The 144,179-nt window shown below is 35.7% G+C and overlaps 7 protein-coding genes across 9 annotated transcripts; 5 read left to right on the top strand and 2 right to left on the bottom strand.

Moving 5' to 3' along the window:
- The first annotated feature begins 8,781 nt into the window (after window positions 1-8,781).
- Window positions 8,782-34,135, top strand: LOC146138168 (mannosyl-oligosaccharide 1,2-alpha-mannosidase IA-like). The gene is made up of 13 exons (XM_083394796.1): window positions 8,782-8,949; window positions 24,047-24,186; window positions 27,126-27,320; window positions 29,349-29,449; window positions 29,584-29,695; window positions 29,774-29,949; window positions 30,489-30,589; window positions 31,357-31,473; window positions 32,403-32,518; window positions 32,758-32,971; window positions 33,090-33,262; window positions 33,342-33,457; window positions 33,895-34,135. Exons 1-13 carry the CDS (start codon window positions 8,790-8,792, stop codon window positions 33,998-34,000), a joined length of 1,827 nt encoding a protein of 608 aa, XP_083250922.1. The 5' UTR covers window positions 8,782-8,789; the 3' UTR covers window positions 34,001-34,135.
- Window positions 34,136-42,290: 8,155 nt separating this feature from the next.
- On the bottom strand, window positions 42,291-53,156 carry LOC146138167 (partitioning defective protein 6-like). Its single transcript, XM_083393536.1, has 5 exons — window positions 53,045-53,156; window positions 44,806-45,031; window positions 44,553-44,738; window positions 43,544-43,725; window positions 42,291-43,243 (listed from the first exon to the last, which is right to left on the bottom strand). Exons 1-5 carry the CDS (start codon window positions 53,114-53,116, stop codon window positions 42,782-42,784), a joined length of 1,128 nt encoding a protein of 375 aa, XP_083249662.1. The 5' UTR covers window positions 53,117-53,156; the 3' UTR covers window positions 42,291-42,781.
- An 8,155-nt stretch (window positions 53,157-61,311) lies between these two features.
- On the top strand, window positions 61,312-63,381 carry LOC146138166 (uncharacterized). Its single transcript, XM_083394527.1, has 6 exons — window positions 61,312-61,329; window positions 61,625-61,738; window positions 61,821-61,961; window positions 62,070-62,766; window positions 62,887-63,128; window positions 63,193-63,381. Exons 1-6 carry the CDS (start codon window positions 61,312-61,314, stop codon window positions 63,379-63,381), a joined length of 1,401 nt encoding a protein of 466 aa, XP_083250653.1.
- Window positions 63,382-64,664: 1,283 nt separating this feature from the next.
- Window positions 64,665-77,122, top strand: LOC146138165 (lambda-crystallin homolog). Its single transcript, XM_083393814.1, has 8 exons — window positions 64,665-64,774; window positions 66,349-66,456; window positions 69,822-69,948; window positions 70,209-70,373; window positions 70,856-71,050; window positions 75,573-75,678; window positions 75,751-75,857; window positions 76,493-77,122. Exons 1-8 carry the CDS (start codon window positions 64,743-64,745, stop codon window positions 76,613-76,615), a joined length of 963 nt encoding a protein of 320 aa, XP_083249940.1. The 5' UTR covers window positions 64,665-64,742; the 3' UTR covers window positions 76,616-77,122.
- Window positions 77,123-83,116: 5,994 nt separating this feature from the next.
- Window positions 83,117-95,798, top strand: LOC146138164 (gamma-soluble NSF attachment protein-like). Its single transcript, XM_083393519.1, has 5 exons — window positions 83,117-83,314; window positions 85,789-85,922; window positions 86,929-87,146; window positions 92,444-92,584; window positions 94,848-95,798. The coding sequence occupies exons 1-5, from the start codon at window positions 83,172-83,174 to the stop codon at window positions 95,274-95,276; spliced, it is 1,065 nt and encodes a 354-aa protein (XP_083249645.1). The 5' UTR covers window positions 83,117-83,171; the 3' UTR covers window positions 95,277-95,798.
- Window positions 95,799-109,089: 13,291 nt separating this feature from the next.
- Window positions 109,090-125,547, bottom strand: LOC146138163 (uncharacterized). The gene is made up of 9 exons (XM_083393551.1): window positions 125,339-125,547; window positions 114,028-115,092; window positions 113,780-113,935; window positions 113,585-113,689; window positions 112,869-112,970; window positions 111,613-111,803; window positions 111,441-111,551; window positions 111,287-111,377; window positions 109,090-110,748 (listed from the first exon to the last, which is right to left on the bottom strand). Exons 1-9 carry the CDS (start codon window positions 125,433-125,435, stop codon window positions 110,180-110,182), a joined length of 2,487 nt encoding a protein of 828 aa, XP_083249677.1. The 5' UTR covers window positions 125,436-125,547; the 3' UTR covers window positions 109,090-110,179.
- On the top strand, window positions 123,654-132,746 carry LOC146138162 (transcription initiation protein SPT3 homolog). 3 transcript variants are annotated; one of them, XM_083393554.1, is made up of 8 exons: window positions 123,654-123,990; window positions 129,989-130,073; window positions 130,385-130,592; window positions 131,055-131,182; window positions 131,264-131,339; window positions 131,834-131,943; window positions 132,136-132,238; window positions 132,570-132,746. In XM_083393554.1, exons 2-8 carry the CDS (start codon window positions 130,044-130,046, stop codon window positions 132,677-132,679), a joined length of 765 nt encoding a protein of 254 aa, XP_083249680.1. In that variant the 5' UTR covers window positions 123,654-123,990; window positions 129,989-130,043; the 3' UTR covers window positions 132,680-132,746. The 3 variants fall into 3 exon arrangements, with proteins under 3 accessions (XP_083249680.1, XP_083249678.1, XP_083249679.1); XM_083393552.1 differs by lacking the exon at window positions 123,654-123,990 and adding an exon at window positions 124,045-124,408; XM_083393553.1 differs by lacking the exon at window positions 123,654-123,990 and adding an exon at window positions 124,047-124,408 and having other exon boundaries at window positions 131,058-131,182.
- Window positions 132,747-144,179: the final 11,433 nt, after the last annotated feature.

Genomic DNA, 144,179 nt, shown 5'->3' with positions numbered 1-144,179 from the left:
GACCAAGTGCTAAGTGTGAAATGGACACAACTTATTTCCCCTCAACCGCAGCTTGTAATTTAGCTGACTTTCACACAGCTCGGCGAAGATGTTGCGCTAATCGTGGTATGATAACACCCGGAAAAAACAATCTTTGTTTAGTATTGCAGGTGGTGAAAGACGTGTGCTCCTGCTTGGACTCTAAGAATTACTGACATCGGTCGTTCTTTTAGGTACTTTGTCAAGACCTCTGCTGTTATTCTTCCATCGGGAATCCGACTTGGATGCCCTTTAACTTCCTTGACTTTGTCGTGGCTGACCTGAAACATACGCATGATCAGCACGAGGTTAAGCGGATTGAAACGTGGGACAATTTCAAGCTGTTGTATTCACTTTTATATCGCCTGTCGACTTCGACCTCGTGTCGGTTATTTCAATTGTGGATAAGGTCTTCTGCTTGTGCTGCTGTTGTACAGATGAAATATCCGAAACTTTATTTTCTCTCCACCATGCCCTCCAGATGTTGGGTGTCGAAAGACACTAGCTTTAGAAGACTGTGGAATGTGGATGAAATTCCTCGAATTTTTTGGGACTCTGTTTTTCCGGGAAAAGCCTCCTCTTTCTGCTGGTCAGCGATTACGTTCCATGGTGCATTCGGACTTTTTGCTAATTTGAAACATAAATTAGCTTTAACAGTTCTGCACGTTTACAACATTGTGATAAAATCAGGGAGTCGAACCGTTCGACTTTTCTGGCTTTAGGTTCGGTTCGGGATCAAGGATTGTTTAAAAATACGGTTCGGTTGTGCTTTCAAAGGAATTTAAAAGTTCCGGTTCAGCTACGGTTCGACCATTGTTATTTCAAAACCGGTTTATAAAGTTTCGGTCCAGGTTCAACATAGGCTGCCCTAAACTTAATACTGTGGATAAATTATTTTACGAAATTAATACTGAATGAATTGTAACACGTAATTAATTTACGTTTCCCTAAAGTGTTCAACAAACAATATTAAGCAGATCATTGTTGAAACCTCTGAACAACAAATAGCAACGTTTAATGAAATGCATATGCATTTGCTTTTCCTGCAATATTGGCGCTGTTGCAGCATATATCACGTTACTTGTCAGAGATCTTATACGGTTTATCTCTCCAGTAGCCTACCGACATTTCCCTTTGGCCCAACAGACTTCACAGAAGGTGAAGTATTAGGAGGCTTTGAAACCCCTGGTTTAGCACTATCTGAACCCCCCTTTGGCCCAACAGACTTCACAGAAGGTGAAGTATTGGGCGACTTCGAAGCCCCTGGTTTAGCCCCAACTGAACCCCCCTTTGTCCCAACAGACTTCACAGAAGCTAAAGTATTGGGGGGCTTTGAAACCCCTGATTTAGCACTATCTGAACCCCCCTTTGGCCCAACAGACTTCACAGAAGGTGAAGTATTAGGCGGCTTTAAAGCCCCTGGTTTAGCCCCAACTGAACCCCCCTTTGTCCCAACAGACTTCACAGAAGGTGAAGTATTGGGGGGCTTTGAAGCCCCTGGTTTAGCACTATCTGAACCCCCCTTGAGCCCAACCGCAACCACAACCGATGCCGGAAAGGCCCCACGAGTTACCTTGGCAGCATACGATACAGGAGGAAGTGTTGGGTGATAGTCTACTGCTAGGCAAGTATTACTAGAACCTGGCAGCGGACGAGCTGTGGTGTGGTGCTCCTGGTGTCTTGTCGTCCTTGTAGTCTGCGCACTCCCGAGCGAGTAGAGGGGCCGGAACCCTCGTTTGGACTTCCTCTTCTTGACCGTGGTGCCACCGCGGGGATGCACGCAGCTGATGTTGATGGAATGTCTACCAACAATTAAATATTTGGATTTAGTTACTTTTAAGCTAATAATTGGGATATTTGCACTATTTTTTCTTTATGTACAAAGACGCAATGAAGAAGTTTATTTTTAAGTCATGGATTTTTTGCTTTACCAAAGGCAACAGTCTAAATATCTTCGAAACATACCAACATCGCTACGGCGAATGGCTTTCCTCCCCTGAACCACACAAGGCTGGATGAGCGCGCCCATGTGCTTCTCGATGCTGGCCATGTACCTCCGTAGACCAGCATCAGAGAGGTGAACATCATCACTCCACATCTTCTCCCCGTTGCCGATGTCGAAGTGAAGAAATGAAAGTTTCTCACGACAAGCAACGTTCCAAAGAACGCTGTTGGCCGCTTCGACGACAACAACAGGAGGTCCGATCTGCGGGAGGATCTCGGCGAGCACGATCTAAAAAATAATATGATTGAAAACAGGCTAAAAATATTGGTTTGTCCAAAGAAACAATAAATTGTGTTAAAGTGTAGATGTAGAGCAATAACAAACTTTAATGAAAATATTTTTTTATATACTGGCTTTAAGGTTTTGCATACCTCGGAAGCGGGGTAACACTCCCGACATACATCGATGATGTTCTCACACTTGGCACCGATGTCGTTGTCCCACCACCTCCTGAAGTCGTTGGTGCCAAGTGCAAGAACGATGTAGCTCACGTTCTCGAACCGCGTCCCCTCCGTCAGCTCGATCGCACCATGGTCGATCCCCCCGCCTGGGATCGAAATCGCAGACAGAGAGAACACCTCGCTCGCGCACTTCACCACCTGGATAATAAAACAGCTATATTGTAATCGTGTAAAGGTCAAAAAGATATAAAAAGCCGCCCAACCTAAGCACCTGAAGCAAGTGGTAAATTAATATTTGTCTTAATATAAATCATTTAATTTTATGTTACAAGAATAAGTACCAAAATAAATGACATATGCTTATAAAAAGGGTTTAGAAAAGAACTTTATAAAAGGGTTTAGAGAAGAACAAAAACTGCTGAATTGCAGTCCTGCGGGTCAATGCTTAGAAAATATATTGAAAATTAGTTGTAGGTCATTTGTCAACATTCATTCGCACAGTGCAATTTGTAATTTTAATTATAGTATACCGTAATACAAAGTCAAAAATGTCAATGACACCGTCACATACAAAAACATGCTACGGTCATTTAAATCGACTACTTAAAGTTTCGCAGGACACATAAATAGATTCAGCGGAAGTATAAATAAGGTTCATTCACCTGCGGATAAACGATGTTCCGGCCATTGCTGTCCGTCACCAGAAGCACCGAAGGCAGCCCGGACGGCTTAGGACGAAGGTAGGCCGTCTGCTTCCCGCTCACACCGGGAATGTACTTCTTCGTCCTCGTCCGATGCCCTCGAACACTCTCCTTGCGTCTAAACATCACCGACTGACCTGCAAAGCACACTAAAGAAACTTTTAAACACTAAGGTGTCCCCCAGTCGACAGCGGAATCAAGTTAAAATAATCAAACGCTTTTTCCCTGTAGATATACTTACTGTACTTTGTCAAATAAAGACCTGTCGTGTAAGTAATCATGCTTACAAGCACCGACGTCAACGGTTTTATACAAAATATGAAAACAATCAAAATTGCTTAAATTCTTAGAATCAAGACCAAAACAAAACAAAAAGTACCTTAGTTGCATACAGACTTGGACAACTAGATTTATTTTAGCTTTTTAAAATTAGATTAGAATTAAAATTAGAGCATTTCAGTTTTTCCAAATTTGATTAGAATTAGAATTAGATCATTTTGAGTTTTCTCAAATTAGATTCCAATTAGAATTGCCGAATTCTTGAAAACACGAATTTGAACTAGAATTTAAACTAGAATTACATTTTATTATTCAAAATCAGTAACATTTGTGCATGTGTTTGATAATTTTTAAGCATTTTGAATCCGAATTAGATTAGAACTAGAATTAGAGCACACAAGCAATTCACAAATTAGATTAGAATTAGAATTAGCCGTATTTTGCTCTAATTCATTGAATTAGAAAACTAGAATTATCTAGTTGTCCAAGTCTGGTTGCATATACGGCATTTAAACTTTTCCATAGGGCCTGTTTGATGATTTTTGCTTTATTTCCATTTTACCAAAGGCCTAAAGGTATATCAGCAGTTTTGCCTTAAACAAGCCCTTTAAACATTTTTAAAATTTTGTAGAACCAGTAACCCGAATATCACAAAAACCCAAGAAAAAGGGCAAACAGTACTGTCACTGTTTCGTGCTTTTCAAAATCAATAACTCAAACTTTGTGCACAAATAATACACTAATAGCCTGCACGTCTACATACATGTGTTTGCTTAAATTTATTTTTAATAATGACGCTGACAAACTATTTTTTGTTGTAAAGCATCTTAAAGCTTACGTTTACCACTGTCTACTGCATTCAGCGGCTGCCGTGTACATTAAACATAATTCCAGGTATTAACAAAAATGCACAACATACCAATTCTTTACACTATGTCAAATTTTATAACCAAACGACAAAATCTGTTACGGTATTAACATCAGCATTTTTTTTTAAATTTACTTTGACTTGTTTGTAAGTTGTTGCAAAACAACCAAAATGATCTTAACATACACGTGATTGTGATATACCGTACAATAACATGCCTAAATAACACAACATTTATTTTTCACCATAATACCACAATACACTGTTATGCGCTGATAACTAACTGAAGGTATGGCTTACTCATCCCTTGGCAAACGTTTAAAATTAAGCAAATTGCATTGGGCCTCTATGACGTCACATAAGGCTTTGTAATCTTATGACGTTACAATAAGGTACCACAAATATAAATGCAAATAGTTAAATCTACAAAATTTGAATCTTTTCGATGAATGGGTCAAATTAGTGACCAACCTTAATGACATTAAGGATGTACTGGCTTGCCATACAGCGATTTTCATCAAATTCTTGGGTGAGGAAAAATTTTTATTAGGCGCTAAACTTAGATACACGCACTGCGCTAAAATGCGTTTTTTTACGATAAATTGTACTTCGTAAAAGTCATTTCGTTGGAAAACGGTGAATGGGTCAAATTAATGACCAACCTTAATGTCATTTAGAATGTACTGGCTTGCCATACAGCGATTTTCATCAAATTCTTGGGTGAGGATAAATTTTTATTGGGCGCTAAACTTTGCTAACCGTACTTCGCTAAAATGCGTTTATTGCGATAAATTGTACTTCGTAAAAGTCATTTCGTTGGAAAACGGTGAATGGGTCAAATTAGTGACCAAGCTTAATGTGATTGATTTAGAATGCATTTGCTTGCCATACACTAATTTTCATCAAATTCTTGGGTGAGGATAAATTTTTATTGGGCGCTAAACTTAGATACACGCACTGCGCTAAAATGCGTTTTTTACGATAAATTGTACTTCGTAAAAGTCATTTCGTTGAAAGACGGCCAATGAGGCAAACCACAGTCTGAATCCCCGGGATTTGATCAGTTTCATTCCAAAGGGTGATTGAAAGCACTAAACAATGCTTCCTCTTTGAGGTTTTGCACGAAGAATATAGCATTTTTTTCGTAGAGAGGTCTTCGAAAAAGTTACTTTTTCTGCAAAAATCTGAATGGCATGAGTTATTGACTAACGTTATGCTATTAAGTGTTGTATTGGGTAGTTTAACTGTAATTTTTAAGAAAATCGTGGGAAAGGAAAAAAGTCATAGCCTGTCAAGTTTCGATTATCGCATGATAATTAAACTGTAAAATGTTTAAATTTACATAATACATTTTCAGGAAAATTTATCAGGAATTGATTTAGTTTATTTACAACATTTGTTTAAGAACCTTTCTTTGTGTGAATGTTCAATCAATACCTATACAATATAAGCCTTGGTTCAATACTGTACCTTTAAACTATTGCCTCATTGTTCGTTTCCTTTATTGATTGTTGCTATTGTTACGTCTTTGAAAGCCCCAAGGTATTTCCCCATGTCAACCTTTCTTGTTTAATGAAAAAAATAAAATATATGGTTATTGGTTACATTGATGTTGTATCAATAAATGTTTAGAAAGTGAGATATAACTCTTTGCAAGCAGTGTATAGTTTTTATTTTAGTTTTTTTGTTTATTGGCAATCCAAACTGCAATAAAATATGAGTGAATCTTCCTATGTCGAATACTTATAAAAATATCGCTGTATAGGTTTTCTGATAAGCGTTTATAAAACTCGCTATTAAATTATATTGAATATGTTTTTTTTAGTTCTTAGATTGGCAATAAACAATTTTGTGGTATACGGATTGAAAAATTTCTAAAAAAAATACCAAAAATTATGTCGCCGAAATGACAATGGTCAAGCAACGCCTATCTATAATAGTCAGGCGTTGGTAGAAGTACACATCCGACATTTTTTTAAGAAATTTGTGTGCACACCTAAATTGGTATATAAACTGTTGCTACCAGGCATGGTAATATAAATCAAAAAACAGCTCCTCTGGTAAGTGTAATTGTTAACCAACGTTTCGGCAACCTATACAAGCGGCCCAGGTTGGAAAGTTTGGCCTGCGCGGGGGATTTATCCCCCGCGCAGTAGCACTTTCAACCGCGGTCACAGCCGCGCATTTTATAGAAAATGTGTTCAGCCGCGCAAATCTAGCTCGAGCAAACGCGCAAAACTTCAGCCGCGTAAACTTCTGTATGCAACTTAACAAGCACAAAAAAAATTGGCGGGCCGCATACCGAAGCTGCATAACATTTTTTAACGCTAGTTTATAAGACCACCCGATCCGTTAGAAATCAGTGCATTTCTAAGCAAAAAGGTCTACGACAATCAGGGCATCCAATGGCAGAAAAGTCTAGACTTTAGACCTTGAGGTCCTGGCAATGCACTGATTTGGACCTTTAGGTAAACTCCCGGCGTAGATAAATTGAAAATATTCATTAAAAGTTCAGAAAAGATAACAAAAAGTATGAGATAGGATTAATAACACTTGACCCACCTAAACCCTAACGCTAACCCGAATCCTAACCCAAATAATGTGCGTTATTTTAATAATTCTTTAAATGCTTGGGAAAAAAGCCCATACTCGGATGGGCATAAGATAGTTTCTCGTCCATTGTATTTAAGATTATTACGTCACAAATTGAGGTATTGGGGCCTGAAGCGTTATAATTATTAAATTATCGCACATTATTTGGGTTAGGGCGCTGGTTAGCGTTTGGGTTTGGTTGGGTCAAGTATTGTTAAACTTAATCTTCTTATGCATATTTCTTAATGCAAATTAGTGCATTGTCCAAGACCTCAAAGTCTAAAAGTCGGACTTTTTGATCCTTTGAATGCACTGATTGTCGTAGACCTTTTTGCTTAGAACTGCACTGATTTCTGACGGATGGGGTGATAAGACGTATATAATATAATGCATCATATAGAATCCCCTGCGAAACGCTAAAAACGCACAGTTAGGCGTTTTGGTCACGCATCGGTGGACAACGGTCACGTGCATAGTGACGTCAAATTAGGCAATATCGAGTAATATGGCATATTAAATGCTACACTATCCAGCTTTTTAAATATTTACCTGCGCACTGCGCCCGCACACCAACCAAAAATTGCGCATTGATTCAAGTATTCTATTAACGCTGTAAGTTTAATGTAAATTCGCAATTTACAACTTTCGGTAGCCTGATGGTTTATTTTCAGCCGCGCAAGTTCAAGTCGAAATTTTATTTTCAGCCGCGCATTTTTCAGCTGCAAAACATCTCCCCCGCGCAATATCCAAAGTTTCCAATCTGGTTAACAAGCCGCCTTCGTCAGGGTAGGCGGCTTGTATAGGTTGCCGAAACGTTGGTTAACAATTACACTTACCAGAGGAGCTGTTTTTTGATTTATATTATACTAAATTGGTATATTGCGCATTACGAAAAAAGCTAAATTGTGGTATGTTTTCCAACCTAAGGTGTGCGAAAAAATACAATTGGGCGCCCGCGCTGGTCTAATATCCTACCAAAGTTATTCAATCAGCACATAATATTTGGGTTAGGGTGGGAGTTAGCGTTTGGATGTGGTCCGTGGGTGGGTCAAGTATTATTATATTCAATGTCTGACCAGCGCCCAAAGTTTTATGCACAAAAAGTTTTGAACCTACCACAACTTAAGGCTGGTACACACTAGACGCGTTAACGTCGATAGCGTCTTGCATCCCAAGCGTCGTCCAGTTCACACATAACACATTGCTAGCGTTAACGGCATATTTTCTCGCTTCGAACCGAAAGCGTTTTTTCTAAAACGTTTTACGTTAACGCTATAGACGCGTCTAATGTGAACACTGTGTGAACCAGCCTTTAACCTTTTCTGTAGTTTTAGTAGGCAATTTATTTAAGCTAGAGCAGGGCTCTTCAAGCTTTTCTGGTTTGGTGAACCCTTAAAGTTGTTCTGAAGAAGTCATGCACCCTGTTTACTTAAAAGGTAAACTGAGGTCAAAAAAGAGAATCCTACCACAGTTTTTATTAAACCAATGCAAAATATTTGGGTTAGGGTGGGAGTTAGCGGTTGGGTGAGGGTGGGACAAGTGTTATTATTTATATTTAATAATAATATTTGGCCTACCTAAACCCAAATGCTAACATGCACCCTAACTCAAATAACAAATGCATTGTGGTAGGATTCTAGACCAGTGCCCAAAAAATTAATATGAAAAATCATTATGCATATTAATATCATCATGTCAATTAAGCCCAGCAGAGTTGCTTAAGTTTTACACACTGTCGGCGAGAGTTAATGGCTGCAAGCTGCTTGCGAGTACTATTGCATGTCATAAAACACCATTTAATAAAACTTGATAAAATAGCAAAGAGACTGTTTTGTCATAAAAAGTCTTAAATATTAATTGTTTTTTTTATAAATTTGAAAACAAATTAATATTTATTATTATTTAATTTAAGGTAGTTTAGAGCAATGGGTAAATTGCAGCGCATAGTTTTGTTTGTTGGATTAGGTGTTGTTGCTATATTTTGCTATACTATGGTATTTATGTTGCCTAAAAATGAAAACTTGGACATAAAAAACTTATTTGAGCACCAACATGACAACAATGATGCAAGCCATCAAAAACCGTGTAAGTCTATATTTTAGTTATTCTTTTGTTGTTTCTATTATTTAATGAAGTTGATTTTGTTTTATACTGTGAACTGAGAATGACCCAGAAGCCCAGTGTGCTTGTTATCATGGCACTTTACACCGCAATATTGGATGTGCAGCTCAAATTTTGAAGTGTGCAGTTGTGCAATCAAGGATTTACCTGGTTAACAACCACCATAGGTCTTTTCTCCTTTGTAATTCTGGCAATTCACCTAACTGAAAGTTGCCAGATGGAGTTTCAGACGGAAATACCCCGTGTTTCCCTGGTTTAATAGGTTATTTTCTGGTTCCCTTATTGAATTTTTTTTTCAAAGTTACCTTATTGAATGCTAAAAAAATGCTTGGTTGTTGTCCTGGTGGCGTAAAGTGATTATCATTGCATTAACGTAACATAATATATTTTGCTATGTTTGTGTACTCAGGGCGCGTTTTATAGATCTATTGTAAAATGTGCATGCCTGTTAACCGCTGAAAAAGTCTGGGTGATATTAGCATCAATTTTATAGACTATATCTTAGACTTAGACCAATGTAGGATCAAGACCCAAAGTTAGGCCGTCTCACAATTCTTCTGGGTCGCTTGTCAAGATACAAAGAGCCTTTAAAGTTTATAGACAAATTAAAAAAAAAAAGTTTTTTAGGTGTCCCGTTAAACCAGCGGTTCCCAAACTTTTCTAAAAATTTTGCTTGGCGGACCCGTTGCAATTATTTTGAAATTTCGCGGCCCTATAAAAATTCAAGGGTCAGATAACCCATGTTTCTTGTAGTACACTAGTGCAGTCACGATTCTTTCTAATGTAACAACTTTCTAACTAATGCGAACGATTCGCTGATAACAGGTAGTACAGCATAACAAATGCTTTATGATGTCACAAGAGACATCATAAAACACGCTATATGATTGAATAATTAAGCATAACTATAAGACAGTCATGATGACAGATAATGTTTAAAACATAGACTAATGTTTAAAAACATTCGCTAAAGCCTAATGTTGAAAAGCTTAAAGACTAATTCTCCTCGCGGACCATTTGAAAATACTTTACAGACCCCAGTTGGTCCGCGTACCCCAGTTTGGGAACCGCTGCGCTAAACATATAACATTATTGTTGTATTCGTAGAAGGTTTATTGCTCATAGATGTAGAAGTAAGGGGTATTCCATATCAAATCATCACAAAAATTGAAATTTTTTAACCACTCGTCTCAGATTTTCATGATATTTATGTTGTGCAAAATATAGCTCAAAAAAATAAGTTTGCTAAAAAAATTTCGAAAAAATTCCTAAAACGCTGTAATTTTAGTAAAAATGGAAGTAAAAGTATGTTTTCTACCATTTTTGGGGTCAGGGAGTCCATTTTTGGAGTCAAAATTACATTTGGATAAAGTTTAGAGGCCAAGGGGCACTTAAAAAGAAAAAAAATGTTTATGTTCCGAGCGAAATGGTGAAAGTCTGCAAATATTTAGAAACCCAATATTTTATTCGTTTATCCTTTATAGCAAGATTAGTCAAATAAGCTTAAAATGAATCTTTAGACTTTTTGGAAAAAGGTTTTATAGCCAAAATTTTCCTCTTAACCCAGCTCTCCACAAAATCACTTTCCCTTTTTTATCAATATCCAACATGTTTAACAGTCCCTTAGTCCTAGTATGTCAACTTGTGACAGTCATTCCTGGTAGCTTTTTCGATGCAGCAAATCACCGAAGCAGGTTCCATCTTCAATTGTTTACAAATCAGTATATAGGCTGCATCAGGTAACCAAGTAACAATTTTAAAAAAACATTGAAGCAATAGACAAATAGTATCAATGAAGTAAATAAAAATCTAGGACAAAAAGTGTGGTTTGTCTTAAGGATTGAACAGTTCTAACAATGTGAGCTAATATAATAGTTTTAGAAAAAATATTTTGTTTAGCTGAATCACGTTGCTCAAACAAATTTCCTGCAAGTCATCTTAGTGTCTCCTGAAGAGCCATATTCTGTTAATCCTTTCTAAAATATCATACAAAATATACGAAGAGCTTTCATAAGTACAAAAGCGCAGATAATGAATACATTTATCAGGGGAATTGTAGCCAAAATAGTAAGAGTTCCATTTTGGCTATAAAACCTTTTTCCAAAAAGCCTAAAGATTCATTTTAGGCGTATTTGACTAATCTTGCTATAAAGGATAAACGAATAAAATATTGGGTTTCTAAATATTTCCAGACTTTCACCATTTCGCTTGAAACATAAACATTTTTTTTCTTTTTTTTAAGTGGCCCTTAAGGCCTCTAAACCTTATCCAAATGCAATTTTGACTCCAAAAATGGATTCCTTGACCTAAAAAATGGTAGGAAACATACTTTTACTTCCATATTTGCTTAAATTATAGTGTTTAAATGTACATTTCCAATTTTGGGGAGTCCAAAAACCCCATCTAGATTCGAAATTTTTTTTGCAAACTTATTTTTTTGAGCTATATTTTACACAACATAAATATCATGAAAATAGAGTGCGACAACGAAATATACGTACTAAAATGATACAGTGGTTGATGACAATTATTACCTCTTATTTGCATTTTTTCTACAAAAAGTTACACAATCAAATCAATTAGAATTCGCCTATATACTGACACTGGTTGTAAAGTGTCATTAGCAGGCTGGCATCTTGTAAGCTTTTCTGGTGATTTTGGACACATGCAAAACAAAAGCGAAAAATGTAATCCAATTTAATAGAAATTGCTTGCTGAGGATCTGAGTCACACAGTGCTCGGTTTCATTCCGCTACCTTCCTGCCAAACATCTTTGGCATGAATTGCTCTTTTCATAAGCCTGTGACATCATTTGGCGTGGAATATAGTCAGTAGGGTTGTATAAAGTAGAATCACATGAGATTCCAGAATATTAGGGATTGAATCTAGAATAATCAAACCAGAATATTGAATCCTGGTATATTTTTAATAATCATTTTAACTTTTATTTTGTTTAGGAAGATTAATGATAATATACCCTATCATAGGTGAAAACTAATGGATCCGATCCGATACTGAAGTCTTTATCAGTGTACACGTACAGGAATTTATTAAAACACGTAAAGGCTTAAACAAGTGGATTCCTTATTCAAATAGAATTCAATACAAAACAATGTTAATAAAACAGAAACAGAATCAGTAAGTTAAACATCATTGCCAAACACTTACAAGTAACTCACAATATGAGCTCCTACCGCGACAAGGTAGTAACCAGGGCTGGGGAGCCGGAGCCGGAGCTGGAGCCCGGAGCCCGGAGCTAAGCATTTTCTCTGGAGCCAGAGCCGGAGCCGGAGCCATTGTTATTTTTTTTTGTGGAGCTGGAGCCGGAGCCGGAGCCATTTTTATTATTTTTGTGGAGCTGGAGCCGGAGCCGGAGCCATTTTTATTATTTTTGTGGAGCTAAAGCCATTTTACAATTTGTGGTGCTAAAGCTAAGAAATTATATTTTGTTCCATCTCCAACGTTATTTAGCCAAAAGCAATTTTTAAAACTTGCCATTGAATAAGTGACTGGTGGCACCGGAGCTGGAGCCGGAGTCATTGGGTGTGTGTTTGATGGCTCCGGAGCTGGAGCCGGAGCCAAAGGATTGAGTTTTACGACTCCGGAGCTGGAGCCGGAGCCATTTAATAATTGTCTGATGGCTCCGGAGCTGGAGCCGGAGCTAATGCTATTTTACGGTGGCTCCCCAGCCCTGGTAGTAACACCAACTGCCGTAAGGACAACTACAATGTCAAGGCACCATGTGCTCAGTGACCTTTGACCGCAAGTCATAGAATGATCACACAATTAAATAGGTCATAAAGTACTTACATAAAAATGCGGTTTAGCAAGCTCACTGTTAATCTTAACAAACTCACTGTTATTTTTTTTCTTAAAAAAGTGAATCGCAACGAATAGAAACATTAACGAACACTCGGCAATGTATAGCAAACGCAAGAATAGAAACATAACAGTCCGTCCTAACACCAACTCATTTACTGCGTTGATGTGACACGCACAATAGGGCCGTCAGTACAGCAATGTACCTTGGCTCCCTCGTATACCATCACAGCAACCGATCAACCTCAAGTTGACAGGACGAAAAGTAAGAACCCGATGATATGTTGACGAACTCATCTGTCGCTCGACGACCACCGTACTTATCATCTGGGCGAAGCATCCAGCCATTGGATATATTTCCTTTTACCTTCTTGCATTCTTTACACGCGTTGAAGTAATATCGATTCCGCTCATCATTGGAGAGATGTGGACATTCACCACAGTCTTCGTACTGCGCTGCATCTGTGATTTTACTGATTACACGCACAACTCGTTTAGTGTGCTCTTTACTAGGCTCGCTGACCTTAGGAGCCACTCTTACTGGGCACGACGATCTGGCCAAATTGCCAGGGCTTTTCCATTTCTTCCGACCATGGAAGTGGTTGTCACCAGGTTTGTGCCTCCTCGGAAAAACACCAACACAGTAGTGACCACTAGACGACATAAAGAGTTCAACGTCTTTGTTGAACATTGTTGCTCGACCACGAGCAAGATCAAGTACAGCACCTGCTTTCTGGAGTGACGACCTGCTAAGCAACAAGGGCAAGTCGTTCTTGACGACAGAAACGTCAATGCTGCACAATTTTCCACCAACACAAGCAGGAATTAGGGCTTGGGATCTGGAAATGACTTTCTTTCCGTCACCAAACTTAAAAACCGTACGCGAAGGAGTGATTTTAACGTCACGCTTAAACTTGAAATGTAAATTACGTAAATAATTTCGCAGCCACCGTTCGCCACAGACAGTTTTCGAACAAGCAGTGTCCATAACTGCCGACTTGTAGGTTTCAGCTACGCAACTGTTGGTAACACTTGAATATAGCACAATGTTGACTTCATCGTCTGAAACATCATTAGAAGAAATAGACGTATTAGAACTTTTGTGAGGACATTTTGCCGCCCAATGCATTTTAGAATCACATAGGACGCATCTAGATATTTTCCCAAACTTATCAATAGGATTAAACTTTCTTTTATTAAAACCTTTTCGATGACTTGGATTACTGGCTACGTAAGATTCTTCTTTGACGTCAATATATTGTGACAGTTTATCAGAAATTGGGCTTTCAGTAAATATGCGTTGTAGAGCAGACTTCATGGAATCAAACGTAAGGTCACTTGCAAATGTCAAAGCCAATTGTCGTTCTTTAGAAGTTAAATTTGCGCCATCCAACAGTTTAAAAGAAAGAATTGTATCTGGCAATTCCATCTCGTGAAACGTCATCTTATGCGATAAATGTTCAAACTCTAGAATGTAGTCAATCATCGTCATATCAGTACTTTTATCAAACCTTGTAAACTTCGTGTATGTAGAGTATGCATCATCTACAGATTCCGTCTTGAACGCTGCATCGAGTTTTCCAATCAACGTGGACATTCCACTCTCTGCGTGTAGTTCCTCGCGCGTTAATTGCGAAACAGCCTTTTCCGCTTTCGAGTTGCCCTCTAGGCCCTCCAGTAGAACAATAATTGCTTGTTCTTTCTTGACGACGCCCGTGACAAGCTGCCACATTTGTACCTTGTTCTTCCATGCAGAATAAGGCAAGTCGTCTTTAAACTTTGGTGGAGATCTCTTTGCACTTGTTGCCATCTTGTGTGTTTACAGCTGGTTTCCTGTAACCATCCTCTGCTACCATGAAAACTAATGGATCCGATCCGATACTGAAGTCTTTATCAGTGTACACGTACAGGAATTTATTAAAACACGTAAAGGCTTAAACAAGTGGATTCCTTATTCAAATAGAATTCAATACAAAACAATGTTAATAAAACAGAAACAGAATCAGTAAGTTAAACATCATTGCCAAACACTTACAAGTAACTCACAATATGAGCTCCTACCGCGACAAGGTAGTAACACCAACTGCCGTAAGGACAACTACAATGTCAAGGCACCATGTGCTCAATGACCTTTGACCGCAAGTCATAGAATGATCACACAATTAAATAGGTCATAAAGTACTTACATAAAAATGCGGTTTAGCAAGCTCACTGTTAATCTTAACAATAGGCGTAGCCAGGGGGGCCTGAGGGGCCATGGCTCCCTAAAAAATTTATGAATATTTTACTGTTTTAATTTGTTTATTGGCTTTTATGAGCAGTACCACAACAGTTGATCAAAGGCATGCCACGCCTTCAATAGTCATGCATTGTTACGTCACAAATAGGGATGCTCAAAGTAGAATATCGAATCCTTGGATTCGAATCCAGATGGGATTCGAATCCAATTCTGCCGTTTATTTCGGGTAATTGGAACCGATTTAATTTAATGTTTTACCGCCGATTGTTGCGCCAAATTGCACAAACGCGTGTGGTAAGTTGGCCTGTCGCCGCGGCGACCAATTTATAGTGCTTGCTTTAAATGCAACCTCGTAGTGCAGTGTCAGTGTTTTTTCGGGCGACCAATTACCGCGTCTCGCGTTAACGTTCGTCTAATAATTAAGTGTCAATCAAGCGTTATTGGGCGAGGGGCTAACGTGTAATGTCTGGTGTGGAGTTTGCAATTTCCCTAAATGCGTTAAGTTGCAAAAGTAACATAGCGTTGCAAAACTTGCTGGCCGTCCACAAAATGCGCTATGGGGTTACTTAAGTTCAACTTTAGGCCAATATTCAGGAAAGTTATGCAGTTATGCAAAACGTAATTGTCAAGATTTCGAGCAATAAGACTTAACAATGCTTTCAAAATCAGGACCGAATTGCTTAAGACTTCTGTGTGCAGTGTTACATTTTCTCACTATTGGCAAAAATATAAGTTTTGGACACAACCTGGACAGTTGACATATTACAGTTTACAAAACGGCTTCAGATGACAGTTGTTAAGAATGTTAAACATATGAGAGAGTTTTTTTATTATAATATACACATGTTAGAAATTTGTTTGGGCGATTTATTGCTGTGATTGTGGGCCCTGTAGGGTAGATTAAGAGTAATCCCTTCCCCAAACAAAATCAAGGATGAATCATTTAATAAAAATATACTAGGATTCGCTATTCTGGATTCGTTATTCTAGATTCGAAACCTATTATTCTAGAATACCTTGGGATTCTACTTTGAACATCCCTAGTCACAAACAATGTAGTTAATAATATTACGTTTACTATACATTAATGTAGTTTTACTACTTTTAGACAGTTTTTGCTCCTTCAAAGGTTTTTGAGTATTGCGTTAACATTTAGTCGGTTGCTGCTCGAAACGGTTTGCTAGCATTGTTATTTGTGTCCGTTACAGCAGTTTTTTTTTTAATTTGTGTTTGTTACGGCAATACGATGACAAAAGCTAAACAAAAAAGTTCAAACTTTTGCCCCCCTTCAAAATTTTTGGCTGGCTACATCACTGTACCCTACAGGGCCTACAGTAACAGCAATTAATCGCAAAATACTTTGCCAACATGTGTATATTGTAAAAAAAATCGAAAATGTTTCCATTCTAGACAACTGCCGTTTGAATCAGTTGTGTAAACTGTAATGCATAACTACATAAAATACACACAAAAACATAAAACCCGATACAAATGCCAGGTAGTGGTCAAGTTTTTTTGCCCATATAATGAGTACAATGCAACACAATAAAATATTTAATTCAAATCTGTTTTATAAAGCATTGTTGTGTGTCAGATCTACCTAACTACGAACATGATCTGTTTATACAGTTAAAAAATGTGCTGCAACAAATTCAAAGTTTCTATTGCCAACAATGCCTAACCAATGCTTGTCAATTACACCATGCATAACCTTGCTGAATATTGGGATGAAGTTTACTCTTAAGTAACCCTATAGCCAGGGTTACCATGCTTAGACCAAAAAATAAGCACACTAATCCAAAAAAATAAGCACTCTACTAAAGATCAGGGACAGATCCAGGACTCCGGGGGTGAAATCCAAGGTTTCAGAAATAACGTTATAAAATAAAATAAAACTTGAAAAACAGCTATTTTGTATGCGCAAAACGTAGCTTAATCACGCAAAGTGCAAAAAAATGCGTTTATTAGGTTGAAATTGGCAAGTTAACCACCCTTATTTAATGCAAGCTTTGTCATTTTTTTCGCGTCAGAGCGCACCAGTTCTACACCTTTCAAACCGTGGTGCATGGCAGCATGAAACGCCTAATTCTGACCCTGCCTGGTAGTTAAGTTTGGTTCACTTGGCGGAGTTATGCTTGTAATAAAATTATTCTGGGTTAAATAACTTGGTAAATATAAATAAAAAATTGATAAAGAACGCTTTTAGAAACTAAAATAAGACAAACTAAGCACACAACTCTAAAATAAGCACGTTTCTTAGAAATAAGCACATTTGCGTTTTCTAAGACACTGCGCCCAAAAATAAGCACAAATCTTAGATATAAGCACGGTATGGCAACCCTGGCAATTCCATAGCGGTTCGCGCGCAATTGAAATAACTTTACAATCGGACAGGAATAACACAATCGGACTTGAATACGAGGTGTTGCAAACGTCAAATAGATGACTTTAAACAGCCGTAACTCCTAATAATCGCCGTTTTTAGTGTTTAGAATACACAAAACGTAAGATTTTTCGGTCTCCGCCCGTACCTGCCACACTCCAGCGATTTGGATTACTGATCATGTGACACAGTGGAGTATTCAGTTGGGGGGGGAGTGATATTATCATGTTTTGTTTGTTTTGGTCAGGGTTTAGCAAACTGTACGAAGCGGTAATGTTTTTTGGGGGGGGTCATGTGCCTTAAGCTAATGCGTAACCAAAATCTAACGCAAAACTCCGTTTTTGTATTTTTTTGGTCGACCGTAAAACGCAGTATATTTTTTCACTTTCGTTATTTGTTGAGGTTGGTCGATTATATTATCAAGTGTGAATTTGACAATTAACAACGCTAAGACAAACCGTCTTTCCTTTTTCTCATTAAAACGTCGGAGTTAGGCGCAGCTAATTTCTCTCTGTTCGTTGTCTGCTCTAATATTCGATATTAGTTAACAACGGATTGTTTGTTAACTGAAGCAGATTCTTGAATGGTGGTTTAATGATGACGCATTTCTAAGTCGCCCTTTTTTAATTATGATAGTTAACACAAAATTATTCTCTGTAAGCATATTCATATCTAAGACGTATTTAGTGTGTAATTGACACAACTTATTTCCCCTCAACCGCAGCTTGTATTTTAACTGACTCGGCACACTGCTCGGCGCAGATGTTGCACTAATTGTGGCATAATAACACCCGGGAAAAACGATTTTCGTTTAATATTGCAGGTGGCCAAAGACGTGCCTGTAATTTAACGCTAGTTCCCTACATGGAACTTAGAAAACTGCGCTGCTGATAGTTTATGATTCTTCCAAAATCAATCACACATATTTAACGGTCTTGTTTAGTTTTTCGCCTGGCAGGAGTGTCGACGACGCACGTGTTTGCATTTGCTGGACGTTAATTGTTTCTGATTAGAATGTTTTATGACGTCATTACAATCACTATTTTATGACGCCATTATTCATTAACGTCAGACGGAAAATAGGGGAATTCCCTAAGTTGAAAATTTGGGACACTCCCCTTTCAAATGGTCACGCTACGCACCTGATGCCAATGCATATGCCAATAGGCGCCAAACTTTCAAAATTCCATGGTGTTTGTTTTGAATTATTCCAAAATGCTTTTTCATGCATAATCACCAACAAAACACAACAGTTCTTATGAAACAGATTTAGTACTTCCGTAAGTTATTATTGAAACAACTCGGTGTGTCTCTCGGAATTCTGTCGTGCAAAGTTACAAATACGCGCTAAATGCTGAAGGACAATAATATATAGTGGCAATCTACTCAGCTCATAACAAAAAAAGTGGTCAGTCTGTGAACGACACAATATTTACGCAAACACGTTTATTTATTCACAAATTTACTTAATTAGAACGGCGTTTAAGTAATGCTTGATGTCAAATCGTAGCATATCTGTATACCTGGCGATGCTTGCAAATTTTTATTACTTAGGCCTCGTCGTTGCGCTAGTACTAAACAACAAATTGTTTTAATTTTTCGCTTTGGATAACTGTTTTCTTATCATATTAAGCGGTCTATCATCGCAGCGTGTTTTAAAATTAATAAATTGTTAGCTCACATGCGATAGTGTCCTATATGGCGTATCAAATTAAAAAAACAAGCTCAGTTGGTGGGTTGATGCAGATTTTACCAGATGAGGTGAATCCCCAAACACAGAATTCTTTTGTAGGTGATTTTGTCAGCTTTCGTGCGATTTAGTTGGGCCTTAAGGTTGACTTTCATCTGGGATTGGCAACGATTTTTCACGTGTCATAGCTAAACCCTAAAGGTTGGGCCTGTAATAAATTTTACCTGACAATTTTTTTTAAAACAACCTTTCATAGTTGGTAGTTTATATTTTCAGAATATTTATGGCGCTTTAGGGGGAAATCTTACTTCAAAACATATACTACCCGATGCATCAATAAATTTAAAATTTACGTATCATAAATGGCTACAAAAGACGGATAATAATTTACACTGGCGGGCCGTATTTTGCGAGTATAGGGCGTTTTGACGTTCGGCACCTATGCATATGCCATACCTGTCTATTTAACCGGAATGGAGACTATCATGATTGCAAGTTAAGCACTGCCAATCTAAGTAAGAACACGTCAACACACAACAATTCTATGATTGAAATTGAATACTTATTGAAATAATTTAATAATTAATCTATATGGTTAACACAAGCTCTTCGTCACTAAACACTGTGCTTTGCACTTTCTTAACTTTCTTTCAGAATGGTACACAACTAAATTAATTACTGCCGATCGTGGTCCGTAATGTTCCTACATATTCAGCGTTTCAAAAATGTATGTGATTAGAAACAACCACAAGTTTGTTTGTGAAATGGAACTTTAAAAAAATTTTTTGGGAATTTAAGGCCGATAAGTTGCCAAGTCTCCCGCATCGTGCCATACTTTTCATTATTCTGCCATACTTGTCGCAAATTATATATTTTTGCATTCGCCTAGAGTGACTTTCTCCTGACCCCCAAAACCCACCTATTGGATCTGTCACTAATAACTGTTTACAATAGGCGAATTTTCCAGTTCCTTTTAGAAAAACAGTATGTATTAAATACCTTGTATATAACTGATGGAACAAATTTGGGGGTCTGTTATATGCAAGTTTAACTGTAGTCATCTGTCATCTGTGGCCATTTGACCTTCCTTCGTCTATAGTAGGAGTGTCCAACTCAAACATTCCGGCGTGCCAATTTTTATTTTATAACTTCTTCCCGTGCCAAAGTCTAGTAAATAATTCTTTCTAATATTAAAAGCAATTTTTTAAAAATAATAAAAATGTTTATTTGCACATGAAAAGCATTTGTTTATTTAATCAAGCAAACCATTCATAATAATTGTCCAAAGCTGCTTCTTTGCAAACGTTTGTTTACTCAGAAGATAGGCCTTAAGCTGTGTAGTAGCAGTGCGCAACTGCGCATTACTAACATTTGATTTTTCACACCAAGCTGTACAATTATGTGATTGCTCCACTACAGTATAATTGTTATAATATCATAAGTAATTGTTTCTTTGTTTTATATTGCAAATAAACAAACAATGGCAATTGGCTGTATGACAATTTAGTGTATTTTGACAATTGTCTAAATAACAAAATGCGTATTTTTGGGAGGCTTGCTTGCCATTTTTTATTACGTGCCGCGTGGACCCCTGGTCAATAGTAACACAATAGTGTTTTTAGTGACATTTTTCTGTGGTCCCTACAGGCTGGCAGAATCTTGCCGGCCTTCTGGTGATGCATTTTCCGAAAAAAATCTTCAGTATTTTAGTCGCTCCCCTAAAGTTAAATGCTGTGTTTGCTCAAGAAAAGTATAAAGTAAAAACTGCAAACACACAACAATTCTATGGTGGAGATTGAGTACTTTTTGAAATACAATCTATATGATGATAGGACTAGATTTTCCTTACAAAACAACGAGCTTCGTAAAATTTAATTAAAGACAAACAATCCTGTGCTTAAACAGCAGCGCCCTAATAGCGTCGGTCAACCTAGGGGTACAAATGTTGGCATACCTGTCTTTTGTCTATTTAACTGGAATCAATGTGGGAGTACTTAAGAAAGTCAATATATAGGAGTACTGAAGCGATGCCTGTTAAAGTAAAAACTGCAAACACACAACAATTCTATGGTGGAGATTTGAGTACTTTTTGAAATACAATCTATATGATGATAGGACTAGATTTTCCTTACAAAACAACAAGCTTCGTAACTTTTTTCAGAATTGCTCAACAAAATTAATTCCTGCCAGTTGTACTGTACTGCATAATGTTACTACATATTCGGGCATTTCAAAAAAATATGCGTAGGAACAGCCACGAGTATTTTTTTAAATTAGCATGAAATGCTCATCCCAAAATATGCCAGTGACATGTATAATGAAAAAATAAGTTATTTGTGCACAAGTTATACTGAGCAATTTCTCAATTACTTGTATCATAGTCTTACATTATAACTACATGGTGATTATTGCCCTAGTCACAACAAAGAGAGCCTAATGTCTCTACTAGCCTCGTTATTATTTACCTTCTGTTTATATATATATATAGATGTACAGTAGGGTTGTTCAGATTTAACTTTTTTTTGAAAATTTATGCTTCCTGCTTGATTTCCCATTATGTGTCACATAAAAATGAGTTTCGTAAGTTTTCAAAACAATGGGACAACATTTAGGGGCTCCGCAGACACCCCAAAGTTATCACACTGAAATTGCTAAAATCTGGGACTTCCCCTAACACAAAACTGTATGTTTTTCTTAAAAAACACAGAAACCTTGTAATTTTTATATTAAACAATGGCAAGAAAGCATCACTAATCTATTTTGCAGTTTTACATAGCTTAAAATGTATTCTTAAAGCCCCCAAATTTCCACTTTACCTCGTTTTTGCAGCTGTCATTTAATTTATCACATATGTACAATAAAATATATTTTAACAAATTGTATATTATGAAAAGCAAAGTATTTTAATCAACAGTGAATAAAGAAGGAATATAGCAAAGGAATACCAATGTAATAGTTAAAAAATGTAAAAAGGAACATCAATGAATAGCTTTTATTATTTTTTAGCCAAGGTTTTTTTTTTAGAAAATCTGGGTATGATCGCCTATGATCTTCAACAGCTTGTAGCAAGTTGTTTGTTGCTGTGGATTGTCCGTTAATATAGCAGCACAATCTGTGTTTACTTTTAACCCCTCTTTCTGCGGCATCATTCACAACTTTAACAGTACATGAAGACTTTAACTTGTTGTACCCATTATGAGCACCATGAATCGGGAGAATGAGTCGGCCAATCACATATCTGATTGAGTAGCGTAAAATAAACTAGGAATCTGTGCCAATCAAACCTCTAAAGTGGTATAACTTTTGATTTTATGATGCAAAACTTGAATGCCTTCGTGAAAATCTTCAGGTTTTTGCAGTTGCAAGAAGATTTCGGGCAATTGCTGCCTTTGTGTCCTTGGTCATTTGTGGGTGGTTACTAAACAAGGATAATGTGACAAGTTTGTCTAGAAAAATAGCATCATTACCCATCTGTTCAGACCACATAAACATTTTTTGCCTTAGAAAACTTGTCCCATCCACCTTGTACTGTGTGTTGCATAAGCTGGATCGTCTTCTTCTTTCGTATGGACGATCTTATTATTCCAGTTCAAATGTCCGGGCAAAAGTCGAGATACCAGCGGATAGTCTCATCGTCCTAGAGTGTCAGACCATTTGTCCCACTTGGTTGGCGATATATCGGCACCGTGAGACTATGTGATCTGCAGTCTGTTCCTCCAAACCACAGTCACAGAAGCCCCATTTATTAATGGAAGACCTAGCACGTCCGACCCCTATTCTGAGCCTGTTAAGGCGAGTCTAGGCTCGAATAGACAGGCCAAAACCCTAAGGCTTATTGGAGGTGGTGGGGCAATAGTGGTGGAGAGGGGTAATCTTGCTCCTTGTTCCATTTGGTGGCCATCCATTCACCTACACCAGAGCTTTCACATTTCTGCAGTGATTTGAGTGCAGCTGGTACAAAGGAGCATCTCGAGGATAGTAGCCTTTGGTATTGTGGCTCCTCTGGGGCGAAGCTAAGCGGGCTAGATGCCTGCCAGGGTAGGAATGTGAGTGTCCTGTCCACCAGATGCAATGCGAGGTATGTAGACATGGAAATCCAAAGTTCTTCCATTGGTATTGACTGTCCGACAACACACGTTTAATTTCCTTGTTATTGAGGTGGACTAAGAGTCCTCTCAACACTGCGCCAATTCCCTTCAGCATGCAAGATCGCCAAGTCATCAGCGTATGCTTGGAGACTGTGGCGGGCAGATCACTGTAATAAACATTAAACAGCAAAGGAGCCAGAACTGATCCCGGAGGCATGCCGTTTCTAAGGCGTCATAACCTGCTTTGATGGAGCCGTTGTTTGTCTTAAAACAAAGCTGCGATTATGGACAAATTCCATGATCATGCTGACCATGTGTTTGTTAAAAATATTAATCCCTGATTATGCTGCTATGTTAAATGACAATCCTCAGCAACGCGCAAGCTTGCTACAGGCTGTTGAAGATCACAGGGGATCATAAACAGGTTTTAAATAATTCGATAAAATGTATTTTATTGAATATATGTGATAAATCGAATGACAACTCTAAAAATGGGGTAAAGTAGGGCTTTGGGGGCTTTAAGAATACATTTTAAGTTACATAAAACTGGAAAATAGATTAGTGATGCTTTCTTGCCATTGTTTAATAACAAAATTACAAGGTTTCTTTGTTTTAAAAAGAAAAATGTACAGTAGCGTGCTAGGGGAAGTCCCGGATTTTAGCAATTTTAGTGTGATAACTTTGGGGTGCCTGCGGAGCCCCTAAATGTTGTTCAATTGTTTTGAAAACTTGTGAAACTGATTTTTATGTGACACATAATGGGAAATCAAGCAGGAAGCATAAATTTTCAAAAAAAAGTTAAATCTGAACATCCCTAATGTACAGCATGATGTATTTTTTAGATGTTAAAAAAGATTTTGGTGATGAGGTAAATAAGGCAGCCATTCATCGCAGCAAGTTTAACCCAAAGGATGCCAAGCAAAGAAGGCATTATGAAAAGTACCAAGATGCTCACCTAAATGCTATAAACAAAGCAAATGAAGTATGTATAATGTTTTGGTTTTGATTAGGCTCATACGGGTAAATGCAAAAATATGTACATTTTATAACAAGGGAATTGCTTAACACGTTCACTGCGATACGACCCACCGGTGGGTCATGCGTAAAGTTTAGCTACTGCGATGCGACCCACCGGTGGGTTGTACAACAAAATTACTGTGTTTCTTTACGTTCATGACGATGCGATGTTAGTTGCGCCTCAAATAGTTTTGAGGGTTTATAATCTTGTACTCATATAGTTAAACTTTGAAACTTAACATATTTGGCTTTTTCTTTAAAATTCATGTTTCTTATGTTAATTGGGTTTATTGGTTAAAAATTATAATCGGGTCCTATTTTTTCTTTATAAAATAGTGTGACGTTAAGTTATTTGAAGCTCTCTACGCCTACCTAGCGACAGTAATATCTAGCAATATATCTTCTTTTCGTAATGTTCATCAATATGCTATTGATGTAAACGCTAGTAAACCATAAAAATAATATTACAAATCCCTTGTTTGTTTTTTAGGGGTGAACAACTCAACAATCGGTGGTTTTATGGCGAATTAGTACAAAAAGTAAATTTATTTTAGAAAACTGTTGGTTGTACTTATTAGAATTTAGATAAAAAATGATTAAAAAGGTTGTATATTTTTGCAGTTTGGGCCAAAGGGTTGGGGGTGCATTTTTTGGAGTGGGTTTGAAAAAAAAAAAATTTTAAATGTTTCAAACCATAAAACAAATAAACCAAAGTGTAAAATATCTAATATTAAAAAAATTTACCTGGTAAATAACCCTATATATAATAACCCAATTATTGAACCACCCATGAAAACAAGGTCCTGAAAAATCCCCCCTAACAAAATATATGACAACCGCATCCCCATAAAATGATGCAGGATTCATTTTGCAACAATTAAAACAGAAATTACTCGCAATATATTTCCTACGATCTATCACACAAGCAAAAAGTTAAGCTTTACTCTATAAGTTGCTTAAAGTTATGCGACCCACCGATGGGTCAAATCGCACTGGCTACAATATAGTTTGTGTTTAATGCGATTTGCCCCACCGGTGTCCAAACGATTTAACTGTCTGAAAGAACTCCTTAAAGCGAAGAAAACATGTCGACAAAATTTGGCGTCAAACCTCTGGCGGCAGCTGGCGGTACAGAAAGTTAAAGGTAATCGCAACACAATAAAACAACGAAAATTTGAAATCGCAGTGAACGTGTTAATATTCTTTTTTTTTCTGAAATTGTATGCTACATATAAAAAAGTCTAAAAGTGCAACATATAGCATTTCTACATCAGAATGCTATGTTTTTAAACTAGGGATCATCCGAAGTATGGCGTGGACCAAATTAGGCCTACGCGTTTAAATCATACAGCCTGAAGAATATTTTCTTAGTCAACACAAAATACCATCATCAAAACTTTAATAATGGAAAGTTTATTCGGTGCAAATCTAAGATAAATTTTAATGCAGTTTAAAACCAAAAGGCACCCAAGTTTTCTTGGTTTAATAATATTGAAATCCACCAAATTCTGAACAAAATTTTAAATGGAGTCCCTGTGATGTAATTGTAACATATGTTGGTCATTAGCCACCACCTACCATGGCGACTGTTGACTAATGACAGAGGAAAATAACCAGTGGGATATAGCATGATATAGCCATTACATAGAAAGCTTATCAAAACAGTAGTTACATAAGACCAAATTATTATCATAAGAACAACAAGGTAATTGAGTGTATAAACCAGGGTAAACCAACCGTTTAGCAGAATTGGCTGCATTGCCGCGATTTAAAATTTCGATTTGGCCGCAAATCCTATTAAATTAAAGGGGTGACATCATAAGGTATGTCATCGTGGCGTCATATAAACAACGTAACTGATAAACACCTGCTCTTAGAAAGTGAACTTGTTCGTAAATATGAAAGTAAATCTCGACCTTATTGCGCAAATTAAGTTTACATGCCGTATCATGCCATGGTACGACACCTTTGGTATGATATATTTCCTTAAAACGATCCGCAAAAACATACATTTAGTAAAACACATCTTGCTTAACAATGATGGGTGCACAAGTGTTTGATGGATGTTAAAATGCGATATTAGACTCGATGATAGTCTCTGGAAAAATATAAGATCTAGCCTACATCAAACACTGTGCGTTTAAACGTTTTTGATGATTGTTTTAAATAAAGGCTACTGAAAGTTAGAATAAGTGGTGGGCCGCACGTAAACATCAGAAGGGCCGCAATGCGGGCCGTGGGTTGGACATCCCTGGTATAAACTTCGATGGCGCCTTTAAAACTAAGTTTGAATAGACCTGTGACGTCGCGCTTCAATAAGAGATGAAACGTTGGTGTAATTAGTACTGTAACTCAATGATGCAATGATGATTGGTCTAGAACAGCGGTTCCCAAACTTTAAAAAAAAAATTTCCTGGTGGACTCGTTGCAATTATTTTGATATTTCGCGGCCCTATAAAAATTCAAGCGTCAGTTGACCCATGTTTCTTGTTAGTGCAGTCAAGATTCTTTCAAAAGTAAAAACTCTCTAACTAACGCGAACGATTCGCTGATAACAGGTAAGACAGCATATAATAGATGCTTTATGATGTCACCAGAGACATTATAATAAACGCTATAATTATGATAGAATAATAAAGCATAACTAAAGACAATAATGATGACAGATAATGTTTAAAACATAGACTACTGTTTAAAAACATTCCCTAAAGCCTAATGTTTAAAAACTAAAAGAATTTTCTCCTTGCGGACCCTCTGAAACTGCTGAACGGACCCCATTTGGTCCGCGGACCACAGTAACCACTGGTCTAGAACAAGCAATTACCAAATTTTTTATAGCATCTTTGAAAGTATTGGCTTAACAATTATTTATGTTTCAGTCTTTGTTATTAAATTTTTTTCAAGGTTCTACAAATGAAACAAAAGATTGAAAATGAAAAACGAGTAATAGCTGAAAAGGAACGACTTGCAAAAGAAAACGAACTTCGTGAACAACTTTTAAAAGAAAGTGAGGTTATGGGAAAAATCACTCCTTATGATTCAAGTAGAGGATCACCAACAGAACCAGATGTTGTTGAAAAAAGAAATACAATTAAAGAGGTATTTGTATAGTTTGTTTATATATACATACCAGATTGACCAATATCACTTACTTATGCCGCAGACTCAGGGGCGTATCCAGAAATCCAAAAAGGGGGGGTCCCGAATTTTCAACTTCGGGAATTCCCCGTTTTCCGTCTGACGTAAATGACGTCATAAAATATTGACAGATATGACTTCATAAAACAGCGATTGTAATGACGTCATAATTAATAAAAAAAATCATCAGAAACAGCCAATTAACGCCCAGCAAAAGCAAACTTTTAGACGCAAAATACAACGTCACACGTACATCGTTGACACTCCTGCCAGGCGCCAGCTGCGAAACCGCTTAGTGTACAATCGTTAACTTCAGGAGAAAAACGAAAACAAGTCCGTGAAATATATGTGATCGATTTTGGTAAATCCATTTACGGGACTACGCTAAATTAAAAGCCTGTCTTTCGCCACCTGCAATACTAAACGAAGATCGCTTTTCCCCGGTGTTATTTCATTAGCGCAACATCTGCAAAAACGCCACTTCAATAGTTAATCTAGTTCAGTGTTTTTAACCTTTTTAACTGATTACACACGTGGCAAGCGAAGCGAGCACGATTTTTTTGGGGGGGGAAATGGCATTGTTTAAAATGTCTTGCAAGTTTTTATTACATTGCCGAAATTAAAAATAAAAGAAATGTTGAAAAATATATGTCCAATATTCCGAAAAAAGGTACAACATCATTGGAATAAAACACAGTTTGGACTAATACTGTAGTATTTACTGGCAGGGTACGTAACACACAGCGACGTATTAGAACACAAGTAATGAATAACGCAGTACTGCAACCTGCAAGAGTCCCGCTTATATACTGGCAGAGCAATACGTCATAAAGGTCGCACACAACAATCCTATACAACACAGTATTAGATATAACAACTCTACAAATACCAAAAAAAGATTAATACCTAATAGTCGTACCAATGAAGTCTAAATAAGAATAGGTCCCAAAACCTTTGTAATAAAACCTAAATGGTCAGTCAGTATCAGGCTTATACAACATTTTACCTGGTTAAACAAAACATAGATATTGGACAAAAACTAAACATGGACAAACAATCCTGTGCCAAAACAGCAGCGCCCTAATAGCGCCGGTCAAGGGGTACAAATGTTGGCATACCTGTCTTTTGTCTATTTAACTGGAATCAATGTAGGAGTACTTGCTGAAGTAGTACTGAAACGCTGCCTGTTCAAAGTAAAACTGCAAACACACAACAATTCTATGATTGAATTTGAGTACAATTGATATGCCTAGCATTTCCCCCTTTCCCTCTAGGCAATGTTTTTTGTGGTATTAAATATGTGTAAAAAGAACCACAAATTTTTTCGTGCATTGGTTCTTTTTTGTGTCTCCCATTTTTTGGCTGATTTTTTAGCTGATGTAGTTGCCAAGTCACCAGCATTCTGCCATTATGTTGGATCAATACCGATAATAATATTGATATATATATAGATACAGTAATAACTACTGATTTGCGTACATACGTAAGAGGCAAGTTTGAATAAAGGACATTTGTAGTTCTTGTTTTAAATGTAGCCATGTACCGTGATGTGACTGATGTCTGCCTTATTTTAGTTTTTGGGCTAGTTTGATGCATTTTAAAACTTCTGCAACCACAAGGACACAGCAGGCAATTTTGTTGAAGCATGTCTTCAACATTGAACTTCATAAATCTGGTTTTATAAGCAGCATCAGAATTTGTCTAGGCATTTGTTTCAAATTCCTTCTGTAAGACTGATTGCCAGACCCCATTAGTACAATGGTGCTGTCATTTGTCAGCAATAGTTCTGTCCAAAATGTAAGGTGTAGATCTGTGGGGCAAGCCCACATCCTGTTGCTTAAAGCCAGAAGAAAGCATGTAAGATTTAAAATTTTAATCTTCAGGCAAATTAATAATGATTTTATTTGCATAGCATGACATGTTTTGGCTCCGAACATCTTAATTTAACATAGGATTCTTAAGCACATCTGTATATATTTTTATTTTTAGATGATGAAAGTTGCTTGGAATGGATATCACCAATATGCATGGGGTGCTAATGAGTTAAGGCCAGTTTCTAAAACAAAACATTCTGCCAACATTTTTGGAAAGTAGGTTGACAGTTTTTATGTTGGTAACTAACACTTTGCCAACAATGTTAGACATTTAATGTTTTAAGGTCAGCTTTAAATAGATACTTACTCTTTTATGTTATGCATAAATATTAATGAAATACTTTTAACAGTGCACAGACCGGAGCAACGATTGTAGATGCTTTGGATACCCTATATATTATGGGGATGCACGAGGAGTTTCAACAAGGACGTGAATGGATAGGCAATTTAAACATGAATTCTGTAATGCATATGATATGATTGTGGTATTATAAATTATCAGTGTTAATATAAATTGTTATTTTTAATGTTTATTTTCAGAGGACAGATATATCTGTGTTTGAAGTTAACATTCGTTTTGTTGGAGGTCTTTTGTCAGCATACTTTCTTTCTGGGGACATTATATTTGCAAATCAAGCTAAGGCTATTGCTGATATCCTTATGCCTGCTTTTAACACTCAAACAGGCATTCCATATGCTTTGATTAATCCTCACACGTAAGAACTTTTACTTGCAGAAAACACAACAAAGTGATTTTTGTGTTATAAAAATTTTGTGTGTGCCCATGCCAAGTATTTACCCTGGCAGCAAAAGTGTGTTTTTACTTGCAGCCTACCAAGTTCAAATTGATAAAATATTTATCATTTACAAATAAATTATAGTGAGCAACCATACATTTGATAGACTGTAATGAAATATAAATATTTGTAGGATATCGGCTATTTTTTTTTTTATCAACATAACTTGAAAGTGTATTTTTAAAAGGAAATTAGTTCATGAAATCTATATTTTAGCAGTCCTTTTTAGCTGATAGTCTTGGTGTGGCCACAGGTCACAGGAAGGGCGTATCCAGCAATTTTACAACTTTATTACAATCCCCTAGTTAGAATGTTTTTCATTTACCAGGTTCATGAAAGTTGATATTGATTAACAAAGTTCCACATTAGTTGCAGCATTGTGTTGTTTCTATAAACATTTTTTGAACAATAACCTAGATCTCCGGTATTTTTTTTAAACCAATTACCTTTTATTACAGTAAAAGTGTTCGAAACTGGGGCTGGGCATCAGGAGGCTCATCAATACTTTCAGAATTTGGTACTTTATACTTGGAATTTGCCATGCTATCTAAAGTCACAGGTGTGTTGGAATAAAGAGGCTTCTTTATCTATAGTTTCTTATTATTTAGAAATGCAACAGTAGAATAATTTCGTGAGACTTGCTTGCTTTGCAACCGTTTTGCATTTCCGGCACACTAAGAGAGAAAAAAATCAGGGGCACACCAACCAAATATCCAAGACTGCTTTAGTCAAGAGAATGCTTTTTGGTTTTGTTGTACTACTTGGGTCAGAGAATAGAATGTGACTTTTAAATTGCTTTTAGAAAATTAAACCTGACAATTGTCTTATGTATTATTTTGCATAATTTGTCCTGGTAACATTTTCCTTGGAAAAAGTGAAAAACATTTAATTTGTTTTATTATTGTTTTAAAGTGATGAATTTAGTCATTAAACAATTATGTTTGAAAAAATCTTATGTAGATATTGTGTCTGTACTGGTGTACTGTATGTATATTTTATAAAAATATATAAATATATTTTATAAAAATATATAAATATAAAAAATATACTGATTATGGAATTTATCAGCATTATTTACTGACCTCTTTTATGTTTGTTAAAAATTACAATTTAGCTCTGAACCTATTGTCCATGCATCTTGTACAACATGGTTATTTAACCTAATTAAGCAACACTGCCCATAATTTATCATTTGTGTTTGAAATTGTGATATGATAAAATTTAGATGCGCGCATAAAGTGTAAATAAATCTGTCCTATAAATACTCATAATAGGTATAGTATTATTATACTTTGATTTCTATATATTCTTGTTTTTTTTATTTAGGTGACCCAATTTATCTTGAAAAGGTTGTTAAAATACGTGATTTTCTTAAGAAAGCTGATAAGCCTAACGGACTGTATCCCAATTATCTTAACCCACAAACCGGAGCATGGGGTCAAAGTAAGTAAAAAAATATTATCATTTAAATAAATTGATACAGCCTGTTAATAGGTGACCCTGAAGATTAACAGACATTAATGCAAGCAAAACAGGACATTTCAATTTAGTGCTAATAGGAAAATTAGTTACAACGTATGTCTTTGCAAACCAGGACAATTAAATGTTGTGCTACAGTTATACTAAAAAGTCTTTCTTATAGTCATAAAATGGCAAGTAAGGAATGTTATTTGCCGAAAAGAAAAGTTTTCCTACTATATTGAGAAAATCATAAATTAGGATGGTGCACATTTCTTACATTATGATGTACAGTATATAAGCTGCAATCAAAAATATTGCCTAATAAAAACGAATGCCAAACAAACATCCATTTTGATCCTAGTGGAAGTGTTTTAAATACTTAGTCCTAGAGTGTTAAAAATCAGAAGCAACAATTACCATATATATATGCCTCTTGTTTGCTTTTTTTAATCTTTCTTCAAATAATATAACAACACAAAAATATACTCTACCTATTTATTTCACACATGTTTGTCTAATTAAACTTGTTCTCTCAAAAATTGAAAATAGGTTATTGGCATAATTGCCGTTTATTCACTTCATTAAACAAAGTTCTTACATATTTGTTGACTGACTATATAAAACTAAGGTGCAGTAACAGGCAAATTATCCTGACTTTAGAGAGCTTAGTCTGTTGTCTATCAATCATTTTGTGACCATATATTTTTTCCACTTTAATCTGTTTTGACAAGTTTCCCCCCTCAGTAACAACCAGAGGTGGTAGTGAGTGACAAGCTTTTTTTAAAATGGATTGTTTTATTTATAAATCGATATTTACTTTTTATAAGTAAAATAATTTAGTTTTTCTAAAATATATCTGACCTAAACAAAGTATTTTCATTTTTTTTAAATGTACTCACGCTCTTTTACAGGACATGTTTCAGTTGGTGCATTGGGTGATAGCTTCTATGAATATCTGTTAAAAGCTTGGATCATATCTGGCAAAACAGACACAGTTAGTCGACAGATGTATGATGACGCAGTTGAAGTAAGTGTATGAGGACTACAAAATAAAAGCTATCCAAACATAATACCTTGGCAACCTACAAATGTTGATTTGAAATATTTTTTTTACCCTGGAGAATATTTTTTCATTGATTTTATTATTACTATTTTAAATCAAGTTTACATTTATGATGTAGATTGCATTAAATCTATTCAGCAAGGCTTCTTTTTTAATTTTTGAAAGCAAAACGACTGACGTCAAACTATTTTTCCTGTAAATAGGCAATTGAAAAACATGTTCTGGGTAAATCACCAGGAGGTCTGACGTATCTTGGTGAATGGCGTTCAGGCAGATTAGAACCTAAAATGGGTCACCTAACCTGCTTTGCTGGGGGAATGTTTGCCCTAGGTGCAAATGGCTCTAAGGATGAAAAGCATTACCTTGAACTTGGTGCAGAAATTGCCCGTACTTGTCACACATCCTACGACAAAGCAAGTAGGTAGTAAACATAGTACATCTTGCCAATCAAGCACTGCATATAATTGCTGATTTTTATTCTGGTCGAAAATTTACACCTGTTCCTGTTTAAAATTGTGTTAACTATTTTTTATAGCTTTAAAGCTTGGCCCTGAAGCATTTCATTTAAGTGGCGGAAACGAAGCTGTTGCTTTAAGGTCAAATGAAAAGTATTACATTTTAAGACCAGAAGTAATTGAAACATACTTCATCATGTGGAGAATGACTAAGGACCAAAAGTACCGTGACTGGGGCTGGGAAGCAGTACAGGTGTGTTACTAAAACATTTAGCTTACCTGCATAATAATTTATATTTATTAAATTGTTATGTTTGTTTCGTTAATTACAGGCATTGAAACAGCATTGTCAAGTTGAAAATGGTTTTACTGGTATAAAAGATGTATATGCTGGTAGTCCACAACACGATGATGTTCAACAAAGTTTCTTTCTTGCAGAAACTCTCAAGTACAATTTTTCAATTTTTTTTTGTTTAGTACAATATATACTTTTTAAGAGCAATTCAGTGATCAAACTATAACAATATTAACATGAATTGCCAAATCACTAAGTTCTGTTACTTAAGTAACTAAAATCGTTTTTAAAGGCATAGAAATTACTGAGGCGCCATTTGATGATATGAATCCCTCGTGTTTTAACTTTTATTCAAAATGGTTTATTTTAGTGTTGTTTGTAATCGAGGTTTGAATAGTTAAAGATTTACTGCGTATGTTTTCAAGCAAAATTGCATTAAAACCCGGGTATTGTAAATAAAAACAAAAAACACAAGAATCTTATAACAAGGTCTAGTTCCGCACCACACAAATTATATGAAAATTGTAAGGGTGATTTTTTTGTATTGATGTCACCCTGATTATGTATTGAACAGCCGATTTTTTTTGCAGGTATCTTTACCTTCTTTTCTCTGATGATGATTTAATCAGTCTGGATGAATTTGTTTTTAACACAGAAGCTCACCCATTGCCAATTACTAAAAATGCATCAAAATAAAACGTTTAATATACTATACATTCTACAATGGTTGCATCAAAATAATCAAATGCAGTTTGTTTTTATTTGAATTTAGTAATTTTAATTAAAATTTGTGTACATTTTGTTTCTCCAAAACTTCAATAAACTCCATAATTGTAATACATTTTTGCAGTGAAATTGAGGTGTTTAAAATCGCATTGACCCTTGCTGACAACGTTTGACCTTAACTCTTAATAAGTGTCAGCAGTAGTCCAGCAATACTAGTACCTTAATACTAGCATTGCTGGACTACTGCTATGATATAAAGCTATAAAGTTTGTACAATGCCTAAAAAAAAAAAACTATTAGTTGAAGAGAAACAATTAGACCAGTGTTTCCAACCTTTCTTATAGTGGTCCCTCCCTGCGCTCCATATTATTTCATACCGCCCATTCTCTGAATTATGGACGTAGGTGCATAGCTTAAAAAAATTAAAGCAAATACTTTACATATAACACTAATTGCGTTAAGGTTTTAAACACACTTGTGCAAGCTACTCTGCGCTAATGCAATTAAAATGTTGGATTACTGGCACTGGTCTAGAAAAGTGATCACCAAACCTTTTTCCAGTTGCGGCACACCTACGAAATGTATGTCGATCGACAATAAACAACATCAGCAAATATCATAGGTAGCAAATAGAAAAGGAGCGATTTGTTACGAAACGTGACGAAGGCGGCAAAAATTTTACGTACTACATTCCTTTATCATCTGATTTTGCGGTTTTGCCGAATTACCAAATTTCCGAGTCGACCTCCTGAAAAGTGTGCCCCCTTGCAATGGCTAATTACAGAGGGCGTTTATAGCATTCAAAAAATCCAACCCGACCTCGGTGCTTTGTACTTTTTCGTTTAATATATATTTTGAACTAGCTGCCAAGAGTAATTATTGGGTGGGGTTAGAATTATACGATCAAAACTACCTGCCTTGATGACATATACATTTTTCACATTAATTTGGTTGATCATTAAAGAGTGCATCTCCGGGAACTTCGAGGCATACCGGTTGCGGAGAATCCTACCACATCGTTGAATCATTTATTAAAGCAACGCATAATATTTAGGTTAAGGTGTCAGTTTGGGTGTGGTTGGGTCAAGTATTATTATTTACCAATATTGCTTAACATAGCCAAACCCCAACCCAAATAATGTTTGCTGTGGTAGATTCTAGTAGACCAATGCCAGGTTACTTCCTATAATTTACATACATTATTTCTCAACGTTATGTTATTAGGGGAAAGCTGGGCAAAACGGACCCTAACCTTTCTCGTTAACGAAAATTGACAGCGTCAATATTTGTTTTCTTAACAGTGACTATCGTCGAAAAAACGTTTGTCGACAAAAATCAGACTGATTCGATTTCGAACAAACCAGAGAGGGGAGAAAATGTGTTTGGGGGTATTGATATAAGGATAGCGCAATAAAATGATGCGTTTATTAGTAAAGTTCAAATAAAGACGGAGTTACGTTTTTTGAATATACTGTTGCTGCCTTTATATTTGCATTATATTAATTATAAAGTTAGGCATTATACTAGTTATAAAGAGTAGCGGCCATTAGAAGGCTGCAGCCGGTTTTCACGTTTTCACATTATTCGCGCCTTGTTCCCTTTTTGGCCTCGTTTTGCCACCTTGTTTTTTCGTCGTTTTTCTTCACTGTATATATACGTCTGCAAGGTTACAAAGTTTATATGCCCTGATGAAGATTACCTGGATAGGTTATCGAAACGTCGGTACAGAATAAATAATTGTCGGAAGAACCCTCTTTATAATTACTTTTTTTGCTAAATAATTTGTAGGTAAGGGTGTGTTTGTTAATCCGAAACAGTTGGCGTTTTAAGTTGATCGATTTTAAAGAAACCAAGTTTTCATGCGACTGATAGTGTTGGGGCAAAACGGACCCCCAAGTGGGGCAAAACGGACCCCTCGCAAGTTAATCTGTTATTACAGCCTAAAACTGCACTGTTTGTATTTTTGATTAGCCTTTCAGTAAGACATTTTGGAAATTGAATAAAATTAAATAATAAATCATTATTTTATATGTTTAGATCAGTTTTGTAGGAAGGCCAAATAATCAGAAATTTTACCTATATCTGTTGTAAAAAAGCTCGATTGCTATTTGTTTTAATACTTATGAGTTGGTATACATTAAGATAAATATAAGGCAGTTTACGTACGGTACGGCCTATATTTATAACCATGTAACTTAGAAAGAGTGACAATGCTACCAGTACTTAGTATAGTGCTATTTTGTTTGTTTTTGTATGTTTTGGCTTACTTTAGTAAAATATTTTCAAGCTATAAAGGCGCCATGTATACCATACTTAAATTATGACGTCACGTTGTGACGTAACTTGTGACAATATCTCTGAAAATTTCTTCTCGTCACTTGAACACAAATCCTTGATCCGACATTTCCACACAACAATGGCACATAAATTATATTTTATAAGTGGGGTCCGTTTTGCCCCGTTTAAAAATCGACAACAAAAGTTAATTTATTCAGAAGGTATGCTTCTTTCAGTTGTTTTTTTTAGCATAGGAGTAACTTTCAGTAAGACCTTTCAGTTGATACCCTATTCATCAAAAAATATTATGTGAAACTTGTAATATATCATTTATCCCTTGAGGCAGTGGTCGGCAAACGCCGGTCCGCGGACCGGTACCGGTCCGCGAGGAGTTAGTTACCTGTCCGTAGCAGGGTTGTCAGATTAAAATTTTGTTTAAACACGAACTGTACGTAAAAACCTGGTAAAAAGTCAAAAATAATTAAATATATTGTTATATTTAAAAAATATTTACCTTCGTTTTAATATAGCCTACTACTCCGCATGGTTAATTGGTATGATAAAAATTACAATTCGTTACAATTACGAGGAAAAATTTAACTTTCGGCACCAAAACTTTTAATAAACAAACATTTTGTCGCGCATAAAATAGTGAAACACACCAACAACCAACGGGAACAAACAATGAGACCTAAAAAGCAACAATACCTAAAGCAGAAAATCTATAAAACCATAGTATTGAAACCAACGACATAATATAGTCAAACACGCAGTAATATCCAGTACAGCATAAGATCGAAATCGTGTGAATACGACCTAAATCTGCCGGAATACGTCCTAAAATCATTTGAATAAGGCCTAAATAACGCCTGTAACACAATCCGTCGGTCTAGCATCTGCCGTTTTAGTGACGATGTTTGGGCGCCACTGTTTTTTTACCGGATTTTTGGTCCTGTTAGGGGTTATTGGTGGGTAATGGGCAGGGACGTGTGGTCAGGGGAGGCAGGTGAGGCAGTGCCTCACATGGAGGAAAATTTACACTTTCAATTAATCTAAAGTTAGAGTCATAAATAAAGGCAAATCTGTTTCACATGTAAACGGTTTGCATCAGACGACTGGACAAAAAAATAACACGTTACGTTCAAAGAGATTGGTAAAAAAGGAGTGGATGTGTGACTGTCATAGGCTCAGCCAGGGGGCCACAGATGCCATAAACCCCTAAAAATTTATAAATATTGTACTCTTAATAATATTTGTTTGTCGATCCGTTCGTATTACGTAACATTGCATCAAAAGTGGCGTGATGTTGTAATTATTTTAGTTCGCGTTTAGCAATTTAAATTGTGCGATAAACTAACAATAGGTATTAAGTTATTATGTAGTCCAGGGGTCGACAACCTTTCGTATGCAGTGTGCCAATATATGAATAATTTTAAAACATCAACAACTCGAGTGCCAAACATTTTTCTATGTTTGGTTTTAAACAACCCGAGTCCGACCTCAGCCAAATGTACAATTTCATAGAGTCCCGAGTCCGGGTCAGATTCTACAGCCTGTGTACCGCCAACTTATGCAACAAAAACAAGATGGATTTTCAGCAATCCACTCATAAAGGTCATGGAAAACAAGCCATCATATGCTATTCCACCATTACAATTTGCAGTTTGCGGTAATATCAGTTTCAAAATTCAGACTCGGGACTCGGATAGTTTTAACTAGTCTTAGTCGAGTCCCGAATCCAACTCTGCAGCCCTGCTGTGATCTGACTTCTAATTTACGTACCTTGGAAGACGCTATTAAAAATCTAATTTCATAAGTAAAAGATACCATAACCCTGCGCAGTTTCGCTTTTAGTCTGGTTTCTCAGTCACACAAAAATACACATGCTTAATAATGTAGAATGCCCTGTTTTATCGCAGTCGACATCACGCCAATTTTAGGGCATTGTGACGTACTACTAACGGTTCGGCGTAAACAACAAGTTTAACCCCAACAAAAATAATGTTAAATACAAGAGTTAAGACACTAAGTTGTGACACAAACACTGCAGATCGAACTGGAAATGTGTGCATTTGTGCAACCATTTAGTTAGAGCTAGTGTTGGTGATATAATAATAATGTTATTGATGTGGTAGTAATGTAATGTTGTACTTTCTTAAGGTGATATAACAAATCATTTGGCGTGCCCAGGGGGTTGCCGACCCCTGATGTAGTCCAACCATTGACAAATTTAGACAAACGCGTCGTTTACATGTACCAGCTGTTAAATCTCTGATTTCTAAGCGAAATTATAGATGGGTTTGACGATTTTGATCAGGAAGCAAAAGCAAACTTGCCGAATATTTACTACAGAGCTGTCACTATAGGAGACAAAGAAATGCACCTGACGCTTTAAGTGAACTTTCTGCAAAGGAAATGTTTAAAATAAATTCCTTTGTCCCTATGCTCGACGCACTTGAAGCCAATTTAAGAATAAGAGCTAATGTGTACAGTGACATTGCACAAATGTCCCTCTTTCTTGCTAATCTGAAAGCAACTAAGGTAGAAATTGTACGAGGCGTATAACTTTTAAAGGAAGCGTATCCGTAAGATGTTGAACCGAAACTTACTGATGAGCTTCTACAATTTCATTTGCACGTGAGACAAACACAATTACCTGTACAGAAGAGCAATCTATTTATTTGTCTCATGGAGACAAAATAAAGAAATAAACACTGCCTTTTCTAATGTGGAAGCAATATTAAGACTGTTTCTAAGATTAATGGTCTCTAACTGCTCAGGAGAGAGATTTTTCTCAAGGCTCAAAAGCATCAAAAATAAACTGAGATCGACAATGTCTAAAAAAGGTTGTCCGCACTGAGCATTCTGTGCATTGAGAGTGACAAACTTAAACAGATAAATTTTGATGAACTTTTGTATGATTTTGCTTTGACGAAAGCTAGAAAAAAAATTGTAGCCTATAGTCTTACTCTAGGGCCTAGAGCAGGGGCGGGCAACATACGGCCCGCGGGCCGGACCGGCCCGCGATGGGATTTTGAGCGGCCCGCAGGCAGTTTCTGGTCTTACATGATAATGTGGCCCGCGGAACATTCTGCTGCAAATCTCCCACTACTTGATTACTACGTCAAATAATAGTGGTTGTTAGTTAGTCTTTAGTTCTGTGTTCTGGGTTAAAACTAGAGGCCATAAGATCGAAAATAGCCATAAGATCGAAATAAAAACAACATCAGTCGTAATACTGTCTAAATCGGAAAAAGTCATAAGCCCGTCGTAGTAACGACCTAAATGACCAGAATCACGGCTATAAAACATTTTGCCTAAGCATCACTAACCCTGATAACTACCTAACCATCACTAAACCTGATAACTACAACCATAACCCATTTTCTAACCCCACACAGGGCCAGAAATCAGGTGCCAAAACAAAAGCGCTATCGCCCAAACGTAAACACCAAAACGGCCGATGCCATACCAAGGGCTCCTGATCGTCCAATACCCTCTTCCTACAGTTTCAGGCGTTATTGTGGCCTTTAAGGCCTTATTCCGAAGAATTTATGACTTATTCCGACAGATTTATGTCTTTTATTCAGACGATTAAGTTCTTATTTTGTCGTGGTGTTGCTGCGTATTTGGCTTTGTTATGTCGTTGGTGTTATACTATGGTATTATTGATTTTTCTGCTTTAGGTATTGTTGCTTTGTTCCCAAATTAGATTTACCATCAATATTTTCCCTTGGATTTTCCCAAAATACGTAAAGTTGCGAATTTAACAAGGATTGGATGCCCAAGAACTTTTTCACCCAATTCGGCAAGAAAGCAATATGTTTGCTGTGCAATGAAAGTGTTGCCGTGTTTAAAGAGTACAACATTAACCGTCATTATGCGGCAAAACATGTAGGCCCTATAGCAGTACAATTACTATGTCGATCAGGAATCCGGCCCGCCAAGTACTTCATTTTCCCATATCAGGCCGGCCGACTGGAGAAGTTGCCCGCCCCTGGCCTAGAGTCTAGGCCTATTTGATGGCTGTAAGCCTGTAACTATTTCTTATTGATCCTCATAAAATAAGCTTCACAAATATTGTAACGGTTGTTTGATCAAAGAAATTAAAATTAAAAGCACAACTGCCTTAAATAAATTTTTATTATTTTATTTAAAAATTTGCACCCATGAATGTGGAAAATGAAAAGAACGAAGAGTTTAATCAGGTCATATTTCATACATTAAGCAATGACATGTGATGTTGTTTAGAGAGAGAATTCTAAGCTCAAAAATAGGGAGGGGCCTCACAAATGGAATAGCCTAGGGCGGTCATGTTCAAATGGCGGATCGCGATTCCGGATCTTTTCAACGTTTAGTGCGAATCTTCTAATGTAGTCTTGAAAAAAAAAACTTTTTACAGTGTCTTATGTGAATACCGATTTTCAGTGTTGATGAATTTTGTAAAAAATCAAGCATAGAACGAGAGTCCCAAATGCTAATCCTTGTGAGCGTTTGAGAATATCAGTAAGCGACAGAAAGCCCCAATTCGATGATATTGTAAGACCTGAAGTCTAAATCAGGTCGGCAACCTACGGCCCGAAGGCCGGATGTGCCCCGCCAATGTAATTCATTCGGTCCGCCGCCTCTTTGACAAACTAGATACGAGTCCATTTCAAATATTTTTGGTCTATTTTAACTACCGGTACACGTAAGTGCAAAAAATTGATCTTTCTACGTCCAAACTTGTTTCTTGTCAAATGATATTTCTACGCCCAACTTGTTTTGATGCTGTCTTTTGAACTAGATCAGCGCTTCGTTGCCGTTAACGGAAAACGTATTCAAAAATATTGGACATATATTTTTTAACATTTTGTTATTTTTCTGCGGACCACAAAGACCTTTCTGAGTTTGGTGTTGGCCCGCGACTAGAAAAAGGTTGTCGACCCCTGGTCTAAACCAACTCATCCTTTTTCTCACTGAAATCTTGGTGCTGTAGCACACTTCACTTTTGGGTTTTACAAAGTTATCAATATGTTGTAGGGTACATTTACATAAATAAAGCACCATAAAAAGTAAAGCGTGTCCAATATATTTACTATTCGTATTTGGTGGATCATCATGTTGTCTGGTTTGACTGTGGTGGATCATGGCAGAAATCATTTGAACACCCCTGGCCTAGGGCCTCTCATGATCTTAATCCGGCCCTGGCTACTATGTTAGTCCAGCCCTGGGACTATAGAGTAACGTCATAAAGCAAACAACGTTAAAAATTGTATAGCATTATGGCCTTTGAGTAAATAAAACATGATGTTACCCCAAAACTAGGGTAAGTTCGGACATTCTCGCGGTTATCTCGGACAACCTGCTTAACACATTCTGTTTTAACAAAACAGAAGCGAAATTCACAAAGCCACTAATTTTACGCATGAGCAGATAGATTTAGCGCATGAAAGGGGAATATGAAATCTTACAACCGCTGAAACGCTAACCGAACCGAACAAGGTGGACTGAATTATATGGAATTTGCATTCCATGAGGATTCTTCGAATGTCAAATGATATCGGATCGGTATCGATACTTGATCCAAGTGGTAGGCTATAGTAGGTTATATGTACTCGTTCGATACTAGGCGTGACTCCATAATTGTAATACGTGCCATCGCACCCTCTGGACTCTAACATAAGTGAAACCTCTCTAAGATGAAACTGAAGAATATAAAGAAACTGTGGTGTTCTTAAGGTAACTTCCTATGACGTCACGTTTCAACGTAACTTTGTAATGTTACGTTATGACGTAACTTTGTGACGCCGCCTTCAAAATAAATCATGGTTGCCCCTTTTTTTAGTTGATTTACGATGATCTTTTAGGGTTATAAAGATTCCCTTTGATCTTGCTTTTAACAAATTCAGTTTCAGATTTCAAGTCGAAAGTAAATTGCCATAATTTAAGTTACTTACGGGTCCCAACGGTCTCAAAATATACCTTCATTATATTTTCATGTTAGTTTTATTGCTTGTTAAAAAGGAGGTGACATATATGCGCACAATGCAAACTGCAAAGCAAAAAATACATAACATCACAATATGGTTGGGCTTCTAATAAATAGATCTTGCAGCAACAAATAACAGTTTAGCACAAAGCGAAGAGTTTGTAAAAAATAATATAACCTATGAAGTTATAAAAGCATGAACAAAATAAGTTCCAATTTTTATAGTGGTTTATCAATGTACTTTATGCTACATTGTAGGGAAACCTATATATATATATATATAAAGTTAAGGATATCCCAAAAGTTATCAAGAAAAATTTATTAATAAATCGTATGCAAAAAAACAAGATCAGTTTATTTTTCTACAAATTAATGAAATATCTCAATTGCAAGCAAAAGAAAAAGTAAAAACAATAAAAATATTTCATTTTGTAATTATTGGTTTAAGAACATCAAAGTATACAGCACCATTCAAAATAAAATAAAAAAGCTCATTCTGCTACTCACAAAGTTAATGTGTTGTTGTTATGAGTGTCATTGCTGCGCTTTGCTCGAACAGAGTCTCTGTTTTTCTTCTGCTTTCGTTCACTGTTATCAACATCTTGTCTCCGGGATGGCGAAGCAGAGGATCTGGGAGAAGGGGGATAGTTGCGACCAGACATAACCTCGCCAGATCGATTAAGTTTGGGTGATCCATGTTGTGGAGATGGGCTGGGTGAAAGTTTTTTGTGGCGACCATCGCTGCTTCTGTCAGAAGTTCTAGCTTTTGAGGAGACAGAAGATAAATCTTTTACGACATCTGCATCTTCATCATCATCTGAGTCATAGTTGTGATGTTGGGGTGAAGCAGATGCCCCAATATGATCATGGGATTTTGACCTTGGTGGAGCTACAGTGTTCCGCATACTTGCAGGTTTTACAGTTATTATAAGATTAGTGCTGTTGGCCACCATCATATCTGTAACCTGCAAGCAAAAAATAGTAACAATCATGCACACACACACACACATACATGTATATATAATATATAAATTCTAAGATGACAGGGGACAAAAACTGGGTATGTGCCTCTATGCACTGCACTTAAAATAACATGAATTACATGGGCACACTACACAAACACAAATTGGTTTAAAGAAGTTAATTTATGTGACTTATCCAGTTGAGACCATTATTTGTTTATTCATTTATACCCACAGTTAAATCTAACAGGGAGTATTGTTGACCTAAAACAAAGGAACAGTAGAACATTCTATTATCCTTACTTGGTCAAGCGATTTGCCATTTACTTCAATACTGTTGACTTCAAGCACCTCATCATTTACAGCCAGCAGACCGGTCATTTCAGCTAAACCTCCTTGTACCAGACGTGAGATAAATATACCAGGGACCTTTTCCAGTCCATTGTCAGACATTCTCAGACTCACACCATCACGAATAAAAAAGCCTGACATAAATGTAAATTGTAAAAAATTTGTCCTCATTGAATCGTGGAAAGTGTAACTTAATAGTAATGATTTGCTAATTGCCAGCAAAAACGGTAGACAAGGAGTTATTTTGTTGGTCATAAACCATAAACCTAGTTTTATTGATTAAAATATAACACTTATTCTTCTATTTTGTTTGTCTGATAGCCAGGTAGCTTGGCATAAAATATAAAACATACCTCCTAAAAGACGTATAGAACATACCTAATGGTATAATGCGGGGGTTGGGAACCTTTTCAGATAAGGGAGCCATAAAAGCCAAATTTTCTTGGTTGTATTTCAATGAGAGCCACATAACCCTTTTTTAACATTTAGTTATATGTTTGCAATAAATAGTAAATTGAGCAGGGCCGTTTATTTTGTTCTCATTTAAAGGGCAGAACATGCTTTGCACCAACAATGAATTAGTTAAGTTTGCACAACTTTGAAAGAATAGGGCCTTTTGGATGTTAAGAGATTCCTTTAAACAGGATAACAGTCTCAAAATCAAATAGGATTCGCGCTAAGCGCCGAAAATTTGCTACTGTGTGTAACAAATAGAGAAATATAAAGTTAGGAAAGCGGCCATGACCGCGTGCAGTTTTATTAAAGATCAGACTACAAAATGATAGCTTAGATTTTTCTGCAAGCAAGATTCTTTCATCAAGAGAGCCATACGGCGTTATAGCCATAGGTTCCCGACCCCTGGTATAATGTTTACTAAAAAGCTGGGTAGGCTATAAAATGTTTATGCCTCAAAAACCTAGGAAACTTTTATTGTTTTAATGAATGTTTCAGAAATTATTACCTAAAGGTTTATTTACTCCATGATTGTGTAATCGAACTCTTCTCAGGGTTTCTGGCAAAATATCAACATCAATGATTGCTGAAACTGGACGGAAATCTTCAGGAAAACTAATTTTAGGAATCGCCTTTTTCCCCTTTTTTCTGCGAACCGTTGATTGACCAAATCCATTTATCAGATTGATATTATCTGCAATAAATTTTTGATCCTTATTTAATAAATTTAAAACTCCTGTGGTTATGTTGAATATATATACCTTTTCTGTGTACATATATCTTCATGCAACAGTTCAGACACGATTGTTTGGCTTTGGTAAAGTTTTCCTCATTGTTAATTGGAAGAAGATCACTGTGTACTGGGTCAGTGTACGTTATCACAACATCAAAATTAGTTAAATGATGAAGTGACTGTATGCGGTGAAATAAATCATCAAAATTATCACGATCGATATCAAGTGGAAATCGACGGAACTCTGCCTGGTACTGCAATGTAAGAAAATTATCAAAATAAATATATTGATTTAAATATATATATGCTCATATATATATGTAGGATCCAGTGTTCCAGCTAAGCGCATTTTTTTTGCGCATTTGTGCAAAATTTTGGGTACTTGCGCACTTTTTTTCACGGAAGTGCGCAAGCAAAAAAAAAAATTGAAAGTTGTTTTTTTACTTTAACTCGACCTCCAGTCGTCTCCTGAAGTCCCCATTATTACTATTTTGCAAAGATTGTTACATATAATACCTCATGTACCCCATTTTTGCCTCACGAATGTTTCAAATAAGTGCCCAAATTAGTTTTATCCGAGCTACGTACGAAACAAAAAGTGCCCAAATCAGTTTTATTTAAGCTACGTACGGACAAAAAAGTGCCCAAATTAGTTTTATTTGAGCTACGTACGACCAAAAAAGTGCCCAAATCAGTTTTATTTAAGCTACATCCGTATGAACAGAAAAGTGCCCAAATTAGTTTTATTTAAGCTCTGTACGAACAGAAAAGAGCCCAAATTAGTTTTATTTGAGCTACATACGACCAAAAAAGTGCCCAAATTAGGTTTATCCGAGCTACGTACGGAACAAAAAGTGCCCAAATCAGTTTTATTTAAGCTACGTACAGACAAAAAAGTGCTCAAATTAATTTTATTTGAGCTACGTACGACCAAAAAAGGGCCTAAATTAGTTTTATTCGAGCTACGTAAGACCAAAAAGTGCCTAAATTAGTTTTGTTTTAGCTAGGCAAAAAATTGCCCAAATTAGTTTTATCTGAGCTACGCACGGACAGCAAAGTGCCCAATTAGTTTTATTTGAGCTACATACGATCAAAAAAGGGCCTAAATTAGTTTTGTTCAAGCTATGTATGGAACAAAAAAGTGCCCAAATTAGTTTTATTTTAGCTACGTACGATCAAAAAAGTGCCCAAATTAGTATTTTTTTGAGCTACGTACGGAACAAAAAGTGCCCCAATTAGTTTTATTTAACCTACGTACGACCAAAAAAGTGTTCTAATTCGTTTGCTTTGAGATATAGCCTTACGTGCGAAAAAAGTGGTTCTTAACTAGGGAAGGCGCTCACACCCAAATAGAGCGCCAGCAAATTCTCAGGGCATCGCAAGTTCTGCTATAAATATTAACTCACTAAAAACTATGAGATAGATGTAATAATACTTGACCCACCCGAACCCAAACGATAACCAGTTCCCTAAGTCAAATAATGTGCGTTAATTTAATAATTATTTAAACGCTGGGAAAAAGCCCAACTCGTGTGGGCATAAGATAATTTCTAGTCCAGGTTATATAGGATTGTTACGTCACACATTGATGTATTCTGACCGAAAGTGTTTATATCAGTGTGGTCCAACTGCAGGCCTCCGCTTTTTTGGCCCGCGAACTGATAGTCAGCTTTGCTTCTATCTAGCAATATCACTTCAATTTTTGCTATTGCAATTAACAAAAAAACTTTGTGAAGGATCCGTTGAGATTTCATAACTACCGTAGCTGAACAAAGGTGTACATCTATAAAGTTAGTATATAGCGGTTCGTAACCTGGTCATCTTTTGAAACAAGATAACATACTGTTTAAATCAACGTGTCGAGCACGAGAAATTTGTTGTGTGGCCAATGCGAAAACCCTCCTGAATTTACAGTTTAGCGCCAATTCAACCAATTAAACTAAAAAAATGTTCGCGCTTCAGGCGACCAACACCATGCTTTCCTATTTTCAATATGTCCAAGTGATATATAAATGAAAATTCCGAATTGCTTTTTGTAGGGCGCGAAAGGCATTGGAAAATTACCAAAGGATGTGCGGCTGAAAAAAGGTTAAAAACCACTGCCATAGGCTATGTATAATTTGCCAGCAATACGATTAAGAATCGCTATTTAAAAACTTTGGCCCGCAAGATAAAAAAAAATTGTTTTTGGCCCGCGATGAAAAGAAGTTGGACCACGCTGGTTTATATTATTACTAAGTCAATGCACATTATTTGGGTTAGGGTGCTCGTTAGCGTATGGGCTCGGCTGGCAGGTATTATTAAATTTAATCTTCTTAAGCAGATTTGTTAAGTCAAATTAGTACATTGTCCCCAGAATTCAAAGACTACAAGTCAGACTTTTTCATCCTTGGATGTTCTAATTGTTGTATACCTTTGCTTAGAACTCCACTAATTCCTGACGGATTTATTAGCAAATAAGAACTTTTCATGTTGTTTTTTAATGCTAAAAGGTAAGGACTTTCCAAAGATAGGCTTATTTTTTGGTAAAACAGTGTACAAAGCAAATTACAATATATTCCCCGAAAAAGCAAAGTTGCATGGTGTGTCAACTAAAGGAGTACGTTGAATTTATGTCAATATGAACAGGAAAGATGTGAAGACCAAATTTGTTTCTAACTAAAGTTATCCCTTTAAAAAATTGCTCTCCCGCACATATTGCTCCTCTCCATTGCAACGAAAGCATCCGTCCGACAAAGCAAGCAAAAATAATTACAGATTATATTTAAGAATTAAAAAAACAAAACAACTAATTATTAGTAAGGAAAGCAAATTGGCATATTAACAGACTGAAACTAGACGGGGTGCGGTTGTTGTATATTTTGTCAGGGGGTTTATTTTCAGGGCTTAGTATTTATTTTTATTTTGTTTTAATTTTTTTTTTAAATTGATTTTATTTATTTTTTTTTATTTTTTTATATTCATTTTTTTATTTTTTATTTTTTTATTTTATACTTTTTATTTTTTAATATTTTGTATTTTGTATTGTGTATTTTATATTATATATTTCATATTTTGTTTTTTATTTTCCTAAACTTGTTTCTGCAAGCAAAAACAGATATTGGCCGAAAACTTCCCCACTTTGATGCGAAAGAGGTTCAAATATGGCGTAGTATTTGGGGAATGATCGAAACATATATTTGATAAATAGAATTTACGTAGATAATGTGTATGGCCATTTTACTACATTTTGGCCAGCTTATGTGTTTGAAAAGCAAATATTATCATTCTCCTAAAGACTTGGGTTTAACGCCTATGGTTTGCAATACTTTTGCAAACTTTTACTCGGTAAATTTTTACCATGGGTTGGTCCGAGCAATCACTGTTAAAACAGACTTGAAATCTGTAGTTTCAAACAATATGAAACACACTATTATGTGACTAATACGCAAACTATTAAATCGAAAGTTTTGGTAGTTGTTTAGGCCTGATATTGGTATGTTGGTTGGAGCAACATGCACAACAGGTGCTAACAGAGAGGCGTACACTGCCTTAAGATTTCAACACTTGATTATTAGGCGAAGCTTATCGCAAAGTAATTGGTCGCCCCAAAAAATGCTGACGCCGCATTTAAAGCAAGCATTATAAATGTGTCGCCGATATATTCTGCCTTGAACATCCCTACTCGAAATGCTTCCCAGCGTTAATTGTACGGTGGGTGAAACTTTATTCACGGCCTTACATCTTTTTGTATTACCGCGACAATACGATGAAATACGATTTGGAGAATATTGGAAAAATCGTATTTGGAGAATATTTGCTATTTGCACCTGTTCTGTAAGTTACTCCAATCTAACATATCAACACACAATTATAAGTTGTGTATAATAATTAGGGATGCTCAAAGTAGAATCCCAAGGTATTCTAGAATAATAGGTTTCGAATCTAGAATAACGAATCCAGAATAGCGAATCCTAGTATATTTTTATTAAATTATTTAACCTTAATTTTGTTTGGGGTAGGGATTAATCTTAATCTACCCTACAGGACCCACAATCACAACAATAAATTGCCAAACAATTTTCTAACATGTGTACATTATAATAAAAAAAATCTCCCATATGTTCAACATTCTTAACAAAGTTCTGTCATTTGAAGCAGTTGTGTAAACCGTAATATGTCAACTGTCCAGGTTGTTGCCTAAACTTATATTTTAGCCAATAGTGAGTACAATGCAACACTGCACACAGAAGTCTTAAGCAATTCGGTCCTGTTTTTTCAAGCATTGTTGGGTCTTGGGGCTTATTTTTTACTAACGTGATCTGTTATGCAGTCAAATAATGCACTGCAAAGAATACAAAGTTACTATTGACTTTTAACGAATTTTTGACAATTAAACTGCGCATAACTGCATAACCTCGCTGAATATTGGCCTAAAGTTGACCTTAAGTAACTCTATAGCGCATTTTGTGGACGGCCAACACATTTTACAACGTAATGTTACTTTTGCAACTTAACGCATTTAGGGAAATTGCGAACTCCACACCAGACATTACACGTTAGCCGCTCGCCCAATAACGCTTGATTGACACTTAATTATTACACGAAAGTTATCGCGAGACGCGGTAATTGGTCGCCCGAAAACGCTGACATTGCACTACCCGGTTACATTTAAAGCAAGCACTGTAAATTGGTCGCCGCACCGAGAGGCCAACTTATCACACGGGTTTGTGCAATTAGGCGCGACAATCGGCGGTAAAACATTAAATTATATCGGTTCCAATTACCCGAAATAAACGGCAGAATTGGATTCGAATCCCATCTGGATTCGAATCCCATCTGGATTCGATATTCTACTTCGAACATCCCTAATAATAATATAATAACTTAAGGCTTTGAAGCGAAAGGGGTTCAAATATGGCGTAGATTTTGGGAAATGATCGAAACATATATTTGATCAATAAAAATTTACGTAGATAATGCTTACGGCCATGTTATTACATTTTGGTCTGCTAGCTTGTTTAAAAAGCCAATATTTTCATTCTCTCTAAATGATTTAACAACCTCTATGGTTTGCTGTACTTTTTCCAACTTTTACTTGGTAAATTTTACCCATGCCTTGGTCTGAGCAATCAATGTTGAAACAGAGTTTAAATCTGTAGTTTTGAGCAATATGCAAACACGTTTATGTGCCTAATAAGCCACGTTTTATATTCAAAGTTTTGCCAATTTAAATCCAATAAACGCAAGATTCATTTATTTATGACGCCATGTTATGACGTAGCTTTGTAACGTCGTCGTTAAGAATACGTTAAACTTAAGCTTTTTGTTGTTGCGGCCCTTGTATAATTATATTTGTTTCTAAAGGCCTGGTGTTGATATGTTTGAATGGTGCAACAATTACAACAGTTGCTAACAGAGATGTGTCCACTGCCTCAAGGATTCGCATTTAAATTTGCGGTGGTAAAATATTTTGTGTTGTAAGAGCAATAGGTTTTTTTAATTAGAGAGGCCTCTTTATGAAAGGCAAGTCGCATGCGCCTAGTTTTACTAGGCAAGCCACTTCGAACAAAAACGTTGCACGCGCAGGACAATGAGGCACAGCAGGGATGCCAGCAGCCGCCTCGTCGCGACGCGAGCTGAATAAAGCAAGTGAATGAAAGCATTCTGTATTGAAGTTTTTCTGCCGCTAGATAGTAGTAGATAGCTGTTATGAACTAAAACGATGACGTAACACTTTTGTTTTTTGTCCCCCAATTGGAGGTGCCTAGGGGTGCAGCCTCATAAACCTCTACATAGCACCTTCATACCACTCTACGCCATGTTTGAAAATTTGAAAGTTCTACGATGTTCACTTTTTCTATGGACAAAAATCGGTCTGAAACATGCCATAGCAAACCATATAAAACCAAAAAAACAAAGGCAAAAACAAGATATGTCCCGAAAATAAATTTTCGGCCCATATAAATAGTGAAGACCAAAAAAAAAAAGATCTCCCGCCTATCCAAAAACCTGCGCACATGGTAAAAACTTAGCGGGAACACTGGTAGGATCCCATTGTTTATTCTGGATTGTTCATGCATAAGTTTTTGTCTTTCAGAACTAACTTCAGTTCTAGTTTTAAGCTGTGGCAATTCAACAGCTGAATTAGATAATTAATAATTGTCTCAAAAACAGTTAGTTGAGTTTTAGTTAAATTGTTTTAATAGCCTATGATAGGGGTCAGTAACCTACAGCCCGCCAGTGTAAATCATCTGGCCTGTCACTTCTTTTACAAACTGGATTTATTTTTCTATTTAAACTACATTTATTTTCTATTTTAACTACATAAATGCAAATTTTTGTTTTTTTTAAATGTAATTAGACACTAATAGCAAAATATCCTAGATTCGGCCCTGATTACCAGATATTGTTAGTGAAGGATTTTCTAGTTTTACTAGTCCATTCAATTAAAAAGTGTACCACTGCTACAGAGGATGTGTGATTCTTTCCAGGAACTAAAAGCAATCAATTAGGTAAAAACGTTTAAGAATGACTGCAGTTTAGAATAAGGACAAGTTAGTGCAACCCTATAGATCAGCGTTTCTCAACCGGTGCGCTGCGGCGCACTGGTGCGCCATGGAAGGCTGTCAGGTGCGCCGCGAGTCGGGATGTTTAAAGTAGAATCCCAAGGTATTCTAGAATAATAGGTTTCGAATCTAGAATAACGAATCCAGAATAGCGAATCCTAGTATATTTTTATTAAATTATTTAACCTCGATTTTGTTTGGGAAAGGGATTAATCTTAATCTACCCTACAGGGCCCACAATCACAGCAATAAATTGCCCAAACAATTTGCTAACATGTGTACATTATAATAAAAAAATTCTCAAAGTTACTATTGACATAACGAATACTTGACAATTACACTGTGCATAACTGCTTAACCTTCCTGAATATTGGCCTAAAGTTGACCTTAAGTTGCCATATAGCGCATTTTATGGACGGCCAGCACGTTTTACAATGTAATGTTACTTTTGCAACTTACGCATTTAGGGAAATTGCAAACTCCGCACCTGGCATTACATGTTAGTCGCTCGCCCAATAACACTTGATTGACACTTAATTATTAGATGATCGTTATCGCGAGACGCGAAGTAATTGGACGCCCGAAAAAACGCTGACACTGCACTACCAGGTTACATTTGAAGCAAGCACTACAAATTGGTCGCCGCAGCGACAGGCCAACTTACCACACACGTTTGTACAATTAGGCGCAACAATCGGCGGCAAATCATTAAATTATATCGGTTCCAATTACTCGAAATAAACGGCAAAATTGGATTCGATATTCTACTTTGAACATCCCTAGCCGTGAGCAAAAGAAAAAAAGGATTAAATGTATAAAACATGAATTTTTACTTTTCTATTAGGCTTAGCTCATTGATTCCACAGTACTTTTAAGTAGAAAACACATGAATACCTACAAAGCAACAATATCTAAGTCAGATTCTCCATAATACCATATTACTAAGACCACCGACATAATAACGCCAAATATGCATTAATGACCACGACAGAATAAAATCTAAAATAGTCTAGATAAGACCTAAACATGTCGAATTAAGCTCCAAATTAATGGGAATAAGACAAAATTATGCCCAGGACTGTAGCAAAGGGGCATGGGATGATTGGGGGACACATGTCTGGCATTGGCAGTTTGCTGTCAACATTTGGGTGCCGCTGTTTTGGCCCCGAATTTTTTGCCTCTGTTTGGGCTTATAGGCGGTAGTTGGTGGTGTTAGCAATTGGGCTAGGGTTAAATATATTCGGGGAGTTGGTGTTAGTTATGGGTGGTGTTTGGGGTTAGATAAAAGGTTGTATTGGCTTGATTTTGGCCATTTAGGTCGCCATTTTTACGCCTTATTCCTAACCGGCTTTTAAGTCTGGATCTCTTCAAAGATATGAAACTATAAAGCCTATATATATAATAAAAAATGGCAAGCAATCGACGTTTTCAAATAGTTCTAGGTGCGCCCCAAGTGAAAAAGGTTAAGAACCACTGCTATAGATAAATATTCAGATAGAAGTATTAAAGTCAAATTCACAGCACGAGACACTCAAAGTCGGTTTGCGGTAACAGGAGCTATCAGGGTTTGAAGCGCAATTAAATCTATATTTAAAATATCAAATCCCGGTCACATATTTTCTCATGCTACTTTTTATGCAGCTCTTGGTGTAATATGCACCGAATACATTTATCAACAGTGCGACAACAGACATTACTTAATTTTGAGAAAATATATACCTTGCTTTTTACTTGAAGTAATGTTGCATGAGCTGGTGATGAACCTCTCGATCCCAGGGCAACCTTGTCCATGTTAAGCAACTTTAATAAAAGTTATTTGAATTGTTGTTGTTTTAATGCTTTTAAAGAGCTATTACAAATAATATAAAATAAAGGCTTTAATAAAAAATTAAAATGAATATTAAACGAAATATACCAGTTTACTATTTGTATATATAGTACAAAATGGTATATATATTAAAAGAAGATATTTTAAATGAAAATATCAAGTCAAACATTTTTTTTACATTCACGATGAACCAAAAAGTTTGTTGGGTGCAGGTTTGGTCAACAAATTTAAAAGTGCCTAAATTGTCACATTTCCCATTATGGGTATAGGTATTAATAATATGATATTATAGATCAGGGATGTTCAAATGATTTCTGCCATGATCCACCACAGCCAAACCTGACAACATGATGATCCACCAAATACGAATTGTAAACATATTGGACACGCTTTAATTTTTATGTTGCTTCGTTTATGTAAACGTGGCAAGTTTACTAGTTAATGTTGTGTAGTGTATTGGAAACGCACGTGGCGAGCGAAGCGAGCGCGATTTTTTTAGGTATACCGGCATTTCTTTTAAATTTCTTGCAAGTTTTTAATACATAGCCGAAAAAACAATATGTTAAATATATATGTTCAACATTTTTTAATGCGTTTTCCATTAACGGTAACAAAGCGCGCTGATCTAGTTCAAAAGACCGCATCAAAACGTAAACAAGCCGGACGTAGAAAGATGATTCGCGCGAAGTGGGAAATTTTTCGCACTTACGAGTTAAAATAGTCAAAAAGTATTTGGACTCGTATCTAGTTTGTCAAAGAGGCGGCGGGCCGAATGAATTACATTGGCGGGCGCATCCAGCCGGCGTGCCGTAGGTTGCTGACCCCTGTTTTAGACTTAAGGTCTTACAATAGCATCGAATTGGGGCTTTCTGTCGCTGTCTGATATCCTCAAACAAAGAATTAGAAATTCTCTCTAATCACTCACAAAGATTAGAAATTCATTTAACACTGACAATTGGTATTCACATGAAAACACTGTAGAAAGTTTATTTTTTTAAGACTATTAGAAGATCCGCACAAAACGCTGAAAAGATCCGGATCCGGATCGCGATCCGCCATTTGAACATGACCGTTATAGATAATTTCACTTTAGATATTGCTACTTGGTGGGTCTTATTATGTAAAACTAAATGAATGACCTTTATGGCAGTGCTTGTTAACCAATAGATGAGTGACCTGAAATTGCGCTGTTTAACTTTTATTATTGAAATTGGTTCTAAGCAAGATTCATAAAAAATTGAAAAGTTAATGTAAGCAATACAAAGTTAATGTAAGCAATACAAAACATGACTAATATTATTTAAAATACAACTTATAAACTAATGGTAATGTCTTATGGTACGCCACTATGGAAAGTATGGCAAGTGCACCCGTGATTTTTTTCTCAACAGACTAGATCTGATGCACCCCTGGAAATTAAATATGCACCCGGTTTTCCTATATGTTATAAAAGCGGGGTGCACTTTTGACCTCTGTTGCACCCGGTCACCCCAACTGTTTCGGCCGTGCACCCACGAGATCTCGTCGAGATCTGCCATACTTTCCCGATGGGATGGTATGTTTCCTTACAAAAATGAATAAAATTGGGTTACCAAAGTTTATCTGTTATACTAATGCTTAATATTTAGGTCACCATGAAAAAAAGGTTGTGAAACACTGCTCTATAGCAATTAGCAAACATTAAAATATTTTTAGGTTTGATTGTAAACCTCAGGGTGCTGGTCTACAATCCTACCACAGCGTTATCACAATTATTAAAGCAACGCACATTATCTGGGTTAGTGTTTGGGTGAGTCAAGTATTATTATATTTAGTATATATTAATATTGCTTAACCTGCCAAACCCAAACACTAACCCGCACCCTAGCTCAAATAATGTTCGTTCAGATAAAATTCTTGACTAGCGCCCAGCACCTTTTAATACCAACACAAGGCATAACCAAGCAGAAAATAGTATTTTAATACACTGCCAGATAAATAAGTTTGGGATTAAAACTAAAATAACATATAATACGATCAGAATCAAAACTATAACAAAAATATAATTGTCACTTCAATTAAAGTAAAAGCGTTTTTGATTTCCACCCAACAAATTTACTTTGCTTTACCCCTTTAGCGCCACCAAGTCACATAACTACTAAGCTGCCCAGTATTACCATAGAATACTAACTACATTTTCTTTATTATGATATTACACTTCAGCAAGGGTGTGCAACTTTTGTACCTACGGGCCAAATATACATTTTCCTGCAGGATTTTTTATTTTCTGTGGCATGAAATTTATAAGATGATTTAAAGAAATATCTTACAACACCTCGTAATACATTCTTCGTTTGAAGCACAGAAGAAAAGGACAGTCGAATCGTTTCTGTCCAAAGACGCCACATCGCCCTTCTAACAGCCGTAAGGTAAAAAACCTTGCAAGAAAAGCCCCGAATCTCTCAGTCCCCTTAAGCCAGTGGTACTCAAACTGGGGTCCGCGGTCCTTTTGGGGTTCGCGAGACAATTTTCTGGGACCGCGAAGCACCTAACAAAAATCAAAACGACGCTCCTAAAGAAGAAATTTTTTTGTGCATTCAAATTTTCAGGGAACTTAATTTTCCAAACAGGCTGATTAGTTGTTTATCCACGTTATTGTACGCTTCGAGTTAAATTGCGCATTGTGACGTCATAGTCTTGCATTGTGCTAATGGGAATTACGTTTTTATAGCTGCTGCGTTGCCACTGTGAGCTGTACGGTAACGGTTTTAAAACTGTACATGATTGCTTTACTTAAATAACGTGATTCGTTAGAGGTTAACAAAGCCGAGCTGATAGCAAAGAAGCAAGTGCACCCGTCCCATTGATACTGTAGCGTTATAAGTAATAATTAGTGGATAATTTGGAATTTATTGTATTGTGTATTTATCAAATATTTTATGATTTGTTCGTTTTCACGCCTTTTACCAAACACTCGCTGTCACACTGAGAACAAAGCATTCGGCTGTTTCACATATGAATAATGTTATATCGTGACACATATTTTCGTTATAGATAAAAGTATTTCACCTGTGTGAACGCGTTATTGTTGCAGTTCCCGGCTGCCAAAAAGGCTTGGGTTATAAATCATTTCCGCTTTCTCGTGTCGCCTTCTCTTTTTCATGCAAACTTTCAACTTGTATATGCGAAACCTATATCAATATATATCCAGTCTTGTCTAGTCAATACAGTGAGTGGTTGTGCTTGCCGGCATTAGCCGGTTTGCCCATAATAGCCAACACAAACTGTGTGGAATTGTAATCAGACAACAGCAATACATATTGAAGCAATAGCGAGGTTGATTGCCGAGGCAAATTAGTTTAATGAGACTTGTAATTAAACACGCATGCTTCAATACCATTAAAAACATTAACGTGTTATTTTGTGTTTATTTGTTTATATTTTTGATGGACCGTGAGCAATTTAAAAAAATTTGGGGGGACCGTTGCTTAATTTTTTTTAAAAAGTTTGAGAACCACTGCCTTAAGCATCACTCATCATTCTCGCACCTTGAAGTTGTTGGCTACCACAGACGCATCCAAACTATATTTTGATGGATCGTTTTGCTTCAAGATGTCCTCGAATTTACAGGTCTCGACAAGGAACTTAGGTCTATTGCATACAGGGATTAAAGCACAAAGCAACTTTGCGGACAAGACGAACCAGGATTACTTCACGACGATTTGACAAACCAACACCCCAAAAAACAATTCAGGCTTTAGTAGCCATAAAGCCATATTTAACCGCGTAAATTTTACGGAGAATCTTAAGCAAAAATGCAACAAATCGCTATAAACTTTTTTAAATTAGTTAGAGAAACGTTTGCGTCTCATTAAGTGATATTAATTTTTTTCTGTGTCAAGTAATAATATGAGGCACGTAACTAAACAGTTTTTTATGTCAATTTATGTTCTTACGCTATAAAAGCAATGCGCGCAGTTGGACTGGGGCCAATGGTATCTATACAGTTGGCATATTGTTTGCAAACCTAGTCGAATCTCAATCGCACCCAGGAAGTCGAGGTGAACCAATTTGAACAAAGTTTTAGAAACCGGTTTTGGGAAGATTTACCCATAAGAGATAATACTGTATATTATATACACTATGGCTTTACAACTATAAATTCTACCCTTACCAGCCATCTCAACACCGAAATGAGCTCCTTTATCACCCTCGGTGATGCGTTAACCCTCATTGATTCCGACCGAACACCCTGCACCAAAACATACACTCGACGCGTCAACAATTTCTATTTCCCCTTGACCGTTTTTTCTACGTTAACTCTAACATTAATTTCCATTAACCAAAATCAATTAACCACACCTTAATCCAAAATCTTTTTCAATACCATGACTTAGTTAGTTACTCTTAAACATCTTTACTCTATAAACAGCCCTATTCAACCTTCAAACATTGGCAAATTAAGGAAACAAATAAATACCCTAATACCTGCAAACTTTGGCTACCGCTTCCATATTTTATATGCGCTATATTATTAAGAACTAAAAAAGAGTATTAAAATGAAAACCAATGGAAAAGGTTGATAACATGGGAAACAACGTTTCTTATAAATACCCCTGTCCCCATGGGCGCCCCCACGGGGGGGCACTTGCCACCCCCCTGGAATTTAAAATGAGATTATTAGTATTATTTGTAAGTGTAATATTGTATTACTCATGAAGGTTAAACATATTATACATTATCCAGGCGTATCCAAGGAAGGTGGGGGTTCTTACTCTCATTTTTGTAAGTGATATTATCGCTTTTCATTCGTTTTTTTCATGGTTTAACAAACTGTTCGAAGCGGAGTGCTTTTTAACTAATTGGGTCACTCGTCTTAAGCTACTGCGAAACCAAATCGAGCGCAAAACGCCGTTTTTCGTCCTTTGTTTTGTCGACCGTAAACGCTGGATAGTTTTTCTCTTTCGCTATTCGTTTAGGTTGACTGATTAGCAAGTGTTTATTCGACAATTGACAAAGCTAAGTCAAACCTTTTTTCTTTTTTCTCGCTAAAAAACGTCGAGTTAGACGCAGTTAATGCTCCTCGCTGTTCGGTCTTTGCGCAAATTTCCGATGTTGGTGTAACATCAACATTTGTGTAACTGAAGCAGATTCTTAAAATGAGGTATGATGGTGACTGTCGTGCGCGTTTCAAAGTCTCCATTTTTATGTAATTAGAGGTAACGCAAAATATGCTCTTTAAGCATATTCTAAGACAGTGGTTCTTAACCTTTTATGGCTTGCGGCACACCTCAGAATTAATAAATAGATTACGACACCCCTACAATATGTTTTCCATAGGTAATAAGGATGTGACAATAAACGGAACTGAAATAACACACATCAACTCTACTTAACGTTGGTTATATTTGGATTTATTTCACTCTAATCTTACATAAAAAGTTGAAAGAGTTTAGCAAAAATCAGATTTTCAAAGATCCTCTATTTATTCCCCCCCCCCCCCTGAAGTTAACGATTGCATAATAAGCAGTTTCGCCGCTGGCGCCTGACAGGATTATCGACGACGCACGTGTTCGCTTTGCGTCTAAATCTGCTGGACATTAGTTTGGCGTTGTATGACGTCATACTGTCACTGTTTTATGACGTCATTATTCATTAACGTCAGACGAAAAATTGACGTCAGGGGAATTCGCCAAGTTGAAAATTCATTTTTTTTCTGGATTGCCCCCCCCCCCCACTGGAAATTTTCTGCAGGTGTCTCTGCCTGTCCCCAGTGTTGTAATGACTATAAGTCAGGGAGTCGAACCGTTTGACTTTTCAGGTTCGGTTCGGGTTTAAAGATTTTTTCTGTATCCAGTTCAGTTCCGGTTTCGGTTTTAAGCAATTTAAAAGTTCCGGTGCAGCTCCGGTTCGACCATCGTTATTTCAAAACCGGTTCACAAAATCCGGTTCGGATACAATACAAAGTTGCGTTAAATCTCAAAATGTGGGCCGATAAATTTAGAGAATAATCTTTGAATTGTAAGTCATAGTTACGTGACGTATGAAAAAAACAGCAATTCATTATTGAAAATCTAAAAATTAAAAAAATCAACGTTTTATTTATTCAATATTCATATATTTTTCATAAAATTTCGAACATGGCGTAACTTGACTCTGTAAAATAGAAGTTGTGACGTCATGCTGGAGCGAACCGCTTATATTTACAGGTTCGGGTTCGGTTAAGATTCAGGTACTTTCAAAATATACGGTTCATTTCCGGTTCGGCTCCTTAAAATCGTACAAAATCCGGTTCAGGTTCGGTTACGGTTCGGACAAAATTGACCCAAAACCGTTTCATAAAGTTCCGGTTCGGTTCCGGTTCGACTGCCTGCTATAAGTGCACTAAAGTCACTGTTTTCAAATGCCTTAACTTAAGTATTTTCGGAAAAATGACTAGAATTGACATGTTATTTGAACACATAACTTAGGTCAGTGGTCTCCAACTTGTGTGTAATAAATAGTTCTTTTTACAAAAAAAGAGAGATGCGGTAGTGCAAATTGTTTAGCTTGGAATGGGAATGTACACTGTTTGGTGTGCATTTTTGCTAGTGCACATTTTGTGTAGGCTACAAATGTGCAGCATTAAAAGGGTAGAGACTTTAAGCAAGATAAGCTACGAACGCAGCTTGCCACACATAGAATACTTAATTTTTTTGTTTTTTGACGATCTTTATGTTTTTGCCGCCTAATTGTATTTCGCCATTCTTTATCCTTTCACCTGTTAAATTTAGCCCGGTAGTTATATTTTTTTGGCGAACTTTAGGAATAATTGTAATTTACCTGGACCATTTTGCCATTCTTTTCCCTTTCACCTGTTAAATTTAGCCCGGTATAATATTTTTTTGGCGAACTTTAGGAATAACGATGATTACCGCATTCGACCCTATGGAATATCGGAAATGTCGGATGTGCGTCCCCACCCATAGGTCTATTCTCCTAACCGAACACCCCAGTGTACCTCCCGACCCATTTGCAGCCCCACGGTCTATCTCCCCAAGCCCAATAGTACACCCCGACCCAGTTAAACCTCATGCAGAAAACAAAGTGGTTTCCAATCCTTTCGGTTTAGGAACCGATACAAGACAGTTATCAGCAACCCAGCTTCAGAGTTTGTTTGATATAAAAAATAAAGTATATAAATATTGTGTAATGTATTGGTGTTTATAAGTAAACTGAAAATTATATTATATACCATTTTTAGTGGTTTGAGACCTACCAGAACGCCAGACTTATTTTGGATGACATGTCAAAATCAAAAGAAACTACAATTAAATTAGTTTATTCTAAAGAATACGGTATGTCATTTTTGAATATATCTGTGATGTTGTTCAGAGTTGTAGTACAAATAATGTAAAGTCAATTAACTTTTTAATATAAATATTTGACATGTGCACTGTGCAGTTGTATAATTGACCTTTTAAAAAGCTATACAGTAATTTGAATTTTTAAAGTTGTTTGTTTCTTTCAGATATTTCGAAAAGCAAAATTCATTGGGATGAAAAAATATGTGCTCCTTATATAGTTCAACAAACGGAAGGGTTTAATTTAATGCGGAATATACACAAAAATCAACAAAAAGAATCTGTCCGGGCAATTTTATCAAAAGTTATACTCTTTACACAGTATCAGGTATGAAGTTTTTATAATCACACAAAATGTGTATATCATGGAACTGAACAAAATATACCACGCTGTAATTGGTTTTTACTATTTACAAAATTATTATTTCTAGTCAGAAACAAAATTTGATAGCACTAGATACAGGAGAAACTGCAGTCAAATGATTCGGAAATGTTTATTTGATTCAGATTTAGCCAAAAAGGAAGGGTATTTTTTAACCACTCATAATTCTGAAGAACTGGTAATTGTGTATTTTTGCCATTTGTGTACATCCTCATTGTGGCTTATTCTAACATGTATGTATATTTCAAAGGATATCAGGCAGGAAACTACTGATTCTTTTAATGTCAAACCACCAAAGTATAATATCAAGGTACAATAGTATGTAGGCAGGGATCTTCATAATTTAAAAAATATATACCCAAATACATTTGTTTTAAGTGGTTTCCATGTATGGACAGTGTTGAGAATGCAATTAAGGACTTTGAAGTTATTTCCACAACAAAGTTTGTTTCCTATGGTAAACACTGTCATGGTGAGTATTGTAAAAAGTTTTATTAAATTTTTAGTCATTTCAACCTAGATAGTTTTTTCCATATTTTTCGGGTGGTAGAACTGTCAAAGACTCCAATTCAATTTGATGAAACAAAAACCCCATATATTGTGGTAAATAAAAAGGAACTAGTGTGCCAACATGGAAAGGACTATAAAAAAGGAAACAATGACAACAGTTTGAAGCAAATTCCTGAACATGTATTGTCCTTTTAATAAATTAGTGATAAATAATAATAGGTAAAATTTCTTGATCAATTATATTTATTGTTTAACAGTTACTGGATCATCCCAGGACATTTAGAAAAAACAAAAGCCTTCAGTGTTCAAAAAAACAGAATTGCACGGCAAAAATAAGTATTACAGAAGTACTTAAGTTTCCTCAATATCAAGTATGTTTTGTATCACCATAAAGTAAACTTTTTATTTCAAATTAATGATTAAACTCTTTTATTCAAATAAATTATTGAACAGAACTCTACTCTTTCTGCTTTTGATATTAAATTATTACGGAACAAAATTCAAGCTAAAAATGATAAAACTTTGGTAAAAGAAACTTCATGGTGTGTTAAATTTCCTGATGCTGATGCACATTCGGGACATGTATTGGGACAGGTATCCTTCTGGTAGACTTTTGTTTTAGTACTTATGTTTACTAGACTGGCGGGGTCAAATCGGTGATTTTATTATAGGGTAACATAACTGGAAGTATATTTATTTTAGGCAGCTGGTATACTTCAAAAAGTAGATCAAAAATTGATTACAAAAATTGATGAAATGGTTGAAAATGGAATTTATAATGTACAAGAAATTAAAAGAGGACTCAATTTATATGTTATTCATGAACTTTTTAAAAATGAAGAACCACCAACAAGCTCGAATCGTAGATTTTTTCCGTTAAAAAAAGACATTCAAAATCACTACTATAAATCTTTCACACAACGCAGACTTGCTAAAATTGATCAGACTAATATCCAACTGTTGGTCAATCAATGGAAGGAGGAAGCTAACAAGGATGACAATTTTTTTTTTCGACCCTATATAGCAGGTTCAAACACTACACCAAAATTCGCAAACAATGCTGATGAATCTGCACCTATAATTGACTGCCAGCAAGCATTGTTATTTGTCCACCAATTTGCATGGCAGCGCAGATTGCTTCTTCGTTATGGACAAGATATCTGTCTGCTGGATGCTACCTATAAAACATCCAAATATGCCCTACCTTTATTTTTCTTGTGTGTTAAAACTAATGTTGGATATCAGGTAGTGGCAAGTTTTATCACCCAGAATGAAAGGCAGACAGATATTGAAGAGGCACTAAAAATTTTAAAAGCATGGTGTCCTAATTGGAGTCCATCTTTTTTTATGACGGACAAATGTGATGCTGAGATCAATGCAATTGAAAGCTCCTTCTTGGGTAATAAAAAATCAAATAAAGTAAAACAAAGACAGTTTATTCTGTGTATTAATATATTTTGTTTTTTGATGTATTTTACTTGAAAAGAATTTCATTACTTACTTGGTATTTTTTGCACAGATTGCAGGGTATTAATTTGTGACTTTCATCGAGAGCAGGCATGGGAAAGATGGGTGAAAAGGACAGAAAATAATGTGGGAGATACAAAAGATAAGGTTCTACAGCTTATTAGAGCTGTGGCTCAGGCTGAAGATGAAAGTAGCTTTATTAAAGCATTGCAGAACTTGAGGTCAAGTGAGATTTGGAAAAACAATGTAAAGTTTCAAAGATATTTTGAAAATATGTGGCTAAAAGAGAAGGAGGTTGTTTTGCTTTAAATATATTAGTTGTGCATATTCAAAAATTAATAATAATGATTTTTTTAAGCGATGGGTATATCTTTACCGAGCTGATAAAGTGAACGTTTTAATCAGAACAAATAATGGCGTAGAGAGACAGAACAGAGTGCTCAAAGAATGCCACATGAGATTTCGTACAGACAAGTCACTGTCAGGTCTAGTGACCATTCTGCACAAGGAATTTCTTCCGGAAGGAAAGCAAAGGTTTACCATATAAAATACTTGTGAATCTATCATTAGTCGGTAATCATCTTTGTTGTTTGTATATTTTGTTATGTTAAACAGGTACGAGGAAAAAAACCTAAGGGCTTCCGGTGCCTACAGAAAATACAGTGAAAATGTGCCACTTTATCTAAGGAATCGCCTCAATACCATTTTTAAAACCTCAATACCATTTTACTTTCCTGGCCGTTCTGGCAAATCCAGCCGGCATTTTGGCTTACCAACGCAGTCGCTCTTGTGCTATATAGTGTCATGAATGCCTTATTTGCGAGATGTGTTTTTACTGCGCTGTATAAGCTATTTCATTGAAAGCGAACTATGCTGAATTATGTGAATGTACAATAAATCTATAAGCGACCTGACAGTATGCACTTTGAAATGCTACGACAGTTTGTTTAGTTTCGATTTAGTAGAGTTCAGATAGCACGATGGTCATGTCTCACCTGTTGAATTAAAAAAAATAACAATAAATTAAACAACGATGAGTGGGTGACACAAACACCACATGAAAATGCAGCAAATATGTAATTAGGGCCCATAAGATATGTATAGCATTCAAATTAAATATCTGATTCTGCTTACGCATATAGCTACAATTAAACCTTACTACTAACTCCTGCTGCTGTTAGGTATTATATTAAAATAAATGCTAGGAAACGTTGTTATCAGAATAGCGTTACCAACCAGCATAGTAAAATGTACATAATAAATACATTAACTAGACTGATCAAAAAAGCCAATCCAAAAATTCGTATATCATATAACTTCATTTCAATTAACTTGACGTTGCCTTGTTGCAATAGGAAATAATCTCTTCTGCAGCCAGTAAACACGAAATAGTACATAGCATACAAATACGTCATTAATCTCTTACAAATTCGGCAAAATGTTGATGATTCTGCGTTATACCAACATAGAGACCAGCAAAAAAATAACTTAAGTACTCTATGTCAGCATGCTGCGTTATACGACATAGAAATCAATAAAAAAATTAAGTATTCTATGTGTGGCAAGCTGCGTTCGTAGCTTATCTTGCTTAAAGTCTCTACCCATTAAAAGTGCACTGAACCGTGCACAATGGCAAGTGCACGCTGTGCGTATATCGGCACAGTATGCATTACATGGTTTAGGTTTGATTGAGTACTGTCCAAAAAGGCAGGGCAGTGTCCGAACCGTAAGTGCTTCATAGTTAATATTAGGAAGGTGATAAGCTAGAAATAATTTAGAATAAAAATGTTTAATATCTATTCTAATTTGTTTCTGCAAAATCTAGGTTTTTCTATAAATTTTGCTGAAAATCCTGCTGCATTCATTTATTTCATTCTACACGGGAACAGTTTATTAGGTTATTTAATTATGGAATCAAATAAGATTGGAATTATCGGAAGGTAAAAATATTTTTGGTATTTTTGTAATTATATCAGTATACTGAATACTGAATGAAGTTTTGTGATATCTCCTCTTTTCTTCCCTATACTTTATGGAGTAAGTAAAGAGAAGCAACGAGTAGCTTGAAAGTTTACTGTATTATATTGACAAGATCTATAGTCTAATAAACTATTCAGTATTCATACAACCATATTACAAATATCAGTGCTGGTCTAGAATCCTACTACTTTTTTTGCAGTGCATAACGAAACGAGTTGTCATGATTTAAATTGCAATGAGGAAATAAATATGGGAGAACTTTGCCCATCGGACCTAAATAATGTTAGCACTATTAACGCCAGGCTGAAAGTGTGGTAGGATTGTAGACCAGCGCCTAAATTTCATTTTTTTTATTATGAAAATTTCCACCCCGGCGCGGGTGAACATTGAACCAGAAGCAAATGGCCAACATTAAGGGTTGCTGTTAGGGATGACCACTATCTGCTATATATTAGAAAAGTTCGCTATCCAATGCCAAATGACTCCATTACCATTCTTTTTTAGCAAAATAGAAGAAAAAAAAATTTTTTTTTGCCAAAAATTTCTTTAGGAAGTTTAGTTACCCCCACTGGTTAATCTGTATTACATTTTGATGAATTTACAGTTAAAGGTACAATTTTAAATTATGGCTGAAATTCTTTCAATTTGGTACATGATCGGTACATATTTTTTCCGGCATGACCACATTTATGTCAAGCACTATAACTGTTCGGCAACAGCAACAAACCCTAATCCAAACTTGCAACATGTGTGTGTTACAATTTAGGTGCAACCTTTTTCTGTGAAGCGAAGCAATCTGAAAGAAACTTTAGCTGTACTAATTTCCCGATGTAAACAAAATAATTAAATCTAATTCCTATGGATCCGATAAAAATTATGGAAAAAATTAACAAAGACCTAATTATCAAAATAGGAAATGGAATAAATTGCAAATCACAAGCGAAATAAGACAGCAAATACTGTTCAGTACATTTGTTTAAATCAGAGATAAACAACTATATAATGCAAAAAACAAAAAAGTTTGAGCTCAGCCTAATGCTATAAGCCTAATGCATATTGCTCTACTGAAGACACAATACAGTTAAAATGTAGCTGGTTATAACACTAATTTCTTTTTTGATTAAATGTTAACTGAACAACCATTTCAAAAATCTGACCATAGTTTTTTTTTATTTTGTAAACAATTTATGTGCATTTTTAATAGATTTTGACTTGAAATAATTTTGACCTAACATGTAAATATTGATAAAATTTTGAGTTTTTTTGACAAGTCAAAAAATAATCGTCATAATCACACGGCTATGAAATATTTTTATGATGGCCTGCCTGAAAACTATAATATTTTTCCTGTAAATAATAGACTCATTCCTGTAACTGTTCAAACAAAATTATTTACATAATATAAAGTAATTCACTTTACTTAAAATATATTATCTTAAATTTGCAAAATCTTTTTCTGTGTTTTAAAGGTATTGCTGTGCAACAAATATCATTGTTTCAGGTGATTCATTAGTTTTCCCATCTTGTTTTGCAGTGGATTGATTGGAAGAAGCTGGGCTATGCTTTTTGCTGGTGGAGGGTATGACGTTGTTCTCTATGATGTGATGAAATCTCAATTAGATGATGCAATGACATCTATTAAGTAAATAATTTGTGTTCATTTATATTTACTTTGTGTTTATTTATATTTACTTTTACTGTAGTGTTTCTAAAAAGTTTTAATAGGATTCTATTGAGATCTAGATTGGTGTCATTTTGGGATGAGAAGAAAGCAATATTGTTTTGATGGCATCATACATTTACAGACATTTGAACATTTTTGCTTGAACTTCATAAAAAATGTAGTTGGGAATACATTAATGTTATAAAAAAAAATATGAAAAATTAATTAAATGCTCAAAGATTGTTTTTAATTTAAATTTTTTAATGTTAGTATAGCTACATTATTTTTTCAACATAAGCAGTTTTGGCTGCAATGTTCTCAGGAACATTGCACCTATCATTAAAAACCTGTCTTTTGCATAGCTGTTACAGCCTCAATATGAAACGTTTTTTGGTAAATTCAAAGGCAAAACCGTAAAAAAGATTAAGTAATATTCTATCAGTTTTCTCCGGTTCAGCATTTATTTCCCTTGGTCCAGACATTGATAGAATGTTTATGGTTAATGAGGAACTTCAGCCGTTTATTTTTATTCCATCCTTTGCCATCATTCATGATTATGAGTTAGTCTTATTATCCTCCATACGCACACAGCAACATACTGAATTGGTGCAATAGAGTCACCCTTGGATAAAGCTTGCAGCAAACTCATACATAAAGAACTTGTAGTGTTTAAAATTATATAAAAAAGGAATGAAGCAAAAAACATGTTATAACATGGTCTAGTTTGGTCGCTTGTTAAGAAACATCGCTTCAAAGCGAGAGTTTAGCTTGCCAAAACCAACATACAATTTCATTCTCATAGTGGTCTTTTGACAATGGCTTCATGGGATTTCTCGGTGCTAATATTCATTAGGTATGCTTCAGCTATCTTCACTGCTAAATTTGCAAAAAATTCCAGTATTTTTTTCTGTCTTCCAGAAATAAGGCAATGGCATTTTACACAGATAAACTCATTGGAACAAGCTACCAAGTTAAAAGATTTGCATGAAAGTGCCTTGGACAAAGTCAGCATTAGCCACCTGGTGCAACAGATACAGCCATAACTATCCTAAACCTATTTCTATCTTTTTTAGCAAAGCTGTGTCTCATGAAGTTTTGACAGCTGTTGTTACTCCTATTCTACAACATTAATTTACTTCCAATGGAAATGTTCATATAGCGAGTTTTTACATAGTCACAAACTGGGTTATGCATGTAACATATATTTATATATATATATATATATAACATAGGAAATTTGACATACGTTTTGGAACATCTGTTAGCCTAAAGGCAAGACAAAGGTCATTTAGGAAAACCCAACATGACTGAAATATCCTGCATAAATACCTTTGGATGGCGAGACAAATCCTACTTTTTTTTTTTAAATCACTGAATACTTAACGAGACTCTGAATTCAATACATTTAGGAACACCACTGTTACTACATTTAGATAAACTCTGTAGTTAAGACTTAATATGTTTGATTATTTTAGTTCCTACAGGTATAATTGTGCTAATAAATGTGCCCTTAGTGAAGCTTTGGTTTTTTTGTGCAGCATACATATTATTATTTTTTATGAGTTTTATCCTCATGTGACATTTTTGTCGCGTGTAAAATTTACAATTTTTATATTACAGTTTTTTCTGATATGGTATGAGACAGAGATATATTACAGATTGTTAACGGAGCAGAACAACTATGTCCAGAACTTTCGCTAATCAAAACATATATTTAATGACGTTAAAATTGTAATTTAAAAAGTTATACTTCCGAAAAGAATGTCTTGAGGCTTTTGGAAAGTGTTGATGTACGCATCGGATTTGAAGTAGAAATAAAACACAACTACTTGCTGTTGTCAGTGTCATCTGTATTGACCTTTTTTCATTTGACGAATACTTGGAAGCCAAATTCAATTTGTGTGATGCACAATGTGTGCAATATTATTTCCAGGATGTTTTATCACGACCGCGGTAACCTTAACCTTACATATAATTGGAATATAAATCCATCTGTTTAAGGTGTCAAAAAGTTTACTTAGTATTTTAAATCTTTTGCTTGCAGAAAGTCATATATTGTCTATTGCTCATCTTAATATAGAACAGATAGCAAGAGTTGCTTATTGTCAGAAATGTTTGAAGCAATGACTTTACTTTTATAGTTGCTGTTCTATGGTATTTGAACTATACTATTGGTGAAGTTTCAACAACCATATCTATTTCATGTAATCGGTTGCATTCTGAAGTGTTGTTAAAATAAGCTGCTTTAATGATGACCCTTCTGGCTTTTCCATGCCAAACAAAACACAATGTCTATCTATCAAGATAAACCTTAAACCAGGGTGTGCAAACTATGATCTGATGGGCAAAATATGTGTATCCATTGGCTACTGTTGCTAATTTTACATATACATATTTAACTACATATGCCAGATTTATCATCAACCTAACTAAAGTGTTCTTAAAACTCAGTTTATTCCCCAGATGTTTGTTAGTCATTACTGATGAATGACATATTTTGTGCACCCTTTCGTATGATACCATCCACTAAATTCAAAACAAGTTCACTGCCACCGCCGGGATATATACTAAACAATTTTAGGTGATTGACAACCTATCAAACAAAATTATTGCTGGTATTGTTGGTAAATTTGCAGATGAAAAGCCTAATCGACATCGACTGTGTTAGAAACATGTTTTTATTTGGCCATCAAACCTTATCTATTTGTGTGTCAAGCCTTGAATTAAAGCCCACCACAGGCGACAAATTTTCACTCTGCGGGCCGCCATTCACACACCCCTGCTTTGCCAAATTGCATGAAAGGATACATAATAAACTTAGTTGTTTTTTATTCCTTTAAGGTGTAAAAATAATAATGTTTTATCAATTTTATCATCCAAAGAATTAAAAAGTTTTCTCTTGTCTTCCTGGAAAGATGAGCACTAATGAAATACTGACAATTGCGACATTACAACTACTGATTGGTTTTGTGTTTTTGGTTCTTCACCTTTTTGGTCGGCCTCTATCACTCTTTGCATAAAATAAAATGTTATTTTGTTACTTTTTGAGGTCATATTTCTACAAAAAAACACTTTCTTACTGACAAAAAATGTAATGAGCACTGTCCTCTAGACCAAAATTGTTGTAGCGACAGAAACATTTGAAGTTTTAGATCCACGCTGTGCAAGTGATTTCTTATATATTATAGACCCAGTTTTTTTTTTAAGGTTTGGTTTGGGTGACGGCTAAGTAGTTTTAAAAGACCGCAAGTGTTTCATTTAAATACCAAAAAGTTGCAAGTCCAAAATTTGGGAAACCGCTTACACCTTAAAAAAAAACACTGTATAGACCTATTTTTTAACAGACACCAGTTGGAAGATTTGGAAAAAAAAGGATTGTTAAGGGGTGGAACATCAGCTAAAAGTCAGTTTAACTTGATTACGACAACTGAAGACTTATCAGAAGCTGTTGCGGATACAGTGCATGTACAGGTATTTAGTTTTTCTTTGTTCTATAAATAAAACAATAATGTAGGTGTCATGAATTATTTTTCATTTAAAAAAAATGTAATATGGTTCAAAAATATTCTAACTTTAGATACATTTATAGTACATGGTTTAAGTCTAGTAAAAATAAAGCTCTTGATTTTTTAGCATGCTTGTTTGTTTTTAATTTTAGGTGTGGCAGAAGAATTATGTATCTTCAATTCTTAAATTTGTTATTTGATTTAATCAGCTAGAAAATATGACAGGAATGTGTTCCGGAAAATCTGGATTTAAAGTTGAAGGTGCTGAGTGCTATTTCAGAGGCTTGTTCAAGTGATCAGACTGTAATTTGCAGTTCAACTTCTTGCATCTTGCCCTCAAAGATATTCAGCCATTTATCAAGAGTATCACAGTGCATTGTTGCCCATCCAGTGAGTTGAACATCATACTTTTATTTTGTGTACATATTATATTTTGTGTACATGTTATATTTTGAGTACATGTTTGTACTGATTAAAAGTTAAAGTATAACAAAAATAATACTTTACCTATAAATGTGATGTAGCCATTTTCTTGTTGTTGGGCAGTTAAGACTGCGTCTTGATTCTTTGGGCCCCTAACATGTTTTAAATTAATTAGAGAAAGCTAAATAGGTAACAGACACAGACAAACAGTAATATCATTATGAAGGCACCGTACTACTGATATCATTTAAAAAAGTGTATGTAGGTATATGTTTGCTGTTAAGAAGACTAAAACCTATGTATTTAAAGTGCAAATTAATTCATATGTTTATTACTTTTAAGGGAATTATATTACTTTTTTTATTCAAAGAAACTTCCAAAAAGTTAACTTTATCTTTCTTGGTAAGTTGTTAGAAATATTAATGAAAGTTTTTGTTTTCATCTTGTAGTGCAATCCTCCTTATCATTGCCCACTGACTGAAATTGTGCCCCACCCTCAAACAAGTAAGGAAGTAATACAAAATACCAAAGCACTCATGTCAAAAATAGGACAAACTCCTGTCATGTTGAACAAAGAAGTAGATGGTTTTGGGCTCAACAGAATTCAGTATGCAATTATCAATGAAGCTTGGAGATTGGTTGCTGTAAGTAATTTTGTTACCTTCTGACAAAAGTTTAAATGTAATACCTGAACAAATGGAAAAAAATTATGCCGAGCCATTATCTTTGTCAGTGTGAATTCTGGTATGAAAGATTCTAATTGAATATTATACGCGTGAGTATGTTAGTTTACATTGGCATACTTAGGGGCGTGTTTTGAGAGTCCGAAACCTCCCCTCTTTTTGTAAGTGCTAATTTGTTTTTTGTATGGGTTCCACCAAAGCAGCAATATATTTAAATGTAATTGTGTCAAGCGCACTTAGCTAACGCGAAACAAAAATCAAACGCCAAAGGCTTTCTTTTGTCTTTTGTTTGACTTGACTTGGACTTGGGACTTGAGTCATTTTAAAAGGACATGTTTACAACACTGTCAGTTTCGTACCTGGCATGTGTCAACGATGCATGTGTTTCCTCATGCTGGACGTTAAATGACGGCTTCTCCTACGGGTGTTTCCCATGTTTAAGCTTCATTCAAAAACACTATATACCTATAGGCTTATTTTTGGTGCGGGACGTAGAAAGTAAAAAAGGGTCTTTTTAAAGCCTATTTTGTTTGAAATGTAAATACAGGGTTAAGATATCGCACTTTCCACTCTCCAATGTATGCAAGCTCCGGGTAAATGCTGATTGACATCTGCTTGCCTGACTATAGAGTCCCTTAAGCAAAAGTTGGTCTACAGTCGTTCTTATCAGACCTACTGGACCTATTTTGTTGATCTGCGAGTAAAAAAATGCATAAAAGTCCTATACATTCAGTATTGCACTTGTCTCTCTGGAAATATTGAAATGTTATCAATAATTTTCAAGAAAGGATAAATGTAAAAAAAACAATTCTTGGTTAGACAGCACGATGTTTAAATCAGGGCTGCTTAATCTGTGGGTCGTGCAAAAGTGTCTTAGGGTTTAATGAGTAGGACAACTACAAGCATTTTGTTTATCGCTGTAAAACGTAAAAGGTGTCGATTGTTGAGAAAAAATTAGGCGCTCGTAGACTAAAAATTCTGAAAACCCTGGTTAAATCATGCTGAAAAGCTTTCTGCTGAACTCCTGCAATCCCATAATAAATACTGAAACATTTGTTGTCATTTAGGTTTTTACTATTCGTGGGAATCGGAAAAAAACCTTTAATTACTAACCCAGGCAATAACACTTAAAACGACGCAGCCGCAAAGTCACATGTAAAATTAGCATATTATAAACTATATGACCCACTTATGCATTTTGTAAGGATAAAGAGGTTGTGTTTGTTACGTTTGTTATCCTCGCGATAAAAACCATCCCTGGTCTAGGTCCTAGAATAAGTCTGCAAATAATAAAGTACACAAATTGAGGTTTTACGAACATAGACTTTGGGTCTCGAAAACCTCGGCGTGCGATTGATATGCTGTCTGAATTGCATTACAGCACAAAATTTATATGTAAGAGACCTGCCATGTTCCAACTCTTAGTTTTACTTACCTCTGGCGCCAAAGGCATTGTCACATGGACATGATATATATACAAAGCCTTGTTAAATATAGTTTTGCCAGTGGTTTGAAAAAAAAAATATTTGATTTTCCCGTGGCCAGGGGAGAATGAGGCCTTCTGCCTAACAATATTTTGGGCCAACTATGTCATCCAAAATACAAAAAACTGCTTAGCAGGATTTATATTTATCTTCCAAGTATGTTTTTATGGGAGAATATCTTTATCTTCATAGTTTTTCGGCTTTTCTCTTTTCCTAAAGCGCCGTGAGAATGTTGCACTTTATTACATTTATATATATCTTTATGGAATCCAAAACCATTGGCAATAAGGTTTCTGAATTGTTGATCGATCTTGACGAATATATGTGTTAACGAGACAATGAAGGATTACAAAGCGAGCTTTCAAGACCTCGGCACATGATGCGCTCAGTCGAAATTTTTTCGAAGGATGATGCAGAAAACAATCAAATGTGCAGTTCAGTTGAAAGACGGGCTACGCCAAGATTCGATCAAGAAAAAACTACCTAACCGGCCGACAGCGTTTCCGAAACTGTTAAAACAAATAAAAATAAAAGTCAATCTATTGGGGAAAACATCAGGCGTTCCTTAGTCCAGCCACTGTAAAATCATTAATATGTAGAAACCGTAGGTGTCGAACTTTCAAAATTCCAGCGCGTTTTATAACCAGATGAAAATAATTTCCTTTTTATAGGTTGCGCTTTAAGGGAATCTTTTCTGCCTAAAGGCACCGTGCATTCCCTGCAGTTCGCCACTTTTGTACGTCTAGATCCATTTTATTGTGCCTTCAAACAAACACAACCCAAGTTTACCCATTTTCAGTTGTAAAAATGTCCACCCGAATAACAACTGTTATTCCTAACTTGCTTAAGAACTAAACATTTTAACAGCAGGATTGTCAATAAAACTTATTACACCCTGTCAAAACCGCCTGAGTTTTGTTTGGTCCGAGCCCAAAACGTTGGTGAGCCCTAAAGGACAGCCTAAGCTGCCGCTATGTGGATTTGGACTATCTACAAATGCAAGTTCAGCCAATAATCTAGTTAAAGCTGTTCGCACCAGTATATATGGTATTTGCAATATTACCCCTTCTTACACCTTATAGTAACGCATATCCAACTTTATTTTGAGCAAAATAAACTAAAAATATATTTTTTCGCGCTTCTTGAATTTTTTTACGTTGGTTGAAGCGATTTAGCTGTGAAATCTATATTGCTAATCGTTTAATGTGCCTAATTCGTCTATTTTTGTAAGGTAAAAGTTTATCTCCTCTCCCGCCTCTAACTCCCGATATAGAAAGTTTTGATAAAATAAATACGTCATTTTCCTCAGAGAAACTTGTTCTACGCTTTTTAGTACAAAAGTAAGAACCTGAAGCTATGTGTTACATGGCCTGGTGAATTGAAACGAAATGACCTCAATGGAACCTAGCTTTGCAGGAACTGTTCTTTTGTGTCCAATACCTCGCCCATCATTCTAAATGAAACGTTTTTCCAACCAAACCCAATTTATTTCCTGCTATCACACCCTAAACCAGGGGTCGGCAACCTGTTTTTAGTCGCGGGCCAAAACCAAATTCGAAAGGTCTCTGCTGGTCGCACAAAATGTTAACTAAGAACTGTGTTATTAAAATTTGAGAACAACTGAGAATCAGGCGGGCCTCGGATATTTTTTTGAACTTAAAAACGTGTTTAATTTCTGTAAGGAAGCAGTAAAGTGTTGGCGCGGTGCGCCAAAAAAAAGCAAAAATTTTCGCACTAACGTAGTTAAAATAGTCCAAAGGTATTTGAAATGGACTCGTGTCTAATTTGTCAAAAAGCCGGCGGGCCGGATAAATTACATCGCCTCTGTTGAGTTTGTTTTTCCTCAAAAGTACCATCACGCGCAAAACGCTAGGCATTTTTATGCGTTTCCTATGAAGTGATTATATACCTTTTCAGTTAATATTACATTAAACTCAGTAATAAATTATGTCGTCGTTTTATGGGGCTGTAATCCCATGAGATACTGAAAAAGAATATTAGTTCCGAAGTCGCTTTTGTTATCCAATTGTGACATCCAAAAATTCTCGGGACTTTTTTTGCGCGTAGTTATGATGCAGATGCATGCACGGCTTTGCTTTTTAAAAATAAATCGCAGAAAACAATTGTTCACTTTTAGTGAACTAAGAATGTGCTTTAGGAATTAATTTTTCACAATAATTGTAAAACTTGGTCGAATTCCAGAGGGCGTTTTGACGCCCTGATTGAAATTCAGTTTGTCTAAAAACGCTCTGGTAAAGCAGCAATATTCGCAAAACTTTTTTCTAACGATTTTATATTGCAATCGAAAAATAAAAAGCGAATACTGTGTAACAAGTGCCATTTGAAGCAGTTTTTTAAATGTGGTACACAACTCTACGAAAAAACAAGAAAAAATGTGACAAAAACACCAGGTTGTTGCCTATGCTCAATTTAGTGAGTCGATGCAACACAATAAACTCTTTTACGAAAATTGCGAAATGTTTACATAGTTACTCTTGTATCGCTCGCCCAATAACATTTTGATTGACACTTAATGATAAGGCAAACATTGGTCGCCTAAAAGAACTCTGACGCCGCACTAAATAACTAAATTAACAAAACTCATTAGCTTGAGGTCTTAACCCAAACTCGAGTACGTACTATTAGTCAGAAAACAGAAAATAAACTATACGAAAAATTAGAAAAAATGGTACGATGAAATTAGAAGAAAAAATGGTTTCGAGTTTTAGGATCCGATATTCTACTTTTAAATTCCTACTCGTAAGACTTCGACAGTAGCAAAATCGAGGCACGCCCAAAAGTGTTGCAGACCGCTTATATATAACAGGGATGGCATACTTTTTGGCTTGATGTCATTTTTTTTACCAAATTTTAAGTTTGTGTTGGGAAGGGTGGGGTGCTGTAGAGGAACCCATGTCTGGTATTCACAAACTTGGGGTGCTGTAGAGGAACCCATGTCTGTTATGCACAAACTTAGAAAAACATGTCTTTGTTTGTAGGATGGAGTAATGTCACCCCAGGATGTGGACAAAATATTTACTGATGGTCTAGGAATGCGCTATGCTTTTATTGGACCTTTTGAGACTATCCACCTAAACGCTGAAGGTAAATTTTGTTTACTGGTTATTTTTTTTCTTCATTATTTAAAATACAAACCTTTGTTGTTTTTAATTTCAGGCACTAAAAATTATATGGAAAGATACAGTAAGTCAATACAAAGAGTTACAAATACTTTTGGGCCTATTCCAACATATGATGGCCAAGCCCTTGATCTAATTGACAAGGTTAGGAGTTGAAAAGTGCAATTATTTTGCATAAATATATTCGTTTTTTTCTGCGAGAATGGTTTATAAAACTAGTGAAAATAATAAATATGATTTATTTCTGTGTCTTGCATTGGTGTAACTAAACGCTAGACAGGCATTAGTGGTCCCAACCTTTTTGTTCTTGTGACCCCCTTGTTTTTTTGAAAAACATTTTGTGACCCTAAGTTTAGGGTATTACACATAAACCAGAATCATAAATATCATTTTTGGTCAAAACGCCCGATTTATTTCAGGATTGTCTACGACCTATTAAAGTTGTTCTTAAGAACTCCATTCTCGTCAAATACGACTTTCTGTTTGCATTAAAGAAAAAAATTATATTTGACATTTTAACAAAAATATATTAAATATTTGTTAAGTTACTGGAAACTAAAGGCCTAAACATGGATCTTTTTTCTGCCAAATGTTTTGGCCAATAGCGCACCCCCTACACTGGTTTGGAACCACTGGTTTGGCAATTTTTTTTTCATCAGGGTGTTCATTACCTTAAGCTTTTCAAAGATATGTAAAAGTTATTTTTATTTTTTTATTTTAACAATTTATAACAATATTATTTTCCTTTTACTGTACACGTTTTGTCCGAAACATTTTAGGAGAGCTCATCAGTGACTCCATCAAACTCCAGCGACCTAGACAAAAAGCGCAAGTGGCGGGATGAGCGACTGGTTGCACTTTCTGTGCTTAAAAAGAATATGAATAGTAAAGAGAGTCAATAAATGTTTATCTAGTTTCTACTAATTTGATATCCTAATTGGCTGTTACCAATCAATGTTTCGCAATCACTTTCGCAATTCCATTTTAACTATTTTTTACAAGTAACTTCTTACCTCGTATAATAGACGGAAACCACTGTCCAAAAAACTGAATAGTTTCAGTAAAATTTATCAAAGCATCGTATAAAATGGATAAAAGGACATCTTAAAGTTCATTTTATAAGCTGACGGCAACTCGTTAAACCTCTATATTTTTCCGTTTTGTGATACCGAGATAATAGGTATAGTATCAGCAAATCCCAAAAGCATAAAATGCGCCATCTATAATATGTTGTATTACGCTTAAGCAATTGGGTTTATTATGCAAGTTGCAAAAAAAATTAATTCGCGTCCCTCTGTTTTATCGTGTGAGCAGTGCAATAAATTACAAATTCGCAACGAATGTGTACTAAAATTTGACAAATATTTCTCCCAGAAGTCGTTTGTTAACTCAGGACAACAAACCCTCGACATGTTTTTGCTCTACTTACTGTCACCACGGGCTGCCACACGTGTTGTTTGTATAATCGTCTGTTGAACAAAACAGCAAAACAACTTTTGTTACGACCAAAACATTGTTATATTACAAAATCGGTTTATTCGTAACAATATTTCGCATAGAATAACTGCAATGAGTTAAACTACTTTTCGAAAAAAATACGAACTTTTCAAACCTTATATACAAGAAATGTCTACTCTGTAGTGCCAACGGCGAGAACCTCCTTATAGCAATGATCACTGGCAATTACTCAATAATACAAAGAAAAGTGGTCAATAAAAAAGATTTGGTAAAACTAAATTTGTAGATTACAGTGTGAGATAAAGTGGTGAACTATACCTAAATGATAAACTGGTAAAATCCAACGCAACCAGTTTTTACAACGGAGCTTGGGTCACACAATGAAAATAATCAGAAAGTTTCTATTAATGTTTGGCAAAATTGCGAATCATAGGAAGTCAATTGAAAGAGCTATTAGAATTTTATTAAATTTTGCGATTTTAGGCAGAAATTTGTATATTTCAACAGGTGGACATGACCGCCGTACTGTCTGAACTCCACTATATCGAATCTAAAACATACTGTCATTGCATTTCAAAGTGAATACTGTCAGGTCGCTTATAGATTTATTGTACATTCATATTATTCAGCACAGTGGCTTTCAATAAAATAGCTTACAGTGCAGTAAAAACACGTGTTGCCAGTAAGGCATGCATCTGTTAACTGTAGTTTTTAATCCAGCAGCAGCGTGACACTATGTAGAACGAGAGTGACTGCGATGGGGATTAGCTAAGTGGAAATGCCGGTTGGATTTGCCAGAACGGCCAGGAAAGGAAAAGAGTATCGAGGTGAAATATTTAACATTTTACCAGGCGAACACGCTATAATTACAAGCATAAACAGGCATACGTCGTTTCTCTATAAATTTAATGATTTATACTAGCTCAGTGGTTCTCAACCCTTTTTGTCTCGTGGCCCATTTTCGTTGCACAAAAATTCTGTGGCCCAATAATTTTGACGAAAGAACAAAAACTATCAAGGTTTAGAACAAAAAATAGCGGAGCATATATCAAAACTGAGAATAATAGCTTCATGTGGGCTAATCGTGGGTTTATAATACCCAGAGCCTTCACAAATGAGATACTCTATCAAATCCCCAGCGCAGTCGATCCTGCTACAATAATAATTTGAAGCGATTGCTGAAAAAATGCACCCAACAACAAAAAATAGACTTATCCATACGAACGCCCTATGTTTGTAAGGCGTGTTTCTGCTGCGCTGTTAACTGTATTCATTGAAAGCGTGGTCATTCCGATTTTTCAAATGCTAATACAATTTGCGGTCTAATGACAGCGAAGTGTTTCCTCAAATGATTTGTGTCGTTTCTGGATCAACCAAAAAAGTTTTAGCTCACCTGGTCAGGGAACAGAGACCATTTTGGATTTTCAAAATGGCCACCAGGGTCATTTGATGTCAAATCGCCAGGCCATGTAAGACACGGTTTTATATTCTCGTAATTGTTATTAAATTGCTTAGGTAATTATCTATTTCACTCGAATACTTTTTATTTTCGCAGACAATGGCATCAATGATACTATAATAGTATCATACTATCATTGATGGCATTTATCGTTAGCTCACTGTTGTGCTTATTGAAGCGTAACTCAAAAAGTAAATAAAGATTTATTCTATAATCATTGGTTTCTTGCATTTTCGAAGTCACATTGTTGTTTTTAAATTATAGTAGTTGTTGGCGCTGGTCTAGAATCTTAAATTAAAACTGTAAACTGGAAGAATAAATATAATAACATCTAAACCCTAACTCGTACCCTATAACACTGTGGCGTAGCCAGCCGAAAATGTTTTTTAGGGGGGACGGAATTTTTGAACTTGAAATAGAAAAAGTATTTTGGTTTGGACTTATCGATGCAGAAAAAGACAAGACATGCTGAGTAGGCAAACTATAATTTAATAACTTGACACTGAAGCTGCTACCTCAAAGAGATAAATCAACTAAATTATGAATCTGTAATACGATTGAAAGTCCATTCTTCGATTCCCGTCAGCGAGGCTCGTTAAAACTTGATCGATCTTTTCATGTTTCCTTTCCCCATGAAAAGGATTTCATACATGAAAAAGACCCCTCAGCCTCAACAGTTGTTGCGATTGCGGTGCTAACGCTTGGGTAATCTTAAAGTTTAGAAGAAGAATTGTTGACTTTAGGGTTAAAGAATATCTCTATGTGGCTTACTTTGCTATCAAAGTCTAAATGAGTACAAAAGCTCAATGTTATTTATTTTGATTGATTTATTAGGAGGGAGGATTAATAACAAAGCGAAAAACTGGGGATTTTCATTCAATCTACCTTAAAGAGCACATTAGGTCATCGACGTTGCAAGATATACTGAATAATTAAAATACAAAAAAAACTATCCCGGGCAGACGTTATCACAATAAAATTGTACCTTGACTACCCTGGGCCTTTCCAGCTCTTGTCAGCTACTTTACAAGCTTCATTATAAATGTTTGCTGAAATGTTAAGGTTCGTGCGTTCTTCTTCAAGAACACTTTTAAGAGAAGAAATACAACTCTTGTTGCCTACATCTCTCGTCGAAAAAACAAGAGCATCAAGTATAAGTTTGACGTTACATCTCAATGTTCCGATGCTGTTGTACTTCTCAGACCACCTGGTGGGGGAGAACAAAGGAATGTTAATTCCTAAACTTGCTTTTAGGGCTCTCTCTGAAGAAACAAATAGTCTCCCTTATATTATCCAGGTACTTCTTATGATTTGAACTTTACTATGGTCATTGGAGACCAAGTTTAAACAATGAGAAGCACAGTGCACAAATATTGTTTTCGTTTTTGTATACCATTCACCAAAGGCGCCAAACTTTCAAATATCCAGGTCGTTACTTTCTAACCAGTACAGAATTGATTATTATCTTTTATACCTTTCTTTTAGCGACTTTAGGCTAAAAAAGTTTTCCTTTTTAAAAATGAGCCAAAAAAAATGTGAATTTACGTTAATTTAAAATGATGCTTTTGGTCGAAATACCTTTGATAAAATCTAAATCTGTGCTACAGGAATTAATTGTTATCTTGGTCAAATTCTGGGGCGTTTGGACGCTCTGTCAAAAAATCCATGTTGTCTAAAAATGCTCTGCACACCCACATTCGGCCCCCATGCCACTCACATGAACTGCCATTGTTGATGCGCCAACATAGTCTTGTCGAACAAATTTTTTGACACCACTTCTATCCCAGAGAGATGGACTAAGATATTTAACGAAATTGATCCTGCCTAAATGGATTTCATTTTAACAAATCCTGTGTAGCACTTTAACACTTTGCTACCTTTGATGTATCTTAAAACAATGCTCAGTTGTTGTTTACCAAAATATTGCACAACTCTTCAGCTATTACAGAGACAAACAAATTTTATTTTGTATCATTGAGCTTGCATACTTCGCATTTACAGCCGTTCGAGTAAAATCCTTTTTAAGTCTTGTTCCCGAGCATTGATCTAAAATTGAAGAATATTCCCAAAATTTCCTTTATCTGGGAATGTCTGCACAAAGGTATGTTTATTGACGCACAAAATGGCACAGTCTTAACGATAGAAGTCATAGTGTTTCTATTTTCTCTTATTTTTACAGCATATCTTGCTCCCAAGCTCGCACACATATTTTGGCCAGTTTCCATGCTTATCTCAATGATTTTTTGATTGCATTGTATGTTTCTTCTACAAAAGCAGCATTTATAAGGTGCCCATGCTTTAGACATGATTGCAATATAGGGTTAACAAAAAAATATTAAAATTGGTTAATGATTTTGTACTGCCAAAATCGCTTACATTTAGCAGTATCAAAATTTGGGAATTATTTTTTATTGTGAAAAACCTATTTGTGAAAAACTCGACTTAAAGGAGTCTAGCACTCTTCTAGATGCTGAGTAATTAATGTTTAACTTACGACCTTTCACTCAGCAGCATCATTAACAACCTTAACAGAATTTACAAAGTTTGCTGCAACTTGGTAGCCGTTATCTTGCGGCCAGTCACAAACTAGAAGCCTCAGCTAGTTGCACTGAGCGTCCATAGAGGAAAAAAGAAACCAGGACTCTTGGCCAATTAAAACTTCAATTTTGGTTCTCTCTGGTACTAATGGAAGCAACACCAGCAACCCCAGGCAAAATTTACATGGCTTGGGTGTATCCCAATTTTTTGCCGTATCTTTGAATATAGAAAGTATTGTCATTCTTGTAAAAATTATTCTCGCGTTCTAATAACATTTTTGATAATTTAAAATAGGTGGTTACACCTGGCATGTACCATTGAAAATGGTACAAGGGCTGCAACCTGCAACCAGTATGGCAGAATCCTGGGGACTTGGCGACTATGTCGGCCGAAGAATCAGCCAGAAAACTGAAGGAATTGGTGCAAAGCTTTTTTTTAAAATTCATTTCACAAAAAAAACTTGTTGTTTCTACACGTATTTAATTACACAACATGTTTTTAAAATGCAAAATATATAGTAACATTATGCACTATAATTGGCAGAAACTAAATTTGTCGTGCTTTTAAACAGTTTTGGAAGTGTGAAGCACTTTGTTTACTGAGAAAAAGCCAGTGTTAGGCATAGATTGAAGAAAGAACTTCATTATGAAATTGTTGTGTGTTTGCAACTTTTGGTTAAGTAATTTACTTGTTAGCCTTATGGCCTAAACATGGCAAGATACATTCCTTCAATGAACACATCACTTAGGTTTAGGTTTAGGAAAGAAACTAAAAAAATTAATAATTTAGGCCCAAAATGCATGTCACCAGAAGACTTGCAAGATTCTGCCGGCCCGGTCGCAACTAGCAAAAAATACCTCATAGGCCACATACTGAAGTTAAAAAATGTGGTTTTAGTTAGCGAAAGTTTTAATTTAAAAGGAGATGTGACGCTGTGGGCATTATAAAAGTAATTTGCATGTTGCTCAAAATAATGTGATTTTAATTTAACAGAAATTTCATTTTGGAGATTTTATGAGTCACACCCTGCTACACGTCATAGTATGCAAAACCCAGGGCTGAATGTATAATATAATTTTTCTTAAGTAAAAGTTATTTTTTGAAGGACCATGGCTTGCTTGCCTTCATGTATCCACCCCTGTTTTGTTTATGACCATGTTTTTGCAAACTTGCTGTGTTGCAGCCCACAACAGAATAATATGTTTTATCTATTATTTGGGCCACTCTCTTTCTACTGAAGATTATGAACAGATCCGTGTTTAGTGTTCCTATGGCAATTTCTCCACATGTAACTCTTGAGCAACTTTACTAACTAACAATATGTATTAAATTACTGAATTTAAAATGCGACTTTGTCACTAAATTGCTATCTGTTTGCACTTTCCTGTTATAGGCTACACATGACTAAACTGTGCGCTTTGTAGTTTTTGCCAAGCATTACAGCAATTATGTGTAATCGCAAAATACACAAGCAAGTCTGCATTTATTTAAAATAGAAACAGTGTAGTAAACCAAAAATTTTTAATACATTGCGAGCTGCACACACCACACTAAAGGGTGGCAGGGAAGAGTCCTTTTGTGGCCTTGCAGCAATAAGTTGTTCCCTTGAGAGTGATTGCCCACATTGGCAACCGCTTTATGTAAAACCTATATATATATATATAAATGTTTTAAAAAAATGCTAGTTTTGAATGAATAATTCATAAAATGTTAGAAATTTTGCATTTTCGCTTTGTTCTGTACATTGACATTTATCAAAATGAAACGATTTTTACAATTCACACAACTAAACATTAAATTGTGCACTAAAATCTATTGTTATTTATTGTGCCTGTTTTTGCATTACTTGAAGTTAATGATTTTACTTCTTTATTTCAATTTTTTACAACATTGCACCTGGTCCAATTTACAAGAATATTTTTTTGTTTTTTATATTGGTAGACTTTTTATGGAAAAAGTAGACTTGTTGTAACCACTATCTGTATGGATAAATAGTCATAACAATGACTAGTAAAATATCAGAGGCAAGTTCACTAGAAGATGAAGGAAATAAACACCTAAAGACAAGTCTTTTTAAATGGAGACCAGATTATGACAGCGCTTCTGCGAGTTTTCAAAAAGCTGGCATTGCTTACAAAAACCTCAAGTAAGAAATACAACAGATGCTTACAAATATTTTAGCAGTGTTATAAAATGACAATATTTTGTTTATGTATTTATTCACACATACACACACAGACACATATACTGTATAATTATATATTTATTTATTTGTTTTTGTGAATTAGGAGTATTTTGTATTTGTGACAGGGTTAAAAGTTTTAACTTTGCTAAATCTTAACCGTTTAGGCTTGACAGCAGCAAGCAGCTCTGTTTTACAAATAACACTGGCTTACCAAAAATGTCATGGCGCTAAAACACTTCCAAGCTGTTGGGGCGCTGATTCCAAAACTAAATTTTTCTCTATTGGATCTGGTTTTCTTTCTACGGGGTCCCTTTCAAAGTGTAATCAACTGAAATAATGGACACTTTTGTGCTTCAGAATGTCGCAATTGTGCGATTTTTGTTTGTGCTAAGGCAATTATTATGCTTTTAAAACCAAATCAAATTAAGGTAGACGCGGGTGCGGTTGTTGCATATTTTGTCATGGGGTTTATTTTCAGGGCTTGGTGTTTATTTGATTTCATTTTATTGTCAAAATAAAATTTTGTGTTAATGAGCCGTTATAAACAGCAATACTTACCAGGGTTGCTTTTAAATATTATTGACTTCACTTTGGTTTGTGGTTTAGCTTATTCGTTGCATGTTTATAGTTTCCTTAAATTGTTTCTGCAACGTAGTTATTCAAAGATAATACAACCATGAAGCCTATATATAAAAAACTTGCAATTTCTGTTTCCAAAAAAACATTTGTTGTGCTCGCTTGGTTTAAGGAAAAAAAGTCTTAAGTGTAGTCTACAACTTTGTCAGCGAGATATATTTATACATCTTTACAAATTAGACACTATACGTTTGTCGGTTTATTGCAGGACTGGTTAAGCATTTACTTTACTAAAGAACAATTTGTTAGCACAAAATTGCAAAATACACAACTATACCGGTATATATAGTTTAATTAATCAAAAAAGCTCCTCTGGTTATTGAAAATTTTAACCAACGTTTCGGCAACCTATGCAAGTCATCTTTGTCAGGGTGAATGACACCGAAAGCTCGGAGTACAGTATATGAAAAACACACAGTAGAAAAAATGCAAGAAAAAGATGCAAGTTCCAAGATTCATTCACAAGAATGGTAAAACCATGAACAGACAAACAGAGGTGATACTTTCGACATGCTACAAACAGTTGTTGAAGGACTAAAAGCTATACATTATGCCCAATTTCTCTCTTATTGTGTTGTTAGTTATTTTTTTAACTTTTTTTTTCTGTATGTTTCCATATATACATAAAAGGTTTGGTGTCTTCAACCTGGCGAAGGCGACTCGCAAAGTTTGCCGAAACGTTGGCTTAGAATTACATTTACCAGAGGAGTCGTTTTTGATTAATATTACTATACCTGGTAGCAACAGTTTATGGTTTCAATGATAATATGTGGAATCACAAATCGGTTAACTGAAAGCTATTACATTTTTTTGGTGATTAGTAAGTATTTTGTACTGGTTAATAGCATTGCTCTAGAATTTTGAAAGTTTGGTGCCTAGCCTATATAACCTATAGTGACAGCATTGCAAAACATTTTGTTAACATTTTATACATATTGTAATAAAAAATAATTTTCCAATGGTACACATTTCAAACAACTTACATTTGTACGGTTGTGTTAACTCTGATGCATAACCACATGAATAAAACATGATATGAATACGAATGCCAGGTTATTGCCAAAAGTAAAATTACGTGAGTGCAATGTATGCAACATGTACTCTTCAGCAATTTAGTCCGTTTCGCAAAGCACCAGCAAAAATATCCGGGGTTGACCAGGTTAAATAGAGTATAAATTTATGACTTATATTATAACTGGCAAAGGACTACTGGCGTTGTCCCGGCGATGTAAGTTTAAGCATGGTAATTTGTTATATCTACCTGAATTTTGTGTGGTTAAGCAAAATGTGAAAATCCATCACTGTTGTGCATATTGTGCACACTTATTTTCTGTAATGACTTAAAGTTTTTATTTTTTTAATAACATAAAGTGTAGCTCAAAAAATATGAAAAGTTAAAAGGTAACCCTTTAAAAAAAGTTACACTATAGCCTAGGTCATAGGTTTCTGGGGACTCTTACCTGTGACATAATGGATTCTTACATTCTGTTTAACCACTCAAAATTCAGCTGGATATCACAATTTATGCGTGTATTGCAGTCGAATTATCTAATATCACCGAAACAATGCCAGTAGTTCTTTATCAGTTGTGTTTAACTGGATAATCTTTAACCCAGGCAACACAGCAATTAATATTTTTAAATAATGGGATTAAAATCCTTAGTATCTTGCCCACTGTTATATTAGTCTCTTGTCCTTTTTTTTTATATCAGACTGTATTGAACTGTATATATTTTGCTTGTTAATTTAACAAAACAGACCTTGCAAATTGTTTCTTTTATATATAAATATTTGTGTAGGTCGCTTGAAAAGGCTTGCAATTGTTTCCTGAAAGCCGCAGACTCCCATTATCAAAATGGATCACGATTTCATGCTGGCAAAGCTTATGAAGAAGCTGGGCAAGTTTATCGAGACATGAAAGACTTTTCCAAAGGTAACCACTAGGCGCCCAAACAGTTTGCTAACATACGTATATGATAATAAAAAAATCTCCCATATGTTTAACATTCTTAACAGCTGTCATTTGAAGCAGTTCTGTAAACTGTAATATGTCAACTGTCCAGGTTGTTGTCAAAACTTATATTTTTGCCAATAGTGAGTACAATGAAACATTGCACACAAAAGTCTTAAGCAATTCGGTTCTGTTTTTTAAAGCATTGTTGGGTCTTAGTGCTTTTTTTCGACTAACATGATCTGTTATGCAGTCAAATAATGTACTGCAAAGAATACAAAGTTACTATTGACATAAGAATTCTGGATAATTACGCTGTGCATAACTGCATAACCTCGCTGAATATTGGCCTAAAGTTGAACTTAAGTAACCCTATAGCGCCTTTTGTGGACGGCCAGCACATTTTACAATGTAATATTACTTTTGCAACTTAACGCATTGCAAACTCCACACCAGACATTCCACGTTAGTCGCTCGCCCAATAATAACGCTTGATTGACATTTAATTATTATTATACAAACGTTATCTGAGACGCGGTAATTACCAGGTTACATTTAAAGCAAGCGCCACAAATTGATCGCCGCAGCGACAGGCCAACTTACCACACGCATTTGTGCAATTAGGCGCAACAATCGTCGGTAAAACATTACATTATATCGGTTCCAATTACCCGAAATAAACGGCAGAATTGAATCCAGGTGGGATTCGAATCCAAGGATTCGATATTCTACTTTGAACATTCCTAGTAACCACTTATTTGATTATGTGCTACTTGACTTGTTTTTTACATCTCTTAATCATATTAACAATTCTTATGACTTATAAAACAATTTATCTGAATAAATTTTGTTTAAAAAAACATTTAATTGTTGGTTTAAATGTTCTAACGATTTCAAATAATTTAGTTAGTGGTATTTTTTATGAAGTTGAAACATGTTATATGTAGATTTTTTCCTAAATAACCAAGCAAACACTATATTTTTTAAGCCCTTGCTTATTTTGATCGTGCATCTGAATTGTACTTGGAAGATGGCACACCAGATACTGCAGCATTGTGTCTGGTTAGAGCTGGTAAAATGGTTGAAACAGTTCATCCTGATTGGGCTATAAGTTCATACATGAAGGCGGCGCAAATTTATGAAAATGAAGATGAAACCCGATTTCGACAAGCTGCAGAATTGGTCGGAAAAGTTGCCAGACTTCAGGTAATCATTTTTTTTTTGAGTAGATATTAATTTTTTTGAAACTAATTTTGGTTCTTGCTTAGGCTTTAAACTCAGTTTTTACCATACAAAACTAGAATAAAAATCATTTGGGCACTTTTTGAAACTTATGTTAAGTTAACATAAGTTACATAAGGTTTTAAATTTAACACATCTTGGAAAATAGTGATCATGTGGATCCAGGAGACGAATGTAGAACAAATTTTGCAAAAAAAATAACATTAGCATTTTTTGCGCACCTTCAGGAAAAAAATAATTGAGCAAGTGTCCAAAATTTTGCACATATGCGCAAAAAAACGGTTCGGCGAGAACACTGCCTGTCACTATCCAACTATTCAAGCCAGGGGTGGCCAACCAATGTCAGACCAAGAGCCACATTTCTTATTTGGTTAACCGTAAAGAGCCATACTTTAATCGTTAGCAGAAATCAATATCACCCTGCTTCTTCCTTAGTTATACACGTACTTTGCTAAGCTAGATTTAATATATATGTTGTACACCAATGACTGTGTGCAAAACATCACTGGAAATTAAGCGTTAATACATTCAGGTGAAAGGGACTTATTAAAAGCCACTTGATAAGTCAAGCAAATACCTCGTAACTCATCCAACCTTTACTAATTAAACAAAGTTTCTAAATTTATATCAATTAAAAAAACTATTTTTGTCTGGTAACTTTTATGGACTTTAAATTTTAGTTTCTAAGAGATCTATGAAAATACATACTGGGGTATTCCATATCAAATCATCACAAAAATTGAAATTTTGTAACCACCCGTCTCAGATTTTCATGATATTTACGTTGTGCAAAATATAGCTCAAAAAAATAAGTTTGCAAAAAAAATTCGAAAAAATTCCAATCCGTTAGGAAGTTATGGTACTTTGAAATTTGGCCACTAGAGGGGGTTTTCGGACACCCCCAAAATGGACAATTTAAACGCTGTAATTTAAGTAAATATAGAAGTAAAAGTATGTTTCCTACCATTTTTGGTGTCAATGAATCCATTTTTGGAGTCAAATTTACATTTGGATAAAGTTTAGAGGCCTTAAGGGGCACTTATAAAGAAAAAAAGTGTTAATGTTCCGAGCGAAATGGTGAAAGACTGCAAATATTTAGAAACCCAATTTTTTATTCGTTTATCCTTTATAGCAAGATCTGTCAAATAAGCCTAAAATAAATCTTAAGACTTATTGGATAAAAGTTTTATAGCCAAAACGGAACTCATACTTTTTTGGTTACAATTCCCTTAATAAATGTATTTATTATCTGCGCTTTTGTACTTATGACAGCTCTTTGTATATATTTTGTATGATTGTTTAGAAAGGATTAACAGAATATGGCTCTTCAGGAGACACTAAGATGACTTGCAGGAAATTTGTTTGAGCAATATGATTCAGCTGAACAAAATATTTCTTTTAAAACTATTATTTTGTCCCACATTGTTAGAACTGTTCAAACCTTAGGACTAACCACCGTTTTTGTCCTAGATTTTTATTTATTTCATTGATACTATCTGTCTATTGCTTAAATGTTTTTTTTTAATTCTTACTTGGTTACTTGCTGCAGCCTATATACTGATTTGTTAACAATTGAAGATGAAACCTGCTTCGGTGATATGCTGCATCGGAAAAGCTACCAGGGATGACTGTCACGAGTTAACATACACTAAGTCTAAGTCACTGTTGAACATTTTGGATATTGATAAAGAAAAAGAGAAGTGATTTTGTGGAGAGCTGGGTTAAGAGGAAATAAGATCTCTGCGTCACCTGTAGTTCGCTTAAAGTTTAAAGGAGCTGCTTATAGCATGTGGGACAATTTTTTTCTTTTAAAACACTTGTAAAACATTACACGGTGATCCTTACATACAGTCTTAGCAGAGATCTTATTTCCTCTTAACCCAGCTCTCCACAAAATCACTTCCCTTTTTCTTTATCAATATCCCAAATGTTCAACAGTGACTTAGACTTAGTGTATGTTAACTCGTGACAGTCATCCCTGGTAGCTTTTCCGATGCAGCAAATCACCGAAGCAGGTTTCATCTTCAATTGTTAACAAATCAGTATATAGGCTGCAGCAAGTAACCAAGTAAGAATTAAAAAAAAAACATTTAAGCAATAGACAGATAGTACCAATGAAGTAAATAAAAATTTAGGACAAAAACGGTGGTTAGTCTTAAGGATTGAACAGCTCTAACAATGTGGGCCAATATAATAGTTTTAGAAGAAACATTTTGTTCATCTGAATCACATGGCTCAAACAAATTTCCTGCAAGTCATCTTAGTGTCTCCTGAAGAGCCATATTCTGTTAATCCTTTCTAAAAAATCATACAAAATATATACAAAGCTTTCATAAGTACAAAAGCGCAGATTATGAATACATTTATTAGGGGAATTGTAACCAAAATAGTATGAGTTCCATTTTGGCTATAAAACCTTTTTCCATTAAGTCTTAAGATTCATTTTAAGCTTATTTGACAGATCTTGCTATAAAGGATAAACAAATAAAAAATTGGGTTTCTAAATATTTGCAGTCTTTCTTTTCAAGTGCCCCTTAAGGCCTCTAAACTTTATCCTAATGCAATTTTGACTCCAAAAATGGATTCCTTGACCCCAAAAATGGTAGGAAACATACTTTTACTTCCATATTTACCTAAAATACAGCGTTTAAATGTAAATTTCTATTTTTGGGGTGTCCGAAAACCCCCTCTAGTGGCCAAATTTCAAAATAGCATAACTTACTAACGGATTGGAATTTTTTCAAAATTTTTTTGCAAACCCATTTTTTCGAGTTATATTTTGCACAACGTAAATATCATGAAAATCTGAGACAGGTGGTTACAAGGGCTTAAAGATTTGACATGGAATGCCCATAGTGTCATATTTAAACAGTCATTATAAAGCAGACACGGGCAGAATACAGCCCGGCCTTGATTCTTTATAAACGCATTAAGTTTTTGTGAACAAACTTTTGTATGGCTTATGTGCAGCCTTACAGCTGTTGGATCCAAGGCCTTAGCCATAATTTGATAAAGGATAAATGCCAAAACATCCAGCAATGTGGGTGTCAGTTTGTTGTGCTGAATTCTACATGCCCCCCTTGAATTAAAAATTAAAGTTTTGCCTTTTTTATCAAATAATTGTTACTTTGTTGTTGTACATTTGCATACAACTCCAAACATTATAGCAGGTTTATTAAGCTTTAATGTTTTATGTTATCACATGTTGACTTAACGTGTGTAGTTTTTTAAACTACAAACGTGTGTAGTTTTTTTTTACGTTACAAGCTTGTAAAATCAACACTATTGCAGTTTTTTAATCAGTATTACAACTCATATTACGTGTATTTCTCATGCTGCTCGCTGTGAAATATAATTGTCCAACCCTGTTATAAGGGATTGTTACAAACCAGGCGGTTTCAGTGTGGAGGGAAACGCAAAGTTGTTTTTGCCTATGTAGCAACATGCATACATTTTAAGTCTAACTTATGCTCAACACTGATGTGGATCCATTTGATCTGGATCAGTGTCTTTCTTTATTAACAGGCTTTGGACTATATTGCAAGCCATGTGTTTCCCTTGGCAAACCCATAATTGCTGTCTTTCAGTTCAATTTTACAAATTAAATACATCTTAATCCCTATGCCTTTTCTTAATTATCAATTCAAAAAAATGTGTGTTATAATTACACTGGTCAACAGCAAATTTTAAATGGAGTTGGAATATTGATTCTTGAATCGTTTTCGGTGCTGATTCTGAAAATGTACTCAGTTTTTTGTAGCACATCAGGTTTGAGATATTCACATTTTAATTTTTTTTACTTATTGCTGTATTAATATTATAGGCACATTGCACACTGTGACATAATCCAACTTTGATGTGATTCATGCACCATTCTATCTGGTTTTACTGACTTCTCTCTAAAAAAACAATCTTGAAAGATATTTTATCAACGTTTTTTTGTAATTAAAGTGTTAATTTCCAGATGTAAAAACAAGCTGACTATAAGTGTTTTTGAACAAGGACTTACTATGCGTCTAACAACAGAAAAAATCAAAGAAATAAATGTTCTGCAGTGACATATTTTAATCAGTAATATAGTTACTTTTTAAAATTTGTATGACCAAAGACAAGCAATAAAGTATCACTTCAGATATCAATAAGTTGGACAATTGTACTTAAGCTATTAGATTTAGCAAGGAGACCTGTACCACATAATGTCAGCCCCAATTTGTGTTTCACTTCCTCCTCACGGAAGTCTTGAATTCTGCCTGATAAAGTTGAAGATGTTGGTGAATTGAGTTATTAAAAACAAAACGAAAATTCAGAACCAAAATTCTGTTTTCCCACAGATCTAAGCAGCCTTACTAGAGATGTGTCTCTTTCAAAAGAAAAGTCGGAACTGCTTGTTGTATTATGATTAAAATACAACAACTTGCTTGAGATTGATGTAGCAATAAGATATTATGAAATTGGACCTACAGTAGACAGACATTTTTGCTGTGCTACCAAATGCATTACTTATGAAGAGACTATAGGCCTATAAGAAAATCGTAAGGGGCTAATATAACAAACGTTATGCCCCTTAGAACATTTTAGTGCTCGTAGAATAGAATAGAAAAGTGAAGTTCTATGTATAGCATGTGTCTTTACAAAAAGATTTCACTATTAAGCTAAGCAAAATTAAAGGAACTTGATGGGCCAAAATATTAATAAAATTCAAAAGGATGCACATTGTAAAAAAGGTGGAATTACGCGCTTGGCTGGCATTTAGTAACTGTGTGCTAACTTTTTAGAAAATGAAAATTGCATTTTTTCCCAGTAGGTATTAGAGATCTACTTAGGTTTACATGTTAATAGGTTATGTATGTCCCTCAAACTGCATTTTCTGCAGTCTTACTTGAACTTCTTTCCAGAGAACCTTGGTTCAGTTAGCGACGCACAAAAACAACATTTTGCGGTATGAAATCTGTCACAAAGGATTTTAGAAGGGTAAAATATGTTGATGATGACCTGGGTTATGTTTACAAAAAAGTTTGTATGTCAGGCGTCTTTAAGGGTCATGTATCATATGTGCTTTGTTTTCATTGCTTTTTTTCAAAAAAATTAAATTTGAATATATTTTGAAAAGTTGATGTGCTAAAGAAAAACGAAGGTATATTCGAAATCAGCGCATAAAATACATCTAAGATGAAATACTCACATTTTGTTTAGAAAAAAAAAAGTGAAAATGTGTTGACCAGTGTTATAGAACTTAATATAGAACCTAATTATGATTTAAGGTTAAACTCAACAAACTTAGTGAAGCTGTCAAAACAATTTCCCATGAAAAGCAATTGTTGAGCCAAGTCCAGAGTGATCATGGTGCTGGTAACAGATTGACTTGTGCACTTGTATTGGTACATCTGCATATTGGCGATCAGGTAACAAAAAATATTGTTTGTATCTAGTATGTATATGGTGTGTAAAACTTGTTTCTGCTAGTCTGAACCTCAGAAAACTCATAATCCGGAAGGTAATAAACAAATTGATTTGCACAATAAATATTTTTTATTTTGTTTTATTTATTTGTTGTAACTAATAGCAATCTCAATATTTATTATTAACCAAGATTCACGCTAGTTGATCTGTTTAGTTTTGTGTTACCTGTCTAAAAAATTTATAATATAATATTAGCAGTGCCAGTATTATACAATGTGTTGTTTTTATTATGTTATATGAGTAGTGGTAAACATAAGTTTTCCATATTTAAATGGTGGTCCATTTTCAAAAAATCCATATTTTTAACCTTGTGTATTTTATTAAACCCATTTTAAGGGTACCTCATTTGTTAATACCAGTTTACTGATTGCTTGGTTGTTATAATTTTTTTTACTTGTAAAGTCCGTCAGACAAAAATGCATTATGTAAATTAAATGTATTTTTTTATATGTAAAACTTTTACTTTTTAGTTTAAAATTTCAAAACAGTAATTAATCACCCTACTATTTGGACCACTATTTCTGGGGCGACCAAAAACTACTTTGGCGACTCAATTCTCTTCACTTGACTTTTGTAACCGAACAAAACATAAGAAGTTAGCCTTAATCAGTGCGAATGTAATTAATATGGGCCATGTCTTCAAATTGCTAATTTTTTTTAAATTTGAAGAAATATTTTTCATAACCAATCTCAAAACTCCCACTATGTGAACTATTGTAATTGGCGACACAATAAAATCAAAGGGCGGTCCAGACCTGTACGTTGATGAAAACTGAAACTACGTTAACATATTTTCTATGGTTCCAACTGATAAGCTTATTGGAGAATTATATACTTGAAAAAAAATTCCGAATATTATTTCAACTTACTTTCTTGTGCCATTGTCCAGACGATATAAGATATTTACTGTTTATTCTTATAGGTAAAGGAATACAAATATTATTCAAAATGATTTAACTTTTAAAACATTCATTAGAAAAGTATAGGCAACTCGACATCTTAACAGTTGGCTTCTTCCAACTTGCAATTTAATGATGTTAAATATTTAGTCCATTTCAGGATTAATCCATATGAAAAAATAAAACTTGATATGCGACACCTTATCTTAAACAACCAATATTTAGGCCAATTATTATCTAAATCGCGCGATCCACGCTTGCGCAACAACAAAAACAAAATAAAGAAACGGATTACATGTTTTAAAAAGTGCTATGCATCCAATATCGCGGTATATTGTTAAGGACGACTATACGATATATATGTAAACGCATCGAAAGAGAGGCAAGTTAAATCATTGTTGACAAATGAAAAGATAACATTCATAGAAGACATGCCGTAATTTTTTGTGGAGTATTATTTCGTCCTGGCGAGTGCTGATTGGTAGACATTTGGCCGACGAGTGAGTGCAAATTTTAAGTGAATATTAACCCTGAGCTATGGATCCAAGGGTTTGGTTAAGATTTTTACCATTTTTAAGTTTAAGGCGACCAATTTTATCTGTACATTATTATATTTTAGTCCAACATTTACTTATATCCATAATTTAATGAGTGGAAAGTTCTTCCAATTAGCGTAAGTGTTTTGATAACAATACAATTTGATTGATGTAACTTAAATTTGATTGATGTAATCTGATAACAATTTGATTGATGTAACTTAAAAAAACACATCCATAACTCCTTCAAAACGTTGATTGTCAATTATTCTAAAATTAGAACGGTGATGTTTTAGGTAGCAAAAAGAGCTAAGAACGTTAATTGACAGTTAGTCTATATTAAACTGCTGGACTCATTTTTGCTCCCTCAAAACCTGCTTTACGGGAAGGTACCTAGGAACCTAATGAGAGTTTGCAAAAACAAGCTTTTTTACCTTATTTACCATATCCCATCAACCACAAAAATACTTTTTGTTTATTATGCCCATTTTTATGACAATTTTTTGCTTCGCGTTTTTTTCTACTCGCTGATGAGACAATAAAAGTTTTATCAAACATGATTTTTTAGTTTAACTGGGTGTTTTGGTCGTCTCGGAGCTCTATCATCAGCAATAAACATGTCAGTGTGTACTGTGTACACTTTAATGCTTTTACGGAAATTCGTTAAATCATATTAGAAATATTTTTTTTTATTCGATAAGCTCTAAAAGCGTTTTTAAGAATAACTTTCATTGTGCTATGTGTTTTAAACGGTGTATTTCGAAATACAGGTACGAGCGGAGCAAAGTATATATGATGCTTGTGACAGTGTGGTTGGCTTCGATGAAAGCGAAGAATACAGCGCATTGCAGACGCTTATAGAGGCTTATGATGAAAGAGACCAGCAAAAAGCATCGCAGCTGCTCAACACTCCGTTATTCAAGTATATGGACACTGCCTACGCTAAGCTAGCTCGCTCCCTTCGTGTACCCGGATATTCCGAAAACAAATCCATACCGACAACTGTTTCTAGTGCACTACCTTCCCGTGTAACAGTTGCGCAAATGTCCAATGAAGTAGACGCTATAAACGATAAATTTTCCAGTCTCCAAAGTTCCGTTCCCGTTCTTTCGGACGAAAACGTTTCACCACCCTCTACGAAAACAAATGTGCCAACGCCAAGTTTGCCTACAGTTGTGGACGAGATTGATCTCTGTTAACTTAATTTGATCAACCGAGGTGAAATTAAAAAGGCACACAGATTGGTTATTTACCTGCACGTTGCTGTGTTGTTTTGCGTTGAACACTGGAAGTCCACAATTTGATATTGAGAAACGAAGATGAAACACAACATTAATGTACAACAGTTAATAAGGCAAATATTAGGTCCAGGCATTTGGTTCTCAGTTGACTAAACTGTTTATTAACATTGTTAAAACATAGACTTTTCATCATGTGGTTTAGCTTTTTTGTGATAGTAATTTCTGATTTGCAAACATTGATGTATTAGTGATTTTACTAAATAAGTACATTAAATTACAAACGTTTGTTTTAAACGCAAAATATATTTTGCCTAACAGAAATAACTGGTGATTTCGCGTAAAGAACTGATCAAAGCGGTAATATATAGTTGGATGTAGATTTTCTCCCCATATACAATTAGTTTCTATAGATTTTTAAGCTGGCTTGTGGCCATGGTCTAATTAAGAACGTACTGTTTATATGAATGTGGCCAATCTGTTGTTGTTTTATTTTTCCGTGCAATATTGGGCTGCATGTCGTAAGTGTAACAAATGTATTTATGTGAAATTTGTCACCGTGCTCGGAAGTTATACCTTGAGTTTATATTTCCGTTGCAAAAGTGTTTTTTCCAGCGGTCAAATTGTTTCCTCTGTAATAGACCTGTTGTTGCTAAACTTATCCATCTAATAAAAAAAAGTGTAAAAAGAGTTAAAAACGTATGCTTTCGCAACCAAAAGTGCAATTATTGTCACAGTTTATAACAGGGGTTCCCAACCTTTTTTGCTGCTCGTACCCCTTTGTCAGGTCAGAGCATTCTTCGTACCCCCAAGAAGTTCTAATCGATTTTTTCAGATATATATTGCTAAATTACATTTCTTTTATATCTCAGTTAAACGTTAACTCGGTATTTTGCACAAAAATCGCAAAAAGAAATTAAACGTTAATTATTTTGTTTGCCACATCTCAGTGAGATATTTGGTGCTGCTTCATTGATAAAATTCGCTCAAACGATGGTTCGATTTTACTCAAGAAAAATTAAGATATCATATTTGAGAGGTTTCTTACTAAATAACAACAATTATTTGCAGATAATTGTTTTTTTTAAAGCAAAGGCCGTAATGGCTTAAAATCATTTACAATTTCAAAATAAAACTGTACTGTAAAATCTGTTTGAAAAGCTGCTCTGTGGCCCAACGATCTTCGTACCCCTTGATGTCCAATCTCGTACCCCCAAGGGGTACGAGTACCCCCGGTTGGGAACCCCTGGTTTTTAGGGAGGCTAAAAGTTGTGTTGCCTCGGCCATTACCATACACCGCGGAAGGTTGACTTTATAGCCTACTTCGTACATTGTTAAAAACCAATCCACCTATACTATACATACCAGTTCCGCAAAATGCCTATACTGACATTGAAATGCAATAGAAAACTATCGTGAAACTGCGCTTTGTATAAGCGGATATTAGCACATGACAGTGAGCTTTTTAGTATCCAGTTTTTTGACTGTCGCGTAAATTTGTAACCTTTATACGATAAATGATTAAATACTTTTAAGCAGAGCTTCAAACGAGAACTTAAAAACAAAATATTTTGCAAGCTGCGCGATATTCGAACATTGTATAACTCGACTCTTTGAAATTATAATTAATTTATGAAGAAGTGAACATATTTTTCGACTGGTTCTTTCAAAATGTTCAGTTCAGTTTCAGGTTCAGAGCCTTGAAGTCTTAAAATGATTCATAAAGATACAGATTGAATTCCTATTCCCGGAAATTAATGGATTCCCGGTGAAAGTTGCGTTGTATTTTTGTTAATATCGATCCATTTACACTGTGAATCATGATTTTAATCAATGGCGTACACATAGGTTCGAAAAGCTCGCATGTTGCTAACAACCATTTACTTCTGTGTATCGGCGCTATAGCCTACTTCCTCTTTTTAAAGCCAATTATCGCTGCACAGAACATAGCATCGCGAAGAAGCGTAACATATAGTGCCCTAGCGGTTTTATATTTTATAGCACAGTCACATCTAAACACATTATATTGTAGGGACCCATAAGACATGAGAGCTTTTTTCCCGCAGCTGAAGTTAATTATCTTATAGCTTCAATTGGTATTACTGCATGCTTTAAACATCGCTTCTTTAGGGAGCACGCTATAATCAAGGCCGCTGGGTCGGTTAAAAATAACCCGAGTCTAAATCCGCTAAAAAATGAAACCCGACTTCCGAGTCCATCTCCGGCCATATGTGCCATTTCGTTAAGTTCCAAGTCCGGTTTCTACAGCCTGTATTCACCGATTTACGTAACTAAAATAAGGTGGGTGTTTAGCAATCCATTCAGAGAGGTCATGCATATCATGCATCCACCCACTATATTACATGGTTGGAAAGTATTCCACCATATGGTATTTTACTTATAAATCGTACAGTTTGCGACCTTATCAGTTTCGAAGTTTTGTACTGCGCATGCGCACGTCGGACTCGGGTGGTCTTACTCAAGTCCCGAATCCGATTCCAGCGAAACTAACCGACTCTGTAATAGAGCCCGGAGTTCGGAGTTCGACTCCGCAGCCTCGTGTTAACAGTATAACAATTACACACAACAGAGTAGGCTTCCTCTGGCACTGAATGCACCAGTGTTGTAATGACTTAAGTCATTGACTTGACTTAAGTGCACTTAAGTCACTGTTTTCAAATGACTTGACTTGACTTAAGTCCTTTGACCAAAATGACTTGACTTGACTTAAGTATTTTGGTCAAATGACTTGACTTAGACTTAAGTCATTTTGGCAAATAACTTAAGTCATTTTTGGCAAAAAAGTAAATTAAGTGTTTTTCATTAAAATTTATCTTAAGTTTTGCATATTAAACATTTTAATTGCTGTGTATTGCGTAGCCTATGTGTTTTTTTAGTTAAATTTTTGCTTATAATCGGACGAGTTTACCAATTTTAATAGTTTAATAATTTACTTTTATGTCAATGACATGACTTGAAATTGACTTGCTCTCATAATGACTTGACTGGGACTTGACTTGGGCAACAGATGACTTGGACTGGGACTTGACTTGTTATTTTTGCAAAAGACTTGACTTGGACTTAAGTCATTTCAAAAGGACTTGTTTACAACACTGGAATGCACTCAAGCATATCTTGATCCCTTTTGAATTCTGGATGGAGCTCCTCGCAGCACGGCATAGGTCTTAATGTTCTTTCGCATGATGGGCATTGATATGTTTCATTGTCTTCCTCCGTCAAAAATTCCTTGTTCGTTCACCATTCCATTACTACGGCGTAATTGTTGGAACAGTTTTAGTAAACGATTGTTTTCAACTGAGCCGCAACCAAAGCCACAGCCTTAATTGTATCCCGGACATTTCACGGATATCGGGTAGGTAAAACTTAGCCCTATGGATTTACTGTTCCCAAGATTTTCGGGACTTCGTATAACCTTTTCCTTGACCAGTTGTTGCAATACGGCATCCTTTTTTTTAGCGTTTATATATGGTGAATCAAAATCCCTAAATTTATTACCAGCATTGTTTAGAGTGATTTTCTCGAGAGTGTTATCGGATGTGTTGACTTCTGATCCAAATTGAAGTGCAACTATATTATCGGTTGTAGGCATATTTCAGTGTGCTTTATCTTGCTTTGGCTTGCATTTTACCCAGTCTTTATTTAAGCGTTTAGGACAGTTTGCCTGTTTGTGTACCAAGTCTTGACCTTGAAGTCACGTAATATTCACACTCTGCCTTTCTGATTTAGCTCGGGAAAGTGTTTTGGTCGACGAACGCTCAGTTCTTTGTCAAAAATTGCATTTCAGTTAGTAACCCAAACTTGTCCCTACTGTGTGTCACATTTTCCACCTTGGCATATTTTGCAGATATTTTTTTTCAATAATTTGATTGGGGGAAGGGAATAGCTACCCAGCCAACTGCGACATTGATCACTTTAATATAGAGTTTGAAAAATTTGACTTCCTCAGCTGCGCAGAGATTCGTGTGGACTTCCAATACATTTTCTCTATTGGTGCAAGTTATATCAACATCGTGGCCTCTCATCCCTAGGATTCTATCCATTTTGTTATTGGAAATCCAATACTTTTCACATAATTTAGTATCTCCTCTTTGTTCAGTGTAATTACTGTTCAAACAGTTCGGCATTTTAAAGCTGGTCGCATATTTATTGATTGCTTTGGCGTAACTTACTTTGCTGCCATTTTCGCCCAACATCCACAAGCGTCAGACTGTAATCTACCCAGGTTCGTTTGTAGGGGGAATATTGGAACTCGACCTGTTATGGAAGTGGCTAGGTTCCTACGCTGTCTCTGCTTTTAAAGTATATCACCGATCAAGGTCAAATTATTCACGGTAAATGTAAAACCTTAATGAAACAGTTTATTTGAGTGAGGCAGTCACGAACAACTTACGCAGCCACACCAGACCATTTGCGCAGTAAAATTTGCCCTTTGCACACTTACACTATATACTCGAAAAAACTAAAAATATTTGTATGTGCATGTTGTTGTAATGTATGTGTATGGTGTAAATTAATTGGATATTCAGTTTCCATCATTCATACTGTGCATTTTGTTTGTATCTTACGTGGAATTAAATGTCTACATATTAAACTTATATCAATATGAAAATACATTCAAAGATAAGGCTAAGCGTTTTTTTTATTAATCTCTTTTCCTTTGAAAAAGGCATTACACTAAGATTCCAATAAGCCTTCACCAACCCCAAAAACTAATCCACATGCCCTAGTTTAAGAACCCCTATAGCTTCATTCTCATACCGGACAAAACAAACAAAAATTAAACGCAAAAACATCTACTATAACTAGGCAAAAGTTTGCCGAACGAAGTTGTAATACCAACGGCAATTCTTACCCGTGAAAGTATATGCCCACTTTAGATTGCAAAATTTTTAATTTGCGTGAATTGACACAAAATTGTATAATTCTGTGAAACCAAAAGCTATCATTTCACATAATACATTGACATTTACAAATCCTACAAATACTTCATTCTTTAAGTTACAATTTACCAATCGTTAATACAAAAACACACCTTAAAACAACTTAATAAACAACGTTGAAGAAAGGTAAACTATAGACCTAGAATTTTAGAGCAAGCTAAAAGTGTTTGGTCCACAGCCGTGGGTCTGCCGGGGGACACACTATTTCATTTTCCGGGAAAAGAATCCGGCATTGTTCGGGATGTCGCGACTTGATGTGACGCTCGAGATCCCGCCTTCTCACCAGGACCTTGCCACAAAACTCGCAGCGGTAAGGAGTTTCCCCTTCCGCATGCAGCCTTACGTGCTTGTTTAAGTTGCTTGGATCACCAAATGGTCGACCGCATACCTACAGATTAGGAATGACAAAACTTTTAGAGTCGCCGATTATTGTAATTCACTGCGATCCACGTTAAAAAAACAGTTTATTTATTAATATATTAGTTTTGCACTCTATTGGCTGATAAACTTTATTAAATTTATTTAAGAGGGGTAAACATTGATTGGAACTAATATATTCGTAAACACATCATATTACTAAAATACTTATTGATTTATGTTATAAAAATCACATTTAAGCTGACCTTGCAAATTACTTACTTTACATTTGAGTGGTTTATAGCCGGTGTGTGTCCGAATGTGAATTTTAAGTCCGTATTTTCGAGAATACAATTTTCCACAATACATACATCGATGTGCTTTTTTTTCTTTTGCGGCGGATATGTCTTCATTTGTTGTTGGTTTGTTTACAGTGCAGTTGACACCAACAAGATTTCTTGACGAGCTCTTCGATTTTTCAGTTACGGGATTTGAAACATGACCATTGTTCGATGCTTCAAAACTCAGCGGCAAATTGCCAGAATCGTTACAGAAAAATGATTTTTCAGGTTGTTTTTTACGATCGGAAAAATTCAATGGAATAGTGTTTTCGGAAAAGGTAGGACAATTAGAAAGATTCCAGGAATGCTTTGTTCTTAGACTACTATCAAAAGAAGATTTGTCATTTTTGTGACAATTTGTAAAGTATTGAAGGTTTGCCGAAGTTTCATTTTCGATCTTCAAAGCTGTTTTTTTACAATCCATTAAGTAAGGAACGACATTATTTTTGTCTAGATTGTTAGCCATTTCATGGTTAAGTGAGTTTGTAGGACTGTAGTTTAAACTGTTACCCAGAATTTGATTACTTGCCATCAAATGACCTAAAGCAAGCCACGGGTATTGCAGGAGGGCGGTCGTGTTGTGTGACGGCCAAAGTAGATAATCACAAATTGTTTTCCTCAGGTTGTTTAAATCTCTTTCCTGTTTTATTTCGCCTACTTTCGATTTGTGTTGAAACCCTTGTTCATGGCCGAGTCTCTTAGTGTCTTCCTCAAAAAAATTGTGGTTGTCTACGCTTTCAGCCATTTTGTTTGTGGTATTTCCAGCCATAAGATAGTGGCTACGATAGTCTTTAGCGATGACGCCAGGTAAAGTAGTAGTAGATTGTTCTCCGAAAAAATTTAGTCCTGGGGGTACAAAACCGACGCAGTTGACCCTATCATACGGGTTGGCGCTAAATGTACAAAGTGAGCAATCACAGTGAATTAACTGTTGTGGACGATCGAGTGCAACTTGACTCCCTTTTCCAGTAAAACTCAGCTCGAAGTTATTACTTTGCTCTTGTGGCAAATGATTCTTATAAGCCATTACTGTAATCTTTTCCAAATGCGATATATTTCTGCTGCCATGATATGAAGATGACAGATTCCGTCCAGATTTCGGTGGCAAGTTTGAACTATTGGGAAACTTGAACTTTTCCAAGAAAGAAACTTTGGGCGGACAAAGAAAATGTCGACTTTCAAATCTTGTTGCGTCGGGTTTTTTTAAAGTTGACATATTTTTTCTTACAATACTTAATATTTCTGTATGCAAAACAGTTATTATCTTTCAACAATCATAAATACGGCAATAACCTGTCAGAGCAAACTAGGTCACTTCAACTTAACGACTGAAGAATCTAATTGCGTTTCTACTCGTAGTTATGTTGAGTTCTCAGAGGGTTTTTTCTTCGAGCACAGATATTTCAACGCTTTGCTGTGATTGACATCTTTATGAAAGGCGACACCTTTTTTCCTTTTTACACGATTTTATCTTCCCTCCGCGAAGAGGAAGAACTGCAGGTTGTGGCAGCGCAAATACAAGGGGTACTTAGCCGCCGAACTTACAAATCCTCTTACACATCCATTAAGGTGACGTATCAACGGGCACGATACAAAACATGTGCTATCAGCCTTGTTAATATCTAGCCCGGTAGTCGTTGTTGTAAAAACAACGATAAAATTTGTATGGTGAGGGCAAAAATCGTGTCTCGGAACACTTTTCTCGTGTCTCAGTAGTTTTGATTGATTCCTGAACCCATTGTTCAATTCACACTGTCTTCGACTGGTTAAGATTCTCTGGATACGATTTGTAAAAACTAAATACATGAGCAAACAAGGCACGCGTCAGGTCTTTTTAATGAAGCGCGCAAATCTGGCGTCACTTTTCTGACCCGCCGCCGTCTTGTAAAAACTTTATGTCAATCAAACAGATATTTCCTAATATCTAAAAAAGGTTGCATTAAAGCGATAGTTAAAAAATAAAAAAAATAATTGTTTCTTTAAAAGTACTAGTAAATTTAGTGACTTTGACATATACACCGCAAATTTATTTCTTTACTAAATTCCTCAGTTTTTTTTTCTGTAAAGCATACACCTATATCCTTTTTGTAAACACCGGTAAATGTAGACAGGTGCGGAAAACTTATATTGCAAGGATCAACAATTGGAGAATTGAACGGTCATTTGACCATTATAGGTTTTACTGACTGGCTTTATACTGGTCGGGCGCCAACAAAGGACGGAAATGTTATAGTTAAAAGGAATCCTGATTTTTTACACGATTGCACGAAACCACTTTTGTTCATGGGTGGGCGGCTAGAACAACATAGACATTGGGTCGCGCTAGAAGCTACGTTTAACAATGGGCGTACAAGTGGAAAAATAACCGCTTTTGGTGGCAATCGGGGAATTAAAACCAGCGGCTCGCATGCCAGACAAAATTGGGCTTTATTTGTGTGGCATTGATAAACAAAATTGTTTATTTAATGTTGATTCATGCTTAAATTTATTACTTCTTAAAATTACGAAAAGTACGCTTGTTCTGTTGACTGTTATATGTTTTAAACGGATAGGCGTTTACACACTGGTGACACGTTTCACGAAAACTTGTTTTGCAATTACACCTAAATGGCAAAATCAAACCAATTTTCATATACAGAAGAATTTCATTCTAACAACGACATTTTTTAACGTTGTGTTAACAGCATTGAGCTTTACTAATCTTTCCATTAACAATCCCATCGAGAAAAGACTGTTTGAAAAAGGTGTGCATTGCACAATGTAATAAGATCTTGTGTCTCATCGCTGCAACCACGAATGGTATAAAGATAGACAGCAACATGTAGACTTATAGCCGATAAGAACACTTAGCAATCACTTCGGAATAACCTCGCTCATTTACTTTGTTTTTGACAAAACGCACTCTCTCCTTTTCACTAGATGGCAACACATGTGGAAAGTTGGCGTGACCGACAGCTGCTGTGCACCTGGGCGGTGAGTAGATCATCGAAATACTTAAGCACTGGCAGTGGTAATGTTTCAAATTTTATGAATGCCATAAGTGGTTTGAGATATATGCTGAACATAGTTACCAACAAAACAACTAACTATTAGGCGTCCCACTCCACATAAACGCCTGCTTAATAATACCTGGAAAGCATTCCCCAATTCCGAGTGCCACGGCAAGATTTTGTTGTAGCCTTATTGAGTACCATCAACGTCTAAAAAATTACTCGAGTTGTCTTAATTTCTAAACACGTAGCTTTATTTGCCTCCTGTGGGCCTATAGGCTATGAGCATGGACAGTTTCAGAGAGGGGACCGGCAATATTTTCATCTTTAATGTCAAGTTTAAATTTGTAAATGCAAAAACTTATTTGCTTATCACACTAAGTCTTTCTGACATTTTATTACGTTTTTGCCTCTTTAAACCATTATTTATAACTAAATAAACGCCATGCTAAACAAATATTTATATCAGGATGTGTTATAATTTGTGTAAAAATTTCAACGTTAAAACCGCCCCTCAAAGCTTCGTTCGCAAAACGGTTTCGTTCGCAAACCATTGTCTTTTGATGAAACATCCAAAGCAAGGGTCCTTAAACTTTTTTAGGTCGAGCTCCCTTGATACAATTTATCGAAAATCGTGCCCCTCTCTCCGATTCCATATTGTTTCGTTTCGTTTAAATGTAGAATGATCTGCATCATACAAGCAGTGTAAGGTTCATAGAAACATCACAGAGCCAGTGTAAATTGTGTGTAAAACTGGCAAGTTGCAGATGAATAATTCTTCCACATCTCAAAATATATTCCATTTAAACCACTTTTTATAATACCGTATCTATATGACCCTTTCGAAAAAGTATGAACTACGACAAAACGCCCTGGGTCCCGAGGGAATATCAATGATTATCATGTGCGCCTTACACAAAAACACACAAGAGAGTAAAATAGCTTTATTGGACTTAAGGGCCAGGGGCTGATCCAGTGTTTTTCGGGAAAATAAATTTTTTCGAGAAAGGCGTCACAAAGATGTGTTATAAGTAAGGTTTAGAGAAAGAGCAAGTAATTATTGAAAACCTGTTGGTGTTGTGCGAACCCTTGTGCAAATATGTAACCAAAGTTAATTGTAATCGTGCAATTATAAGGTTTACCATATTTTTTTAAATTTTTATGTAAAAAAGGGGCACGCATTGGGCATATAAAAGACATTACGAATATTAAAATTATAGCGACATTTATTTTCATTGTAGATTATAGGATTTTACACGGCGCAACGTTATGCGAGGCGCCTTTGGGTATCAAATATTTTTTTATGCGAGAAAATGTACTACAAAAGTGTGCGGATAGCGCGAAAATGTTTTGAAATTAAATAATAAAAGTCGGCATAAAATATAGTTTGCACAGAAGGCATACCCTGGTTCAATCTACCCTGACGACACTGTATAGTATGTATAGAAAGTATTCTAAGTAGTTTCAAAAAAGTAAAAAAAAACTTTATATTAAAGCAATTGAAAGTGCTTGAATTTGGCAAAAATAATTAATTTTATGTAACCAAAGGTTAGATCTGTGTGCATTTTTTTGTTAAAAACAGGGGCGTATGTATGATTTTTAGGGGGTGAACGGAACATAAATAATTAAATATGAAAAGTTGCGTCATATTTCACCAAGTTGCGTCATAACGTTTCGTCATAGTTATGTAACTTTAAGAAGCGTGCTGTTTTCGAACGAACATGTGTGCAAATACCAAACTTTTGTTAAGGTAATCGAGCGAATCGTGAATTTGAATTTATTAGGATTCAGTTACGTTTGCTTAAAAAGCAAAACGTTTGCTTAAAAAATACTAAGACCTATTGGCAAACAAAAAGACTTTTGACTCCTAAGTGGCTGCACTGAAAACCTATGTAAAATGTTTGCGAGCCATAACGATGTTCGTGCAGAAACATACGATTAGGCTAACTTAACGGTAAGTACATGGTCTCGTATTTGTTCGATACGAAACCAATTCTCGTATGAGACGTGCCTAATCGTTGTTAACCAATGAAGCAATAGACCCATTTTGGAGCCATCGGAGTTCGGGTTCGAAACCCTGTTAAAGTAAAGAGACAAACGACTCGCGGAACCAAAGTATAGTCGGCTAATCAAGTTTCTGGAAAGCCTGCGCACTTAAGTAGCATACAGCCCCTGTTATTAACCTACCTTGCGGAGAGGTCGGTCCAACCGCCAGGGCGAGACGTTTCGACCGGCATTGTTGTGCTAGTAGAAGGCGCAACCTTCCTGGGCATTGCTCGATATGATCCCTATCTTTTTCTTTCCTTTTTCTACCTATCTACCGCTCGCATTTGCTTCATTTATTACGTGAAGGCTACCCAAGGGACAAATTTGCTGTCCGTTATTAGCTGCTTAATTTTGCTGAATACAAGGTAAACGATGGTTTTGGTTAATTTTGCTGATTCCGAAAATGAACTCAGATATTTTCCATCAAGTGAATTTTACATTAATAAATTTATAATTATGTGAACATGGCTATGTGAAAAAGGAATAGAAATTCATAGATCCAAACAAAACCACAAAGGTTAAAAAAAAGATCAAAAACAACTTTATATAATAAAAGCAGAATACTATAGTTACTCAAATTTGTATCATCATTGATCTTTTTATAACCTTTGTGATTTTGTTTAGACGAATCTTACGATATGGATAAAAGATTAACAACTGGACAATATATAAAAATACCATTATTTGATTAACTAGAAATTAATAACAACGTATGGGAATACTAGAATTAACAATATTTTATGGGAAAAGAATTCTCTTTTTTGACTTTAGGAAATGTTCCAATGCATCCTGAAGACACCAACATTAATTTTCCATTTTTACCGTTCCCCTGACTTTGATGCGGTGAGTACTTTCTATCTCTATCTCTACCTAGCGGTAATTTTATTGAAAAAACAAAATTTATATTGTATTGTATTAATTGCCTTCTTATTTTGCTCGCTTACATACTTTGTCTCTACTCTCTCTTAGGGAGACCGCTTTAGTCTTCTGGCCAGCCAAACACTTACTCAGACAGTTTCTTTAACTCTTCCTCCGATTATTTCTTCAACCGTTTCCCTAGAAATCTTCCTTCGACGATTTATCTCACTCTTCCTCCAACTTTTTCTCCATATCTTCCTTAAACGTTTTTCTCAACTCTTTCTTCAATTTTTTGTTCAACTGTTTCTTAAACGTTGTCTCCAACTCTATGTCCAACTCTTTCCTCTATAGCTTTTCCTCCAACTCTTCCTCTAACTTTCACCTTTAACTCTAACTCTTCTAACTCCCATTTTTCTAACTCTAATTCTGCTAATATTGCCAAGTAGACATCAATGAAGCTGTGCACATTTTGACATGTGCTCTATCTGAAAAAATGTGCGCACATTTCGCGTGCACATTTTGCGTACATTCTGCAAACAAAACGCCACATCTCTTGACAGGAATATTTGGCAAATATACTCAAAAACGCCCCATGCTTTTTCGAGTATAGAGGCTTCTCACATACTGCTTTAAATACTTTGGTTCGATCTACTAATGCTTTGTTACAGATGTTTTGCCTTTGTTACAGATGAGTAATTTATTTTCTTTGTGGCTGTTGATTGAATACGATTTTATATTTTATCGACCTTGCAACTATTAAATTTGCTTTTTAACAGCTGGTTGCACTTCAACTCTTAAAAGAAGTTCCGGATCTGCAGAACGAAAATATTTTGTATCACGAAGAGTCGTAATAGAAGTAAACGGACGGCTTGTTGACTCTTTGAAGATTATGAAAATGGACATAGTCTATTAGTTACATTGTCAAAGCTGGTGTTCCCACAAACTAATGTTTAAAGGCTGTAATGTGACAATAGCGTTTATGTGCGAGTTAATAAACACCCCAAATTCCACAAAATCAAGTTATATGTCTGCTATAACGCTTTTCAAGGCTTTGCAAATTTCTAGTTCTGTAGTCTTGTTTAGAAGAAGTGTTTTTATTGTATATAATCAACTGGGCAAATTATTCTATGGTATCAAATTTTGTCATGTCTCCTCGCACTCAGTTGCTCTTTTTTCAATCTGTATTTTGTCAAGAGCTACAGACAAATAGTGAATTTTTTTCAATGCGGTTATGAGTCAGATACATGAAGCAGTTTTGAATGCTGTAGAGGACCGTATAAAATAGCCCGCGGGACATAGGTTGCCCACCCCTGTTTTAACCATACCGCTTTGGGGTCAATGGCCCTTCCATTGACCCGAGTGTTTTGCAAAACCCTATAGTTCAGGTTGAAGGGTAAATGTGTTGCTTTGTACATTTCGTTTTCGAAAACATCTTGTTTGCCAACCTTAAATCAGATGTCCGGCAAATCTTGGGCTTCGCGCGAATCTTATATGCTATCCTTCTAATGTAGCTGCAAAATGGCTTTTGTCTTACGGACACTTTTTTAACAAATACGAACGTTGTTATTTATCTAAAGTTAAAACTTATTATATAAATCATAATTTGTTAAGAAGTTCCTACTTCTGAAACTGACCTGCTTACGATGTTCTCAGTAGAGATGTTCAATAATATCAGATGGAATATCCGATACCCGATGCTAAACGATAGTGTCGGTACTTCTGATACACTGACTATAGGGTGATGTCGGTGCTGGTCAGTATCGGACATTCGTAAAATAAACTAGTTGGTTCTAGTATTTATGTTCCTAAATAATACTGTTCAGAGGTGTAGCCAGGGTATTTTGCGCGCGGGGAAAACTACGAAATTGACGCCACCTCCTCCATGTTTAATCACATTTTCTATAACATTAACATAATATACGGTACCTTACTTTATATGAAAAAACAATTGAAATTTTAATAGAACATCGTAGTTAAAGAAAAAGTAGCCTCAATTCATGGCAAACTCCCCTCGCCCTAGCTACGGCTCTGATACTGTGTGCTAACATAAATAGTGTAAGAAAGTTATTGTATAAAAAACGAGGATGATATTTAGCAAATTATGTTTCTTTTAGTCAGAAGCTTTGAATTTTCTTTACATTCCGTTTGATCTATATCGGCAATGACGCTGTAGAACCATCCAGCGACAAATTATGTTTTGTGAATGTTATTCCAGTCCACATGACATTTAGCAGAAAAAGCTGTATTTATTGTTACTGACCAATCAGCAGTAATATTGATAACTGAACATTATTGTTCGTGGCAGGTAGGCACAGCACAGTTGCAACTTCACATCGCTAAGCGAATAAATGCATATAAGCAATAAGCACATTTCAGCCAAAAATACAATACATAAACTAAAGCGAAATGAAACAAGTATTATACATCATTGATCTAACTTTCGCGACAACATGGTATTTGTTTGTGGTAAATAATTACATTACAATCTCTTATAGACAATTACAATTTTTCTTGATTGTTTTGTAGTGAAAGAAAATTCTATAGGTAGATACGTTTAGTTATGCATTTAATCCAATTGTAGTAAAAGCACATTTTTTAAGTTTGATATGGAAGCATATAACATAAAAATAAACAAAATGCGTTTGACGCAGCCACGTAAAATAAACCGAAATTCGTAAGCGATATTCCACATCCAAGCACGTAGGCTTATTATGCCTTGGGCAATTTGCATCGTCTATCTTCGATAGGAATTCTTATTAACACGTGTCATCGATGGAACAGTTTTACATTTTCGCTAGGCTGTTTTCACAGTACATCGTAAAACTACTATTTAGTTTTGTTATATACACACTGCTTTTAAACTGGGTTCGACATAGCATGTGAAGAGACTTTTTTGAACTATTGGTAAAATTCTAAAATGACACGATGATTTGCACAGTGCTAAACCAAACAAAACACAATCGATATTTTTGAAATTAGCAAATAATTACAAGTTAGGGTGAGACCCTTAAAGCAGCAGTAATAAACGTATTTTTTCGCCATAGATCAAGTAACACTTAATCAAAAGCTCGGAATACCGCTGCCGTAACTTACAGCGTACCAATAGAACCTACTGACGATGTCAGTAACTATAAGTTGTTCAAGAATATATGTGGACATTAACTATACCAGTGAACACATATATGTACAGCATTCAAATGCTTTAAAGCAAAAGCTAGCTTTTAGTATGTGCACGATACTTGCGGAATCACTTAGCTGATTAGAACACCTTGCACACAAGGATTACGGTAAGTATTTGTAGGTGACATCTTTTAATATGGACGCCATACATCTTCATGTAATCCACCAGCACTTGGATTGGCGACAACCGACCTTGCAGCTTGTTGATGATTCATTGCTTCTCTCTGATTCTCGCGAGCCACAACTGCTTCCAGTGCAAGTGCTGCCACGACCCCGTTACTGTTGTCCCACCGTTGACCGCACAAGGCACCGGACGCACTCAATATACTAGCAGCAGCATTTTCAACCGCCGTCGCTTCGTGGCCATCTCTTCCACCATTTGAGCCATTACCTGGTGACAACGTCGTAGACATGTCACCTTCGCTTCCAACAGAAGAGCCACCTGCTCTCACGCGACTGATATTGGAATTAGGTGAGTTGGTGTCACCTCCTGGATCGCCATGTCTACCATTGGAAACCGAACAAGCCGCGTTGTTGTTGTTGCTGCTGTTTCCATTGCCATTACCGTCATAGTTTTGACCTACTGAGTTATATGCTAAAGTGCTTCCTGGGTATAAGGCTGCAGGGTAAAGGTAAGGCACCGCTGCTGAGGCAGAGTGCGAAGTACCATACAAATTGTTTGTTGACTGGCTGTGAGCTCCTGCAAGTCAAAATGAATATAAAATTACTAGCAAGATAAACTTGTGGCACATTAAGGCAATATTTCAACAACATGGCTTAAATACTGTATTACAAGCCCTGTAAAATCAAAAAGCATGGCCATGACAGATAATTACCGCCACAAGGACAGCAACGTAATCTAAAATTGCCACTACATAGGCACGTAAAATTTTGTAAATGGTAATATTACGACCTCGCAACAAGTGTTTAGGCTATTAGTTTGGTGGCCATAGACTAGTTTAAAGGGCTTATAAAGTTGGGAAATTCAAACTTGTAACTTTGCTATATTTTGCCATAACATCAATATATACTGTATTTTGTTATTTAACGTTATATACATATAGGCCAATATATTTCGAAATAAATCCTTTTAAGCTGACTATTAAATTCAGCTTTAAGCAAACAGCGTTCCCCTTTTTTGTTGTGATGAAAAATAACCTCTTGATTGAGACACATCATTCATATGTTTAGATTTCTTTGGGAACAATTTTGCTTTCCAATTTCCAATACACACTTACCAGATTGTAACATGGCACTTTCGTATCCCGGAAAACCGGTGCTACTCGGATACATGAAAGATCTGTTTCCGAATCTTCCTTCCAAATGCACCTAGTTATGCAAAATACCCAAGTTTTAGCTTCTGAATGTTGACATTTTACAATATTATCTAACCTCTGAAAATCTGATAGTTAATGATTCATTTCCTGGTCCGTTTCCATTATTGCATGTTGATGCAAGTCCGTTACCACCACTTAATTGCCCACCACCATGACTATCTTCTCTCTATAAAACCCGTTTTTAACCAGTGATTTATTTATGTGCTATCACAAGACAGTATACCAACCTTGACCATATTTAGTCCACCAGGTGGCGTAATTGATCCAGTCTGACTCAAATGGCCGGCCGAGATCCCTCCCCCGTTGCCTGCTACGCGAGCTGCGGATTGCGCGCGCACCGCAGGTGTAAGATAGGGAAATTGGGTTTGTGGGTATGGCCAGCCACCGGCTCCCCCAGCCACCATCCTACTCGGATCAACTGGATCAAAAACAACAAACAACAATTTTTATCACACGAGATTTTTTTTACCATGTATGTAAACTGTACATCGTGCAAAGTACATTATGTTTTTACAGAGGCAATAAAGATGGCTTAGGTGTATGTTAATGGACGAAAAAATATCAGCGGCACGAAAGGCCCGTCTCAGCCAATACACAAACATTCGCAGACGTTTGCAAACGTGCCTAAAAGAAATCAGCAAAATGCGCAGCAAGAGCATGAGCGGTGAACCACGAGTCAAGTTCAGTGACCGACGGGCACACACACTGCTCGTGTGCTCATGAATATAATAGCGCTTTGTGTGTGTGCTATGTGAATTTGCGGCAGCGGTTAAGCGTTGTTAACGCGTGAAGGAATGCGGTAAGAGGCGTCTTCGCCCAAGCGGAAAGATCGTCACCGATCGAAAGAGGCATCAAAGAATCTCAATCTTCATTTTTTTTTGCATGACAAGATGCATATACATAAGTTTTGCAATTTGGACTCCAATAGGTGACCAACCACCTAAGAACATCGTGTTTTAACGGGTATATTTGTCGTATGACACTAGACGAAAAGCGGTAGACAGAAGAGGGATTTTCTCCCAAAGCCAGACGACGGGCGTCCACAAAAGGTCGAGTGTATTCTCGTGCGCCGCGTGAATCTCCGATTTGTACAGTGTGTTCACTTGCCTTCGTTCCGGTTTCAAGTTCAAGTTCAAACCACTTGGTTTTTAAAAAATTAGGTTGAACACATTTTTTTTATAAATCTCATAGAACACTTCCGTACATCGTTAACTGTATTTACAACCTATCCGATTGTTAACGTTATTTGACTGCCAACTGTAGCCAGACAGCTGTACAGTGTACACTTAGGCCGCAGACAGGGACAGGCTCAAAACGCGAATATTGATCGACTGCTGTAAAGCGAAATCGGCATTTTTTATTTAAAGAACTGTGATTACAGGGGGGTATATTTCTGAAAGCTGAAATATATTTTGCAATTTGATTTTTTGATAGCAAAAATCTAGACAATACGTTGCTCACCAATGCAAGAATAAAGTATTACCTTGGCCTTGATAACTGGTATTTCGTCTTATGGAGTCCAAATGAAATCCTTCCGGAAAAATCACTCCTTTGGCACGTTCCTCCAACTGCTTTTGTCTGTGTCCTTTATAATTTTTTTTTCATATCGTTAGGTAAACGATTTAAATTGTGTGTCATTTTACAAGCAATCAATGTGATCAACATGGACTAGCGATTTTAAAACATTTCTTCGTAAGGTAAGGGAGGCGAAGGTCATGTTTGCTCGAAATTGCGCGGCTACGTGATTTTTAATTTTAAGAAATGAATGCCTAACCCCGTGAGTAGGAACAGTCTCCTATCACAGTTATAGTGGATTTCGCTTTACATCTACTATATTTTAACTATATGTCAGTGACTATACAGTTCTGGAAGTTAGCACTCGGAGGCAAACCAAATCCTTCTATGACAGAGGTACGCGTATTTTGCCAGCCGCTGTGGTTTCGCGGCTTCTTCGAACCAGAGCCGGCTTCCCAGAATCCTATGCGTGGTTAGACCAGAACTTTGCCATTTTTGACTACGGTCAGACAAGGACAGAAATTTTGTACGTTGCCCATTGCTCTTTAAGTATAGGCAATATTTCACGAATATTGCCAAAATATTGTATTACGTACTACAATATTAAATTGATAATAAATGAAACAAATTTTTCTTAAATAAAGTTTAAATATATGTATTATATTCATAGATTTATTTTTATACTTCTTGGTTCTCGTGGTCCGTCCACAGTAATTTTAATTGCCCGTTGGTAAGTTGCCACCTGTGGTGGGTTGGAAAAAACTATAATAGACAAATTGAAGCTTTTCCCTGAAAAACAATAAAAACGGTTATACAAAACGCGCCGATTCTGTTATAAAATAAGAAATAGTAAATTATAGGCTGCTATGTTTGTCCCACCTCTTCCGCTTCTTCCAAGAAATCTTAAATCATTAAACCTGGCAACTCCTCCCTTCAACGTGGCGGAAGCGTTTCGCAATTCGGCGGAATAATTTTCGTCATTACCCGCCATTACTTTCACAGTAGTTCCATCGGGAATGTCGGAAAGCGATACGACTGTAGGTAATAAATACAAGCAAAATTACCAGTAAGAATATTAAGCAAAATTGTAATTTAAAATAACTATGACGTATGTTACAATTGCATACTTTTAAATGGAGTCTGCAGAGACTTGTTTACGCGCCAGTGCTGGGGCAAAGGTGTACACAAAAAGTTGGGACTGTCGGTTTTAATGAGTTCGCCTTGGTGCTCTGCCAGAATATCAACGACATGTCGACCAGTGGAAATATGCTGTGCTCCTACCGCCGAACCGGGATAATTAAGATTTTGTGCTTGTGTCCCTGGCATTTTGTCGCACGCTGAACTTTCTAAGGATCTATCCAATTTTAACCTAAAATTGAACTCCGATTCCGAATAGAAGTTAGGCTGTGTGTGAATGCTGGGACTGTATTCGACACAACCCTCTTCAAGCGGGGTCTGATAGTCTGATCGATTGATAGGAACTGACCTATGTTGTTCATACGCGGAATAATTCTGTTGAACGGTCTCCTGTGCTGAGCATGTAATGTAGGGTTGGTCGTATACAGCACACGGAGCAAAGTAAGAGTCATATGAGCAGTTTGTTGACTTCAAATTACTGGCCGACCGTTCATTAGCTTCGCCACTTGAAGGAAGATTTTCCCCGCTAGACAAACTTCTGTGAACTGAATTACAGGCAGGCAATGAGAAACTCTGTTGCAACGGCCGATGAAAGTTTACCACTGGTCGCTGGTGGTTCTCGCAGGGCTGGCTTTCATTCAAGGTTTGTCGTGGCGGACAATTAACTTTACAGTTGCCGGATGGCGACAAAGAAGCTGGAGTTGCTGTTATCGGGCTACCTGAAGATTCTTTATCGACACAATATGATTCATGCAAATGTTTGTTTAATCTTTTTGAAAAATGTAGCTTGGGGTCATTTTGTGCGCAAGTTCGCTTTTGGGTGTTGTATTGCTTGTCAGCACCTGAGGGTATCTGCTCTTTTGTGGTAAATTCGAGATTGTTTAACGTCGATGGGTTTTGGATGGTGGCATTTGGTAATCTGAAGCAGGCACGCTTGCTCTGTATCTGCTCGAGCTGACCAGCTTCACTTGGGTGGTTCAAGCCTTGGTTTATTACAGATTTATTTTGTTCAGAAGATGCGACCCCTGATAAATTGTGGTGCCGAAACTGGTGATCTGAAAAAATGAGTATAAAACATGCTTAGTTAACCATAAATAATAAAGGCGTTCAAATACTTTTTATTGACGTTATATAAATATGGCACGAAAATATACAACGTGATAAACATTTAGTGCACTCTTTTTATATAATGAAACAATCTTTTATGCCTTGTGTCCTGTAGTAATACATCTTAACACCGAAACTAAATACATTGCGATTTTAATTTCCCTAAAATGTAAATTATTATTCTTTCTTGAACGCAGGTTCGTATATATTGCAATATTAGCTTGCCGTATGAAATCATGCAACGCCGTTCTTTGCCGAATCGATTTCACACTTGAACAGAGACTCTCCATGAGGTTGACTGTAAACTACCTTCACCTCTCCTGTGTGGCTTCGCGCTTATTCTCTGTATTCAGCTCTTGCTGCGCTCCCAGCAGCCTACCTCCACCAAGCAGTCTGGCCGTTTAGCTTCACGAACAAGCAATTCTCTTTCTAGTCTGCTTAAAGTCACGTAGCTTCTCGATAACTCGGCAGCCGCCAATAAGCAAATACGCGTTTTACGATGTGCGATCGCAGTCAACCAACACATTGCACTTGAACAATCGACACGGTCATACTAAACATTAACCAATATATTTCATAAAAAAGTTTTCAATAATAAAATAAAAAAACATGGTAAATTAATAAACCTAGACTTGCATACGAGCACGAACGTCTATTCGACTTGTTTACAAAAATATTTATGCCATGTACTTCTTATGTTCGACATCGTCACATTTGACGTCACGTATCTGCTTCAAAGCGAAACAGTGGAACTACGGGCGCGTTTCAACGGTACGACTGATTAATATTTGCCGCAATACACTGTGTAATGTTTCACCAGGTTCAAACCGTAGCGGTTTAACTTAGCTATATCGCGGATAGCCTTTGGCTATATGTTCCCGCCAAGCGAGATAAACATCAGTCTGCGGTTTTTAAACTTGTCTGAAAACTGGTGGATCTAGATGTAAAGCATAGTTTCATTGCTAGCCTCCTTTTTCGAATTCACCCTACTGAACTAAACATAAAACTTTGTCTATAAATTTTAGGAATTTAAACCATTTCCAAAGTAAATTCTTTCTGGTGTACTTGACGTTAATTTTATGTAAATGTTGGGATGGGGCCAACATGCAAACGCAACATAGATAGGATAATATTGATGACATTGTGATGCAGAGTAGTAAATCAACATGGAACGGCACCGGTCTGCTACTGGCTTGTGGTCTATGGTCAACGCGAACAAATCCGAGCGGTTTGTCAAGAGTTGGCAAATAGTACACTCGTACACTTTGCTCTGCCACAAGTGGTGAGACGGCTGTCGGTGCCAAAACTAAGATGTCTAATGTTGATTTACCATAGCTTTATACCAAACGTATATGTGCTGACCGCTTCTATTAGTTACGCATCAGGTATAGATTGCGTTGCAGTGTAGGGTGTGGACTTTGGGTTTATCGCAAACATGATTTATATGCGTTCAACGTATTTTCGCAGCTGACATTTCAGACATAGAATTAGATTTAAAAATACTTAAAAATTTACCTACAAGAAAGTTCCATTCGTCAAAATGTGCACCATTTGTTTAGATATAGAGCGTAATGACAAAATGAAAATTTCTGAAATTTTTTTGCAGATATTATTAATAACCAGTTAAAAGGATAAAGTTTAGTGCAAAATAGTTGATTTGAATAAAGAGGGATGGTGTAAAACGAACCACAACAGCAATGCGTAACATTGAAGCTAGACAACACTTATGATATGCGCAAACGTTTGTCGGCCATTTTGTTGTAAATATCGAAATATATTTTTTATGTTTTTTTCTTTGACAGTTGACTTTTCAAAAATATTTCAGACCTAATAAATACTATCCTTTGACCTAAATTTATCAAACGCGTTCCCATGCGAATGCTGATTTCACTACTCCTAACCCAAACAAATTAATTATTTCACTTAGAGTGCGGATAAAGTTTTGGCTAAAAGTGATTAGTATATCCTATCGCATCGCATAATTCAATTTCAATTATTTCCGATGTTGAAGGGATTGAAAGTGGATAATTAAGTATTTATCATTTTCTTTAGATTGATAACCATTTGGAATAACAAGCATTTCGAACAAAATTGTTTAAAATGGCTCCGACTTTGTCATAAACTTAAAATGCCCGAAAGCACAGCAAGAACATTGTAAATATAAAGTTTTTTTTTTTTAACTTAAAAATATTAAAACTATGTTGTTATGTAATGGCAGCTTACTTATAGTTGTTTTAGTGTTGTCCCCAGCCACCCTTTCCAATACTTTTAAAAATAAACGAGCTAATGTGTTTCAACGAAACAGCCTCACCTAAAGGGTTAGCCCCAGTGACCAATTTGGGTACTGGCCTGCATCACAAACTCTGTTTTATCGTTTTACGTTCGAAGACAATCAGTCTTATATTGCTTAGATGCATTGTAACAGTTGCTGTACCTGAACTACAAAATGTTCCTAAATGTTTTAAACGAGTTTTTAACTAAGGAACTTAAAAACACAATTGATCACTACTCTAAGCATTTTGTCAGTGTTGTAAAATAATCATTCGCAAAACAATTTAGTACAGCTCAAGTCCTTTTCAACTTATACTAAGTCAAACCCAATTTATTAGTTACCTACAAGGAATTCATTACGATAGTAATTTAAACCAAGTCACGGCAATGTCTTCCAAGATAAATTTTAAACTATAGAAATTTAGTATACACGTTCTATTCTGAGCATTATTTCGCCTAAAAAAACTAAATTTAATAAAGGGGGTAACTAACCCAATTTTACTGATATGTATTCGAAATGCACTTAAATTTTCGTCAAGTTTCTTGCGTAAATAATTTAAATTCAAGTCAGGTAATTTATCCAATTGACTTAAGTCAAGTCAAGTCATTTGAAAACAGCGACTGAAGTGCACTTAAGTCACGGCATTAACTTATGGTATTACAACACAGCATTTTTTAAAACTGGAAAAAAACAATTACTCCACCTATATAAGTTGAACTTTTTAAACATGACGAACAGTTTGTTAAATAAGCGAATAATTTACTAAGTTTATAAATCTGGATAACAATTTTACCAAAGTATTACCATCGTGGGAAAAATAGGCTAGTAATTACGCATAAACTTGTTTACAGTTAACCCTTTGCAAAAAAAAGAAATCGAGCACACATTAAATTTATTGCTCTGAACGACTATACCAAATCGTGAAAAAATGTTTGTAACCAGTCCGACCATTAACGATTTATAATTTAATCCTGATTGCTAATATGATCAATCGTTGTTTTAGGCGGGTTAAACTAGGAACGCATTTCTAAAAACGTCAATGAAAACCGCGTATCGAAATAGTTTTTTTTTTCAGTGACCACTTTTTCGAGCATTCTGTTTGGAGGAAGACACAAGGGTACGCTATGCACGGATCTGAATGTACCTTTATAATGAATTTCAAAGCAAAAAAGGTCGATTAGATAGACATCATCTTAATTGAGACGTTTCGGTGCGTACTTGTATCGTCTTCAGTTAGTAAAAAAAGATTAAAACATTTAAAACATTGAAAGAAACAACAGTTCAAACATTAACTGAAGAGGATGCAAGTTCATATTGAAACGTCTTAATAAAGATAATTTCGATCTATTCTGCCTTGTTGCTTTGAAATTCACTATACCAGGTTGACACAAACTATAACAAAAATAGCTACGTTATAGATATAGAAAGCAGCGTATTTGCCGGTGCAACACTGTGTCTGATCAAGACACCTAATAACAACAAAGGGTACTAGAATACCGAAACGAATTAGACGATGTGGTTTCGGTTTGATGTTTTCCTCTTGACACTTGTACTTGTACAATTACTTTCGAATCAGAAATATCATGGGGTCACATGGTTTGTGACACCTGAAAATAATGAATAGCGTACAATGGAACAATACAAATGCGCCTAAATAATAAATGACATGGCTCATTAACCCAAATAAACTATTATTCCTAATGCTTCGAATATAATTACCGGTACATTAATGTTAAATAATTTAAATCTACATAAACTGATTTAAACAAACTGCGAGAACTGGGCTAAAGATATAGTCTGAAGTACAGCTTCGAAAATGGCTCACTGTTTGGCGAGAAATACGAAAAAAGTCTAACAACGCTAACATTACTTTCGTCTGGTTCGCCAAGTTCATGTCTGACAGATTTGGCCCCGTGAGCCAACAGCAAATAATCCATTTCGCCGGTATTTGTCTACTAGTGACATCTTGCGGAAGCTGCAATACATATTGTTTCGTTGTTTAAAAATTTGCAATATCAGCAAGCTCGTTGAATACTGAACTCTTGTTTGTTTTTATAACCTAATAATAATGTTTTTCTGCAATTGACTGTCTTGTTAATAACTTAATAACGCTTGTCACCATGCTCTAATCCAGGAATTCGTAAACTTTTTGAGCTGGCCCTTTTTCAACGAACTTTGTTTCAAAATCGAGCCTCTTGTTTCCAATAATATGTTTGGTACAGGAAGTCGAACCGGAACCGAACCGTAACTTTATAAACCAGTTTTGGACCAAATTTTTCCGAACCGTAACCGAATCTGAACCGGTTTTTGTAAAATTTTAAGGAGCCAAACCGGAACTGAACCCAATATGAACCTTAACCGAACCCGAACCTGTCAACAAAAGCGGTTCACTCCAGCATAACGTCACAACCTCTATTTTACAGAGCCAAGTTACGCCATGTTCGAAATTTTTATGAAAAGAAACGAATACTGATTAAAAAACCGTTGTTTTTTTAATTTTTTAGACATTTCAATAACGAGCTGCTTGTTTACTTCACGTATAACTCTACATTTATTGACCTACATTTTGATCTCATATTGCATCCGAACCAGAACTTTATAAACCGGTTTGAAAATAAATTTAGTCGAACCGGAGCTGAACCGGAACTTTAAAAATGCTCAAAACCGAAACCGGAGCTAAACCGGATTCCCAAAAAATTCTTGAACCCGAACCGAACCTGAACCGGAAAAGTCAAACGGTTCGATTCCCTGGTTTGGTAGCCACAAATCCCATATGCTTTTAATTTTACGTTATTTGTAAAATAACCTTGTTTATAAGCAGTATTTTAGATTAATAAAAACAAATAGCACAGAGGCACAAAATGAAATTTAAAACCAAATTATGCGAAATGGTTCGATATCTTTATAAGTTTACTTTAGCTTAACCAATGTTTCTCAACATAGGTATAGCGGCCCTACTTTGGGTCGCTGTTTGATTTGGATGAATCGCTGACTGCAAAAGAGGGGTAAAGGGACCGGGAAATCTTTTGTATTAACTTGATCGTTTTAATTCGATGGTGACGTGATACCTTGAGAATACGATCAATAATCGTATATTACTAAAAATATTGTCTTTTATCAAGACGATTTAGATTTAAGTGGAGTGAGATAACTATAGGCTTGGCCTATTGTCACACAAAAATGTACAAAAATAACTTTGTAAAAGCGTCAAATTTTATCGATTATCTTGTTTAAGCTACCAAAAAAAAAATCGAATGGGGACTATGTTTTGTTGGTGTTTTGATGCTCAATGTAATGACGAGAAAAATTGTCCATTTTATACTTTAATTGCCAAACAAATTTGACTTGCTACGTAAAATAATTCACTTAACAAAACGATACCGGTAGGTGTCTTTCGCCAAATTACCGACAAAAGAAATAAGGTGACCATTTTGTGTCGACTCGTTCAGTTAATAATTAAACTCAGATATGCAAAGTTAACAAGTATATAGGCCTAAGAGAAACAAGTTTAGTAACTTTTTGTTGCAAGTATAGGTACTATTCTTAACACGTCAGCATACTAAAAAAATCTATAGGCTAACGAGGTTTAAGGAATTTATTTAGCCTACGTTAGGCGCACTTGGAATTTATTTCACGTGCCCTGCAACATGTTGCACACTAAGGTGAAAGTAGAATATTTTCCTACCGGAACAATGAAAAAAATTCTAACCGAAATGCATGAAAATTATATTGGATCACGTCACAAAGTTATGCGATGACGAGGCGTTTAGATAAGTAGGCCTACTTTAGGCCGGTTACTTTTTAGACGTCCTGATATGCCGACATCTTTTCCATTGTTTCGCTAAGAAAATTATTTTACTTTCACCCCTGGCCCAATGAGGTAGCCTGCGTTTCCTTTTGAAATAAAAGTCTTTTTTATTTAAAACAAACGGACTTTTTCGCGTTCGGTGCGATTAGACCGAAAAGAAAACGGCCCGGAACTGCCCGGAACTGTCCGGAACGGCGTTTCGGTAAAAGAAAAAAAGTTTACAAAAATTGTTAATTTTTTAACAGGCCGTAACCATCAGGCCATTGATTTCGTTCATTTTTATTTTATTTAGGATTTAAGTTTCATATTTGTGCAATAAATCGTACGATGACCTTCGGTTTTCAAAGATAAGCTACTTGTTTTAGATGTTTTTAACGTCGTAACCTTGTGACGTCATCTATAAATATTTTTATGCCTCCTGTAAGTAAGACAACGTTTTAGTGTTTTGGTAAAAAACTTCACCCGTGAAATAGATTATTCCTAATAAGTATGCGTCGAGAGATTTGATAAGTGTCACGTGAAGCTTTTTGTAATTTTAGAAAATAACCTATTCGATCTACAGATAAGTATGTCACATTAATACAAGACTTGAATGTACGCCACACATGTTGTCAAGTTATATTATTATGTAGAAAAAATATTATTATGTAGAAAGTGTGCCTAGATTTTTTGGAATTCTTTTTTAGAAGGCTGGTCCACACTAGACGCGTCTAGCGTTAACGTCAAACGTTGTTTTAAAAACGCTTTCAGTTGCCGAAAGTTGAAATAATTCAACTTTGACGCTCTCGGTTAGAAGCGAGGCACCCGATCCGTTATAAATTAGTGCATTTCTAAGCAAAAAGGTCTACGACAATTAGGGCATCCAATGGCAGAGAAGTCTAGACTTTTAGACCTTGCTTAAGGTCGTGGCAATTCACTAATTTGGACCTTTAGCTAAACTCCCGGCGTGGATAAATTAAAAATATTCGCTGAAAATTCACAAAAGATTGCAAAAAGTGTGAGATAGAATTAATAACACTTGACCTACCCTAACCCAAACGCTAACCCGAACCCGAACCCAAATAATGTGCGTTAATGTAATAATTTATTTGAATGCTGGGGAAAAACCAAACTCTGTGGGCATAAGATAGTTTCTTGTCCACGGTTTATAGGATTGTTACGTCACACATTGGTGTATTGGGGCCTAAAGCGTTTATGTAATTATTAAATCAACGCACAATATTTGAGTAAGGGTGCTGGTTAGCGTTTGGGTTCGGGTGGGTCAAGTCTATTAAACGTAATCTTGTTACGCACATTGTTCAGTCAAATTAGTGCATTGTCAGAGACCTCAAAGTCTAAAAGTCGGACTTTTTGATCATTTGGATGCCCTAATTGTCGTAGACCTTTTTGCTTAGAAATGCACTAATTTAAACGGATCGGGTAAGCGAGGAAATTTGGCATTAACGCTGGCAACGCGTTATGTGAGGACGCCAGACGCTAACGCTAGACGTCAACGCGTCTAGTGTGAACCAGCCATAGTATGCCGCAAGCGTAAAACCGTTAAAAACAAAACAGCTCTTGACTTTTGCTGGGACTTGACTTGTTATTTATTGAAAGTGACTCGGACTTAAGATATTTGCGAATGACCCGACACACCTGACAAACTTTAGTCATTTCAAAGAGATTATTCTACAATACTGTCACCAATTAAACCCAAAATTATTGAGCATGCAATACATCACGAGTTGTACTTGTCAATAAAATATAATAAAATGACATTTTTAGCAGCCACGAGCCACCCAAATACTAAAAATACATTATTAAAAACCCTTGGCAATCCAATATTTTTAATCCTTATTGTTTTTTTAACAAGATACCAATTAAAAAGTTTATGCAATCTAACCATGTAAACAGTTTAAATGTTGCAACACCTAGATAAAAAGCACTTCATTTTTATTCAAGTTAAACTAATGTCAAGTTTTGTTGGTCAGACAATTGATATAACTGCAGTGTTGTAAATAAGTAATTTGAAAGTCCCAGTCAAGTTATTTGTGGAATAACTTAAGTCCAAGTAAAGTCTTTTGCAAAAAATACCAAGTTAAGAGACCTAGACATCAGTTACCTAAGTTAAGTTCCAGTTAAGTCATTATTAGAGCAAGTCAACTTTAATTCAAGTCATTGCTGTAAAATTAAAGCATAAAAATAATAAAATTGGTAAACTCGTCCTACTATGAGCAACAAATCGACTAAAGAAATGCAATATACCGCAAGCAACATATTTTGTCCAAAAATTGCGATTAATATCCCAATTTTATTAATAAAAATTTGATGAAAACACCTAGTTTTAGCCAAAGTTACTTGACACAATGAATTAAGTTCAAGTCAAATCATTTCTCGAAAAGAATTAAGTCAAGTGATTTTGGTCAAAAGACTTGGTCAAAAGTCACGCCAAAAACAGTAGTAAGGTCATCGACTGTAAGTCATTACAACATTGTATATTTGATTTGTTTAGCGTTTTATTTTGCGAAAAAAATGAAAATCAAAAATGTATGCCGATGTGTCTTGATAAATACAGTGTCATTGTGTAATACACTTTAAGGTGTTTAAACAACAGTTAGGTTTTATTGTGTAAATTCATTTTACAGTTTAATTTACTTTACTATTTTCAATTGTGCGCATACAGAATATTTGTATTAAAAATAAAGAATGATAGCAAACCAGAAAAAGCATAAAGTCTGTCCTGTCAACAAACAAAAACAAGCATTTTCTGGACAGATTGTTATAAAGGTTAGCAAAATAAAATATAAATACCATCCAGATTACAGCTGTAGAATGTCTTTATTTTCCAGTGTAGCTTTTTTAGCTTGAGTTACGTAGGTTGATTGGTAGATTTTTTCTCTTAGTTTGTATAATTTTACAATTATACAATGTTTATGTAAATTAGCTGGTTTTGTTCAGTTATCATTTTTTTGTAGATTAGGCTCCATGTCAATCATATATATATTGCAAGAACTGTGATACCCCTTGGTGTATATTATGGCTTGATATGAAAAGGGAAGCTTATATTTTTATGCTTAAAAAAATTGAAACCTGTATGCTAAACAATATTTAAAAAACACATATATCGGAAGTTGAATGTAATGGAAACAGGTTCAACCCAATCTACAAGGAAGGTTTCATTTGAACAAGAAATTATATCAATGTTGTAAGTTATTTTTATTGCCCCTTTTAACGATAATAGACTGTGAGTAACTGACCATTTATAAAGTTTTATTTTTGTTACATAAAATGTACTGAAAATAGAATGTTTCTCAAAGTATGCTATTTTGTTTTACCATGGCTAGTGTATAATATTTTCTTCTAAAAAAGATAATTCCAAATTATGAATGCATATAGTTTTTAAAAAGGTTGTTTAGAAGGTCCACTTTATTACCAGGACAGTTTTAAAAATACAGACAAGGTGGTAAAACGTATTACTCATTCACTAAATTAAGCATATATGTTAAAACCTTTTAATTTACAATTGTTTTTTTTACCATATTTGGGCTTTGTAAGCTAAAACGCAATTCCAAGAGATTAGATTAACAGACAATTAAAATCGCGTTACGTTTCGTTTGTGGCGAACTCGTTTATTAATTTCAAAGGAAAAAATAACGTGCGTCTTTTTTGCTCAAAGCAATGGTAATGTTTTTTGTTGCTTTGCTGCCATGCAATTGAAGGATTGTATTTTAACCGTATCGCTTATTCGTATGCTTTGTTGGCATTCCCATATTACTGCTATACGGAAACTTATAGCACCAGCATGCGAAGCGCTTTATGTCTCACTATAAGTTTGCATAAAAATCGGGACCGTTGCAGTTCCTGTTCGCAACTCCGTGATGGAGATTTTCCATGACAATGGTGGGCAATTGCGGCCCACAAGTTGATGGACTCGCCAAAGATTCACATGTGTGGTATAATTTTTTAGAATTTTGTGCGATTTTAAACTTAACAACAAGGATTTAGTGGCAATCGCGCATACAATAATTACCCGCGTAAATATGCAAGTGTATAAATTAATTCTTTGTTTTCTGCCCAGTGTCTTCTAAAAATGGTGTAAATAACAACAATTCTTATATTTATTGTATAAGCTTACCTGTCACGTGCGCGCGAATATCGTAGAATCCTGCAATATGCCGATGAGTTTGCGTGTTTCCAGCAGGCGCACCTTGTGTATGAACATTCATCATCATTTTTGAATTAACGCCGTTTCGCAGGATTTTGATGCATTCAGTATTGCACTATTAGGTTAAATACCGAAAGTTTGGTTTATTTCATGATTTTCAGAGACTCGTTACACTCTTCTATTATACCTTAAATATCAACCTGAAAAGGATTTTCGTAACGTTGATTAGATTTTTCAATTATGCGAAGTACTTAAATCTTGTAGGGTTTTAGGAATATTTTTCTGCAACTCCTATGTACGCAAATGGTTGTAACTTCATGCCGAAAAGATTTTCTTCGAAATTAACCATGCTTTTATTTTAAATCATTTTTCTGACTAGATTTCCTCGTTCTTTCTCGGTCACTTTAAATCACAAGCATATCCCGAAAGGGAAGACACGTGCCTACGAATCTCGAGTTTCAAAGACTCAGTTTAGGGCACGGGATAGTTTCAATTTGTTCTTTATGTAACGTTACTTGACCCGTATTTTACTACGGCTAAAAGGGTTTCAATTTTCCGATTACATCTAAAAGTATATAGTCTTTTGATATAATTTCCTAAACTCGACAATTAAACTTTCCACCCACGTCGTTGAAACACCCGAGTTTGAGATAATATTCTTAGTTTTCAATCGAATCATAAGGAAATCTATATTTTGACGTTTAGTTTATGCACGGTAAAACCAGGAGGGCCCTTAACTGTTGTTGTTTCGTAAAATTCTCTCCATGCAGGTTGTTGCTACGACTTTCGACTTTTAGCTGCCACACTTAGTTGCCGTGTTTTAAAAAGGTGACAGTATACGAAAAGGATAAAGTTACGGTTACGGGTGAAAGTTAAAGGTTTCCGTGTTTGAATCGTGCTCCGTCTGGATAAACTGTTTATAACAACCTGTCATTTTTTACTGTTGCAAGGTAATACCGAAACAGTTTTTTCGTATAAGTATTTCCAATTCAAAATTACTTTGTAGTAAATAATTTTAGTTTTTTACGGATCTTATTGCTCACCTGAACACAATCTTCCGGTTTAACCTCGATTATAATCCATGTTCTGTCAATGAAATCGCTCCTTTCTGCTCTACTCTAGGTGCTTATTACTTTTTACATCTAATCCTAGGCCTCTGGCTGTGTGAAAAATCTCGGCCCTGGTGAGTAGCGCTCTGATGACGGCTGGAAAGAATAGTATCTTGGCCAGGGAATATGGCGGGGATTTCGTTGCTGCTTTTTTCACATAACCACTTTCCCAATTTGTTTGTGGCTCAACGGCGAACCAGTGTACCGCATGGAATTGTTACTCCCCATGATAAATTAGAAAATTTTATTTACTGTGCGAAAAAAAAACATTTGAAAATTATTTTATTGGAATTTTGTCAATGAAAATGACTCAACCAAGATCAGTATCGGGATTAAATAAAAGAAGTGGACGATGTAACGTGTCAATTTCAAAACTAAAATGGCAAACCGATAACATATTGCCTTGCTTACTTTTCTGTTTGTTTAATTTTCATTTTACGTTGTACTAAAACTAAAATTTTATTTGCGATTGACCGAACAGTTCAAAAATAGCAAATTTTTAAATTGTTTTTAAGATGTTAAATCGTAAACGAAGTTGATTGTTTAGTTTTCATTTAAAAATACAATACATAATTAAACAAAACTGCGTTACAATGTGTCATGTGTATTGCCACATCGTCTTGGCGCTTGCCAGTATCAGCGATGGAGCTTGCATTGCTGTCTTGACAACATGCAGTTTATTTCCTGTGCAAGTTAGCCGTGGTTGTTACACACGCCACCTAATTGTGTTCGTTTCCTCGTTTCGCCATTTCAATGCTGCGCTCTTAAGTATTTTGCGACGCCTGTTAATTGAAAATATGCACTCGCAAAACACCACAATGAGTGCGTCAGTAAGGCTTGTTCCAATTATGTCAGTTAGTGTGTGAATATGCTTTACAAAATGGCGTTTTACGCTCGGTTTTAACGAATTGTGACATGAAAGGATTATGTTGTGGTCTGGGATGCGGTAATGTGATACCTTAGAATTTTCTTTTTATTTCACGTTTAGAGAAATAAATGAAACCAAAAATAGACCGATCGTATGTTCATTGGAAAAGAGTGCGGTTTGTGGTTGTAATATTGTACGGTTTTCAGATTGAATGATGGTTATCCATTTCCTTTTGAGGTTTTCTATGACAGGATCCTAATTGCGGCTAAGCAAAATAGCTTTTTATCTATTCATATTCGTAAGCAACACTGGCCCTTTTCATTTTTGAAACACTACCTTTTCTAGATTCTGTAAATCCATTAACTTCCTGTGTTCGCGCGGCAATGAAATATGCAGAAAAGCAGGAGATCTATAGACTCACTGCTATTAACAATCAGGATAAGATTTTGCACACTGAGCTTGATATGTCTTACACCTTGTTGTCTTGTGGCTGTGCTCTGTACTCTGGTTGCGATCAATTGTTCTTGTGTGTGTGTGTTTATCAAAACGAGGGTGGTAACATACCGCGGTTTTGTTACAATTCGGTTATTTCTATGTTTATTGGCAAAGGAAACACGTGTTCGATGCGCTTTCCGATTGATGCTTGCCTATGAATTTGACCACTTGTTGTACAAAGCAATACATCTGGCAATTACTTTTGCACTGAACTCTTTTTTCACCTTTGCGCGACCCGCGCGCGACGTAGATTGATGTTTGTGACGTCACAGATACAGGTGTCGATAGGGGCGCGACCCTTTCTTATATTGGTCCTTGCCAAGATTTTATAATAAGCAAGCATTTGAGTTGACCTTCGCTCGTTGACCTCTATCGGCCTTTTATTTGCAACGTGGTGCATAGTTGGTTCGTTATTTTAATAAAACAGCTTGGGCCCCTTGGAATTGTGAATTCCCGGTCAAGTTATTTGTCCGTTACCTTGTATCTTGTTCTTACCGGAAGAAAATGTATCACTGTTCCAGTTTTCCAATTCTAGTCGTGGGTAAGTGTTGATCGCGTTTTCCACATCCTGCTTAAATGTTAAATGACATATCTCCATCCATATTGACTAACTGGAAATCGAACCCTCCAATTGTATGACACTTTAGTTGGATTGATGAAAAAATTGCCACCGGTCGGCCACGTTTATCGCATAGGGCGTTCTCGAAAAGAGAACTGGGATAATTCTGAAGGACCCCATAATTATTGTTGTAGATCGCTAGATCACGATCAACCAAAGTGGTCTTTATCTTGATCGCATGTTGCAACGTGTAGTTGAACATAGTCTTAAGTAGCATGGACTTGTCATTATCATCGACTATCACCTTAGGTTGTGTGATGCTATTTTGTGCGACTGACTGATCATCGCAACGAAGATTCGTATGGGTTTAACTTTTGATATTACAATTGTAAATCGGTATAATTTTAATATAATTGCGAAAATGGGACTTTTGCTAAAAACCTCTTTTAGTGGGCTTATAGGCGTTGCTTACTTGAAAGTTTAAACGAAGCTAAATAGCAAGAATTTTGACAATTATATATTTTATTTCTTTGTGTTTTTAAAGTCACGTATTGCTATTTTTAAAGTCTAGTTGAAAAAAACATGTCCTGTATTTTTTCCTGGTTATTCATTACGTACATGATACATTTACAAGAAGTTAAACTATTAAAATGCATTAGTCGTAAATCAGTGATATTCAATATTACGGTCCAATACAACCTTATAGAATTTCCTGACCTTTCCTGTTTTGAGACAAGACGTCTATTCAGTTAATTCATTGTACGTGTAAAACAAGACTTAAACATTGTTCGCTTTAGCCCATTTTCCGTGAACGTAAATCCCCTTTTTTGTTCGTAGATGACCCCTGTTTGAAGGTCGCCGTTTCCTCGCCCATTTGACACACCAAGAAATTATTCCTTATTAGGAAAAAGTTAATTAGGTCTTATTAACTCTTAAACGTTCGTCCAGTGTATTTCGAGTGCCCTCTGACACTGTTCTAAAACCTGATGTAATGTGAGATGGTTCACCCCTACTTATTTCACTTGATTTTCTACCCCTACGCAACCCTTATTTTGCTGAATTAAATCTGAGTTATAAAGTGATTTTGCAGATTTTGTGGTAAAGTTGGATTTTTGCTACTATGCAATAGATTTCCGCAAATAAAGCTGGTTATCACCTCTTTTGTAATGTTCGTGAGAGTTGCTTTCCGTGGTAAAAAAAGAGAATTAATGGTTTTATGGTGAACCACAACCACAGCTTCCATAGGTTTGCGAGATCTTCCGCAAATATCACTAAGCGTTTTATGAAGAAATTAATAGGCGATATAAATCTATTTAGCGGTTTAACTCTATAATTTGTTATCATTTTTTTCGCCTTTTTGTTAGTTCTTCTAATATGGGCGCTATCAGTCCATATTTATTGATTGCATTGCAAAGCATTGCTTCAATCTTGGGGTTTACAAACCGCGCACAGCTGCACGTTTCATATCCTGTTCGCATAGTCCCCGTCTGTTGGCGTACGTGGGCTAATGGCAAATTGTGTATACCTTAAATGTGCTTGCGGTCTAACTGGCCAATGGTAACCTTTATGTTTTCCCTTTTGTTTTGCAGACATGCGTTTGGCGATTCATCCAAACCATCGCTTGAAACTGGGTCCTTGATTGAAATGACCGTCTATTCATACGTGTGCTCATTGGTGGGTTGCTTCTTAGTAAATACAAATTGATATAACCTTTGTCAGACAAAGTTTACGTTTATATCTTGGTTGTCTAAATAGACAACGTTAACAAGCCTTGTGTTAAGTGGACAATGACTGCGCGCTATTACCGTGTTATATTGCCATTTACAACTTATGTTATCTGGTAATATTTTTGGTTATTGTAATTCGCAAGAAGATGCCCTTATATTTTGGTTAATAACTGGTTACGTTACTAGTAATATTTCAAAACAACGGTATTTATCCGTTGTTTATTTAAAAGATAAAAGACATACGTTTTTGTTTTTTAGCTTGTAAGTGCCTCTGACGTTGCGTTAAGCAGAATCTCACCATCGGTGGGACTCGAAGAGTTCATATTTATACTGAGAAAACAAACGACAAAGCTTTCACGGTTCCTGCATCACTTCAAGGTGAAAGATATGAAGAGCAACTTGTCGAAAAACATGCCACAATCTGACAGTTCCATTATTCAGTTGGAAGACGAGCCTAGTTGTGGACGTGCGTATTAAGTAGTATATGTATAAAAGGGTGTATCTTTATGAAATCCAAAACCATTTGCAACAGGTCTGCTGTTCGATCACTGCTCAGGAGATGCGTGTATAAACAATAGAACTCAAAGTTTGAAAATAGTAAAAAAAATAAAAAATAAATATATAGGTCGCCTATATGAACTGACGATGCCAGTGTAGGCGAAATATATATCCCTTAAAAAAGAGTTTTATTGTTGATATAGTATATGAATGTGGCCCAAAAATGTCTAGGGTTTCAGGGCGACTTGCGCTACATGTTTACAAGAATGGTGTTAAAAAAAACTACTACGAATCACGATATTTTCTTTTCTAACTATTACTAGATAGATCATCACATTAAACCCAATAGCATTTCGATTACTGAACAGATTTTCCATTGAAAGCAATATTTCTCTCTTATCTGAAGCATATATTTGACCCTCTTTTTTAGCAGACTCTGCAAAGCAGTTGCAACGACACGTAATATGCCAAAATTTTATTCAAATGCTCGACAACAGAGGAGGGTGTCTAATGCGAAATGTAGATAAATTTGACAATGTACGACAGCGACGCCAAGAGGTCAGCCAGTGACTCAAACATTCTGCATAATTGTTTTCCACCGTCTTGGTTTTTTCACACAATCAATTTGTTCTTTTACAGAAAGCCGAAAAGCAAACTCGGCAAATGGATGCGGAGCAATATTTACAATTTACAAAGTGCAGACAAGTTTCTTTTTGTACGTGTAAATTTTTTCTAATGGTGTTGTATGGTTCATCATTATACATTTACTGGTACAACAATTTGGCAGAGCAATAGACCACTGGAACCGCTAAAAAAACTAAGTGGACAATTCTACCTTGAAACTACATTATCAATTTTAGAGATTTAAACCTTTTTAAGTCACAGACCCTTTTTGAAAATTACCAGGCTTATGGACCTTTAGTTTTTTTTAAATGACCCTCAGCGGAAAATTACAAAACTAAGCTTTTGTTGATAAGGCTAGTTAACTAACGCAATATTATTCTGAAATGAAATTGTAACAAAGCCTAAGCATATAATGTTACACAAGAACTGTTGCCATAATTTTACAAAATAAAAAATTGGAACTTTATATTGCACACCGTAGATGCTTTTTAAGGACCCTGAAACTTGACCTATTTTATGTTTTGCACAAATGCTGGTAATTTTAGGCGACCAGCTGTTACCATAAACTTTACAAAATTGTCGTAGCGAATCGCATTGTCAAGTTTATGGAGTGGTTCGAAACGTTTCTACACAATGTCGACAGAAAACCAAGTTCACAAGGTTGGGAAGCACTTGCGTTTCTTGCCCATGATTACGTGAGTTACAAAGCAACTTTCATACCGTATAATAAATAAAGTGCTTCACTTTTTAGCAAATTCAAATATTTAAGAAACATTATGTTTAAAAATAATCCTGTCAGATTATTCTGTAATTATTGTTATTAATCTGCCTTTGTCGTACCATGAACATTGTGACTATTATCTTGATTGTCTTATTGTGTTAATTAGGTAGCTGATATTGTTGATGTTTCTCTTTTGGTTCAACGTGAACGGTTATCTATCAACGTGGCGATACCTGAATATTCACCCAACAATGAACCGTCCAGCGGAAGTAAATATACAAGCACAACTTTCTATACTAAATAGGCTATCATCTTAGCAATACTAAATAGGAATTATTATTTGATTTTACCCAAGCTCGTCAACAAATAACTTCCACCATTGGTCATGAAAATAGGGACCTAATCTATTGTACAACAAATTATTTCTAATGTTTCTTCCGACCGGTCCTAACGCTACCAATTTAGAACCAACTGTTTTAATGTGTATTCATATGGTTGTTCAACCAAGTTGCCCAAACAGAAGAAAACTATTTTTGTCTTAAGTGTTTTAAAACCCCTTTGAAGGAACTACGCAGCAAATCTGTGACGTTTATTTTACAGACGGACTTGAAAGAGTGCTGTCTAGCCACAAAAGCACACTTACGACAGCCCATGTTCTGGAAGCAATTCGCAGAACATCTTCCCATTTGTCTCCACCTGTTTGGAGTTAGTTAACTGCGGAAAGCATACAACTTTGTTTTCTTACAACATAACGTGACGTTTCTCCAGCCCTGGTGATGCGGCTTGTGTGTACCGGGTCACAATCTGTCTGTTATGGTCTTACAAAAAACAGTAATGGGTTGAGTTGAGATGCAATTGTAATTTAAACAACTGTATTAAAAGTGATTATGTCTAAAAAAGTTCATTTTTATGAGAATATTTCACCGGTTTTTAAAAACTCAAATCGTTTACGTCTAGTTATTAGCATAAAAAATCTTAAATCGTTAAACCTTATTTCACAAAGCAAATATTTAAATTTTTACATAAACCAGGATATTACTTTTATCGGTCGATGTTTAGCAATTATTCAAGTAAAAACAGTCCAGTCTTTATCCAAATAGCTTATGTATACACCGAATTCCGTTTGCCCTATACGTTGACTAAGTCATTGTCTAGCACAGCCTTTCTTAACCTGGGGTAAATTTCCTCGTTTTAGGGGGTAAATTAGCTATCAATCAAAATATCCATTTCATGATGACGGGGTATAAGAATTGTGCCAGCTGTAGGACTAGGTATTGGTAGCCTACTTTCCTTGTTCAGATTAACTGCTTATTTGAACCTAGCCTAGTAGCCTATTGATTCTTTATCGTCTAGTGTCGGTAACGTTTTGCTTCGCTAATTGATTATTTTTTAGTTTATTTGGCAACATACTTCACTGTAACTTCATTTTCTGTTTGAATTCATCACCTTCTTCAGGAGTCACGGCATAGATTTAAGTAACTTGTCTGCGAGCAAAGTTTATTTTTTGTGCAGTTTAGGCCCAGAAAGTTTAGCGACAGTGAGTTTTAAGCGCTTTATTAATTAGTAGCGATAACGGTAAGATTTAGTACACCTTTTGAAATTTTAGTGCTGGTTATGCATATGATTGCCTATTTTTTTGTCACTGGGTAGGGCTTAGCTGCCCAGTTAGTTTATTGTTGATCTTTTTGACCCAATGATTAGGGCATTTTAGTGGTAAAACAATTGATTGACTGATTAAAATATTCTGTCAAAGTAGGCCTAACCATAAATTTAGTCTTAAAAAGTGGCATGTCCCAAAAGAAGAAAAAGTACCACAAACATTTTTTTGAATTTTAGATTTACATATTGAGAATGGCCTTCGAGTTCCTTGGTGTGATTTATGCATGGACACATTTTCAAAAAATAGGCTACTACGAAACCTGCTCCTTTAAAACAACACCTAGCAAATGCTCATCCCAGTATAATGAGCAAAAAATGGTCCCTTTTTGAGTCAAAACTGTGCAGTCTTAACTCTTAAAAAGACAAAAACTAGACCGAACTGGAATTTTTTGACAACAATTCGTTGCTAAAAAGCAATGGCAGCCGTCGCATTGGTTATACCGAATGCAATTTGTTTTTTTCGTTTTTTAAAAGATATTCATCTTTGTTAGAAGGGTAAAACATACAAAAAAGGTTAAAAACCCCTGGTCTAGCATCTAGCTCGCGCCAAACACTAGGTTTACATTATAAACACGATTTTTTAGGTAAACATTAATTTTCTGTAACCATTTACGGCTGCTGATTTTTCGTAAATAAAAAGTATTGTCATGCTATAATGCACAGCATAAAATTAAAATCTAGCAATTTACGCACATTTGCGTTTACATGGTTAAAGTTGGCAGTGTTGTAAAGTCCCAGTCAAGTCATTTGCAAAAATAAAAAGTCCAGTCTTCAGCTGCCCAAGTCTAGTCATTATTAGTGTGAGTCAACTTTAAATCAAATCATTGATATAAAAATAAAACGTTAAATGATTAAAATTGGTTTTACGTTACGGTACTAAAATAACGTTGATTTTCAGCAATCAACCTTTACAACTTACAGTTTGCGTCCTTGCACAGCAAAGGGACACGTCGGATTTGGGACTCATTGTCTTACTTGAGTCCCGATTTCGATCCTGTAATCCCTGACAGAAGCACTGTTAATCCGTTTTATAAAACATTGTTGTGTTTTTCTTAACAAAAACGTGATTTGTTATAGCCTACCTATGCGGTCCAATATTGTTTTGCAAAGAATACAAAGTTACTATACTGTCAGTTGTGCCCTCTAAGACAATTTACCAGGCAAATATTTTTTTTAGTAAGATAGAATATTTTAAGGCTAAGTTAGCAGGGCTCCGGGGGAAATCAATGTTTTTTTATGGTATGGTTTCTTATGGCTCAAGCCATGGGAACACGCAATGACCTAAAAAGAAAAATACGCAGAAAAATCTACAAGACCATAATATTAAGACCAACGACATAATACAGCCAAATACACAGTAATGTCCAGTACAGCACAAGATCAAAATCGTCTGAATAAGACCTAAATCTGTCGGAATTAGTCCTAATTCATCGGAATAAGGCCCAAATTTATCGGAATAAGTCCTAAATTCATCGGAATAAGGCCTAAATTAATCGGAAGAAGGTCTAATATGGCCAAAATAACGCCCGAACTTGTGGATAGAGGGTATGGGACGATGGGGGGGCCATCGGTCTGGAATCGGCCATTTTGGTGACTAAGTTTGGACCCTAGTCTGGCCGGCACCGTCAGGGTAAAGCTGTTTTGTGTTTTAGAGGCTCATATTTGCTGCTGAGGTGTCATTAGAAGTTTTTTTTTACTTTTCGTTATAACCACACTGATTTGAAATAAAATTGGTATGTCTGGCGCGTTTAATAACCTATAGCAGACGATAATGAGCTTGCTGCTGTAATTATGCGGTCAATCTAGCAAAAATCACAGAAAAAAGAAACCAAAACTGTGTAAGTAAATATTATCGTCTTTCAATGAATTACTTACCTTAATTAAACTAACGGTTCACAAACCAAAAATAAAAATGGCCATATTCCAACTTTCTATTACTATACAAGCAATTTTATTACATTTTTGTTAAATGTGTTGCTGGCGTTCAACGGGACCTCTTATAGTCAGCGGTTCTAAACCAAAGCATGGGGTACGACATGCAGTGTGAAATTATGCGTTATTTAGGCATATTTGTGAAGCATGCATAATTTACGAAAAGCAACAACAAAAAGCAAATTTTAAATTGACTGATTGTTTAGTTGTTATTAATAATGTTGAACTTACAAGACTGTTTTTAATGCATGCATTCAACACTTTAGTTATAAATACCCTGATTTAATTCGTATTATTACAATTTTATTTACTTCCGTTGACTATTGTAGACGTACGAGAAAAAAATCATGAAAGCTTAAAGGGTACGACCGTTAAAAAGGTTAAGAAACACTGCTCTAGCTATTTCCAAACTATAAGTTTTGATTATACTCTTTAACACGTGTCCTTTTTTTAATTTTTAAATGAAAAACACACAGGATGCAACTAAACACCAAACCTGTAGCCAGTACAACAAAACCGAAAGAAACCTTTAAAGTAATATATTGAAATATATCTCAACGTTTCCTACTGTTAAGGCAGAAATTAACTTTGACTAATTTTGATACACCCTGTAAACCAATTGCGTAAAAGGTATATCGGAAAGCAATTCTTACCGATTTAATCTAGGGACATATAAACTTTCCGATTTTATTTAAGAGACATTTTTTTTCTGATTTAATGTAAATCAGACAGCATTACAAACAAAATAACTGTCCGATTTAACTTAAATCGAACAAAATTACACTGCGATTTAGGAAGGCCATGGCCTGGAAGACCTGTCATTCAAAAATGATCCAACACAACAATTTTAGTCACACTAACTTTTATTATACAGTATAACGAGTGTACGGCTATCACGCGGTCCAAAACTGCAAGATAAAACTAACTATCAAAAAATAGCTCGTGGTCAACTAAAAAGGACAAAAAGTCCACATTTGGGTCGCGGCCCAAAGTTTGCCGACCCCTGGACTAGACGAACGTCGATTATGCTCATTTGAAGTATACTCTTAAACTTGTTTATAGCAATAGCAAGTTTCTCAGGAGGCATTTCGCCGAGAGTGCACCGGTGGTCCATTGGGAGGAATAAAGTGTTTTACTCCATGATTAGGGAGTGCCTGCGAAAACCCTTTTGATTCGAGTGCTGCAGTTGCAGGGTTGGTGAAGCGTTGGCGCTCAAGATTCACAAGCGTGTGCATTTAGAAAATAGGCACGAAGTAATGGTCAAGCAACGTCGGCCGAAACAAATTTCCAAATAAATTTGCCCGAAGGAAAAAAGTGACAGCGAAAGGGGCAATAAAAACGCTAATCTCGGCGCCCGTATCGTTGGGCGATCCCACCCAAAGAAAGCTGCCAGTGGCCTCGCAGGACATTGTAGCAGCTAAACAAGGTCGCCTGCCCGTTTTCCTGGGAATGAACAGTTGGGGGTTGTGTCGGTGAACCTTCTCTTTTAACCGTCGCTGGTGTTTCATTTATTGGTAGTTGGTACTGTACTTGACCATCAAACAACTTCAGTTTAGAGTATGTATTGGTGTTGCGGGCCTAAAACCAAACCACACCACGGCAAATGTTTTTCTCGCGGCCCGCGGATCAAAACATTATTGGTTTACAGGTTCTATTTATTCTTATTATTGCGCCACTTATCGCCTTCTCTGCTTTCGTTTTATGCAGCAAATTAATTTTTTTTTTACATAAATATTTAATTCATAAAAATGTCATTTTGTTTAGATTAACACGTTTTTTTTTATTCATCTTATATTTACTCTAAATATTTGTATTTTAAGAACTCATAGTTGTTCGATATCTCTGTTTGCTTTGTTCGCTGTACAGGAATTTTATTAGGAGATTTTATTAAAATTTATTTTTAACTTTTTGATTAACTTCCAGGATGCATGTTAAATATAAAATCTTAACCGGTTAAGGAGGTAGTGTGGCGTCACATACAACTTAAACAATGGTTTATTGGCAACTTAAATTTTTTACCATTTTATTAATTATGAAAGCAGCGCTGAAAGCAATGAAAAGTTGTGTCAAACTTTCGATACTATTTAAATTTCAGCGAGAACAAAGTTGTGGAGCACTTTTCAGGATTTAAGAGGTGATATTTCCTTTTTATTGCCTCACTTGCCGTTGGAATAACTACCTACTAGCCCGGTAATAAACTTATCAATGGATGTGGAAAGGCAAAGTAAAGCTTTTTATATTTGTTGTGGTTTAGTAAAAATCTGCTTATTCATTTATAATTTAAAAAAAATAATGTAAATAACAGTTTAATAAAACACATTTTACCTTCATTGGTTCACTGGTAAATGGGTTTTTGTAATAATTTTTTGGGTTAATTGAATAACTTCAGGCTGACTTTGAATTTCATTTAAACTCGCTAGTGTTCCAAAGTTGTGGAATACTAACTAGGATTTAAAAAAATAAATAGTTAACCCATCGCTGACTTGGGCAAAGAACGGTCCGCGGCCTATTTTCCATAAAACTTTCTTCGTTTTTTCGATTTGGCCACTTAGCTGCTACGTTTTTGCAGCCTGTTTTTGAGCGAAACATTTCTATACATGCAAAGTATTTCGACCTAGTTTAGGTAACGTGAGTTGATAAAGTATTTTTTGTGCACTACCACCGTTTCGCAACATGTCCATTGTGTCCTAAGCAGCACATTTCCGATTATGAAATAAAAAAGTTGTGCGAGCTTTATTTATTTTTGTGCTTCTCTCGAACTTTTTTGTTTTTAAGGGATTTTTTAAAACAAAGGGCTCCATCCGTAGCATTGTGATGTCTAAAATGAAAGTTGTCTAACGTAATCTACATAATTGAATATTTTGACCGTAAAAACACGCGAGCTACTTTAGTTTGGCGATAAATATACCAAAAAAAAAGAATAAATTGAAAAATAGTTTTTAAGCAAAACATCGTGCGTGTCGTCTTTGAGTTATGCTTTTAATTAATACGAACCTTGTATTAAAAGTTGGGGACATTTTATTTATTCACCTTGCTTAGATGGCAAATATACTGCATTTAGGCTAGTTATCCATTGTTGTGCCTATATTTTGAAAATACTAAAGAACTATTTAAATATTAATAACATATTGTTTTTTTTACAAAAAAAGCTTTAACGATGGGGGCATTAGGCCGTGCCACCCAAACTATATTTTTGCGCACGTTTATGCAAATGGAATTTTGTTTGCACTCACGAACTTTTTTCTGTTTTCGGTAGTTTTTTCTGTTTAGCTAACAGTATGCGAGTCTCTTTCATATTTTAGTTCGAATATCCTCTAATTAAAGGTTTGTCAATTTAAACCACATTCGGTGTTTTTTTTGTTTTTGTTTTGTGTAAGACACTTACTAGGATGGTTTGTGCAAACAAGATGTGTGTCATGCCTTAACAGCTGTTTACCTGCACGAAAACCACGTTAAAAGTTGGAGCTAAGCTAAAAAACCTTAATTGCGTTACTCGGAATAAAATGGCAATCCAAATCCATCAACTATAGACAAATTTTAGCTAAATTACATTTACAAAAGTTTTTGCACGATGTTAGTCTGTAGTTACATAATATAATTAACGATTACATTGGACAGTATAAAATAACTTTATAAATGGTAGTAAATCAATAACACTTGCGCTAACTGCCATTTTTTGGATTTATTTATGTAGTTGTAAAACGTACACAGTTTATTTTATTTACATATCTCTCACCTAAAACTTTAACAAGTAAACGAACTGTGTGTTTTTAGCAATACGTTGCGATGTAACTTTGTAGCTGTGTAACTCCATGACAGTAGCGCTAAAATAAAATTTATGAGCTCGCCGGAATACGACTCAAACTCATCGAAATAAAATCTAAACCCATCGGAATAATCCTAAACTTATCTTAGTAAGACCTAAATGGCCGTAATACAGCAAGGGAGATGACGATTCCTGTTTCGACATCGGCTGTTTAGGACCAATAGGTATCACTTTTGGGCCCTCCGCTATTTTGGGACCTTAATATTTGTACTTATTTGTAGTTAAGAGTTGGATTAGAATTTAGGTCGGTGTTGAAATTATTAGGGCAATTTATGATGAGGTTAGATCTGGTATTTGGGGTTATGTAAATGGTTTATTAGATCTTATATCGGACCTTTTGGTGCCTTTCCGATAGTTTTAGGTCTTATCCTGAATATTACCTTATTCCGACAAAGGTTTAAGGGTGGTAGCCCACTGAGTGAGGATTTTGGGAATTCTGTTTTAAATTACAATGTAGTACACTTCCAGTATGCCAAATACAAAGTTTTATCCGTTTAAGGACAAATTGTGACGTCACAAATAAGTTAAACAATGGTTTATTGGCAAGTTGATTTTTTTACCTATTTTGTTCAATTTGAAAGCAGCGCTGAAAGCAATGAAAAGTTACGTCAAACTTTCGATGCTATTTAAATTTCAGCGAGAACCAAGTTGTGGAGCACTTTTCAGGATTTAAGAGATGATATTTCCTTTTCATTGCTTCACTTGGCCTCGGAGTAACTACTTTCTAACGCTAACTTTAACTGGTTTTGTGTTGAATACTATGGATTTTATAGAACTGTTTGCAAGCCGCGTAAAAGATCAAGTAAAGGTTTTTTTAAATTTGTTGTGGTTTGGTAAAAATCTGATACTATAAAAAATAACATAATTAATTACACACTTTAAAAAAAGTAGTTAACCTCCAAGATGTTTTTTGTAATAATTTAGGATTATTTGAATAACTTCTGACTCAAACTGACAAAATGATAGCAGCAGTAAAGATCATGTCAAATTTTGGGTTACATTAAAATTCTTTCGCGTGCCAAAGCTGTAGAATACTAACTAGGAAAAAAAATAGTTCATTAACCCAGGGGTCCGCAAATAGGGGTCGCGAATAGCGGCTTATATTTGGTAGGTTTTTTAATTGTTTCCATTAGTACACTGAATTATATGCAAGAGAGGGTCGTCTTACTTTGAGCTAAAACCCGTAAAATGTCGCGAGACCTTCGTTCGATACAGTTGATGGGAAAAAGCGCTCGCAATCCAACACTGTTTTGTCCATTACCACCCCAAACTATCTGCTTAGCCGTAATCTGGGTTTACTTCCTATTTTTTAACCCGTTTTCTGTAAACAAAGCGTCGTGAGCACGTTGTTCATTTAAAATTAAAATATGGAAACTTAAATCAGGTAAATATTTATTTTGCTTAACGCGATATGTAATGAGCATTATTGTCGCTATTAATATTAAAATTTTTGCTAACATAAACTGCTTAACCAGGTTATGCAGTTTTTCACGAACTTTAACGATATAAACAAGCTATTATAAGACGCTTTACGCAAATCTTTATTTTTGCGGAAATATATTTTTCGTGTGGTTAAGGGTCGTTCATCTTTGTAAATGAAAAGTTTTGCTAACTAAAACCAGATGCAGACAATCTGGTTGAGCTTGGCGCATTGATTGAGGCTGGACAAAGCAAGGGTGTTTAACGTCCTTGTGTGATGTCGCATTTTGGTTTAATTTAGTTACACAATGTCTTAACACAGATGTCGGCAACCCACGGCCGGCAGGCTGGATCCGGCCCTCCAGTGAAAATCATCCTGCCCGCAAACTCTTTTACAAACTGTACATAAGGCCATGCCTAATATTTTTAACTATTTCAACTATACGAAATTGCACAAAATGTTCGCGCCCCGCGCCTATCTAATTTGGAGTCTTCTCAGACGTGCGCAAGGTGACGTGCGCATGACAACTATGGGAACTTTTTCCTAGCATGAAACCCTCTAAAATCCAATTTTCTCCAAATTAATTCGCTGATGTATTCTTTTATGAAAGACATTAAAATGGTATAAGAAATATGTTCATATTTTATTTTCTGTGTGCCAAATGCGTCACGTCTGCTTGTAAATGAAAAGGTTAGACAGTTTAAACCAGTGATTTTCAACCTTTTTTAGAGCCAGAGCCGCATTTCAAACCTAAGGTTTGCAAGGAGCCGCATAAAAAGTAGGCATATAATTAAAAAACATTAAAATAGCAACAAGAAAACAACAAATATACATCACGCTAGCCTAGGCTAACTAATTAACAGTGTTTGCCATAGCTTTGCCTATTGCCATAGCTTGGCGATCAGGACTAAATATATTGTGACGTAACAAACCACAAAATTATTTTAAAGAGCCGGACGGAAGTACCCGGTAACATAATTACTTCGTACTCGGGATCCTTGCTGATCAAATTCATTAATTCTTGATTCCTCTTACTTCCTTTGTTGCAGTTCTGCTACTGCTAACTAATTTTTCACTCCGTTAGTGAGAGCCGCATGCGGCTCTGATAGCCGCGGTTGAGAATCACTGGTTTAAACCAAACAAACGGAATTTTTTTCGCGCTGCGCGCGTTGCTTTCTGTTGTAATATGACTAGACGCATTTTCACAGGATCAAACATTTAGCTCCGTCTCTGATTAGGAGTTATTATATTAAAGTGCTCAAAAGCCACACAATTTTATAACAGCATTATTAGTGGAAATTTAACAAGGCCCGCCGAGAACTTGCCGAGTTTGCTTTGGCTCGCGATTTGCCTTAAACTTTTTAGTGCCACCTGAATAAACCTTAGATCCGCGCCTTATAATCTTGAGTTTATAATGCTGAGTTTCCTAAAACAATTGCGAGACGTCCGGCATTTTTAGTGAGTCGCGCCAAAAAAACATTACACACCGTGCCAGTAATTATTGCACTAATAAGTTGGTGGGGCTGCAACCCCAAGAACACATATTGGCTGCTAAATCATATTCGTCATCCGAATAAGACATCACAAGAAGTAAAACTCAAGACTTCTTTTCAGTTGTGTTACAGAACCCTTTCTCTTTTAACATGTACAAAACGCTTAACATAGATTTGTCTTAATAAATAGAGACACAATAAGTTACTGTGTTTTTGTAAAGCTATTTTATTAAAATCAACTCGAAGAATTTGGGTCGCGCCGAAAAGTATTTGCGGACCCCTGCATTAACCCATCGCCGATAGGGCTCGCGGCCTATTTTCCATAAAATTTTTCTTTTTGCGATTTAGAGACACAGCTGCTAAGCTTTCGCAGCATTTTTTTAACGAAAATTTGTACAATGAAAGTTAGTAAGACGCGTATGTAGGAAAAGCGTATACTTTTGTTACTTCGCGTATTTAGACATGACCCTCAAACTATATGTTTTGCCTAACTTAACTACGAATGAAATGGTTATTTTCGCTGAATCTGATTTGTTTAATATTAATATTGAGGATTTTCGGTAAAAATATTAGTTAGTGTTGAGCACATAGCTGCGTTCCATTCGCCACTCAAGCGTATAAACACACTGATTTGAGTTTTTAGAACTATGTGTACACACCGAAATAGTAAGGCAGGTTTAATTTTTGAAAAGCAATTTCGTAGAGAAATTTGCAGACAACGTTCCAGCATTTTGGCGAGTGTTATTTCGTCCGAGTGGGTGCTGATTGGTAGACCAACATTGTTGGATTAAAGTTTTCAAACACTTTATCTAGATACTAGTAGAAAAAAGGGACATATTGATCACACGACAAACAAGTTGCGAGTCATTTAGGCCAGTGGTTTCCTAAATCTAATGATAGTGCGTCGAATGATAGTAGTTCATTGGTGTGAAGCAGAGTGCACAACCTGCAGCTGTCGCCCTACACAAGTTTGAAAAAAAAACATTTATTCGCAGCCGTATGTAGCCTAAAAACAAAAGTTTTGACAACTTTTTTGGTAGTAATTTCCACTTTTTATATTTCGATAAATATGCTAGGTCTTTTTGCAATTTTTTTTACCTTGTGTCTTCAACCAAACTGTTTAGCAACCATTTTCTAAAATACCCAACGTTTTGTTTTTATTTGGCCTTTTAATCGTTGTTTGTCTTTTTGATATGCGAAAAATATCAACTAAGGCAGCATTTTAAGAGTTTTGCATAATCCCTAAAAAAAACGAATTGTGTTCCACTGGTCGTCAGTAAAACATCACAAACATATGACTGACCACGCCAAAACACTAATGCAGTACTTTATGTATATATAAATGAATTGTTTAAATCAGGGGTGTCCAACCTTTTAGCTGTTGACGGCCGCATTGACGGTCATTATTTATCTCACGGCCGCCAGTACAATTTTTGATGACGTCAGAAAGAGCCATAACGCGATGTCATAGAACAATTATTCTTAAACATACTTGTTGTTGTGTAACGATCACGTGCTTAAATATAGAAAAGAAATATAGTCTAATCGCGCGAACTTTTCAAATGTGACACTTGACGCAGCTGAGCGGCTGGTCGTCGAAACGTATAAAACTTATCAAAAACACATCACATGATTTTAATTTCTATTTAGTGACACTTTTAATTTTCTATTTAGTGACACCAAGTAAAATGGTATACCAATTGAAAAATATTTTCGAATTACTAAGACAAGCCACTGCGCACAATGAAAGCAGCACCGCAGAAAAACAAAGCGCAGCAGGCGTGCAGTCGCTTCTTCGCTTCGCAAGCTGAACAAAACAAGCCAGTATGAACGAATTCAGTATTGAAGTTTTTCTACCGCTAGATGGGAGTCGATAGCTA

Source organism: Ascidiella aspersa, chromosome 7 (genome assembly GCF_963924565.1).
Source record: "Ascidiella aspersa chromosome 7, kaAscAspe10.2, whole genome shotgun sequence".
Classification (NCBI taxonomy): Eukaryota; Metazoa; Chordata; class Ascidiacea; order Phlebobranchia; family Ascidiidae; genus Ascidiella; species Ascidiella aspersa.
Note: the sequence above shows the minus strand (reverse complement) of the source record. Positions and strands in the feature narration are given on the sequence as shown.

Bases quoted from the DNA above. Each gene is read 5' to 3' on its own strand.
- LOC146138168 (XM_083394796.1), top strand. From the start codon at position 8,790: ATGGGTAAATTGCAGCGCATAGTTTTGTTTGTTGGATTAGGTGTTGTT. The intron at 30,590-31,356 runs GTGTGTTGGAAT...TTTTTTATTTAG, and splicing joins CATGCTATCTAAAGTCACAG to GTGACCCAATTTATCTTGAA. The intron at 33,263-33,341 runs GTGTGTTACTAA...CGTTAATTACAG, and splicing joins GGGGCTGGGAAGCAGTACAG to GCATTGAAACAGCATTGTCA.
- LOC146138167 (XM_083393536.1), bottom strand. From the start codon at position 53,116: ATGGACAAGGTTGCCCTGGGATCGAGAGGTTCATCACCAGCTCATGCA. The intron at 45,032-53,044 runs GTATATATTTTC...CTTACATTGCAG, and splicing joins TACTTCAAGTAAAAAGCAAG to TACCAGGCAGAGTTCCGTCG. The intron at 44,739-44,805 runs GTATATATATTC...AATTTATTGCAG, and splicing joins GATATATGTACACAGAAAAG to ATAATATCAATCTGATAAAT.
- LOC146138166 (XM_083394527.1), top strand. The intron at 61,962-62,069 runs GTATCCTTCTGG...TATTTATTTTAG, and splicing joins CGGGACATGTATTGGGACAG to GCAGCTGGTATACTTCAAAA. The intron at 63,129-63,192 runs GTTGTTTTGCTT...GATTTTTTTAAG, and splicing joins TGTGGCTAAAAGAGAAGGAG to CGATGGGTATATCTTTACCG.
- LOC146138165 (XM_083393814.1), top strand. From the start codon at position 64,743: ATGGAATCAAATAAGATTGGAATTATCGGAAG. The intron at 70,374-70,855 runs GTGAGTTGAACA...TTCATCTTGTAG, and splicing joins AGTGCATTGTTGCCCATCCA to TGCAATCCTCCTTATCATTG. The intron at 71,051-75,572 runs GTAAGTAATTTT...CTTTGTTTGTAG, and splicing joins AAGCTTGGAGATTGGTTGCT to GATGGAGTAATGTCACCCCA.
- LOC146138164 (XM_083393519.1), top strand. From the start codon at position 83,172: ATGACTAGTAAAATATCAGAGGCAAGTTCACTAGAAGATGAAGGAAAT. The intron at 85,923-86,928 runs GTAACCACTAGG...ATATTTTTTAAG, and splicing joins CATGAAAGACTTTTCCAAAG to CCCTTGCTTATTTTGATCGT. The intron at 92,585-94,847 runs GTAACAAAAAAT...TTCGAAATACAG, and splicing joins ATCTGCATATTGGCGATCAG to GTACGAGCGGAGCAAAGTAT.
- LOC146138162 (XM_083393552.1), top strand. From the start codon at position 124,344: ATGGAAACAGGTTCAACCCAATCTACAAGGAAGGTTTCATTTGAACAA. The intron at 130,593-131,054 runs GTGCGTATTAAG...CCTCTTTTTTAG, and splicing joins AGACGAGCCTAGTTGTGGAC to CAGACTCTGCAAAGCAGTTG. The intron at 131,340-131,833 runs GTACGTGTAAAT...AAATTGTCGTAG, and splicing joins GTGCAGACAAGTTTCTTTTT to CGAATCGCATTGTCAAGTTT.
- LOC146138163 (XM_083393551.1), bottom strand. From the start codon at position 125,435: ATGATGATGAATGTTCATACACAAGGTGCGCCTGCTGGAAACACGCAA. The intron at 111,552-111,612 runs GTTGGTATACTG...CGGGTTTTATAG, and splicing joins GTGGACTAAATATGGTCAAG to AGAGAAGATAGTCATGGTGG. The intron at 110,749-111,286 runs GTAAGTGTGTAT...TTTGACTTGCAG, and splicing joins AAGTGCCATGTTACAATCTG to GAGCTCACAGCCAGTCAACA.